Below are 144,179 nucleotides of genomic sequence, written 5' to 3' on the forward strand. Positions count from 1 at the left end.
ATAATAATTTGGTTGAAATTGTAAAAGTAAATTTTTGTTTCTGATAATTTTTCTTTGTTCTAGAAGTAGGCATTATTTATTATTTTTATAAACTTTTTATAGGGTAACTGTACCAATTGTCGAGGGTTTTAGGCAACATGTGACTTTGACATTTTTTTTCTCGGAAGTAAATGCACTTTAAAATTTGATTTTTGTATATTTGGACGAAGGATCTAATAATGTTTAATATTCATATTTATTTTTTTAATATAAACTAAATTGTTAAGCAAAAAATATATTTAAAAGTCAATCGAGCAAAAGCACCATTTTTCGATGGTCTTGTGCTAATTTCTCGAGGGTCTGTTCCAATTGTCGAGGGTATGACATTTTTAAACATATAACCCAATATAACCTAACAATTAACCTGTACAGATATTAGAAAATCGAGTAGATATTTATTTTTTTGATAAAAATATTATAGAACATTACCAGAAAACAAATATATTTATTTAACTATAATTGAATAATTTATAATATCGATATAAAACATTTTTATAGTAGATGATACAGGACAGAAAATTATTTAACTGTTTTTTAAACTTTTATAAATATAAGTTAATTAAATTTAATCAATTTTGTTAATCAGACATTAATTGAAAAAATAAATTAATTTAAGTCACATTAAATTTGTAAACGAATAAAATAAACTTTAATTACAAACTGTAAATATAATGGTTAATTATAATTAAACTATAGTACAAAATTTTTTAGTTTTGAATTTTGCATTTTTTTATTAATTTTTTTTCGGTCTTCCTCGTTTTTTTGGTTGATTATTTTCTGTTGGTTGTAAATTTTTGGAGCATTTTTTTTCTTTTTCTCTGTACCTATAAATGTTTGGCATTTATGTTTGACGTTTAGTAAATAAACACTTAACCATCGATAAATGGTGCATCAGCGAAAAAAGTGACTACACCAATTTTCGAGTCATTACCTCGAAAAATGGAACTCTCAAAAAAAAGGAACCAAATACCGATGATTTGCTTTTAAAAAATATTAAATATTTTTTTTTAACAAAAAAACATGCATACAAAATTAATTTAGTTCGTGTACAAAATTATAATAATAATTTTGTACACAAAAAGTCATTATAAATACGTTTAATTTGCATTTCTAAAAATCTGTTTTAATCAACCTGAAGTATTAAGAAAATGGAGATTCGTGTAAATTTCACAGCAGTGAATTATAATATTAATTAAATAATTATTTTAGTAGAATCGCTACGAAATTTGTATATATAAATATACAGTTGAAAATACAAAGATTATTTAGAAATTTTTTTTGTTCTTAAATATTATATATTATACTATTTATCTAAAAAAGAAAATTATTATCCTCGACAATTGGAGCACCCTCGGCAATTGGTGCAGTTACCCTATATTCCTTTTTCATAGAGAAAGGATTATGTTGATAAAAAGTTTCGATTGAGAGTTTTTGTAATATTTCTATGTATGTAATTTGAATTCAGAAGTTTAAAAAATTTCCGTATGTGTATGTGAGTGTACCAACATTACATTAGGTATTTCAGAGCCAGAAAGAGCCATGGGCTTCAATCAGTTTTAAAATTCTAGGTCTCCTAGGGGTAAATGAAATAAAAGTATTTTTAGTCCGATTTATAACGTTTGATTATATTCTTTCTGTATATTATTATGTAATAATAATACATATGACCAATAGTGAATAATAACGTCAAGAATAGAACTTTTTTATACTTGCACAGCACCGAAAATGTCTTAAAAGTTAAAATTAACTTGACTACAAAATAAGTATGTTTTTTTTTAATATTAATAATTTCTTTTTCAGATACCGTATTTTCTATCATTCATTAGATGGCGATGATTATTAGAAACTGAAATACAAAACAACCTTAAACGAATCGTTGGAAATTCAAGTCTCTAATTTTGAATCGGAAATTGGACGAAAAAAAATATTGGTAATGTTTTAATTAATAATTTACAAAATTGTGAATACTTTCAATCAATATTAATGCTATTTTTTCTTTATACATAAATATAAAATCAAGTTAAAGTTAAGTTAAAGTTAAAGTTTTTTTATTTGATTGGTTGGTTCAAATTAATTGAAAAAATATATTAATTTTAAAAATTAAAAGTGTTCTCGCTATTAAAGATATTTTGATTTATTTTAATGATGTAAAACATAATACAATAATTCAAAAGTAACACGATAATATATGTATAAATTATTATGCCAATACTTCAAATGGATAATTAGTTTTAATTTTGAGATCTTTCTTTTCGTTTTTTATTTATCACGTCCATTGTTTTAAACAAACACTTTTGTTTATTTTCTTCGGATCCTTTTTTCCATTCGTCTTTGAAAATTAATAAAAAGTCATTTTTTTAACATTATCAATTATTCGCGATGTTTCATTAATTGGAGAATTTTTTTGAGACAGAGAAGCCTGGCATTCATTTGAATCAGATGATGTTTCAGTTGAAGTGTCACTATCTTCAATAACTTCTAGGTCACTACTGTCTTCTTTATTCATTTCACGATCATCATTACTTGGACCATGTTTTGATACATAAGATGTAATTGTCCTAAGTAAATAGAGGAAAATAAAAGTTTAATTTAAAATTCTTGAAATTGATAACTTTTAAAAAGTCTATGTACTCTAAATCATTCAAGAACAAGGAAATTTTTAGAATTCATATTAATCTTTAAAGAGAACTGCAAACTTCTGATAATAGAATCACCTCCGATGCTTTATATATTTCTTAAGAAAATTCATTTTTGGGAAATACACCTAATCCTCATCATCAGACTCTGGAGCACCTGAACCGGATTGAACATAATTATTTTTTTTTCCTCTTTTGGATATATTTATTCTTCAAAGTTCTCCACCTCGCTTGTACGTGTTTTACTAAATCAAACAATTTTCCATTAGTTGTCAATGTGTTTTCATAAACAAGAATTATAAGAGTAATAACAATTATAACACTAGCATAAATTATACATATTTTATTATTTTTATTCTATACATTTTTCTAAATTTTCTATGAATAGTGTGTATAAGTGAAAAATCCACTATAAAATTTTAATTAAGGAAATGAAATCGATAAGGCTTTTCTAATATACTATTAAATTTAATATGCAGTACAAAACATAAAATACATTATTTGTAATCCAAAAATTAAATGTTAATAAGTTAAAATACTTTAATATTTACAAATTATTAATAAAAACATTAATTTTGATAAAACATTAATAGAAAATTATACAATCATTTAACAGTGTTATAAGATTATTTCAAGTTTTACCTTTTGTTGGATGTTTTGAAATAATTGCCATTTCAGAAGCAATATATTCCCAATACTTTAGACTTTTTGTGATAATTACGATACAGTTTAGCCTTTCTGTTATACAATATGGGGTACTGTTGAACGAAATGTATCAGTGATTCATTTAAATCTTCATTTAATTCCTCACCGTTTAACTCGTTTTTATTTATTTTAAAATAAAATCACTGATTTTAACAAGGTTAATAATTCTTGGAAACTTCAATTCAATATTAATATTAATTTATTACATTCGTTTGTTTTACTTAGTAACTATTTATTCGTATATTTTTATTGATTTAGAAAATTTGTTTCTTTTACTTATTAACTTGTTTAAAGTTGCTTAAAAAATTAACAAAATGGAAAATAATGAAATGGATAAAAATAAAATAATAATTGAATTAGTGAAAAATAGGCCTTCGATTTATAGCAGAGAATGTTAAGGAAAGTCTGTGAAAGATAAAGAGAAAGATTGGGAAGAAATTAAAAGTTATGTAGAAAATCTCGATTTAAAAGTTCGAGGTATTTTATTTCATTAATATTTGTTTTTTTAAACCATTCATTAAACAGATTTTTTGGCACCTTTTTTCTTCTGTGTTTCTTTTTTAACAGAAATTTGTTAAAAAAGTTTTTTCCTCTAAGTGATTATTTTCCCAATAAAAATTGTATTTTTTTGAATTAAAATATTTTTGATTTCTTCAACAGAAAAACAAATAAAATAAAAAATGTAATCTACATAATTAATTTTTTTAAATAATACTTTAATTTTTGTTATTAATAAACTGGTTTACATAATTTAATTTAATTGATTTTTTACAAAGTAGTCCTATCAATCTAATAGTTATTAGTTCGTTAACAATTGTATGCTTTTCTTTATTTTATAAGAAAAAGATTTACGCTTATAAACATGTACTTTATAAAATATCTATATAAGTTATTGAATTTCTTTACCTTCTGTTAAAATATATACAAAATACATGGCATTATTTTATAAAACTAAAATTTATTCTTTTTTCTTTGCAGACGTGAAAACTCGTTGGAAATCTTTGCGAGACAAATATGTTAGATATGATAAAATGGATGAAACACCGACTTGGGAATATTGGAACGATTTAAGTTTCTTACGAAGTCACATTAATCACAAAAAGAATGTAAAAAATTTGATGCATAAATCGTCACTTAATACTGGCTCTGAAATATCATTACCAAGAACTTCTACAGCAATTCCTTCTGCTACACATTCTACAAACATTATGCAATCGTCTAGTGAATATAATAATCATTTCGATCAAGGCTCTAGAAATTCGACAGATAAATCTTTAATTAATACAAACCTTTTACTCTCATCCAATCATAGCGATACAATTTTTACTGGTGTTATTGACCAACAACAAAGGTTTAGAGAATTTAATTCTTCAGGCCAAGTACAACAAGAAACTAATAAAACTCCACCTCATACCACCTCATTATTATCATCTAAAAGTTATATTGAAGAAGCTACAAACTTTCTCCAACCGCCTGCAGAAAAACTAACAGATCAAGAATTAGGCCTTCTCGAAAATCTTGATTTCCATGTTACATCGGATAATTTAAATACTATTGTTTTCGATCAGTTACTGGATTCAACATTTCAAAAATCATTTATTTACTGAAGAACTATCTGATCAACGATTGGTATTGACTAAAAATGTTGAAGTAATTAATCTTCACCAATTTCAAAGTGGTAACGAATTTAATAATGGTTCAGAAAATGAACTTCAAAATTTGTCGTGTGTATCGCAAGGTGGGGCGAAATCTCCAATCAGTAAATCTGATTTTTTTGTTTTTAATGATGCTTCTAATTCCAGACCCCGAGATTTACTCACAAAGGAATTATCAAATAAAGATTTAAGAACCACCCGTGAAGAACCGGAAATTCAAAATTTGTCGATTGTACGTCAATTATGTTTGAATCCTTCAACCAGTAATTATGATGCTTTTGCTTTTAATAATTCACTTAATTCAAGTCTCCAAAAATCATCCAGAAAAGAGTTCCAAAATAAAAAAAAAAATGACGTTATTACCACAACATAGCAGATGACGAAGAAAGAGGCACAAAAATAAAAAGTAACTGACAAAACTAAAGTTAATCAATCACCATTTAATAATTTTTCTATAACAGGAAAATCAACTGTTGATGGTAATTTTACATTATCCAAAAACTAGAGTTCTTTTATTGACCAAGTTGTGAAAGTGCGGACTGATCAGAAAAAAAATGTTCCATCTCCTGATAAATTTGCAAAAAGAAAGAAGACCTCAACTTCAGTTACTGAATTCGAAAAAGAAATAACAAACTGTTCAAAAAATCTGTCATCCATGACAACTAACTTTAACAAACTCATATCTTTAAAAAAACAGGAAATTATTTCGCGAAAAAGTCCAAAATCACCTGTAGAAACAGCATATAATCCAGTTATCGAATCAAATGATGGTTATTTTAATCTCATACAAATTGAATTTTTAAAATTGACTTCAAAAGAACAATCCGAAACCTTTAGAGAAATTTTTACTGTTTTTAAAAGAAACTTAACATAATTGTTGGCAAATAGTCATTTCTTCATCTCAATTTTGATTTTCAATTCTTCAATCGATTAATTTCAAAAATTATAAATATAAAATACCTATTGTTTAGTTATAAATTATTAGCATGACTATTAACAACACACAATGATTATATCAATAATATGTAATTTTTGTATTATACTCTTTCTAGTTTGATTTAAAATAAAATCTACCAAATTTAATTCTGTTTTTTCAAATTACTTGCAAAAATTTTTTTACTCAAATTATTTAACTTTTTCAGATATTAAATTATTAGAGGTGTGCAAAAAGCCCGAAACGTCGGGTCGGGTCGGGCTGAATTTTTTTCGGGTCGGGCCGAGCTCGAGCTTTCTCGATGTATCGGGTACCCGAAAATTTCGAGAACCCGAATGTATTCGGGTACTCGAAAATATCGGGTTCCCCGAAATTTTCGTGTAACCCGGAATTTTCGGGTACCCGAATCCATTCGGGTTCCCGAAATTTTCGGGTACCCGAATCCATTCGGGTTCTCGAAAAATTCTCGAGAACCCGAATGCAATCGGGTCACCCGAAAATTCTGAAAACTCGAACGGATTTAAGTATGCAAATCTTCAATAATTTCAGTTACTTAGCCGATTTAAAGAAACGAATATTTGTAATTATATATTTTTTCCAATTTTTTATTGTGAACTTGAATATCTCCAAGTCTTATTAATTCGAGAATTCGGATTTTTTTAAAGATTTTAAGTATAGCCTTCCTTGCAAAATAAAAAACAATTTTTAAATCATTTTTATTCGTTATCCTAATACAATAATTTTATTTATTTTAGAAATTTCCCTTTTTTTAAAACTGTATCTCCTGTTTGGAAAATAAAATACCCTTTTCACCTAATATTATATTAAAAACATTGTGATCCCTGTGATAAGGTTTTAATCAAACAACTTAATTTGAAATTCGAGCATTGTGATGCAAAAAACAAAGTTCCTCCACATGATCAGAACTTAGAATAGACCGTTTTGTTGTCACAATGTTTCCTGCTGTTGAAAATAACCTTTCGCTGCTTGCTTGAGTAGCAGGAATGCTTAAATAGTTTAACGCTAATACAGCTAAGTGTGGAAATAAGTGCTGATTATTTTTCCACCAATTTAAGGGATCTGTATTATATGGTTGTAAAGGGTTTTGCAGGTAACATTTGATTTCTTGTTTGATGTTGCACGGCTGTTGTTCTCTAAAGCACTTTCCCTCGAAAAACATTTTAATCTTCTTTTTTGATTGGCCTATTTAAAGATTAGTTAATTAATTTTTTTAAGTTTATTAAAAATATTGAACAGCTTTTAATTGAATATTGCATTCAAATAATGATCTGTAATTTAAATTGGTCATAAGAATGAGAATAATTTGTGCTCTCAGGCACAAAAATATTGATTTCTGATAGCAGATGATAAGTGAATGACTTATTTCCTATCGTTAGATATCTGAAATCGATACTTTTGTGCCTTCGGAATAATAAAATTGTAAGTAACATGCGGCGAAAGCAGCCTAACGATAAACTATTATTCAGACTAAATATTCAATTAAAATGTTTATTTTCATTAATTAAAAGTTGTTAAATTTTTTGTGTACCTAAAGGCATTCGATTTTGAGGAGACTTCAATAGTTCATCGTTTTCTTGCAATGATGCTGGATCAGAAGAAGTGATTTCAAACAATTTTTTTCTTATTTTCATTTTTTCTGATTCGGTTTTGAAGAAGCGATTTTTGTACCGAGGATCTAACACCATTGCCAATTGTAGAGTTATATCTTTCTTAACCCTTTCACACCCAGGCATAACTAGACAGTTAACCCTTAAACCGCACCCTGGGTGTGCGACACCCATATTCCTGCTTTTTACACCAATATATCGTTTATATTTGCAAAAATTAAACATGTGTCGCTATTGGACGGTACATTTTGTACTTAAGTTTATGTTCCGTGAGTAATATTTGTCTCCCATGTATCTTTGCGTATTTGAAAACTTTATGAAGTTGAAAGCGAAAAATTTATGAGTGGCTGACACCTAATTTTCGGTTTGAGGTAATTTCAGTATTTTAAAAAATTTTTTTTTAATTATTAAAATTAAATAAATTATTATGAAACCTATTTTCCTTCAAAATAGATGTACTGAGCTATATAAGATAATTTTTCCAAAAGAAAATATCCTATTCCAGCTTGGAAAACACACTTAAAAGTCCCTGGGTGTCGCACACCCAGTGTGCGGTTTAAGGATGGATTCGGCAGTGTGCGGTTTAAGGGTTAAAAAAACGTAAGTGTAACGTTATTCATAGTTTTCGGGGTCGCTGATTACGAATCTGATATCAGAATTATAAAAATTTTAAATTCAAAATGGCGTATCCAATATGGCGTGCAAATTTTTTACAGATTGATCGGATTGGCTTGAAAATTGTTACTCGAGGGTTTTTGAGGTCGCTGATTACGAATATGACATCATTTTTTAAAAATTTAAAATGGCGGATCCAAGATGGCGGACGATTTCTTTTAAATCGTTTAGTTTTACCAGAAACTTGTTACTCGGGGGTTTTTAGGGTCGCTCAATACGAATCCGGTGTTATATTTTTAAAATTCAAAATGGCGGATCCAATATAGCGGACGTTATTTTTAAAATCGTTTAGTTTCACCAGAATCTTGTTACTCGGGGGTTTTCGGGGTCGCTGATTACGAATCCAGTGAGAGTAGAAAGAAACAAGTCCATCTACTGACAGACATAAATAAATAAATACACAATCGCAATTTTATAATAAACTACAAACTCGTGATAAGAGACCATAAAAACCCTTGAGTGACAAGTTTCCCTCTAATCCAAACAATTTTTACATTTGTCGTCCGCCGTATAGAATCCGCCATTTTGAATTTTTAAAAATTAACTCTTAATTCGTAATCAGTGACTCAGAAAACCCCCGAGTAACAAGTTTCAGGTGAAATTAGACTGTTTAAAAAAAATCATCTTCCATCTTGGATCTACCATTTTGAATTTTAAAAACATAACACTGGATTCGTAATCAGCGACCCCGAAAACACCCGAGTAACAATTTTTAGGCGATTTTAAAATATTTTAAAAATTCATGATTTTTAACAATAATTTATGAATTTTTTTAAACAATAGTAATTTTTTAACATGATCTAGGTTACTTATTTTTAAAGCCCTATTCTTCCTGAAGAGAACGCACTAAATTAGACTCAAAAGTATTAAGTTTCTTCAAAGATATTAAGGTTTTTGTAGGTGGGACGTATATGTCCCATGGGCGTGAAAGGGTTAAGAACTTGGGAGTTATTTTTAATCCAACTCTTTCTTTGGAAAAACAGGTTGGTTACATTTGTAGAAAGGTTTATGCAACATTGCAACAATTCAAGTCAAATAAAAATGCTTTGTTTATTAAATTAAAAGGCAGGGACGCAATTCAACCTTTTCCGATTCTACAATGACCGATTGTGCATTTCCTATTCTACAAATATCCAATTCTACATTAACCGATTCTACATTAACCGATTGCACAAAATTCTAAAATTTGCACATAATAAAAAATTTTACTATTTATTAACATTTCGTCATCAGGAAAATTAACCTAGTTCTAAATGACAACTTCAGTTGTGCGTAAATAAACATCTTTATTAATAATTTTAAATAAACCTTGTGTTGTTATTTTATTATGACCACGGGGGTGACTCGAATAAGTTGCAGAGTGTCCAATGTGTTGAAAATGGCCACCAGTTGTCGCTGATAGTATCTTTGTCCTATGTAAGTATATACAATGCATTGCGAAATAATATAAAAAGCTGATAAAAAGTAGAAAATAATATTAATAAACTTTTAAATTATTTTCGGGTTTTAAATAACATAAATAATTAATAAATACGCACATTTTTCATTTAGTGCAATTACTACAAAGTATTTAATAATGAAAATAATTAATATTGTTAAAATGATAGAACTCAATTTTTTCAGATTTAACTTCAATAAACCATTTTTAAATACTATTTTTTTATTTTATATACAAAATTGATTGATATTGTTGAAAATATGTACATATTTATATTATATAATTAAATAATTGTATAATTTTATATATTTTATGTATAATTTATATATCACTTAAATATATACAAATTAACTTTTCAAGTTGTAATTTCATTTGCAAATTAAATTTGCAGAAAAAGATTATTAATTAATAAATAATTATTACTAATATTTGTATATATAAATCTATATAATTATAATAATTTTTGTTTATATAATATGTGATTACATTTATATTATATTCATATTACCTATATTTTATATTATTTTACATAGGCGTATAAATATATAATAATTAATTGATTAATCAATATTTTTTTAACAATTAATTATATATTATTATTCATATTGTGTATTATTATTTTATTATTTTATTATTTAATATTCTTTTGCAAATTTAATTTTTTCGTATTAGTCGAGATAATGTATTTTATAGGTATTGTCTTATTCTATTTCGTAAAAAGAAAAATTAAAATTAACTAAATTTTTAATTTTATACTTTGCACAGTTGAGCAAAAAAGAAATATTTAATTCATTGTAGAAGCAGGTGTAATTTACAATTTCAGAAACAGTATATTTTTATTATTTTCATCACATCATATTTAAGTAAAAAAAAAAGAATTGTTCACTTGATAAAAATTTTTCTCACAAAAGAATGTAAAATTTTAAAGAAAACAATTTGATCAGGTTATAAATAACATATTGATGGAAAATTAACTTTTATTAACTGTGTTAAACAAGAAAATGAAGTATTAGCTTAATTTATTTTTCTATATTATAAAATGGAATTATTAATTTAATATTACCTATTAATTTAAAATAATTACTTGCTTGATACAAAGAAATTATAAATTTGTAAGAAAGGAAGATAACAAAATTAATCAAATATTACTTTAATTTTATTAAACTATAAGTTTAAACTTTATTTTGTTAAAATTGTATATAATATAAATAAAAGTATTCGGAATCCCTTCAATTGTTTAAGGATCACAATATATTTAAACATATAATTGTGTAGGAGCAAATAAATAAATATTTAAAAGAATACTTTACGGAAACTATCTTAAAAGTGGAGTTTTACTTTATTATTATTTTCATTATTAAATACTTTGCAGTAATTGCACTAAATGAAAAATGTGCGTATTTATTAATTATTTATGTCATTTAAAAACCGAAAATAATTTAAAAGTTTATTAATATTGTTTTCTACTTTTTATCATCTTTTAATATTATTTCGCAATGCATTCTATATACTTACATAGGACAAAGATACTATCAGCGACAACTGGTGGCCATTTTCAACACATTTGACACATTCGTACATGATAAAGCATAGGCCGTGTCACCCATGTGATTATGACATTCGAAATAGTAAGATAATCACAGCGTCATAATTTTGAAAACTAGTCAAGCAAAATGAAGAAAATAAAACCATATTAATTTAATGAAAACTGAAATTATATATTTAGTAAATAAAAAGTAAAGTAATCACAGTGCCATAATTTTGAAAACTAGTCAAGCAAAAAGAAGAAAATAAAACCATATTTATTTAGTGAAAACTGAAACAAAAATAAGAATTTTCTCATTGAACCGTTTAATTAAAGATAACCTTTTGCAGAACATGAAATTTGTTTTATTTTTTTTTATAAATCACAAACTTCAACATAAATTTGAACATAAATATTTTAATTACTTTTTAATAAATTGAGTAATATTATTATAAAATAAACTCCAACATTATTTAATCTAAATATTTTGTTGGTTTTCCACAATTTCTTTTTTTCAGTTGGCATTGTTTGTTTTCACATCCAGACTTAGATGCACGTGAATCGACATCAACACTCTTGCGTGGTCTGCCACGCTTTCTTTGTTCTTGGCAAGATGATTCCAAAAGTTTCTCTGAAATTCAATTTGGTTTATTTTATTTTGGTTTTTTTATTTGGTTTTTTTTCAATTTGGTTTAAATCAATTGCACCATTATATTTTCTTTATTTTTATATTACTAATATGAGGCGTTATTTCTCAAACGTCCCAGCCCAAAAAAAAAAGTTTTGGGATTGGCTTTATATTTTGGGAAATTGTTATCCTATATGAAAGTAATAAATTTGCAAAATATTAGTTCTTAAAAAAAAAATTGTAGAAAGTAGTGGGGGTTGAAGTTTTCACATTTTCAGTAACACTGCCATTTTCAAAACCATATAACTTTTATAATACTTTACCGATTTTAATGTTTTTTTTATGCATTTAAAGCATTTTTCATGTACTTTCTGAAAATTTTACAAAAAAATTTTTAAAAAAACTTTTAACCCTCTTTTTTTAAAAAATAAAGTTTATTTTTTAATTTTGACACAATTGGGTATTTTTAAAAAAATTTTTTTTATTTTTATTGGAAAGCTGACATTTTTTCCAAAAAAAAACATTATTTATTACTTTTTTCTTTTTAATTATTAATTTATTTATGTATACCTGACTTGTGCATAACCTTCTTTTTGCTCTCCTCCTTACGTGGTCTTCCTCGTTTTTTCTTTGGAGGTTGACTTTCGACTACTGCAGCTCCTTCGTTAACATCAACTCCAACCTCAATTTGTGGATCAGAATTTTCTGTCGAAATCAGTTGTTCTTCATCATCATTGAAATCTAAATCATCCATGTTGTCGACCCTTAGATTGCTCAAATTCTCTCGATATTCACGTGTTACTGCAGTCTTTAGAAATTGCTCCAATGTCATCCTATTATTTTTTTATTTATTTTCCTTTTTTAATTCTAATTTAATAGTCTTAACTTGTTTATGTATTGATTTAATTTGTGATACAATTGAATGAAATGTACAATTTTTAAATCAATTGGTATAAAAATTCGATAAATTTTATTGTTAATGTGTTTGTCATATATTTATTTTGCTCTAAAACACTTTCTTACTTTCCATCAATCAACTGATTTTGACAATGAAGAATATTAATATCATTCGCAATAATAATTTTAGGAACACTTCTACGAATCGCAAATCCTTTTAACAATCGAAAATACTGCATGTCTTCTGATTGAATATATGTAGCCATTTTTCCTTAAATTTAAATCTTATTTAACACAAATAAATTCTATATCTTCATAGATTTAATATCAATATTAAACTACTTACTGAGAAAATGATACATATTTAGATGAATTCCTCCCAATTCATCCGAAGCATTTTTGTGAAAACTTTCTACTCCATTGTTAGTACGTGCATTATTAAAAACGCAAAGTACATTTGATAGAGGAAGCCATTGATTATGCATGTATTGAATGAAAGATGCAATATTCTTAAATTGTTTTATTTGCTCTTCATTAACTTTTTGTATTAGTTGTAGTCCTTCCCAGAAATAATTCGCAGGGGCTAGTGCTAGGTTCATGCACATCCACAAAACATCTTTAGGTGCTTTCAAACGACATAAACCAAGTTTTTTCCATCTCCTCAGAAGTGCCTATAAATTGTCTTTTAAATTCTTACACTTTTAAAAATTAATAGTATTTATAAAAAAACAAAATATAGAATTTCAAATTGTATTTATTTAAAAAAAAATTTTATACGCCAAGAAAAAATTATTTATACCTGACAGTAATGAAACCAACAACATAAAATTTTCAAAATCCCTGGAATTACTGTAGCTATTGATTTTCGAATTGCAGGTTCAAAGTCTGACATCACTTCTGTCAAATTTAATTTCAATTTAGGCGCTAACAGAATTATCTTTCGCCATATTGCAAGATACAATTGTAATGTCTTTCGCGTCATTAATGCCCATAATGCACAGAATTTCTAAAATTTTTAATATTAATAAGCCCCAACATTTATAAAAGACTTAAATATATTATATATTAAGACGGTTTCAAATACTTACTGTACCCCGAATTATAATGTGCACTGTAAACAATTGATAAAAAGACATTTCCTTTGGAGTAACCTGATATACAGTGGCTTTTTTGTTAAAATTTTCTTTAAATATTTTTAATAATGATTAAGTATCAAATTAAAATTATCGATCATCACGTAAAAAATTCTACAAAGTTTTCAGAAAATATTTTCGTAGAATCTTTTTTATGTATAGATTGTTTAAAAAATACAAAATGTAATTAATTGCCAGTACTACTTCAAAAACTATTTCATATTTTTTTCAACTATTGGAGAATTAAAAATTTTTTAAATTGAAAAAAAGGATTCAAATCCTTATGCAATTCTACGTTTCCTAAAATTATGATTTTTTTAATAATCTCACAGAAAACGTAGCATCAAGTTCTACTTTATGTACAGCGTCTGAATTTAATACTGATATCATCAAGTCAGAAGCAAACAATGCTGCTGCAGAACCATCTTTTGCTTCCACGAGTCCCCGAAATAGGTGTTTTGTGGGTTCAAACCGATACTCTAATACATCCTTAAAATCTCCAAGATACTTTGGAATAAAAGACAATCCCTCCTCTCGTCGTCGTCGATCAATTGAGCAACGAATAGAATTGTAATTTACTAAAGATCCAATTTCTAATGGTTGCCTTGGATACAATATGATAAGTTTTAAAAATAAAAAATATTTTTTTAAACAATAATTATACTTTACTGATTACAGTAATAAAATATGGTTGATATTTAACTGTAAATGTGCAAAATTTTAATATAGTTATTATTAACATTAAATGTGAGGTTAAAATATTACGTCCTTACTGTGATACAATTTTATTAAACAAATGCTTCGGTTTCAATTCAGATTCTTCACTTGCTTTTAAAATTGAACTTTTCAACAGCGAAACAGATTGAACTTTAAAGTCGGGAGGATGATTATGAATTTGAGTAATTTCAACTGTTCTCAATTTTTTATCTTCTCTTGCCGTCCCGTGACAACGTGTAGTGTGATATCGAATACATCGAAAAATTTCAAAATCAGAATCTTCTTTCTCATCAGATTTTTTTTTATGATAATAGTATCCTTTATGATGATATTTAAAGGAACCTTTTCGTTCTCCTTCTTCTTTCTCCATTTTATATATTTGTCAATGATATAACCTTTCAGTAACTAAGTGATAATTTCATAAATTATATTGATTTAAATCACAATTTTATAAAATTTAGTTATTTATTTTAACTAGTAAGCGGTGTATTCATTTATTATATATATATACTTCATATATATGAAGTGAATTGTGATCATGAACGTTATTTTGTTAATTTATTGTTGCCATGGCAAGCAATATTATGTTTTCTAAACAGTTGATAGAGAAAATCAGTAAACTATTTTTTGGTTATTGTTAAACGATTGAATAACAAAGTTAATATTATTTATCCAACATGGAAAAGCTTCCTGGTAAGCAGAAAAACACATTTAAGTATTTTTCGAAAGGATACTACTATCATAAAATGAAACCAAATGAAACTGATGAGGAGTCAGAAAAATTTGAAAATACATATAGATGCGCTTCGAGGTCCACTACTTCGTGTCCAGCATATGTTAAAGAAAATAAGCAGAGTTTAGAATTAACTTTTCACGGTTCACATGTAGACTCACCATTTATTCACGGTGCAACAATTTCCCGATTGAAGGAGAGAATGATGAATCTCTCTGAAACTACAACATTGAAGCTGGAAGATATTTTTAAAACCGTTTTAGAAGGGTAAAAATAAATTACACATTAGAATATTTTTCTAATTTACTATACTTCTTACTTAATTCAATTAAAATAATTTTCATTGTCACACAAAATTAAGTTTTTTTTCTACTTTTCCTATAGACAACCCGATGAAATAAAAAAATTGATAAAATTAGAATCTGTCAGAACAATGATGACAAGAAAACGAAATGCGAATAAATGTAGTGATATACCTGAATCATTAGCCTCTTTTGCTTCTAATATAGAAAGTTATCTAACGGATAATTTTTACCGAGGACTGGTAGAATCAGAAGATAATGCTGCGGTCATTTTCATAACTGATTCTATGATGCAATTTTTAATCAACTCCGATGCAGGCGTGAATGCTTACATTGATGACTCGATTTCTGCAAGTTTTTAAAAAAATTTACTAAATATATTTTCCAAAAAAGAACATTTTTTTAATCAATAAATTGGTTTTATATTTTGAAATGATAAAATATTAATCTCGCGATGAAATTCGAATGACTATTTATTGACCGCTTCTTTGTGTTTAATTATTTCAGCTTGTTTGTAATGAACCAAAAATATCGCATATTTATACCATTAGTGTCAGAAAAACTGGAAGTAAAAGAAAAGGTGAACTGGTAAGTATACGGAAAATTTAAAGTTTTGCTTTTTGATGTTGATATATGAATATTGTAATATTATCGTCTTTATTTTATTGTTAGATATTTACAGCAATATGGGTATTAATGACAAGTAGAAGTTTGGGCTTATACAATGAAGTTTGGTGTCAAATTTTGAAGTTGGTCCCAAATTTAAAAATAAACGAAATTAAATGTGGATTCAAAGCTGACGCTGTGAAAGCACTGCACTATAAATTCCCAGAAGCTGTGATTATCGGTTCTTATTATCAATACGTATTGGTAAATAAACTTGTTTAAAAGAGTCTGAAATTATTCCTTTTACATGTTATTATAATTAAAAATCACTTTTCTTAGGAAGTACTAACAAAATGGAAATCAGTTGATCTTCCCGAAAAAGGCTTGGACATCCTGTGGATGTGTATTGGTTTGCCCTTAGCACCACCTTCGAATTTCAGAGAAGGACTTCAAATAATTCAAATAGAGGCAGATAAAATATCATCGGAAATTCCAAATATCAATTTCTTCATGGTTTATATGAGATCTACTTGGATTCCCTTAGCCGATTGCGTAAATTCATTTTCTTGTCCGGAAAGAACTGATCCGCAAATTGAAACATTCTGCAGTTTAATGCTAGCAAATATGACCCAACAACAAAATAAAGAGAAGAACAATATACTGTTTTACTTAAGTACATTCTTATTTCACATAATACATTTTAGTGGCTATTAAAAATTACTATTTAAAATGGAAATTTCTATTTACAACTTTACTTAGTTTAATTCAGAATTTGATTACTTCAAGAATTCCGAATTTCTTTTAGAAAAATTGTCCAAGCTCATTAAAAAAGAAGACGAGAAGTACAATAAATTACAAGCAGGTGGAAAAGTAAAACAGACTAGAAATTTAAAGTTCACTTTAGATAATGATCACATTCAAGATAGCCAAAATCAATTTGTGGCCAAACGGTAGAGTTAAATGTAATATTATTATTACTATTATGAATATTGTATGCTATACATTAATACTGTCTTGTAAAAATTAATCTATATATTTTATTTATGTAGATCAACGCTCACAGATTTTTTATTAACAGTGATTAATTATAATCGACGAATGTCATACGAAACTGTATTATATCAAATTCGTAAGTCACGAAAAATTTTTCAGATAATATATCAAAACATTTAGCGATAGTTTTAATTTTTAATCAAACAAATTTATAATACTTAGCTGCAGTTGAAGAGGAATATAATTTGTTGAGCGAAGTCGATTCATATATAATGAGTAACAATACAATCTCCTCAGGTATTGTAATATTTAAATAATTTATTAGTATTTCGTTAAACTGTAATTGGAAAATTTTAATAAACCTTTCTCATGCTTAAATAAATGTCATGAAAATAACTATAAAAAACTTAAAACTTACCTACATTTTAAATTTAGCTGTAAAATCACTTTTCACTGAAATCAAAGGCAAACTTCTAGTTTTTATATATCACTTTTTATGCAACTAATTTTGCGTCCGCTTTTCTATTCAATTATTTACATTCCTACAAAATTATTGTAAAACATTGTAAATAAATATATTTTTTCTTATCGGATTTATAAAACAGAAGATGTGTTTATCAGCCTGTTACCAAAGTCTACAGAAGATGAGCAAACATTTTCTGCAGAAAATTCCGTAGAAGAAAGGATTAATTCTCCAGCGATTACGCCTTCAAGAGATGAAAGAATCGATGTAGAAGAAGAGATAATTCAAAACTTGGGTATATATTTTTGAATGAAAAATTCCAATTTAAAATATGTTTTGTCATATTTATGATTGTCTAAACGCAAATAATTATATGTCACTAAAGCTTGGTGTGTCATTTTAGTTTCGAATGATGATGATGAAGGACATGTGATTTCACTAGAAAACTCTCATCCGGAAATTGAATCTGAAGTTGATGATAACGAAGGAGCTGCAGTAGTCGAAACTCAACCTCAAAGGAAAAAACGCGGAAGATCACGTAAGGAGGAGAGCGAACAGAAGGTTGTGCAAAACTCAGGTATAAATAAATTAATAATTAAAAAGAAAAAAGTAATAATTATTAGTAATATAAAAATAAAGAAAATATAATGGTGCAATTGATTTAAACCAAATTAAAAAAACCAAAAAAACCAAATTGAAATAAACTAAATTAAACCAAATTGAAAAAAAAACCAAATAAAAAAATCCAAAATAAAATAAACCAAATTGAATTTCAGAGAAACATTTGGAATCATCTTGCCAAGAACAAAGAAAGCGTGGCAGACCACGCAAGAGTGTTGATGTCGATTCACGTGCATCTAAGTCTGGATGTGAAAACAAAAAAGGCCAACCATTATTGAAGAAAAGAAATTGTGGAAAACCATTAAAATATTTAAATTAATTAATGTTGGAGTTACATTTTATAATAATATTACTTGTTTTATTAAAAAGTAATTCAAATATTTATGTTCAAATTTATGTTGAAGTTTGTGATTTATAAAAAAAAAATAAAACAAATTTCATGTTCTGCAAAAGGTTATCTTTAATTAAACGGTTCAATGAGAAAATTCTTATTTTTGTTTCAGTTTTCACTAAATAAATATGGTTTTATTTTCTTCTTTTTGCTTGACTAGTTTTCAAAATTATGGCACTGTGATTACTTTACTTTTTATTTACTAAATATATAATTTCAGTTTTCATTAAATTAATATGGTTTTATTTTCTTCATTTTGCTTGACTAGTTTTCAAAATTATGACGCTGTGATTATCTTACTATTTCGAATGTCATAATAAAATGACAACACAAGGTTTATTTAAAATTATTAATAAAGATGTTTATTTACGCACAACTGAAGTTGTCATTTAGAACTAGGTTAATTTTCCTGATGACGAAATGTTAATAAATAGTAAAATTTTTTATTATGTTCAAATTTTAGAATTTTGTGCAATCGGTTAATGTAGAATCGGTTAATGTAGAATTGGATATTTGTAGAATAGGAAATGCACAATCGGTCATTGTAGAATCGGAAAAGGTTGAATTGCGTCCCTGCCAATTAAAAACACAGCTTGTCTCTTCTTTGATATTACCTCATTTCGACTATTGTTGTGCTGTTTATAATGATTTGACAGATGAACTCAATGATAAGCTTAAGAAACTTCTTAATTCATGTATAAGGTTTATTTTTAATTTGAAAAAAGATGAGCGTATTTCTCCTTATCGTGAAAGACTGGGGTGGTTAAATGTTAAAAACAGACGTTTATTTTTTATTGGAAGTTTGACATATGTAATTTTAAATTCTAAAAAGCCTAGTTATTTATATGAAAAGTTTATTTTTAAAAGTGAAATTACCTCGAGAGAGATGAAAAATCCTAATCTATTGAGGGTGCCTCTGTGTCAAACGGAACAATATAAAAGTTCTTTCATTGTTACTGCTACAACTTTTTGGAACTCTTCCTGGTTTGATAACTAAAGCAGAAAGTATTGCTATTTTGAAGTCTAAACTTTTTAGATATTTATTAGCTCAGTGATATTGTATAATTTTTTTTTAGTGACTAAAAATTATGTATACTTCAATTGTTTTTTAATTAAATTATTGTTTTAATTCAGAGTAGTAGAGTCTCTTATCACTTGTATGTTTAATGTATGATTTTTAAAATGAATGTACTTGTTTCTTATCATTATATTGTTGTATTTTAAGCATTATTTTTGTTATTCAACTTTAAATTCAAATTGCTTAGGGGAATGTAAGGTATCGTGGCGTGTAAGGTATGGTGGCGGACTTGTCAAATCTGGTATGTAACGTCACATCTGAAGCGCCTTATCACTATGGTCGATGTCTTTTATCGTGATGACATTTTATATGCAGTAGTATTAATGATCAAACGCGTGCTTTGTACTTTAAGTGATTTTGAATAAAAAAGTAGTGAAAAAAAGAAAAAAAGTTTTATTGGATATGTGTGTTAACAGCGCTAGAGTGAAGATTTTTTGAAAATTGAGTCTGGTAAATGTATGGAACGTATTGTTTAGACCTTAAACAACAGTTTTTTGTATTTTACATTTTTCTCAATTCGCGCTGTATAAAAGTAACACCATCATATTTTCATCAATAGCTTGTAAGGTATGATGGCGCAATTTTTGTAACGTACAGTGGCGGATCATCTTTTGCACAAGTTTCTATTTTCTTTGCATTTTTTGTGTACTAATGCCTCATGTGCTCTAACACAACAATTCTCGAATATGTGACACTTGCGGTCTTCTCTTATTTTAGTTGCGTTAAAACAGCCACCAGCACGCATTGGCGGTCGTTTAAGGACCAAGGGTATAAGTATCCTTGGTTCGCGCCCACTTGGCTTGGTATTTTTCCGGCACGTGAGATAATCTGAACGGGAGGTTTGACGTCGAGGTATAAGGATGTGCACCGTCGATTATTGTCCGGTACACACCATTAGAACTCGACTGTCGATAAACCGGTTGTACTCAGGAGAGGTTTTCTACAGTTTCCCTCTTCTCTGGCGAGAAAACCCATTGACGGGTGGTCCAGGCGGAATGCGAGTACTCCTAATAAAAGTCAGCTGTAGACGCAAATTAGGTTAATATATAGAAAAATTTCTAAGTAGAATGGTTATGCTTAATCCAAAAAAGTATTTCTCGGGGACTCTTGTCAAAGTGCGTAAGGCCAATAGGGCAGGAGTATAAACAATTAAAAAAAAACAGCCACCAGCTACTTCACATGTCCAAATTGAAACCATAACTGAAGTGAAACTTTTTTTTCTATAATGTAAAATCATCAGTTTTTTCTCTTTTTGTTATGTTTTATCATTTCTAGTAGTTTTAATAAATAATTTTAACATCTACATAATATTTTAGTTAAATACACCAAATGCGCCACCATACCTTACAACTTTCAAAAATAAAAAAAATCAGTTTTTTGCGCCAAGAGCTGTAAAATTTCACTGAATTTAAATTTTAACAGCCGCCTCTGACAGAAATATGCTTAATAGATGTCAGCAACTGCCTGCTTTTGAAATTTTGAAAAATATTGTTTTTTGAAAGAGAGAGATGCAAAAAGGAAAGTGTCCGCCACCATACCTTACACTCCCCTAATGAATTTGTATTATTCTTGATATGTATTGTGTATATTTTGAAATTGTATTTTGATTATTGTTCTCATGGTTTTCCTGGAATAAAATAAAGAAATTCTAATTCTAATTCTAAAAAATAAATTATTGATGTTTTTAAATAATTTTACAATTAATGAAATTTGTAAATAAATATAATAGAACATTTTTTAGGGTCAGGGAAAAAGTGAAAATTTTGTCTGGAAGTCAAGGAAAAGTCAGGAAAAAATAAAATTAAATATTTGTTGCAACCCTGATATTTTTAATTATTAATTTTTCTGAAGTTAGTAGTGATTTTTAAAAATGTCGATATATTATTTTAAATCCAATTATTTACAAAAAAATGTACTGCATTTTAATTTTTTTGATTAAGTTTGAATCAGAAAATTATTCTTAAATATTATTTAAAAAAGAAATAAAAAATTTTGTTTATTTTAATTTTTTTTAATACATAATTATTTTACAAAAACATAAAAATGTTTTTCAAAAATTTACTTTTTGTATTGCTTTTATTTATTTTTTTTAAAACTAATATTTTTCAAAAAAAATTAGTTTATATTTTAAAAAAATTTAATTTTTGAGGCTAATTATTAAAATTACATAGAAATCATGGATATTTCTTTGTTTAAATTTTTTAACCATTTTATTAAAAACATTAAAAACAATTTTTTTTTAATTTTAAAATTTGTATATACTATTAAAAAATTTTATTATTTTTTTAAATCCAAAAACTGTAAAAAACATATTTTAAAAAATCTTTATTTAAAATCCCTCCATTTTGTAATTTTTTGATAAAAATTAATAGTTCTAGTAACGGATGTTCAATTCATTATTGTTATGCAAATTACAAAATTTTTTATTTGTAAATACAAATTTTGAATAATTTTATAATCAAAATTCTAAAAATCGACTAATTAAGTACTGTGACGTATGATTTTAAACAATTAGTATTTAGTCCAAAACTTCTGCTTACGTCAGGCAAAATCTGACGCATTTAACAAATAATTAATATGAAATTTAATTGAATAAATTTCGCCGTCAGGCGCCAATTAATTTTATAGATAATTAATAAACTAATTTACTGACTCGACCAAACAAACAAAAATCTCGCACCTCTGAGTTTCTCTCTCGCTCAGAGGGAATTCTGCCCAAACAAGTTGACAGCAGAAAAGCCAACGGTGAGACACGACTATCAATAGACTGGCAATTTACTTACTCACGACGAATCGGCTCGGCAACTTCCCTTATTAGTTTCCCTGGCCTCGAATCTCTGATTTCACTGATGTTGGTATAATCCGCGAGTGAGGTTTTGGGGAAACACAATTTCAACACCTAGTTCTCTTTGTATACAAATCCACTCATTATTATTTAACAACGATGAGCTTCACGCTCCACTTCGACACTCGAAAATCACAACTCAAAATAAAACGAAAAATGATAAACTTAAAAAATTCGGCTGGAGCAAATACTAGCGTACCGGCGCGATAAGTGAAATTTTCCGTAATGGCGGCTAATGTACATTACACCTGTATCGTCTTAATTTTTTCCGCCTTCGGCTCGTCTTCTTCTTCTCGTTCTCTGAAATAGTACTGGCCCTGCCATCTGTCACTTTCTCTATTAAGCTAGCCGCGCGACCTACTTTCGCTGACACTAGTGGATCAACCGGCGGCACTAACTTTTTCTGATTACCATGAAAATTGATGTGTCGGTTCGGGGATTTCTCCGACAGGTGACATGACGATTTAGAATTTCGGCAATATAAAGAATTTGACAATTCACATCGTCACAGTACATAATTAATTATTATTGATTATATTTTTGAAAATTGTAATAAAATCCTTTGTTTTAATTTAATTTTTTAATCAATTTTAATAGTTAAATTATTAATCACAATTAATTAAAAAATCAATTACACTTAATAAATTTTAAAAATTTTTTAAAATTGTTTGCCTAAATATTAAAAAAAAATTTGTTTCTAGAAATTGTCAAATGCGGGATACGCTTCCGAGGTGAAAACAGGATCGGGAAATAAAGAAAGGAATATAACAATTCCAGCTCCTACTGTCGCTGGTCAAGCACCTCCAGTCGCTACTCCAGGTCATCCTGTCGCTGCTCCAGCACCACCTCCAGTCGCTGCTCCAACTCCTCCAGCACTATACTCCTCATTATTCACAGCACCAAGTGCTCCAGTTCCTTCTGACGCTGCACCAACTGCTCCTACAGCTACAAGAACTGCTCCACCTCCTCTTCTAGCACCTCCTGCTACTCCTGTAGCAGCACCATACAATACGCCACCAGCGCAATACTCGGCACAACCACCAGCACCTTATGCGGCATCGCCAGCTCCGCCAGCACCTTACGTGGCATCACCAGCACCTTACGACGCACCACCAGCACCTTATGCGACTCCACCAGCACCTTACGCAACACCACCAGCACCTTATGCAACACCACCAGCACCTTTCGCACCAGCACCTTACGCACTAGCACCTTACGCCGCACCACCAGCACCTTACAGCGGTTCCACATGGAGGCGAAATAGCAAAGTCGTTGCGACTGCCGTACCCCCACCAGCACTGTGAATCGTATTGACGCCAGTGGTTCTCTGCGCTGTAAAAAGTAAATAGAAAAGTAGGAGAAGGGCAGCATTATATAATAATATACAATATTATTATGCAATATAATAATAATATTTAATATACTGGATATATATTATATATTTATATATAATATAATAATTATATAATGTGTAAAAAATTAATTATGAAAGGAATACTTGAATTATAATTTTCAAGTTTTGCTATATTAACAGAATTTTTAAACTAATAAATATTTATTATTTCAATTACATGTTAATCATTTTTATTGGTTATTAAATGAATATTAATTTATTAATATTAATTAATCATTAAATTTCACTAAAAATTTATTTTTAGGTTATGCCAAAACAAAGTTAAATTTACTTTTTCAGGTATGAAATTCTACCTGTCATATGCCGGGAAAAACTTTTTATGATTGTGGTTTAATTTTTCGTACGAATTCCGGAGATTTTTCTAAAATGAATTATGCACGTGATTTTTGCAAAAAAACAATTTTAAAAAGGTAACCACTAAAATCCATAGAAATCGTAAAACATCTAGATGTGCTCAGCAAAGTTATAACTGGATATTGCGCATGAGTGAAGTATTGCCATGAATCATAGCAATTAATAATATAAATTTCCGTTGTATACAACAAAAAAATAGAAATTCTAATAAATTTTATTCAATTTCATACAATAATTATCATTGCGTTGTAATTGCATACTAATAATATCCAAAATCAAAAAAGCATATAAAAGAAAATTTCTTTATATGTATATTTAGATCAATATACATTTAGATCAATAAATATAGCATTTTTAGTTTTTGATTGTAATCATGTGCATCTCGTATGTTAAAATTATTGTTATTGATGTTGTCCTGTATGATTCTCCTTTTATCCTTATAATACGATACTGCTGCATTTTTAAACATTTTGAAATCAGTTAGAGCAGCGTCAAATGTTTTGTCTCTTGCCTTCCAATTCCGTTTTTTATTTCTAGCGAAATTATCAATCGGCGGATGTTTTACTTTAGATAAAAACATTATTATATAACTAGCATAAATAACGCGCGCTAAAGCGCGGGTGAAATTTCTTATTTCACTTTTAACATATATAACAATAATGTAATTTTTACATTACATGTCACATGAGAATAAGACTTAAATTTTTATTCCGTTAAGCATGTTATATTTCAAAGTTGACTATTGTTCATAGAAAAGCGTGATTGCCAATGAGACGATAATGGAAGATATGTTTATTACAGTATTTTTGACTTATTAATTATCAAAAATAAATTACATTTAATTACAATTAATTACTTATTTGTTATTTTGTTTCTAATAGTTTTCTAGTCAAATTTAAATAATATTATTTTCATGTCATTAACATTAAAAAATTCAATTATTCAGAAGAATTCTACACAAAACCACTATTTTTCTAAATTTATTCAGGAAAATCAGAAAAAAGTCAGAGAATTTTGTCAAAAGTGCTGAAATAATATTCAATTTCAAGAATTCATAAGAAAATTCTGAATGTTATTCTTCAGCGTTGAAAAGATTTTATTTATTTCAAACTTTTCCTGTTTTTAACAATAATTAGACTTTACAGATTTTAAATTGATTTTTTAAAATAATTTAATTATTGAAAAACTGTCGAGAAAAATTTTTTTTATGAATTATTTTGGAATAATTTTTTATTTAAAAATTAAACAAATAATTGAATTTTATAAAATTTGTATTTAAAATTTTTTTATTAAGTAATATAAATAAGTAGGAACTGTCACGACCGCCAAATGAAGTATTTAATTTATTATTATTATTACTCAAAAGAAATTTAATTATCTTTACAAAATTTCAATAAAAAATTCTTCGAAAAATTTATGAAAAATTACAAAAATTTTATCTTTTTAAATTATTGTATAGGTAACAGCTAAACAAACGCGCGCTAAAGCGCGCGTGTAGTTTCTCTCAGTATTAATAGATAATTAATTATAATGCCTATAAACAATAAAAACGGGATTAGACATGTGTAATCACAAAAATGAATTCAAATATTTAGAAAAAACAAAATTTTGTGCGAAAATTGTGATTATAAAATAGAAATTATCAAATTATGCCTACTTTTTCGTTTAGTAAGAAAAATGAATTTCGTTAAAAATTAAAATTTACAAAATTTATCACTGCTTTGCTAACTTTGCATAAAATTATATAAGTGCCTTACTTGTGCCTTTAAAAAATGAATTAATTATTAAATAATAGAGTTGAAATTATCGATTAACCCGAGTCAGGTTATTGTTGACTCGGGGTGAAAAAATGAATTAGTTAAAGTTTTTTGAAATGTTACTTCAGTAATTTACGATAAATTCCTGTTACAAATAACAGAAAAACTAAAAAAATTTGTGAGCAAAAATTTTGAATGCTTTACTAACTTTGCACAAAATTTCATTTTTAAGCCTCCCAATAATAAATTGAATTTTTGAAAATTTATAACTGATTGCATAAAAGTAATAAAATTTTTCGCAGAAATTCAATTATGTTCAAAAATTTTTTAATATTCTCGTCAAAATGTCAATTATTTTTTAAAAATTTAATAAGAAATCTATTATTTACAATATTTTTATAAATTTCTATGCAATAATTTAATTATTTTTATAAATAATAAAATTTCTTTTAGGAATTCAATTATTTTCATAAATAAAACTCATCGCAGAGTTTAAATTATTTTTAATACAATTTGAACCAAATTCATCAAAAAATGTAATTGTTCTTAAAAATTTTATGAAAAATCGTTAAAAGAAATCAATGATTTAAAAATGTTTTGATAAAATCCTTTATGAGACTTCAATTTTAAGAAATTTTAAATATTAATTAAATTATTTATTTTTGCATTTAAATTATTGAATTATCTAATAAAAATTTATTTCAAAATGAATTTCAGTTAAAGTTTTACATAATAATTGAATATTAAAAGCATTATATATGAAGAATTTCTGAATAATTTAAATATCGAAAAATTGATTTGTAAACAAATGGATTTTAAAATTCTCAAAGAACTTTTTTCAAAAATTATTAAAAATAATTTATTCCTGTGAGAAATTAATAATGATTAAAATTTATTTAGAAAAGAAGTTATTGATGTTTTCAAATAATTTCAGAAATTGGTAAATAAATGTAATAGAACATTTTTTGAGTGTCTAATCATTTTTAGAGTGTATCAGAATTTTTTTTAGGGTTAGGGAAGAAGTCAAAATTTTGTCAAGTAATTAAGTTTTTCATATAAAAAAAAAGAAAATATTTTGCAGGATTTATTTTTTAGAAACAAAAGAAATAATGAATAATATAATAACATTAATAATTTTTTTAAATTAATAAAAATATTTTTGAATCATTTGAGAAATAAAAAAAAATAAAAAGAATAAAAAGAAATAAAAAGCCGCTAGGTGGCTACACGTGAGCACATACTTGTGCATGTCTCGGCTTATTTTAAGTAATTTGACTGGTTGAATCTATTTTGTGGTCATTTGAAGTGTTATATCTTGTAGTGCTTTTTTGACACTATTAAATGATATACTTTTTTAAACTTTTTGGATCAGTTTTTATTTGAAGAGTTGTATAAAACAGTTTTATCCTCACTTTGTGCACTCCACATGTTGGCTGAATTAACTCTCTGAGTGGGAATAATTACAGACTCTTTATATATTTTAAGCATTTTTATTGTTGTTTGGATTATATTTTTTTGTGCAAAAATGGCAACGACTTCGAGTTCGGAAAAGTGTGCAAAATGCAGTAAGGATATTACACGTGTAGTTCCAATATTGTGTGAAGGATGCAAGTTACCTTACCATCCTAGTTGTGCAGAGAAGCTCTCTACATTATCAAGCGGAGCGTTTGCCAGGTGCTGTAAACAAGGGTCAATTTCACCAGCTGATTCGCATAAATCACAATCCTCTGTCAATTTCGATTGTATTATGGGTGCTATCAAGGATTTAACTAAGACAGTAGCTCAGAATGAAATTACGATGAGGCAGAATTTCTCGGAAGTTAACGGAAAGCTTGATGAAACTCTTTCTAGAGTTGCGAACATAGAAGGTAGGATGATAGGTTTGTCAGATCGTCTTAAAGTTGTGGAGGGGAGACTAGACAAATGTGAGAACCGTTTGGAAAAAGTAGACTCAAAGATGGATACAAATGTATGTATTAATGAAATTGCTAATCGCGATGAGAGAAAACGTAATCTTGTTTTGTTTGGTCTTCCTGAGGGTGACAGTGGTACATCAGACACAAATGCACTAAAAACTATTGTTATTAATAAATTGAAAGATTTCACTAAGTTGGCTGATCTTGATAGCATAAAAACATTCAGAATTGGTTCTAATGCGCAGGTCTCTCAAAGGCCTCGCCCAGTGAAGATTGTGTGTACGAGGGAGGAGAAATCTCAGGCAATACTGAGGTCGTTCGTTTTGGCAAAAAAAGATCCTGTCAGATCTTTAGACTTGAAGAACATTTGGTTGACGAACGACAAAACGGTTATGCAGAGAGAGGAGATCCGTTGTGTGAAGGGGCAGTTAGCTGTGCGTCGACAGGAGGGAGAAACGAATATTACGATGGTGTTTCGTCGTGGGGTCCCCACATTAGTCAATTTCCCCCCTATCCAAAAACGCACGGCAACACTCACTGTGCAAGTGGGCGGGCCGCCGTAAGAAATTTAGGAGTGTCTATAACACATAGTGATGTGTGTAATATCCCTTCTTCTTCTTCTGATTTCTATACATTCATTCAAGTGTACTATCAAAATGTCAGGGGTGTACGTACTAAAATTCACGAAATGAGGCAAAGGATTTCATTATATACTTATAGTGTCTTTGTCTTTACTGAAACCTGGTTAAGTGATAGTATAAATTCAGGAGAATTGGGTTTTTTTAATTTTGACGTTTACCGATTTGATAGAAACAGTGTAACAAGTGGGAAAACGAGAGGAGGAGGGGTATTGATTGCGGTGAAAACAGACTTATGTAGTTCTTTAATTACTACTTCATCACCTAATGTTGAGCACTTATTTGTTAAATTTAAGATAGGGGAGTGTAAGGTATGGTGGCGGACACTTTCTTTTTTGCATCTCTCTCTTTCAAAAAACAATATTTTTCAAAATTTCAAAAGCGGGCAGTTGCTGACATCTATTAAGCATATTTCTGTCAGAGGCGGCTGTTAAAATTTAAATTCAGTGAAATTTTACAGCTCTTGGCGCAAAAAACAGATTTTTTTTATTTTTGACAGTTGTAAGGTATGGTGACGCATTTGGTGTATTTAACTAAAATATTATGTAGATGTTAAAATTATTTATTAAAACTACTAGAAATGATAAAACATAACAAAAAGAGAAAAAACTGATGATTTTACATTATAGAAAAAAAAGTTTCACTTCAGTTATGGTTACAATTTGGACATGTGAAGTAGCTGGTGGCTGTTTTTTTTAATTGTTTATACTCCTGCCCTATTGGCCTTACGCACTTCGACAAGAGTCCCCGAGAAATACTTTTTTGGATTAAGCATAACCATTCTACTTAGAAATTTTTCTATATATTAACCTAATTTGCGTCTACAGCCGACTTTTATTAGGAGTACTCGCATTCCGCCTGGACCACCCGTCAATGGGTTTTCTCGCCAGAGAAGAGGGAAACTGTAGAAAACCTCTCCTGAGTACAACCGGTTTATCGACAGTCGAGTTCTAATGGTGCCGACAATAATCGACGGTGCACATCCTTATACCTCGACGTCAAACCTCCCGTTCAGATTATCTCACGTGCCGGAAAAATACCAAGCCAAGTGGGCGCGAACAAAGGATACTTATACCCTTGGTCCTTAAACGACCGCCAATGCGTGCTGGTGGCTGTTTTAACGCAACTGGAATAAGAGAAGACCGCAAGTGTCACATATTCGAGAATTGTTGTGTTGGAGCACATGAGGCATTAGTACACAAAAAATGCAAAGAAAATAGAAACTCGTGCAAAAAATGATCCGCCACTGTACGTTACAAAAATTGCGCCATCATACCTTACAAGCTATTGATGAAAATATGATGGTGTTACTTTCATACAGCGCGAATTGAGAAAAATGTAAAATACAAAAAACTGTTGTTTAAGGTCTAAACAATACGTTCCATACATTTACCAGACTCAATTTTTAAAAAATCTTCACTCTAGCGCTGTTAACACACATATCAAATAAAACTTTTTTTCTTTTTTTCACTACTTTTTTTATTCAAAATCACTTAAAGTACAAAGCACGCGTTTGATCATTAATACTACTGCATATAAAATGTCATCACGATAAAAGACATCGACCATAGTGATAAGGCGCTTCAGATGTGACGTTACATACCAGATTTGACAAGTCCGCCACCATACCTTACACGCCACGATACCTTACATTCCCCTACGTAATACTTTGTATATTCTTGGTACTTTTTATATACCCCCGAATTCATCTTACACTTTATTCTTGGAAGTGTGTAATATACTCGAAGAATTAAGTGTGCAATATAATAATGCTAATTTTTTAATTATGGGGGACTTTAATTTACCGTTTCTTACTCAGTTTTTCAGTGGAGTTATTTCGCAGATTGATCTTAATACTTTTTTGACATATCAACAGAACCAAGTAGCATCTTTATTGCTTGACACTATTAATTTTATTGGACTATCGCAAATTAATACAAAATTAAATATACATGGTTCTATCTTGGATTTAATTTTTTGTAACCCTGATAATTTTTCTATTGAGATATTAAATGATTCAATTTTACCTATTGATAAATATCATCCGCCTTTGTTAATTAATTTGTTAGTAAAAAGATTAAATGTTAATGATGGAAAATCTAATAATATTAGAAATAATTATGGTTATGATTTTAAGAAAGCAGATGTTGCCGTTATTGTTACGATGTTGAATGATACTAATTGGAATGTACTTCTAAATGATGAAGACGTTAATGTAGCAGTTGGGGTTTTTTATGATTATTTGTATACAATTTTTGATCTATGCATTCCTCTAAAATGTAGTAAAACATCTAATTTTCCTGTCTGGTTTACGGCAGAGTTAAAAGATCTTGTTTTTGCAAAAAAGGCAGCTCATATAAAATATGTCAGGCATAGAAGTGATAAAAATTATTTGCTTTTTTCTAAACTACGTCGTGATTGTAAATTTTTGTCTACAGTGTGTTATAATAATTATATTTTGAGTACTGAGAATACTATTTTAAATAATCCTAAATACTTTTGGAATTATGTAAATTCAACACGCAAGGAACAAAAAATTCCTACATTTATGTTTTTGGGGGATGAAACTGGTGACACGTCTTTAAAAATTTCTAATCTCTTTGCAAGACATTTTAAATCAGTTTATTCTTTTCCTTTGACTGCAGTCCCAGATTCATCCCCTGGACAGACTGCTGATGTTAATCTCAATTTTATATTTATCTCTAGAAATGACATCTTCAATAAAATTAAGGATTTAAATATTAATAAGGGTGCGGGATATGATAAGATTCCTCCATCCATTGTTAAATTATGTGGCTGTGCTATTATTGAACCTTTGTTTATATTGTTTAATAAATCTTTACAAAATTATGTGTTCCCGTATGAATGGAGGAGAGGAATAATAGTGCCTGTTTACAAGTCTGAAAATAAAAATAATGTACAGAATTACAGACCAATTACACTTTTAAATACCTTTTCCAAGGTATTTGAGAGTTTAATTTTTGATAATCTCTATTCTGCTGTTTCGGATGTAATTATTGAGGAACAACATGGATTTGTAAGGGGTCGCTCTACAATTACTAATTTGGGAATTTTTACTAATTTTATAGCAGAAAATATTAAATACGGCTCTCAAGTTGATGTGGTATATGCAGATATCTCTAAGGCATTCGACAGGGTAGATCATGGCATTTCGCTTAGAAAGTTGAAATTATTGGGTGTGTCTGATAATTTAATTGCTTTTTTTAAAAGTTATCTCTCTGACAGGTATCAAGTTGTTAAGGTTAATAATGAGTACAGTGAACCATTTTTGGCTACATCTGGAGTTTCCCAGGGATCTAGTCTTGGCCCACTCATGTTTGTATTATATATGAATGATACAAAACCTATTTACAAGCACTCTTTGTTTTTGCTATACGCAGATGACCTTAAATATTATAAAATTATTAAAAAATCTACTTTTGAAAAGGACTGCAAGCGTTTACAAAGAGACTTGGTAAGATTGGCTACATGGTGTCAAAAAAATCATTTAACAGTAAATATTAATAAAAGTTATGTAGTTTCATACTCAAAAGGTAGTGTCGATTTATTTAATTATATCATTGATGGTCAGGACTTAACAAGGGTAACAAGAGTACGTGATTTAGGAGTTTTATTTACAAGTAATTACTCATTTAATGATCACATCTCTGAGATTGTTACTAAAGCACTAAGATCATTGGGGTTTGTGATGAGGTGTGCATCTGTGTTTCGTAACCTGGGAACTCTTAGAACACTATACTTCACACTTGTTAGATCGATACTTGAGTATGCCTGCATTATTTGGTCACCTTATTATGTTTTTAATATTTTGAGAATTGAGCGTGTACAAAATCGATTTTTGAGATTTGCGGCTAGAATTCTTAATATTTCTTTTGATAGGCATACCCATGATTACAATGAACTGCGTAGTGTTATGGGAGTCCCGTTGATTACCTCTAGGTATCTTTATAATGACATGTTTTTTCTTTATAAGTTGATGAATGGAGCGATTTATTGTCCGTCACTTTTGTCGATGATTAATCTTTCGGTTCCTAGACGAATCACAAGGCACTATACATTGTTCTTCGTTTCTTTTCACAGAGCAAATTATGTTAATAATACTATGTTTAATAGAATTACTAGAGAAGCAAATTTAATATCAAGTGAATTAAACTTCTTTGACAATAACGCATTGAGATTTAACACAGCACTGCGTAGAATTGTTTTCGGTACTAGTCAAACATAAGCTTGCCTAGCGTTTGGTAAATATTATTGAGTTTGTATATTTTTCTTAGATTGTAAGAGTACTTAATGTACGAAAGGGCTTGACCCGTTTATTCTGAATAAATAAATAAATAAATAAATTATTAAATTAAAAAATTAGTGAAAAAATAATGACGCATAATATTATCTATCAGAATATATCAAAAAAACAAAAGCATGCACAATAGTTTAACTTCAAGTGTGGACAGAATGGACAGAATGGACAGAATACGACGATTATTATAGTTAATAACTAACATAAATGTTTATAATAAACACAATAATTACTTGATATATTATAAATTTTACCTGTTCGAAAATAAGCTGGCTGACGATGTTTTCCACAATTTTTTAAGGTTTTGTTAAGAAACATGTCACTGAATTAGTTATTTCTTTAGCCGTCGGAGATTTTAATAAATCACTTTTAGGTAATTCATATCTGTTTGTTTGTTTATTGAATACGTATGGTTTTTCGAGTCGAATGTTTTCAATAATTCTAGGTTTTTGTTTTATTTTATTTATCTCCTGATTTTCTGTACCGCCGAATGCAGAGACAACTTTTTTGTATCACTAAAATCGCTTCATATTATAATCAGAATATGTAAAATTCATGAATAAATTATTATATTAAGTTTTTACAACTCAATCATAAGTTAAGGAAATGTGGACATCTACATGAAAAGGGCCCATTTTTCAATTCTACACTGAAAAACTGTTGGTAGAGCAGTTCCGCTATTGACTGTTGTGCAGCGCTACTTAAGTTTAAACTCACAGCTCTATCAAAATTAGGCGAGTTGCTCTCCTAAACTTGAGTACCAAAGGCGTTGGCGAGCGGCTGCTTGACAAAAAGGTCAGCAGCTTTATCAAAAAGGAGACTTGCTCGACCAAAAACGAGAGTAACTCGCCCAAAAATATAGTGAGCTGTGCGTTTCTTTTTAACGCAGCAGTTCACCGCATTGGACGAACAGCTCTACCAACAGTTTTTCAGTTTTTTTCAAGAAAACCACAATTTAATAATTATAGAGTAGTCATAATTTTTTTATTTTTTATTATCAATGTACATGTTTTGCCAAGTCAAATCATGAGGTTTTCATTAATTTATCGTTAATTAAAGTATTTGATTTCATTGGTTCTTTAGAAAAAAGAAAAAGGCCCATTTTGTCGGTCCTTTGCAAAAGTATTTCGTATTTTAAAATGGAGCAGTAGAAAAATTTATAACCTATTGGTTTTTCATCTTTAAGGTGTCCTAGACTGGAAACAATTCTTATAATAATAACTTTCTAGCAGAACCTGAAATATCACAATATTTAATTCTGTTTTTCACGAAATAAGGTTTTGACGTTCCAAATTTTGAAATTTTGTAACTCATCAAATTTTTCACCAAAAAAAGTTCTATGACCACTAAAATTTTTTCAAATTTTGCAATGAATTCGCCCATGTAGTCCAATAGTGCCCTTTTCATTTGAACGTCCACAAATAATAAAAGATATTAAACTAACTCAATTCTCTTTATAGTTTTTAATCGCCAATTTCTTGAAACGGAGTAAACACTTGTATTTCCTTGTTGAAAATAGTAAGCTATAAAATCTGCATTATTTATAGCATCGGCTATAGCCGAAGTAGTCGGAAGATTGTTTACATCTGTTGTGCGGTCTTCTTTAATATCTTTCTGCTTAAATGACATAGGGCACTCTCTAAATCTGAATTAGTTAAAAATAAAAAATTATTAGTAAAATCGAGGATAACTTTTTGCTTTCGCAATTAGTAAAAATTAACTAATTATTCTATCACTATTATTAGAATTTATTCTATTATTCTATTATTAGAATCACTAATTAATAGTAAATAAATAATTTTAAAAATAGTCGATTTTCACTAATTGAATTAGTTAACATAAATTTCAGTCATTTTTACGTAACCTAACAGTGAATGTAACTAATAATTAGTAAATATTAATTATATCATTAGTAAAATATTACTATTTGAATCAGTGAATAAATTTTTGCTATAAAATTAGTTATTTTTAACTAAGTCAAAATTAAAGAGAAGATAATTTTTCCAAATTATATTTTATTTGAATTTTGCAACCTACAATAAATTAATACTTAAGGAGATGGATAAAATGTTGAAAGATGTATAACATTGAACTAACTAAAATATCAAAATATTCTGAAACAAAATTTGTATATAATTTTGGTAAGCAACGATGAGAATATTATATTAAAATACACATCTTGTGTGCAGTGTGTCAAACAATTAAAAATTTGTTACAACCTACTGTAAGATAGGCATAAAGCTTGCAATAAGCAAGGATTTAACTAAGACAGTAGCTCAGAATGAAATTACGATGAGGCAGAATTTCTCGGAAGTTAACGGAAAGCTTGATGAAACTCTTTCTAGAGTTGCGAACATAGAAGGTAGGATGATAGGTTTGTCAGATCGTCTTAAAGTTGTGGAGGGGAGACTAGACAAATGTGAGAACCGTTTGGAAAAAGTAGACTCAAAGATGGATACAAATGTATGTATTAATGAAATTGCTAATCGCGATGAGAGAAAACGTAATCTTGTTTTGTTTGGTCTTCCTGAGGGTGACAGTGGTACATCAGACACAAATGCACTAAAAACTATTGTTATTAATAAATTGAAAGATTTCACTAAGTTGGCTGATCTTGATAGCATAAAAACATTCAGAATTGGTTCTAATGCGCAGGTCTCTCAAAGGCCTCGCCCAGTGAAGATTGTGTGTACGAGGGAGGAGAAATCTCAGGCAATACTGAGGTCGTTCGTTTTGGCAAAAAAAGATCCTGTCAGATCTTTAGACTTGAAGAACATTTGGTTGACGAACGACAAAACGGTTATGCAGAGAGAGGAGATCCGTTGTGTGAAGGGGCAGTTAGCTGTGCGTCGACAGGAGGGAGAAACGAATATTACGATGGTGTTTCGTCGTGGGGTCCCCACATTAGTCAATTTCCCCCCTATCCAAAAACGCACGGCAACACTCACTGTGCAAGTGGGCGGGCCGCCGTAAGAAATTTAGGAGTGTCTATAACACATAGTGATGTGTGTAATATCCCTTCTTCTTCTTCTGATTTCTATACATTCATTCAAGTGTACTATCAAAATGTCAGGGGTGTACGTACTAAAATTCACGAAATGAGGCAAAGGATTTCATTATATACTTATAGTGTCTTTGTCTTTACTGAAACCTGGTTAAGTGATAGTATAAATTCAGGAGAATTGGGTTTTTTTAATTTTGACGTTTACCGATTTGATAGAAACAGTGTAACAAGTGGGAAAACGAGAGGAGGAGGGGTATTGATTGCGGTGAAAACAGACTTATGTAGTTCTTTAATTACTACTTCATCACCTAATGTTGAGCACTTATTTGTTAAATTTAAGATAGGGGAGTGTAAGGTATGGTGGCGGACACTTTCTTTTTTGCATCTCTCTCTTTCAAAAAACAATATTTTTCAAAATTTCAAAAGCGGGCAGTTGCTGACATCTATTAAGCATATTTCTGTCAGAGGCGGCTGTTAAAATTTAAATTCAGTGAAATTTTACAGCTCTTGGCGCAAAAAACAGATTTTTTTTATTTTTGACAGTTGTAAGGTATGGTGACGCATTTGGTGTATTTAACTAAAATATTATGTAGATGTTAAAATTATTTATTAAAACTACTAGAAATGATAAAACATAACAAAAAGAGAAAAAACTGATGATTTTACATTATAGAAAAAAAAGTTTCACTTCAGTTATGGTTACAATTTGGACATGTGAAGTAGCTGGTGGCTGTTTTTTTTAATTGTTTATACTCCTGCCCTATTGGCCTTACGCACTTCGACAAGAGTCCCCGAGAAATACTTTTTTGGATTAAGCATAACCATTCTACTTAGAAATTTTTCTATATATTAACCTAATTTGCGTCTACAGCCGACTTTTATTAGGAGTACTCGCATTCCGCCTGGACCACCCGTCAATGGGTTTTCTCGCCAGAGAAGAGGGAAACTGTAGAAAACCTCTCCTGAGTACAACCGGTTTATCGACAGTCGAGTTCTAATGGTGCCGACAATAATCGACGGTGCACATCCTTATACCTCGACGTCAAACCTCCCGTTCAGATTATCTCACGTGCCGGAAAAATACCAAGCCAAGTGGGCGCGAACAAAGGATACTTATACCCTTGGTCCTTAAACGACCGCCAATGCGTGCTGGTGGCTGTTTTAACGCAACTGGAATAAGAGAAGACCGCAAGTGTCACATATTCGAGAATTGTTGTGTTGGAGCACATGAGGCATTAGTACACAAAAAATGCAAAGAAAATAGAAACTCGTGCAAAAAATGATCCGCCACTGTACGTTACAAAAATTGCGCCATCATACCTTACAAGCTATTGATGAAAATATGATGGTGTTACTTTCATACAGCGCGAATTGAGAAAAATGTAAAATACAAAAAACTGTTGTTTAAGGTCTAAACAATACGTTCCATACATTTACCAGACTCAATTTTTAAAAAATCTTCACTCTAGCGCTGTTAACACACATATCAAATAAAACTTTTTTTCTTTTTTTCACTACTTTTTTTATTCAAAATCACTTAAAGTACAAAGCACGCGTTTGATCATTAATACTACTGCATATAAAATGTCATCACGATAAAAGACATCGACCATAGTGATAAGGCGCTTCAGATGTGACGTTACATACCAGATTTGACAAGTCCGCCACCATACCTTACACGCCACGATACCTTACATTCCCCTACGTAATACTTTGTATATTCTTGGTACTTTTTATATACCCCCGAATTCATCTTACACTTTATTCTTGGAAGTGTGTAATATACTCGAAGAATTAAGTGTGCAATATAATAATGCTAATTTTTTAATTATGGGGGACTTTAATTTACCGTTTCTTACTCAGTTTTTCAGTGGAGTTATTTCGCAGATTGATCTTAATACTTTTTTGACATATCAACAGAACCAAGTAGCATCTTTATTGCTTGACACTATTAATTTTATTGGACTATCGCAAATTAATACAAAATTAAATATACATGGTTCTATCTTGGATTTAATTTTTTGTAACCCTGATAATTTTTCTATTGAGATATTAAATGATTCAATTTTACCTATTGATAAATATCATCCGCCTTTGTTAATTAATTTGTTAGTAAAAAGATTAAATGTTAATGATGGAAAATCTAATAATATTAGAAATAATTATGGTTATGATTTTAAGAAAGCAGATGTTGCCGTTATTGTTACGATGTTGAATGATACTAATTGGAATGTACTTCTAAATGATGAAGACGTTAATGTAGCAGTTGGGGTTTTTTATGATTATTTGTATACAATTTTTGATCTATGCATTCCTCTAAAATGTAGTAAAACATCTAATTTTCCTGTCTGGTTTACGGCAGAGTTAAAAGATCTTGTTTTTGCAAAAAAGGCAGCTCATATAAAATATGTCAGGCATAGAAGTGATAAAAATTATTTGCTTTTTTCTAAACTACGTCGTGATTGTAAATTTTTGTCTACAGTGTGTTATAATAATTATATTTTGAGTACTGAGAATACTATTTTAAATAATCCTAAATACTTTTGGAATTATGTAAATTCAACACGCAAGGAACAAAAAATTCCTACATTTATGTTTTTGGGGGATGAAACTGGTGACACGTCTTTAAAAATTTCTAATCTCTTTGCAAGACATTTTAAATCAGTTTATTCTTTTCCTTTGACTGCAGTCCCAGATTCATCCCCTGGACAGACTGCTGATGTTAATCTCAATTTTATATTTATCTCTAGAAATGACATCTTCAATAAAATTAAGGATTTAAATATTAATAAGGGTGCGGGATATGATAAGATTCCTCCATCCATTGTTAAATTATGTGGCTGTGCTATTATTGAACCTTTGTTTATATTGTTTAATAAATCTTTACAAAATTATGTGTTCCCGTATGAATGGAGGAGAGGAATAATAGTGCCTGTTTACAAGTCTGAAAATAAAAATAATGTACAGAATTACAGACCAATTACACTTTTAAATACCTTTTCCAAGGTATTTGAGAGTTTAATTTTTGATAATCTCTATTCTGCTGTTTCGGATGTAATTATTGAGGAACAACATGGATTTGTAAGGGGTCGCTCTACAATTACTAATTTGGGAATTTTTACTAATTTTATAGCAGAAAATATTAAATACGGCTCTCAAGTTGATGTGGTATATGCAGATATCTCTAAGGCATTCGACAGGGTAGATCATGGCATTTCGCTTAGAAAGTTGAAATTATTGGGTGTGTCTGATAATTTAATTGCTTTTTTTAAAAGTTATCTCTCTGACAGGTATCAAGTTGTTAAGGTTAATAATGAGTACAGTGAACCATTTTTGGCTACATCTGGAGTTTCCCAGGGATCTAGTCTTGGCCCACTCATGTTTGTATTATATATGAATGATACAAAACCTATTTACAAGCACTCTTTGTTTTTGCTATACGCAGATGACCTTAAATATTATAAAATTATTAAAAAATCTACTTTTGAAAAGGACTGCAAGCGTTTACAAAGAGACTTGGTAAGATTGGCTACATGGTGTCAAAAAAATCATTTAACAGTAAATATTAATAAAAGTTATGTAGTTTCATACTCAAAAGGTAGTGTCGATTTATTTAATTATATCATTGATGGTCAGGACTTAACAAGGGTAACAAGAGTACGTGATTTAGGAGTTTTATTTACAAGTAATTACTCATTTAATGATCACATCTCTGAGATTGTTACTAAAGCACTAAGATCATTGGGGTTTGTGATGAGGTGTGCATCTGTGTTTCGTAACCTGGGAACTCTTAGAACACTATACTTCACACTTGTTAGATCGATACTTGAGTATGCCTGCATTATTTGGTCACCTTATTATGTTTTTAATATTTTGAGAATTGAGCGTGTACAAAATCGATTTTTGAGATTTGCGGCTAGAATTCTTAATATTTCTTTTGATAGGCATACCCATGATTACAATGAACTGCGTAGTGTTATGGGAGTCCCGTTGATTACCTCTAGGTATCTTTATAATGACATGTTTTTTCTTTATAAGTTGATGAATGGAGCGATTTATTGTCCGTCACTTTTGTCGATGATTAATCTTTCGGTTCCTAGACGAATCACAAGGCACTATACATTGTTCTTCGTTTCTTTTCACAGAGCAAATTATGTTAATAATACTATGTTTAATAGAATTACTAGAGAAGCAAATTTAATATCAAGTGAATTAAACTTCTTTGACAATAACGCATTGAGATTTAACACAGCACTGCGTAGAATTGTTTTCGGTACTAGTCAAACATAAGCTTGCCTAGCGTTTGGTAAATATTATTGAGTTTGTATATTTTTCTTAGATTGTAAGAGTACTTAATGTACGAAAGGGCTTGACCCGTTTATTCTGAATAAATAAATAAATAAATAAATTATTAAATTAAAAAATTAGTGAAAAAATAATGACGCATAATATTATCTATCAGAATATATCAAAAAAACAAAAGCATGCACAATAGTTTAACTTCAAGTGTGGACAGAATGGACAGAATGGACAGAATACGACGATTATTATAGTTAATAACTAACATAAATGTTTATAATAAACACAATAATTACTTGATATATTATAAATTTTACCTGTTCGAAAATAAGCTGGCTGACGATGTTTTCCACAATTTTTTAAGGTTTTGTTAAGAAACATGTCACTGAATTAGTTATTTCTTTAGCCGTCGGAGATTTTAATAAATCACTTTTAGGTAATTCATATCTGTTTGTTTGTTTATTGAATACGTATGGTTTTTCGAGTCGAATGTTTTCAATAATTCTAGGTTTTTGTTTTATTTTATTTATCTCCTGATTTTCTGTACCGCCGAATGCAGAGACAACTTTTTTGTATCACTAAAATCGCTTCATATTATAATCAGAATATGTAAAATTCATGAATAAATTATTATATTAAGTTTTTACAACTCAATCATAAGTTAAGGAAATGTGGACATCTACATGAAAAGGGCCCATTTTTCAATTCTACACTGAAAAACTGTTGGTAGAGCAGTTCCGCTATTGACTGTTGTGCAGCGCTACTTAAGTTTAAACTCACAGCTCTATCAAAATTAGGCGAGTTGCTCTCCTAAACTTGAGTACCAAAGGCGTTGGCGAGCGGCTGCTTGACAAAAAGGTCAGCAGCTTTATCAAAAAGGAGACTTGCTCGACCAAAAACGAGAGTAACTCGCCCAAAAATATAGTGAGCTGTGCGTTTCTTTTTAACGCAGCAGTTCACCGCATTGGACGAACAGCTCTACCAACAGTTTTTCAGTTTTTTTCAAGAAAACCACAATTTAATAATTATAGAGTAGTCATAATTTTTTTATTTTTTATTATCAATGTACATGTTTTGCCAAGTCAAATCATGAGGTTTTCATTAATTTATCGTTAATTAAAGTATTTGATTTCATTGGTTCTTTAGAAAAAAGAAAAAGGCCCATTTTGTCGGTCCTTTGCAAAAGTATTTCGTATTTTAAAATGGAGCAGTAGAAAAATTTATAACCTATTGGTTTTTCATCTTTAAGGTGTCCTAGACTGGAAACAATTCTTATAATAATAACTTTCTAGCAGAACCTGAAATATCACAATATTTAATTCTGTTTTTCACGAAATAAGGTTTTGACGTTCCAAATTTTGAAATTTTGTAACTCATCAAATTTTTCACCAAAAAAAGTTCTATGACCACTAAAATTTTTTCAAATTTTGCAATGAATTCGCCCATGTAGTCCAATAGTGCCCTTTTCATTTGAACGTCCACAAATAATAAAAGATATTAAACTAACTCAATTCTCTTTATAGTTTTTAATCGCCAATTTCTTGAAACGGAGTAAACACTTGTATTTCCTTGTTGAAAATAGTAAGCTATAAAATCTGCATTATTTATAGCATCGGCTATAGCCGAAGTAGTCGGAAGATTGTTTACATCTGTTGTGCGGTCTTCTTTAATATCTTTCTGCTTAAATGACATAGGGCACTCTCTAAATCTGAATTAGTTAAAAATAAAAAATTATTAGTAAAATCGAGGATAACTTTTTGCTTTCGCAATTAGTAAAAATTAACTAATTATTCTATCACTATTATTAGAATTTATTCTATTATTCTATTATTAGAATCACTAATTAATAGTAAATAAATAATTTTAAAAATAGTCGATTTTCACTAATTGAATTAGTTAACATAAATTTCAGTCATTTTTACGTAACCTAACAGTGAATGTAACTAATAATTAGTAAATATTAATTATATCATTAGTAAAATATTACTATTTGAATCAGTGAATAAATTTTTGCTATAAAATTAGTTATTTTTAACTAAGTCAAAATTAAAGAGAAGATAATTTTTCCAAATTATATTTTATTTGAATTTTGCAACCTACAATAAATTAATACTTAAGGAGATGGATAAAATGTTGAAAGATGTATAACATTGAACTAACTAAAATATCAAAATATTCTGAAACAAAATTTGTATATAATTTTGGTAAGCAACGATGAGAATATTATATTAAAATACACATCTTGTGTGCAGTGTGTCAAACAATTAAAAATTTGTTACAACCTACTGTAAGATAGGCATAAAGCTTGGATATTTTAAAGTGCAAATAAACAAAGAAGGAAGATTATTATGTAATCTGTAATTTAACAATTTTCACATTTTAAGCAAATTAAATTCAAAGTTTTTTAAATTTTATAACTAAATGAAAAATGTGATAAAGTAAGATAATAATATTGAGTCCCATTACCTTGAAAAAGAAATATATCTCTAACATATTTTATATTAAATAAAAGCTATTTAAATAATATTTATTGAATAAGTATTGTAAGGTAAAGTTTAGAATATAATATCAATATTCTGTGATATTAGAGATGTTTTATGAAATACTTCAAAAAATATAATTTCTTTTTAAACAAACCGAAACTGATTTTTTCATTATTTGACTGAGTAAAAAATGAAGAGGAAAAATGAATTACCCATTCATGAAAATGAAGAGGAAAATGAAGAGGAAAAATGAATTACCCATTCATATTTTCATTCAATTCCTCCTTAGCATTTTTACTGACCAAATCTGTGGCACTTCAATAATTTCAACTCAGTTATAAAAGATGCACCTTGAGTTGATTGTGAGATATCATACTCATTAATACTGGAGATCTCTAAACTGAAGTAAGATATTTAATTGTATTTGTGAAAGTAGAAATTTATTAAATTTAATATATGAGAGTTCAAACATTAACTTTGTACATTACTTTTATGTGTAATATGTGGTAACAGAAAATTCATAAACTGCTGGTACTTGTAAGGAACACCTTTATTGTGTGCTTTGACATAAGATGTCCTCATGCTTGTCCAGCGTGTATGTATTTTTCTTTTAACTGAAAAATCACAAACAATTTTTTTATTAGGATAGCATTTCTAAAAATTATTATTACTTTTTATCTAATGTGATGATTAAAAGCAATATTATTAATAAAACTAATAATTATTATTTGTTATGTTCTTGAGTATAACAGAAGTAATTCAAATTATATTTAAAATAATAAAAGTATGTAATATTAAGATAGTTGATTCTTATTAATTTATTTTTTATTAGTAAACAAATAAGCAATAGATTTGTGACGTATGATTTTAAACTATTTTTAATTTTAGTTCAAAGTTTCTGCTTTACGTCAGGCAAAATCCGACGCTTTCAACAACAATCATTTGAAATTTAAATAAATAAATCTCGCCGTCAGACGCCAATTAATTTTTTGAAGCTAAATTAATAAACTTTTACTTGGCTCGACTAACAACAAATATCAACTCCTCTGAACTTACTCTCTCACTCAGAGGAAATTCTGCTCGAACGATTGGCAAGCAGAAAATGCCAACGGCGAGACACGACTGGCACAATATCGGCAAAACGACTTACCCACGACGATCACCTTTCTGGCTTCCGTGTTTTCCCTGTGTTTCGGCTAGTCGGCGGTTATCTCCTCGGAGAATATCGGCTTAATCCAAATTATGAAGGAAAAGGGGGAACTAGAACTTTACACAATAATTCTCGTAACTCACAATTTATTATTTTGTAACGACATGTTTCTTAACAAAACCATCAAAAAATTGTGAAAAACATCGTCAGCCAGCTTATTTTCGAACAGGTAAAATTTATAATATATCAAGTAATTATTGTGTTTATTATAAACATTTATGTTAGTTATTATATAATAATGTTTTTATCTAAAGTAAAACATCCGCCGATTGATAATTTCGCTAGAAATCAAAAACGAAATTGGAAGGCAAGAGACAAAACATTTGACGCTGCTCTAACTGATTACAAAATGTTTAAAAATGCAGCAGTATCGTATTATGAGGATAAAAGGAGAATCATACAGGACAACATCAATAACAATAATTTTAACATACGAGATGCACATGATTACAATCAAAAACTAAAAATGCTATATTTATTGATCTAAATATACATATGAAGAAATTTTCTTTTATATGCTTTTTTGATTTTGGATATTATTACTATGCAATTACAATGCAATGATAATTATTGTATGAAATTGAATAAAATTTATTAGAATTTCTATTTTTTTGTTGTATACAACGGAAATTTATATTATTAATTGCTATGATTCATGGCAATACTTCACTCATGCGCAATATCCAGTTATAACTTTGCTGAGCACATCTAGATGTTTTACGATTTCTATGGATTTTAGTGTTTACCTTTTTAAAATTGTTTTGAATTTCCGTTAATATATATAAATTTCTTAATGATAAAATTTTTGTCGTCAAAAATTTGTTTATAACATTAAAAAGGATATTTATTTTCTTTCCGGGTATAATTAATTGTACTCCTTCAAATAAAAAAGTGGTTGAATTGAAGGGGGGAACCTCCTTTATTGCGTCAAAAAAATCTACTTTCTGGAAATAATTTAACTTGATTCTACAACTATTCAAGAATATACTTATCAAATTTTAAGTCGATTTCTGTATTATTAAAGAAGTTACAAAATTTTTAACTATTTTTTTTTCATGTGTCGTCTGGTGAAATGTTTACCAGAGTCCAGAATTTTTTCTGTTTTAGCATTTAATCTGCCTTCTTCTTTCATTCAGAGTACCACTGTCAGTATAATTTGTAATTTCTATGTGACAACCCTTCTTTCATTTGTTTGACATTCAAGTCACTTTTTAAAAAAAAAACTTCAAACGCATTTTTCTCGAAACACCATTTTTTAATTTTGTGAACACGATTGAGAACGCCCTTTTGAACCAATCGGGCTTTATGATACATCATTTTAAAGATAATTAAATAATCTTCAATATGACATTAAGTGTTTCTTGAAAAAAAAAATTTTTTATATTTTTTTGAAATTTTAAAGTTAATTTTTATGCACGAAAAATCACTTTTAACTTAAAAGTGGGTAAAAAAAATCAATTCTCGAAATTTTTTAAAAAAAATCGAAATGTCATATAGAAGGTATTATCCTAAAGTTTAAAAAAAACGTTAGTTTCTTTGTTTTAGAAAAAAATTCAGAGCGCTAGAATGTTCACAGATAAAATGAGGTGCCAAGGACGCTATGTATATTTCCATACTAAAAATGTTTTGTTTTTTCTCCAAAAATTTTTTTAGACTCTCAAGACATGTATTAAAGCACCATATAAATTACAAAACGTTTGGAGTTATTTTACCCGAGAAAAAAGATCCCAAAAATGATGCATTTTTCGATCGTCTAAAGGAGGTTCCCCCCTTAAAGAAAATTTTTTTTAGCAAAAATCACGTGCATAATTCATTTTAGAAAAATCTCCGGAATTCGTACGAAAAATTAAACCACAATCATAAAAAGTTTTTCCCTGCATATGACATGTAGAATTCCATACCTGGAAAAGTAAATTTAACTTTGTTTTGGCATAACCTAAAAATAAATTTTTAGTGAAATTTAATGATTAATTAATATTAAAAAATAAATATTCATTTAATAACCAATAAAAATAATTAACATGTAATTGAAATAATAAATATTTATTAGTTTAAAAATTCTGTTAATATAGCAAAACTTATAAATTATAATTCAAGTATTCCTTTAATAATTAATTTTTTACACTTTATATATATACCACTGGCGTCGGTACGATTCACAGTGCTGGTGGGGGTACGGCAGTCGCAACGACTTTGCGATTTTGCCTCCATGTGGAACCGCTGTTACGCAACACCACCAGCACCTTATGCCGCACCACCAGCACCTTACGCACCAGCAACTTACGCACCAGCACCTTACGCCGCACTACCAGCACCTTACGCAACATTACCAGAACCTTATGCGGCACCATCACCAGCACCATACGCAGCGTATTCCTGGGGTTAATGAGTCAGCAACATGGAGCCAAGATGCGGTAAGAATCTTATTTAACTAATTTCATAAATAATAAAAATTTTACAGGAGTTAAATTGTTTACAAATTTTTCAACAATTCAATTATTTGAAAATTCGTTAATGAAATTCTTTATGAGAACTCAATTTTAATAAATTTTCAATTATTCAATAAACTTTTTTTTATTTAAATAATTGAATTCTCTCAGAATTTTCTAATAAAAATTGATTTAAAAATTAGTTTTAGTTAAAATTTTAGATAAAAATTAAATATTAAAAGCAATACAACGTGAATTTTTAGAAAAAATTGAATTTTGAACAGGTTTTAAATTAAAATCTTTGAAAATTTGCATTTTTCATACTATCAAATAACAATTTTGTAAAATTAATTTTTTTTTAAATAGTTTAATTGAGGTTTTTTTTAAATTATTTGAATTTTTATTTTCTAAAAAATATTTAATTAAAGATTTTCTGAATAATTTAAATTTTGTAAAACTAAATTACAAACAAATGCATTAGAAAATACTCAAAAAAAATTTTGGAAAACTATTAAAAATATTGTATTTATAGAAGAATTTTAGTTAAAAATCTCTGGAAAAAAATAATTGAATTGAAATGATGAAAGTAATTTGAATAATTATTTAATTTTATAAAATGTAAATAGTTTTAGATTAATTAAATTTTGAACAGATTTCAAATTAAAGTCTTTATTCTGTAGAATAAATTTTTTTGAAAAAGTTTAATTGCGGTTTTTTTTAAATTATTTGAAGTTTTTATTTTCTAATAAATATTTAATTAAAGATTTTTTGAATAATTAAAATTTTGTAAAATTAAATTTCAAACAAATGCATTTGAAAATACTCAAAAAACTTTTTTGAAAATTATTAAAAATATTGCATTTATACAAGAATTTTAGTTAAAAATTTGGGAAAAAATAATTAAATTGAAATCATGACAGTAATTTTAAAAAAGTTCCAGTAACAATATTCTTATAATATAAAATAATGATTTTATCAGTCGGTTATATTTTTTAACAATTTTTTATAAGTTGTTTAATTGCATTAAGTTTTAAATTTAAAAATCTTAATTCTTTTGAAAAAACTCTAATGGCTAATTATTTAATTTTGTAAAATATAAATAGTTTTAGATTAATTGAATTTTGAACAGATTTAAAATTAAAGTCTTTGAAATTTTTTTTTCATACTTTCAACTAACAATTCTGTAGAATCAATTTTTTTAAATAAGTTTAAGTAAATTTTTTTAAAATTATTTGAAGTTTTTATTTCAAATAGATTTGAAAATTTTTAAAGAAGTTTTAAAAATTTTTTTAAATAATTGATTTACAGAGAAATATTAGGTAAAAATTGTAAAAAATAATTGAATTGATTAACTCGATCATATTTCTTATTATAAGTTGTTGAATTATTTCAAAAATGTTTGAATTTGAAATTTTTGAAAATCTTAATTTCTGTGAAAAATTATTGGTTGAATATTTATTTTAAAAAATTTATTGGTGTTTTCAAATAATTTTGCAATTAAAAAAATTCGTAAATAAATGCAATAGAACATTTTTTTATGATCTGAACATTTTTATAATTAAAAAAAATGTTTGTATACATTTCCTTTTATCTTTTTAGGACACTGGAGCAAGTCGTGGCCGCGGATATTGCGGTCGAGGATACCATGGATGCGGAAGGGGCCGAAGGGGTTGGAAAAACTACTCAAGTGGAGGAAATTCTCAGTACTAAATTTTTTTAAATTTTAGTACTAAGAATTCTATTTTAGTACATTCTCTAAAGAAATATATCATTTTTAGGTTATTAATATCTCTTTATTATATTTAAATTTTATATTGAATAAATTTTTATATAAAAAGAAAATATTGTTTAATTATTTTTATTAACAATTAATGCTTGTGCATGAGAAAATTCTCTATTTTGCTTTTTTTTGTATACTTTATAAACTACGAAATTACCACGAATTCTAATATAAAACCTTTAATTATTTAGTTAGTTTATAATCTTTAACGTCCGAGATCCTTTATAAATTAAGGCAAATTAAACGAAAACATTCGGACAATGAATAAAATATTTATTTACTCCAACGTTTCGAAATCTAAATGATTTCCTCTTCAGGGAGTCTATCCAAAAAAAATAAACAAAATTAAACAATAATAAAAATTACATACATAATTAAAAAAATAAATAAATAAATAAATAAATAAAAAAATAATTTAACAATACATAAAATAAAAATTATTGTATAATTATCTTACCAAAAAAATAATAGTTAAAACATACGAAGACTTAAATTTCATATGCCCTGACGATGGAGTAGAATCTAGAGTCAGAAAATTATAAAGGAACTTAATATTCATAAAATAAATTTAATTAAAAAAAAAAAAATATATATATATATATATAGTAATTGAAAAAAATTTAAAAAATGAAATTAGTAACAAGTTAATAACAATAAAAATTAATAAAAATTTAAAATTTATGAAGAATTAGTAATAATTAAAAAATAGTAAAAATAAATATAAAAATAAAAATAGTAAATAATAAAAAATAACAAATAATGAAAATAATAAAAATAAAAATAGTAAAAACATACCATAAATAAATAATCCGTCTTGGTATAAAACCATAAATAATAGTAAATAACACATAGATAATAAACAATTAAATAAATAAAGGTTCACAATACAATAATTCACAATAAAATAAAATAGAAAAATAATTTGTCAAAATGAGTAGAAACGTATTGCAAACTGCAAAGTCAAATTTAAAACTGAGCTCCAAACTCTAATCCAGTCATTACAATGAACATTTATTAAACAGAGAAAAACAAAAACAAATAAAAACAATAAATTAAATAAGAACAGAGAATGAAACTCAATGAGTATTTATTACGTTAAATTGCTGGAAATAAAATTCAAAATCATTTCGTACGATTTATCAAAATTATCCAAGTCGGTCATTTTATTTAAACTATTCTCTCCTTCTTTTTTTATGAAAAACATTTCTGATACTAATCGTTTGTTAAGATTTGGCTCAACATCTAAAATATTAAAATCATCCCATTTTATAAAATGTGGAGAGGAATCACAATTAGAATTAGTTAAATGATTAGTAATAGCATTATGATATTTATCATTTAAATTAGAATTACTCATATGTTCCTTTCTACGAATATGCAAGGGTCTTTTAGTCTGTCCTATGTATGATTTACCACAATTACATTGGAATCTATAGACACAATTACATTGATTGTGTCTCTCGAGTCTATCCTTACCAAGCTTAATAAATTTATTAAATTTAGAGTTAACACTAAAAACTGTTTGAATGTTAAAAGCTTTAAGTAATCTTTTGATATTTTCCGATATTGGTCCATAATAAGGAAAAACTATTTTCTTAACTAACGTATTATTATTACTATTGTTGTCAATAATGTTATTTGAAGCTTTTCTGTTATTAATTTCAATAATTCTTTTTCTCACATGATTGTTAACAAATTGTTCAGGATAATTATTAAGTTTTAAATCTAATTTAACTAAATTTATGTTTTTATTATAGAATTTTTTATCGGAAAGTATCAAAACAGTATCAACAAGATTTTTAATAATTGCAATTTTTTGTTGTATTGGATGATTTGAGTAATAGTTCAGTAGTCTTCCTAAATAAGTATCTTTTCTGTACCAATCAGTAATGATATTATTGTTTTCTGATCTTATAATCCTTAAATTGAGAAAATTTATTTCATTATTACATTCTGATTCATGAGTGAACTGTAATCTGTCATGAAAGGAATTGAAGGCATTAACAACTGTGGATACTTTATTTTTTGGAACACATAAAAAAGTGTCATCCACATATCTCTTATATGAAATAATTGGAAAATCTAAATTATTAATTATAGTTTCTTCCAAATCTTGCATAACTATGTCAGCAAGAATTGGAGAAATTGAGGCGCCCATGGGTATTAGGGTGGTTCTTATTTTAGAAAAGTTGGAATTTCTAAGGTCGCCGGCCGGAATTTGAATTAAAATGTGAAAAAAATGAGATACCCAAAAGAACAGCCCATTTGATAAATTTTAACCCGTGCCGCAAAAGGGTTAAAGTTTAAATGGGGTTTAACATGGGTTTGGTGCACTTCTGCAAACTTTGTATTATAACTTTTACATTTTTTAAAAATTTGACTTGGGTCTAAGTATTCCCATAGTTTTTCGTACGCTGAACACGAATATGATGTCAAAAATAACTTTTGACAGCTACCAGTTGTCAAAAAAGCTGTCAAATTTTGAAGATGAGAATTTTCACGACTTTTACATTAATTTCTACGAATAAAAAAGTTTCTTGTGAATATTTCAGTTTATATTTAGCAAATTTATACCCTTTGACAGTTGCCATCTGTCAAATGAGTCGTCAACTTTTATAAAAATCAGTTTTCAAAGAGTTTTAAATGAATTATCAAAAAAAACGGTTCTGTAGGTAAATTTAGTTCATATATAGGTATTTAATATATTTTGGCAGTTGACAGCTGTCAATTTAGTAGTCAACTTCTATTAAATAGGATTTTTAAGACGTTCCCAATTACTTCTTATAAATTTTAAAATTTATAATAAATTATTTCCTCCTCAAAATAATTTTTAAAAAAATTAAACTTAAAAACATATATGTATTAGACAAATTAATACAAAATATAATTTTTTAATTAATTAATTAAATTATGAAAATCAAATATGTAAATACATATAATAAGTTGTACCCAAGTGGCACGTAATAATTAATATTTTTATACTACATATATTTTAAAGTTTATTTGTCTTTAAAAAATTATTTTTAGAAAAAAATATTCATTTAGCAATTTTCGAAGTTTTTTGTGATAATTGATTTAAAACTCTTTGAAATCTGATTTCTATAAAAGTTGACAACTCATTTGACAGCTGGCAACTGTCAAAGGGTATAAAATTGCTAAATACATATAAACTGAAATATTCACAAGAAACCTTTTTATTCGTAGAAATTAATGTAAAAGTCGAGAAAATTCTCATCTTCAAAATTTGACAGCTTTTCTTTTGGGAATCTCATTTTTTTCACATTTTAATTCAAATTCCGGCCGGCGACCTAAGAAATTCCAACTTTTCCAAAATAAGAACCACCCTAATGGGTATCCACAGTTGTTAATGCCTTCAATTCCTTTCATGACAGATTACAGTTCACTCATGAATCAGAATGTAATAATGAAATAAATTTTCTCAATTTAAGGATTATAAGATCAGAAAACAATAATATCATTACTGATTGGTACAGAAAAGATACTTATTCAGGAAGACTACTGAACTATTACTCAAATCATCCAATACAACAAAAAATTGCAATTATTAAAAATCTTGTTGATACTGTTTTGATACTTTCCGATAAAAAATTCTATAATAAAAACATAAATTTAGTTAAATTAGATTTAAAACTTAATAATTATCCTGAACAATTTGTTAACAATCATGTGAGAAAAAGAATTATTGAAATTAATAACAGAAAAGCTTCAAATAACATTATTGACAACAATAGTAATAATAATACGTTAGTTAAGAAAATAGTTTTTCCTTATTATGGACCAATATCGGAAAATATCAAAAGATTACTTAAAGCTTTTAACATTCAAACAGTTTTTAGTGTTAACTCTAAATTTAATAAATTTATTAAGCTTGGTAAGGATAGACTCGAGAGACACAATCAATGTAATTGTGTCTATAGATTCCAATGTAATTGTGGTAAATCATACATAGGACAGACTAAAAGACCCTTGCATATTCGTAGAAAGGAACATATGAGTAATTCTAATTTAAATGATAAATATCATAATGCTATTACTAATCATTTAACTAATTCTAATTGTGATTCCTCTCCACATTTTATAAAATGGGATGATTTTAATATTTTAGATGTTGAGCCAAATCTTAACAAACGATTAGTATCAGAAATGTTTTTCATAAAAAAAGAAGGAGAGAATAGTTTAAATAAAATGACCGACTTGGATAATTTTGATAAATCGTACGAAATGATTTTGAATTTTATTTCCAGCAATTTAACGTAATAAATACTCATTGAGTTTCATTCTCTGTTCTTATTTAATTTATTGTTTTTATTTGTTTTTGTTTTTCTCTGTTTAATAAATGTTCATTGTAATGACTGGATTAGAGTTTGGAGCTCAGTTTTAAATTTGACTTTGCAGTTTGCAATACGTTTCTACTCATTTTGACAAATTATTTTTCTATTTTATTTTATTGTGAATTATTGTATTGTGAACCTTTATTTATTTAATTGTTTATTATCTATGTGTTATTTACTATTATTTATGGTTTTATACCAAGACGGATTATTTATTTATGGTATGTTTTTACTATTTTTATTTTTATTATTTTCATTATTTGTTATTTTTTATTATTTACTATTTTTATTTTTATATTTATTTTTACTATTTTTTAATTATTACTAATTCTTCATAAATTTTAAATTTTTATTAATTTTTATTGTTATTAACTTGTTACTAATTTCATTTTTTAAATTTTTTTCAATTACTATATATATATATATATATTTTTTTTTTTTTTAATTAAATTTATTTTATGAATATTAAGTTCCTTTATAATTTTCTGACTCTAGATTCTACTCCATCGTCAGGGCATATGAAATTTAAGTCTTCGTATGTTTTAACTATTATTTTTTTGGTAAGATAATTATACAATAATTTTTATTTTATGTATTGTTAAATTATTTTTTTATTTATTTATTTATTTTTTTAATTATGTATGTAATTTTTATTATTGTTTAATTTTGTATATTTTTTTTGGATAGACTCCCTGAAGAGGAAATCATTTAGATTTCGAAACGTTGGAGTAAATAAATATTTTATTCATTGTCCGAATGTTTTCGTTTAATTTGCCTTAATTTTTAATTATTTTTTTTTTAAATAATTTTTTTTTAATAAAAAATAAATCAAATAATAAATAATTAAAAAATAAAATAAATATTTTTATAAATGAAAAAAAAGAATGGGTATTAATTAAGTAATTAATTAATTTTCTAATAAAAATTTCCCAGGAATTCAGTTATTTACATAAATAATAAAATCCTTTTTATGAATTCAATTACTTATACAATTGAGGAGCTAGATTCTAGAACCGGCTCTTCGCTCGGTATGCACGCGCTAATATCAGTCGGGTAGCAGTGACAGGCCCAGAGGCGCTCACTGCCACCCGACTGGTATTAGCGCTTACGGTCCGAGCGAAGAGCCGGTTCTAGAATCCAGCTCCTCAATTGTAATCAAATTCCTCGATAAATGCTATTATTCTTAAAAATTTCATTACAATTCTTCGAAAGAATTCAATGTTAAGAAATATTTAATTCTTCAAAAAATTATTTATTTTTGTATTTAAATAATTGAATTTTTGTATAATTTTCTAATAAGAATTTATTTAAAAATGAATTTAAGTTAAAATTTTAAATAAGAATTAAATTTTAAAAGCATTATAGCATAGAATTTTTGAAACAACTGAAGTTTAAAAAGGTTTTAAATTAATATCTTTGAAAATTTAAATTTTTCATATTTTTAATTAACAATTTTGTAGAATTAAAGTTTTCTGAAAAGATTAGTTGAATTTTTTCTTTAAATTGTTTGAAATTTTTATTTATTAATATATATTTAATTAAAGAATTTTCGAATAAACGAAATTTAAAAAATTTAACTGTGAACTAATGATTAGAAATTTTTGAAAGAACTTTTTTAAAAATTATTAAAAGTAATTCATTTCAAGAAATTTTTTAGTTAAAATTTTTAGAAAATAAGTAATAACTGATTTGAAATGATGAAAATATTTTAGAAAAAGTTATAGAAACAAAATTTTTGTAATATGAAATAATGGTTTTCTTTTTCAGTAATCTATAACACAGGCACACAAAAAAAAGTGTCATGGCCAAGACACTACACTACTATATTCCCATGTATTTTTGTCCGCTGAATCCGAATCCGAAGTCAAAATTGACAGATTTGCTCAAAATTTTGAGATAAACTCAAAAAACCGAATTAAGATAAAAAAAATTTTTATGACACTACACTACTATATTACAATGTACTTTTTCCTGCTGAATCCGAATTCGTAGTCAGAATTGACAGATTTTCTCAAAATTTTGAGATAAGCTCAAAAAATTGATAAAAAAAGCGTTTAAAATAAAGAAATGGAAATTTTTTGCTATGACATTACACTACAGTATTTCCATATATTTTTATACTCGGATGTTTTTACACTATCGAATACCAAAAAAATGAACTCTTTTGCATTAAATTAGATTTTGAGCATTTTTGGATTTAACTCCAAATTTTGAGCCAATTTAATAATTCTAACTTTGTATTTAGAAGCAGATGTAAAAACATTAGAATATACTAATGTAGTGTACTAGCAAGAAAAGTAGAGTTTCTTGACTTTAATTTTTGTAACTTAACAGATTTTCTTGTGTTTCCCAAAATTTTGAGCCATTTTAATAATTATGACTGCAAATGCGAGATCCGAGTGTAAAAATATATGGAAATACTGTAGTGTTGTGTCACAGCAAAAACTTTCCATTTCTTTATTTTAAATCGCCTTTTTTATCAATTTTTTTTAGTTTAAATCTCAAAATTTTGAGAAAATCTGTCAATTCTGACTACGAATTCGGATTCAGCGGGAAAAAGTACATGGTAATATAGTAGTGTAGTGTCATAAAAAATTTTTTTCATCTTAATTCGGTTTTTTGAGTCGTTTTTTAAGTTTATCTCAAAATTTTGAGCAAATCTGTCAATTTTGACTTCAGAGTCGGATTCAGCGGCCAAAAATACATAGGAATATACTAGTGTAGTGTCTCGGTCACGACACTTTTTTGTGTGCCTGTGTAATTATTTGAAACATGAAAAAATTGATCTTTCACTTGGACTAATCTACATCTTCATGTTTTTTAATAATATTCATAAGTTCTTCAATTTCAAAACATTTGTACCTATTTAAAATTTTTGAAAATCTTAATTCGTATTGAAAAATAATGATTAGAAACTAAGTTGTTGACGTTTCCGAATAATTTTACAATTAAAGAGATTCATGAATAGATATATTAGAACATTTTTTCAGTAGCTAATCATTTTTAAAGTGAATCAGAATATTCTTTAGGGTCAGGAAAAATGTTAAAACTTTTTTTCTGGGAATAAAGAAAAACAAAATTAAATTTTTGTGGCAACTCTATAATGAAAAGTAAAATTTTACGCATTTTTAGAAGTATTCAAAAATGACTTTTCCTCTTTTCAATTAATAAAAAAATATTAACTATTAGTAAAAATTAAATGTATTTTTTATTAAGTAGATATAACTATTTCACTAAATGAATTAGTAAAACCGTTTTATCGATTTTTAAAAAAACAATTTAATCAATAGTATTTTTTATTTTTTTAGAATAAGTAAAATTCTACTAACAAATACTAAAATGTCACTAATTGCTAGTAAAATTACATATTAAATCATACACGAAAAAAATTCCGGGACATTAGATGCGCCGAGGACAGTGTCAACAGCAGTACATTTTATTTTGCACGTCTGAGGTGCCATTTCGAGATATCAGACGTACTTAATGCACGTCAGATACGCCAAACTGGCACAGATGGCGTGCAAAATAAATGTAGAAGAAAATTTGACACAACCTGTACATCTGACGTGCCGAAACTTTTTCCTTGTTCCTTTGTTCGACCTGATTAAAACTCACCCTGAAAGTTTTGCTGAAAAAAAATTGGTGGTGGGTATTTAAACGATGATTTAATATTTCTCGGGGTAATCAGGTCCAAGATGGCGGACTTCCGGAAGTCGAAATTTGTTGGAAATTGTTCTGTGAACCATTCTTAACAATCCCTAAAAGTTTCGCTGAAAAAAATTAGTGGCGGGTGTTTAATCGATTATTGTGCATATCATGGGGTAATTATGACCAAGATGGCGGACTTCCGGAAGTTGAAATTTGTTAAAAATTAGTCACCTGACTTCCCTGACACATTTCCTGAACGTCTGTATAAAAAAAAATTGGTGTGATGAAGTTAAAAATTTTCGTTTTTAAACGTTTAAAACTTCATGGACCGTGAAACTGTTTGTTGGGGTATAGAATGATCTAAAATGCCCCTTATCTTTCTTGTTGCATAGACCTATTGTCTGTTTATTTTATATATAAAATTAATTTTTATTAATCGCGTAATTATGCGCCCAAAATGAGCAGTAGAAAAAAAATTTACATACATTGGCGCCATTTTTCATACAGTTTGTCACATTTTTCTTGACCTCTTTTAATTCTTATTCACTCTCTAAATCTGAATAAGTGGAGATTTCACTTTTTTCGTAAGTGGACGAATTTTTCAATTATAAATAAGTTAAATTTTTACATAAAAAATGTTAAATTTATTTTTTACTCATCAATAAGTGAAATTTTCACATTTAACCCCTTCACAGTGTTTGACGTCTATAGAGGCCAAAATAATTCGTGCCCCGAGTGTGTATGGCCGCTATAGCGGCATCGAAAAAAAAGATATATAAAAGTTAACGAATCTTGCTAAAAATGCCTACTCGGGGGTTTTCGGGGTCGCTGAATCTAAATCCGTTATTGAAAATTTTAAATTCAAAAAAAGCGGCTTCAAAATGTCGAACAAAATTTTTTTTAAGTTTACGAATTTGTCTGAAAATGCTCATTTGGGGGTTTTTGAGGTCTCTTAATCCAAATATTTAGTCAAAAATTTAAAATTCAAAATGGCGGCTCCAAAATGGCGACCAAAAAAATTTAAAGTTCTCAAATTAGTTTTAAAAACTTAAAGCAGAGGAATTAATATGTCCGATGTTTTAAAACATTGTGAAATACTCGAAATCGATCTATATTAAAAAATTTAATAATAGTAATTAAATTAAATAGTTCGTGACTCCGGATTCGACTAAGAGCAGCGTTTTAAATAGTTTGTGTAAATATATATATATATAAATATATAATATAATATATGTAAAATATATTATACATATGAGGCATTTTACGTGAAATGTCCTAAGTTGAAATTTCAACTTCTTGAAAAAAATTGAAACTCGAGGAATTTGTTGTTCTATCAAGTAGAAATGTGACCCAATAAATATTTTTGATTTTTTTGAAAAATTGGAGGTGGCAGAGGGGGTAAATTTGACCAATTTTGACAACATCGGCTTTTTTGTGAATTTTTTCTGAACATACTTGTAATGGGAAAAACTTTTTAGAATATGTTTCTGAAAGGTTTTTTTGTCCTCTTTCCAATGGTGTATTTTATTTATTAATATTTTAAAAATTTACCCTAATTTTTGATAATTTATATTTAATTTTCAATTTCCCAAAAATCGGTCCGTTTTTTTTTGAAAATAAATTATTGCAAACGAAAGCTGAGGTTTTTTCCTATCGGCATGTAAATTTTCCGAATGCCCTTTTTTTTGTTTTTGAGTTATTAAATTTCAAAGAATAAATTGCAGCGCGCTGCGTCGCGGTTGCACTGAGCCGCGTGGCAAACGGCGTGAAACGGAAACTTTTAGGGGAGTGTAAGGTATGGTGGCGGACACTTTCTTTTTTGCGTCTCTCTCTCTCAAAAAACAATATTTTTCAAAATTTCAAAAGCAGGCAGTTGCTGACATCTATTAAGCATATTTCTGTCAGAAGCGGCTGTTAAAATTGAAATTCAGTGAAATTTTACAGCTCTTGGCGCAAAAAACTGATTTTTTTTATTTTTGAAAGTTGTAAGGTATGGTGGCGCATTTGGTGTATTTAACTAAAATATTATGTAGATGTTAAAATTAATTATTAACACTACTAGAAATGATGAAAAATAACAAAAAGAGAAAAACTGATGATTTTACATTATAGAAAAAAAAGTTTCACTTCAGTTATGGTTACAATTTGGACATGTAAAGTAGCTGGTGGCTGTTTTAACGCAATTCTAGAATAAGAGAAGACCGCAAGTGTCACATATTCGAGAATTGTTGCGTTGGAGCACATGAGGCATTAGTACATAAAAAATGCAAAGACAATTGAAACTCGTGCAAAAAACGATCCGCCACTGTACGTTACAAAAATTGTGCCATCATACCTTACAAGCTATTGATGAAAATATGATGGTGTTACTTTCATACAGCGCGAATTGAGAAAAATGTAAAATACAAAAAACTGTTGTCCAAGGTCTAAACAATACGTTCCATACATTTACCAGACTCAATTTTCAAAACATCTTTACTCTGGCACTGTTAACACACATATCCAATAAAACTATTTTTCTTTTTTTCACTACTTTTTTATTCAAAATCACTTAAAGTACAAAGCACGCGTTTGTTCATTAATACTACTGCATATAAAATGTCATCACGATAAAAGACATCGACCATAGTGATAAGGCGCTTCAGATGTGACGTTACATGCTAGATTTGACAAGTCCGCCACCATACCTTACAAGCCACGATACCTTACATTCCCCTAAATTTTTAAGCCGCCATTTTGGAGCCGCTATTTTGAATTTTTAAATTTTGATCATATATTCGGATTCAGCGACCCCAAAAACATAAAATATAATAATATCAAGTAATTTAAAAAATATTTTTTTTGCACATTTGTGCCACGAAAAGCTTATTTTGACTACACTGCTAAGGGGTAAATAAGTTAAATTGATCTTTCACTCATAAATAAGTAATTTTTTCACTTATTCGTTTGCCAGTGTCACTTGGCGTCATTGTGTCACATTGCGTCATTCTGAGTGCTGTGCGTCAAAAAGTTTACCGGTTTTCGAATGAATAAATATAGGTAATTATAAACATTTATATATTAGTAAGTATACTATTAAAAAATAAAATTTATTTTAACCTACATTTCAGTTTAATAATAAGAATATTTCATCTGTAAATGTCTACGTATCGTTTTTCATGTCCCTATAAGTTTAAGGTTATATTTTATGCTTTCTTTAAAAAAACTTATACTTTTTAAGTAGTAAATGTAACATTTTTAGTTCCACAGTTTCCACATTATATTATACGTTATATTGAAAAATTTATAAAGAGTTTACAGATATATACTTTATTGTTTTGAAACAATTGTCATTATTTGTGTTACAGGATTGCTACAGTATGCTTCAAGTCAAAAATTTAAATTGCCAGCAGTTAATTGCGGAATTAAAAAATTGCGGTGTTGATGAAGTATTATTTAATATTAATTTAATAATTTATAAAAAAAGTTATTTTTTTCGTTTCATCGTATATTTACATATGAATATATTTATATATTTTTATTTAACTGTTCTTACTATCACAAATTTAAAATAAATTAAAATGAATTACTGAAAAAATAATAAGCTGTAAGCTTTCCTTTACTTCAATTTATTCATGAACTAGAGTAAACAATAAATCTCTGCTAATAAATTGTTAGACAATTCAATTAAAAAATTGAAACAATGCATATACTCTCGAATTGATTAATCTGAAATGAATTGGCTAAGAGAAATTTAATCAAATTTTTTTATGTTGATATAACCTAAAAATGAATTTAACTAATAATGACTTGTTTTCCCTAAACGATTATCAAAAATGTTATTCTTTAAAGATGTGGCTGCCTTTTTACTAGTCAACTAAAATTTGAAAAATTTCAAATTTTAGTTAATACTGATTTTCAATATTTTCTACTAATTTTCCTACATAAAACAGTTCACTTATTTAAAAGTGCATATTTCACTTATTTAAAAGTGAATCTTGCACTTATTTCATAAGTGAACTGTTTTTCACTCATGTAATGTGTGAATATTCACTAATTAAGAGAGGACGACTTATAACGTTTGAAATAAGTGAATATTCACTTTCAATAAGTGAATTTTCACTGATTCAGTTTTAGAGAGCAAGTGACTTATTAGGGTATACGACAATTTTTGTCTATTACAAATGTATGTAAATCTCATGATTATAATAGAAAATTAAAATGTTTTAAAAACAATTTTGCGCTGTCAAGCAAAATTAAAGTAAAAAAAAATTATACAAAAACATATGCTCTTCCTTCCTTCTTCTTCCTTCCCTTATGTTTTAGAAGAATGAGAAAAACAAGGAAAATGAAAAGACCGGCGTTATATTATGGCGACATATTGAATGTTAAAAGCTTTTTAGTAATTTGTTGTAAAAGTTTTTAAAACATTTTTAATAAAAAGTATTGATAAATTCAGTTTAAAACATATAATTTAATAAAATATATGTAATATATGTCGAGATTACATTCTCTACATTGAGTGCCCACGTGCAGTGTAAATTTTTCATAAATTAGTGTTAATATTATAATAAATAGTGTTTTGATTTAAAAAAAACTGTACATAAATTTAAAATTTAGTTAATAGAATAAACATTTGTGTATGTGTATATATTATTATTATTTTTTTTTTGCTTAGGGACTTTTGGGAAATCTGCCTACAGATACCTTGGATTCCGAACTCCAAGGTTATGTGGGGTTGGTATGATAAAACAAAAGGAAATTAAAAAAAAAAATAAATAAATATATATTATAGTAAATTTAATAAACTGGCGACCTACTATCAGCCCGACCCACTAAAACCCGTAACCCTTCTTCTGGAGCCCTTTACCCTCCCTCGGAACTGTCGTAAGACTTTAGCCTTCGAGGGTGGCGCTCCAACTCTGTCGCTAATGCGACCTTCTTCTTCTCTCTGCGGTTTTCCTGCGTCCATAGTTAAAAATTTAAAACCATTTCAATATAAAAGCGGAATTAACAGCACAACAGTAATAAAAAAAACAAATGTTTAATTAAGTGTAAACAGTCAAAAGATAAAATTGCAAACGGATATATAAAAAAAAGAAAAAAAACGCGTATATAATATTGAAAACATAAAACAAATTAAAAAAATGTAGAAGGACAAGTAAATCACAAAATAAATTAATAAGAAAAAACAAACAAATTAAAAGCTGTTTAAATTACGCTTTCTGGCGGCCGTCAAAATCCTTCCTCGACATAACCGAGATTATGAAGTTCTCGACTTGCCGCCAATTCTTCTCTGACTGGGTCATCAGCGATACCATGTTCTCCGGTGTAACTTGACTGTTTACACCTTCGAACATGGCCTGCCTCTCCAAGTCCCATTTCTTGCATGAGAAGAGGGTGTGCTCCGCGTTGTCCTCAGAGAACTGGCAATATGCACACACCTCGTCCTCGCGTAATTTAAAGCGACACAGGTACGAGTTAAAACACCCATGACCTGTGAGCGCCTGAGTCATATAATAGGAAACCTGACCGTGTTTCCTATTTATCCAGGTGGCGAGTGCCGGGATAAGGCGATAAGTCCATCGACCTTTTTCCTCACCATCCCATCTTTCTTGCCATCTTTCTATGAGCCTGTGCCTCGCTTCTTTGCGGATCAGGCCCTTGCTTGGTCTTAATTCCTCATCCAAGGAACTTCTTTCTTTAGAAAAGAGAAACATTTCTTCCCTTTCCCTCGCCAAAAGATCTGCTGGCGGGACACTTGCAAGGACCTGCACAGCACTCGTAGATACCGTCTTATATGCAGAGATGATACGCGTTGTTATCGATTTCTGCGCAGACAGTATCTTTTCACAGATGGTCACACATCTTTTACTCCTCAGGGATGGGGCCCACGCTGGTGCTGCATAGAGCATTTTAGCGTGGGCGACACTCGCCACCAGTCTTCTTTTTTGTTCACGGGGTCCGCCAACATTTGGCATTAGCCGTGAAAGATTAGCCGCACACTCGATCGCCTTATTTGACGCCGTAGCCATGTGGTGATGGAAGTTTAACCTTCCATCCAACTCCACACCAAGGTATTTAATTTGTTTACTCCACTTGACCTCGAATCCGTCTATCACGATTCGTGGGAGCTCATAACCACGTCTGTCTGTGACCAGCAGTGCCTCGGTCTTTTCCAGGGCCATTTTAGACGATGCGATCGTTAGATCTATAATCGATCCGATCGCACCTCGTCTAAACGTCCATGTTTTTCCCCGGTTTACAACTAATAAATCGTTCTTGGAGATCATTTCTCCAATCAGAATTCCTCTCTTGTCGAGCCTCGTCTCACCCCACTCTGGCGACTTTGCATTAAAATCGCCAGTGATGATGACATCCAGCTTGGATTCTATGAGGCTCGATTCTAGGTCTTCTATATTGGCTTCGAAGGTGGTCAGCGGGTCGTTGGGTGAGAAGTAGCAGGTATACATACGTATATTAGCCACCTCTATCCACACAAACCCGCTGCTTGTCTCCAAGAACTTGTCAACCCGCAATTCTGGGTTGCACAGCTTGATGGCGGCTCTCTTCGCCTTATCCTGATACCAAGGTGCGAGGTCGCTTCCTTGATACTGCTCACTGCAGAACAGGATATCGACCTCATTTTCCCTAGCTGTTTGCACCAGGAGCACCTGTGCATCCTTACTTGTATGCAGGTTGACTTGAAGGAGCTTTAGGGATTTGCCCTTTTAAGTTTCTCCAGTTCCTCCTTGTAAACCGGGCAGGAAATTCTTCCAGGGATATGGTTGACTTCCGTTTTTCCCAAATCTGTACACGTAATGCACTTTGGCTTGTCGCCAGTACAACTCTTGGCGAAATGTCCCGCTTCGCCGCATCTCCGACAGTTTTTTGTTCTGTCGGGGCCCTTGCAAATTCGGGTCACGTGTCCATAGGCTAGGCACTTTTGACATCTTGTCACTTCTAAGTGCGTTCGGATGGATGCGTTTATCCAACCAATACGCACTTTGCCTAGCTTAAGCAGACTCTTGCTGTCCGTTTCACTCAAGCGTACTAGTGCCACTTTCGTACCACCAATACGTGACAGAAGTCGGCAAGTCACATCTAACTCGGGCTTTTGCAACTTCTGCTTTAAGACGGTTAAAACGTCCTCTTCTGAAGTTGTTTCGTCAAGTTCCCGAATTTCGAGGGTCTTTTTACTGATAAGAGCCGTAACCTCGGCCTTGTCCTGAAGAACGGAGGTAAGATTCTGAGCGAAATTTGAAGTTTCACCCCCCTTTTTTACCACAACGAGAACCTCCTTTTTAAGAGTTCTCCTAATTTTCACAATCTCTGTGCCAGTTTCCTCTGGATTTACCGAAGTTGTTGCCAGCTTTATAAGATCATAGTAGGTCTCTGGATTCCGGGCCGAAATTTTTATTGCCTCCGTTGTTCTAATTTTGGGGGGGCGCTTCTGAAGTCGCTCCCTCTCCTCCGCTTTCTTCAAGGCCTTTCTCTTACGGGCATCCCGTTTCTTATTGGAGACGGTTTCAAAGTCTTTTTCGTTTTCAGGCTTATTTTCCACAGTTGCCTCCGAATAAGAAGCAATCTTGGCCGAAGCAGCCTTACTCACCTCCGTCTCCATAACAGTAGGGTTTGGCTTGGTCTCCTTGCTCTTAACCCTCTTACCCTTGGGAGTGGTCACAGTAGAATCAGTCTCCGGACCTTCATACTCTCTAGGGCGCTTCTTTGGGTCGATGGGCTTGCTCTCGCCAGATGTGGCGTGAGACATCGATCTAGGAATTTATATATATATATATATATATATATATATTTTTATTCATCATAATTTAATCTATTAAAGTGTTTCATTTAAATTAAAAATTTTTTTTTCTTTTTTTTCTTTTTTAGAAAAATAGAGGACCAAATGGAGGACCAAATGGAGAACCAAATGGAGAACCAAATGGAGAACCAAATGGAATCAGAACAACCAATTGTATCTGATGTAGTAATAACTGATATGGATGTTTATGACAGTGAAGCATCAACCATCATTATCAGCAGCTCTGATTCCGAATCAGATGATGACTCTGATGTTTTAGTAATAAACATCAGCGATAAGGAGGTAATTTTTTTATATATTTCTATGCAAATCAGCATTTTCTGTTCCAACAAATTTATATATGGGTGACTTCATTTAAAAGGGAATATTGCTGTCCCCACTTCAAAAATTGACTTGTAGGCTTGTTTTTGCCAATATGAAGCTTTTTCGCGGTAGTTAGTGATGTAATAAATTTATTCTCCAAGTTTGATACCAATTGACAAAATAGAAAACGAGATAACCCATTAGAAACAGGCAAAAATAGGCAGAAATGTCATTACTGTCCCTGTCCCTGGGCTACTTCTGTAAGTTTCAAACGTTCATACTGTTCTCACATGTTCACTGAAACTTGAAAAAAAATTCTGATGGCTTTGTCTACCCTCTAGTCTGATAATTCGAAGCATTTTGACAAAAATTTTTTAATTTTTGTACGCAAATAAAAATCCCGAACAGATGTCCCTCGCTTTTTAAATTTCATCTTGGAAAAAATATGCTTACCTTTGAAGTCTCTTTACAATTTTTTAATCTCACGTATTGGTTTCAGAGTTAAATTTTCTAAAATATTGATTTATAATCTCGAAAATAAAAAAAAATTGGCTCCCTTCGGTTTACTGTTATAATTTGACAGACGGGCAGAAAAATCGGCAGAATATTTCGACTTTTTTTGTCATTGCTGTCCCGTCTGCCCAAAATTCAGGAAATGATGAAAAATAGTTAGGAATAACGAATTTTCAGGTGGATTTGCAAGCATTTTCGAATACCATTGACAGAAATATTTTAAAACACATATTTAATGAATAAAATTTAATTTTCGGCAGAATGTCATTGCTGTCCCTGTCATTACTGTCCCCCATTTTTAGTATAATTTATAGAGTTTGAGAGAAATTAATTGCGTAATGACTTCAGAATGTGATATCTATACGCATGTGTTCGAATTTATGTGTGTATGTGGATATCTATCAACAATTATACGTCAATATTTGAAGACGACATTATTTGTGCAGTATAAAAACCGACAAAGTTGAAAAAGAACAATTTGTTCTCTCTTAAAAATTACGATAAAGTTCTCAAAAACATGCGTCAAATTTAAATTTCTTTTCTGAAAGCAAAATATTTCTTAATTGTTTATGTCTGATTTGTTATTTTTTATTTTAAATTAATGTTAATTACAATAAAATAAATTCTATAATACTCGTTTGCTTTAATTTAACATAGTTCATATCCAAATGTCATTACTGTCCCTCGGTTCAGTTGATGATTTTTGCCCTCGTGATGAAAAATTTTACTGGAAAAAAGGAAAAGTTTGTTTTGTTACGTCTAGTGGGAGGTTATTGAAGAGTTATCATGTAGTTTTGATTAGAAAAGTGTGGATTTTAATACTCTAGCAGAATTTTGAAAGCAGAATCTGAAGTTTTAGAGTCAATTTCTGTCTGCTTCTGTACTTTTCTACTGTTCTACTTGCATACACATAAAAAATCTGTGAAATTATTGTCTGCTCATATCTTTAAAATATGATGAATAATTATTTTGTAATATTCAAGATTATAGATTCTCAATAAAGGTTAATTTGTCAAGGTAAAAATAGGCAGAAAATTGACGGTTTTCTGCCAGAAAATCATTTTTTTTACAAAGTTGTTGTCATGTTATGCTCAGTGAATATTATTTCCGTAATTTTAAATATATAAATAACCCGAAAATAATATTGACAACCCCTTAATTGAAAATTGTGATTCCAACATTCCACGGAGGCAGAATTCCCTTTTATTTGAAGTCACCCATATATATTTTTTTTTTAGGTTGAGGAACTAATGGAATTATATCCTGATATTTATGATGAAGCAAATTTATTGACACCAGAAACACCATCACCATCGTTCATGTCGGAAACATCAGAATCATCATCTGATTCGAAATCATCTTCTGATTCGGATTCTGATGCAGATTTCTATCCAAATATCTCGTTCAGCCGAAATAGACTTGATGAGTGCAAAAAAATGGAAAGAAAAAATAAGGAATCATAGCATTTTCTAGCTAAAGAATTGATCATTAAAAAAATAAGGAATCATAACATTTTCGAGCTAAAGAATTAATCATTAAAAAATAAGGAATCATAACATTTTCTAGCTAAAGAATTAATCATTAAAAAATATAAATTTAATTTTTTAAAATATTCTCTATTTATTGACATATTTATTCTATTTTAGGTTACAATTATTTTCAGGATTCAATTATTTTCAGTATTTTCAGTATTTTCATTATTATTTTTTATTCACATTTAGGTTGACATTATTTTCAGAATTTGATTATTTTCATTATTCTTTTATTCTATTTTAGGTTATAATTATTTTCAGGATTCAATTATTTTCAGTATTTTCAGTATTTTCATTATTATTTTTTATTCACTTTCAGGGGTTAAAAAAGAAGAGTGGGATATTGAAGTAATATACGGCGCTCTCGTGCGGCTAGAGTCATTTTTACATCTTTAACCAGCAGTATGTAAAACTTTATCTGTTACAGAACTTTGATTTTCAAATTTTCTGTAAGATTGTTTTGCATTTTGTAAAGGTTCTTTTAACAGATACTGTATTTTGCAGGTTCTCTTTGTTTTTAATTTATTTTCAAAATTTTTTTACAGGTTTCCTTTTAGCCTGTTTTCATCCACAGAAGTGGATAACGAGTTTATTACTTTTTTACCTGCAAGATTCGTGAAACTGTTTGATGAAGAGCCAAATACCCTGGAGATGATGCAAGAAGCTGCCAATTCAAACAAGTTATACATAAAGTACTTGGGTGGAACGTACAACGCTTTGGAATTTAAATTTCATTAAATTATGGTGGAGTTTTTTTTTTAAATATTGATTTTTATAAAATATAAAATTTTCACATTAATAATAAAAATATATTTATCTATAAATTGGTTTTAATATTATTTTCTTCCCTATTCATGTTAATTTTCAGGTATTAGTTTTAAGTTTTATTTTCAGAAATAGTAAAAATTTAAAAAAAAACTCAAGGAAAAGGTTTTTTAAAATAATGAAAAAGACAGTTGTATTATTATTTTAAATTGTTCATGTTTATTTTTAAACTATTCAATTCTTGTTTTACAAAAAAGTTTCACAATTTTCATAGAATGATTGTAAAGTAGTAAATGTAGAATCAACTTCATCAATTCCTTTTACAGCAGCACTTATATAGCGGTTTGAAGGCTCTAGGAACCATTCTTGAAGATTTTTTACATTTTTCGCAGCACAATTTTCAAAATGAATTGTATGATGTTTACAAATAGTTGACAATTTAGTGTCAAGTTTTTTCAAAGATGGACAGTTAAAATCTTCTAAATTTTTTACATTCAACAAATATTTCTCCAACAAAGTCTTTTTTTCTAAACCTTTAACATAGATAGCACTAGCACCACGTAGTATTCCTTGTAGAAGTGAAGGAAGTTCATCATATGGAACATCTCCAGCTGGCCAATCAATTCCATGGTAATTATGCGTTAACCAACGATTTTCACTTTTGTAGCGTCCAGGCAATGTATTCCAAGCACAAGGAGGTTCAAACAGGAAGACGAGTGATTGAGCATCTAACTGTAGAGGAAGTATCGCCAACTCTTTGAAAACAAATTCGTTATTGGGTTTTTTAAAACCTTGTACATCTACAATGAACTCCATTATGAAATAAAACTAGAATTCTGACTGAAAGCAGCTGTTTTTATACCCAATCACCCCCCTTACATTATCCCCACTACAGCAGTTTCTTGACAACGCCGCTGATTGGTTTATATTGTATGACGCGGTCATGTATGATTAAGCAGTAGGCAGTGGTTTCAGCCGGCATGTTGATTCCTGCTTCAAATTCTAAACGTACATCAACTGACGCTTGTTTTAGAAACTCATTTTGCTTAGAACAATCAATAACAATTAGAGGAAACAGACTTTTAAAAATATCTTTTGTTAAAATAGGTTTTGAATCTTTACCATAATAGGATGATTGAAAATTAGCGTACATTTCATAAAGTAGAGAGTACTGATTTTGATCAAAATTTAGATTTAAATTTCCATAAGGATAATATTGTGAATTTAAAAAGAGTTTAACGTTTGTAATATTACAATGATCAAAATGACAAGCATATTTTTTCCGTTTATCTTTTCTCGCTGTTTGAAATCCAACAATAACATAGCGTGGTTTCTCTAATTGCGTTGATGTTTTAATTTGCCATAAAACTTTTGAACTTGTAGGAATTAGAGGATATTCATACATTTCCCAAGATCTGAAACTTATTGAAATTAATGGATCCTTTTCAATAAATTTTAATAGTTTTATTTTATTATTATCTGCAGGTAAAACGTATGGAACCATCCATTCAAGTTTATTGATGAAAATTTTAAATTCTTCATCACCTCCTTGTCCTGTTTGAAATATAGCATTCATGTCAGAACGTGCTCTTGTTAAAATAAGTTCATGTTTAGCGTTCATAACGATTTTTTTATAATCTTCGGCAAAACCAAAAATCATACTGAGTGGTATAGTGACATCAAAATAGCCATTTTCCAATACAAGTCTTGCATCAGCTGCCATTCTTGAATACCCAGCATTTTCAATAAAATTTAACTGTGTAGGAGTTTGTGAGACATAATTTTTCATAATTGTAGTATGTCCAACGTTTTTGCATCGATCTTTTTTTATTCCATTAAGTTCATAGCGAATTTCATCAAACAAAAAACATACAGCATTATTACTTAAATGCACGTTTTCTGTAAGAGTAATTCCATCATTTTTAGCTAATCTGCCAAAAATGTGTAATGAACTTTTACTAGGTAAAATGCACAAGTCTTGATGTTGTACTGCGATTCGAATTTCATCGCTATTGTTAAAAGATGAAGATGCATACGGTTGATGAGCATGAATTTCATAATGAGCTATGGACTCATCGAAATTCACTGCTGCTGGAATATTGAGAAGTTCGTCCATTTTTGTTGCAACAGCACCCACAAAATATGTAGATTAATTGTCTTGTTTTCGTTTTTTCTTTCCTTGAACTTTCAGACCTAGTTCTTGAAGAAAGAGACGATTCTGTGGTGTTAACACCTTGTAAGATGACTTTAGACTGATTTGACTCTTGCATGTTGGCTGACTTTTATAGTTTCCACCAACAACAGCTCTTTGATTATAAACAATTCCCATTACAAAGACTTTATATGCAATCGAATAGTTATAGTTTCTTCTCTAAAATTTATTAAATCACCATCCTGGTCGACAATTCGCAGCTGTATATTATGTATTGTCTTGGTGGAAATCGGAAGATAAATGACGTGAGCAGGCACTTCCACAATCTTATATCCTGGTGGAACGCTAGGGAAGAATTCATGGATAGTGTGGACTTTTTGATTATTTATGTATGCTCCAGATGTTATATTGCACTCAATTCTAACTGAGTTGACCTTTAGAATAGCTACAGGTAAATCAGAAGTATGTGCTCTATGAGGTGCTAGATGCTGCGATGTAAATCCCAACAATTTACCAATCGAGTCAATAGGTTTAAAATCAATTGGCAAATTTGATTTAACTACACTGCGCAATGTATCATTATTCGGTTTTATACTAATGACAGTTAAGATTTCTACAGAATTTTGTATATAAGATTCAATGTCTTTAATTTCATAACTTCCAGTTGCAATATGAATTATTTGATTTCCAATGTAAAACTTATTATTTCCTCTATCGATATTAGGAATTGAATTAAAAGTCAACAATTCAACAAGACTAAGTACATAACTTTTATTTGAATTTAGTTCTATTGGAGGGAAATATTCAGCTTCAAGAACTGAAGAATTTCCCGTTAACGTTAAAGTAAATGAATCACTCATTTTGCTATCAGATTTTATACTGAAAGCTTACAATAGTTACACACTTTTATATAGGTTAAAGCTACTCTTAATATTTAGTTGATTACATAAAAATTTAAGACACAAGTGCCCACACACAAATGTATCATAATTTTGAAATCTTTCATGATTATATTTTATTAAGCTACCATCACCTAGATAAATGATAAGATCTGTTGGAGGAGCAAGGTTATCAAAACTATCAAAATACATTGTTTCATTTCTAAATTTTTTATATGCTACCCAATGTGTTCCAGCACCTTCTTTATTATCAAGATTAATTATTCCTGATTCATATTGACGAGGACCACTAATAGGTAGTTCATTTCGCATAAAAACACCGCGAAAATAAGGTATTTTTATAGTTTTGGCATACTTCAACAAATCAAAATCAGTTAATGGACGATGAGGTAGCTTCAGAACAAGTTTTTTTTCCTTCTTGTTATTCTCTTCTTCCTTGATGCTCGTTTTTTCTTTCTCGGTGCTCGTTTCTTTCGTTTAACAAATCCTTTTCCTTGAGTGTAAGGTTTAAGATGGAGACCAAGTCCTTGCCGATAAGGTTTAAGGTGTAATCCTTTTCCAAGCAATATAGCTTCCATTGCTTTATTATGACGCTGAGCTTCTGAAAGCTGTTCACTAGCTGTTTTAGCCTTATTAACAGCCCTTGCTATTCCTGAAGCTCCTCCAGCAAGAGCTCCTAAAGCACTAAGTCCAGCAAAAATTGGAACAAGCGGTAGAATTCCACCTACTTTAGTAGGTACAGGAAGAATTCGAGGTGATAAAATTTTAGATTTACCACCAACATTTTTTATTGCTTTTCGTGCACCAATCATAGCTGCTCGAATTGTTTCTTCAGCATTATTACTGGGAACCATACTTTTTCGCGCAGCATCGACAATTTTCCTTAGTGCTATTCTTTTCTTCTTACATATTGTTTTTCTTTTTTTCTTTCTTATGGATGATTTTCTCCTTCTTTTCATCCCCATACCTAATTTAGATTTAGTTTTCATGGTTCCGGAAATAGCTAAAGCAGCTGCTCGTTCACTCACACTAGAATTTTTAGCTGTAACACGTTCCCACGCTTTCTTAGCTAATATTTTATCTGCTTCGTTTCTAGCTTGAATATTTTCTCGATTTTGCGAATATGCAATGTCGTTTTGCTTACAAGCAGCGTCTAATGGATTAATTCCTTGATCACCTCGAGATAAACGCTTTGCTAACTTTGTACCAGGCCCACAGAATTGGTAACCTGGCAAATGTAACTCGAACGGTAAACTATTGATTATACGATTTATTAAACCTTTTCCTTGATAGCATTCTTTTTTCACCTCTTTATGCAGAATAATACTTCACTCTACAATGGTTGACGTGAAACTGACAAAATGACTATATAAGCTAGGTATTTATACATTTTATGATAGTTACTGTCAAGATGCAGTTCACGAAACAACCTGTCATGCTGCCAATAACTAGTATAGATATAGAAACAAACGAAAAAAAGATTAAACGTCATGGTAGTCTGTTTTCAGACAGCATTCGAGCTGTTTTCTGTGGTCCCTCAAATTGTGGTAAAACAAATGCTCTTCTTTCCCTAATAATACATACAAATGGTCTGAGTTTTGAAAATATTTATCTCTACTCCAAATCTCTACAGCAACCGAAATATAAATTTTTGGAAAATGTCATCGGTAACGTGAATGGTGTTGAGTACTTTCCATTTAGTGAACATGAAGAAGTAGTATCTCCAAAAGACGCTTAACCAAATTCAATATTCATTTTTGATGACATTGCTTGCGAAAAACAAGATAATGTTAGAGCTTTCTTTTGTATGGGTAGACATGTAAACGTTGAAAGTTTCTACTTGTGTCAAACGTACGCTCGTATTCCAAAACATCTAGTTCGAGATAATGTAAATTTATTGGTTCTATTCAGACAAGATGAAAAGAATCTGAAACATGTTTATGAAGATCATGTTAATACAGATATGAGTTATACTCAATTCCGCGATTTATGTTCAGAATGTTGGAAATCGGACAAATATGGATTTGTTGTTATTGATAAGGACCGTAATTTTAATCAGGGAAGATACAGAAGAGGTTTTGATTGCTTCATTACACTATAAATATAAGAACTTTATTGAATTTTTAATTAGTATAGTTTATATTGTCACTAAGAAAACATGTATAGAAAAGAGCAAGAAACACTTCGTCAAATAGCAAAAGCAAGTGATGCTATTAGGCGAAAACATCGTTTACTCAAAATTGGTAAAGAGGCTGCAGAAACAGTTTTAAAAGAAACTCTTCAACCTATAGTAACACCTCTTGAAAAGTTGGTTAAAGTAACTGACATACCTTTCAAAAATGTTAAGAAAGAAAAAGTAAAAAAAGAGGAAAATGATTTTTCTTTCTCTACTGCAGTTGATGAGGAGGAGGAATTTGATAAAACACTACTCAATGACACTCTATTTGATAAGAGTACTAATTTTGAAAAAGCATCAGATGAAGATCTTAATTATGAAAATTTGACAAATAAATTTATTACATTATTGAATAAAAACAGAAAAACTTTTTTAGACATGGTTTATGGAGTACGTAAGCTGCCTAATGGTACTTTTATGATTGGAGATACACGAGTTGATTTAGAAGGTCCTCATATTCGACTTGCTGGAAAGAAAAAATATTTAAAAACTACTGGGTTAATTGAACTCTTATTTAAACAAAGAGCTAAACAAGAATTAATAAGTCCAGATGATTTAGAAAATTATAAAGAAATTCTTGAAGCTACAAATGCACATCGAAAAAATTATAGTTCCAGTGAACCTGTCAACATAAACAGGAGTTCTTAATACATTGACATAATTGCAAAACTTTTTAAGAGTACACCAAAAAAGGGTAGAGGTATTTTTAAGGAAAAAAGAAGAAGCTTGGAAAGAAATTACCTCAATTTATGATTACAAAGAAACAATTTAACCCAGACTACATCTATTCGGATGATCCCAATGAACTAGTTGACCGATTACGTCTGCTAGTAGCATCGCAGCAAGCTGGAAATCCGAGCCACAATAATGAAATTATGTCAATTATTGAAGAGCTACGTGAAGCTCGCATTATATATTAGAAGAGTTCAGGCAAATAAAGCTTAGTATTAAAATGAGCATTGATGTGTTTGGACATCCTTTGTCACGACCTACTGCAAGTCGTGGACAACCTGGACCTTCTGGAATTGGATTTAAAATTACTCCAAATGGACAATACGATATTGATAACAAAAGACTGTTGTTAAAGAGTTGCATAGACAGGCTAGAAAAAATTATCCTCGTCGAAAAGTTCAAATGCGTGGTATTGATGAAACCTGGCAAGCAGATTTGGTTGAAATGATACCTTATTCTTATTCCAATAAAGGTTTCAAATACATGCTCACAGTTATAGACATATTTTCCAAATATGCCTGGGCTGTAGCTGTAAAGAGTAAGAATGGAAAGGACATTTCTCTAGCCATGAAAACTATTCTAAAACAAGGCAGAATTCCAAAAAATTTGCACACTGATAGAGGCAAAGAATTTTACAATTCTGAATTTAAGAGTTTAATGCAAGAATTTAACATTAATCTCTATTCTACCTATAGTAATTTAAAAGCCTCAATTGTTGAAAGATTTAACCGCACTCTGAAAAATATGATGTGGCCTGAATTCAGTTTACAAGGCAATTACAAATGGATAAATCTTTTACCTACGCTCATATCAAAGTACAATAATAAAAAGCATCGTACTATTGGTATGAAACCCAAAGATGTTACCGTAGAAGATACAAGAGAACTGCTGAGACGTATCCGTAAACTACGAAAAATTCCGCTGAAAAAATCAAAATTCAAAAGAGGAGATAGAGTTCGAGTCAGCAAATTTAAAAATATTTTCGAAAAAGGATATACTCCCAACTGGACAACGGAAATATTCACTGTGGACCAAGTCAAATCGACAAAACCAGTTACATACAAGCTGAAAGATTACCAAAATCAACCCATCGAAGGTGGTTTCTATGAGGAAGAACTGCTGAAAGTCCAGTATCCAGATGTTTACCTTGTTGAGAAAGTCCTGAAAACTCGTGGTAATGATGTCTATGTAAAATGGCTTGGATTTGATAGCTCACACAATAGTTGGATAAAAAAATCTGATATGTAATATAGTTAAAGTAACGTTAAAGTATTGTTAAAGTAACGTTAAAGTATAGTTAAAGTATAGTTAAAATAAGTTAAAGAATAGTTAAAATAAGTTAAAGTAATGTTAAGAAAAGTTAAAATAAGTTAAGATAAGTTTAAAAAGTTAAAATATATTCATGTGACTAGATTAAGGTTTATTTAAAATAAAGAAGACATCAAATAAAATGAACATCTTTTATTCAAACAATCAATTCCTTCCTCTCTCTTTTTTTTACAATGCTTCATCATCTTCCATAATTTCTGCAATTTTACAATGCCCCCATGCTAGGGTGTCGGTGCTGTTGGCTAACAAAAATCTTTTATCATCGAAAGGACTCAGAGCAATTTTTGTTTGTTTTAAAGTCTGAACATTGTGAAGGTTTGATCTTATACAATATTGCGTTCTAGATTGAATTTTTACATTTTGTAAACAATACACATAATCATCAAAGTCTATGTCCTTCTTAACAACTACAGCTTTCACACCTTTAGCCTTTTTTATAACATCTTTGTTTTCAACTCGCACACTGTACATCTTGCTCCGCAAGCCAACAAATTCGGTCACGATTTTTCCACTGCACTCATCTTTCATCAATCCTAAAACTTTTTTGTTGGCTTGCGGAATACCGTACACGTTATTAACCGGATAATCTGACGTATCGAATTTATCAATATCTGCTTTCATGTCTGCATAAATGTCGGAGCATCTGATTTCGTAGATGAGGCTATCAGTGTCGGTGTACAATAATTTTAAATTTTTCGCGTCATATTTTTTTAACATGTAATCATAATGAAAATCATAGATTAACGTTTTTGAAACATCCAAGACTGTTAAACCCACATAAAGTGGCTTGTTTAGTAGTACCTCCATTTTTCTAAGTTCCACGGCAACCAAATTCGGATTAAAAATGGTTCTGCTGTGGAAGTTAGGTTTCGCGATTAAAGCTTCAGCTCCATATCTACCCTCCCACTTTGTAACGAGTTTAATATCGACATGTTTTCGCACGTTCTCCATTGTCTTACTAAATACCGCGATGTTCATTAATTTAAATAAATTCGTTTCAAATTCATTGCTTGCACTTGTTCTTCGAGTCGTATTAAAATCAATATATGATTTTAACCACGTGGATTGTTTAAATTTCAATACACGATGAATTTTTACTAATACAAGACCATTCGCCAAAGCTTGTTTTAACGCGCGATAATGGAGAACGTGCTTTCTTTTTGGTAGGAGGGTAGTTAGGAGCTTTTCCACTTTAGATCCAGGTGGCTTCGAGCGTTCAGGGCAAAACGGAAAATCACTATGCTTATCATGCAAATCATCGGGGTAATCCAAATCAACTTCTAAAATATAGCCGATCGCCTCGTCATCAGAGACGTTGAAATCAAAGCTATTGTCAAAATTTTCTATCCACTCGAAGCCACCATAGGGAAGTGACTGGATCATTGCCCAACCGTAGAGGTTATTTGCATCAAAGTATACGATATAAGATGTCCCCTCACTTTCATTATATTCCTTCATATAATGATTATTAGCTTTAGCATACCGATTGGTGCATTGACTTACTCCACCTCTAATTCCGCGTTCGACAAACATTACCATATCGATGTCAGTGAGGAGCTCTAATCTTATATTCGTATGCTTTAACATGGCATCCCATGTCAATCCCGGTGTCGTGTAGTAATGGGCTGGATCGAGACCGTACGAGATTAAACATTGATTTCTAAAATTTTCAAAAATGTCCGCGAGTAACAAAATATCGGTTTGCATATACAGGTACACATAATCACCCAAATTTTGGCAATCAAACTCAGTCCACACACTTTGCGCATGTGCATAATCCTCATCAGAGACATTTGAGTCGTTTAATGTGCTATAAAATTTTTCTTTTGGTGGTAACTCAATTTCATCAAGTTTTTCCTTTGAGTCAATATACTCGTAAGGAAAAACTCCTTTTCGCGTTAACAATTTGATTTTATCAGCACTGTAATTGGAAAAAACTGTGTTTACAATTTTATATTCGTCGAGGTAGGATGCTAACTTGTCCAATGATGATGCCATGAATTTAAAAGAATCGATAAAGCGGAACTTGATGTAACTACCTTTCACACTTTTCGTGAAACCGATATACTTTTCTTTGTTAATAGGAAGCAAACAAACATTACCCTCAAATTCTGTAGCAATAGCTTCGATAATAAAATGCGCGTCATACCCGCTAAGGTTATGAAAAACAACAGGTATTATTTGCGATTCATGATAATTAATATTGCAATCTTGATGTGCGGGTCCCCGATACTTCCCTGTTAGATGACAGTGGTCTCGTACTTTTACATCCCCGGGCTTGATTTTATTCCTACAAATATGACATTTACTGGCATATCTAAAATCATCTAGTTGCTGTCGACTTAACACTTCCATTGGTACAGGATTCTTAAATAAATTGTCAAGATTGTCAACCACATTCTTTAATTCAGTTGAAAACCATTTAGCCGGATTTTCTTCATCTCTTGGAGATGCTTTATATATGGACAAGGAGTTGTCAAAACCACACTTTAAATAGTAGCCAATACTGAGAGTTTTGTGATTTTGAAAAATCTCAGTATTACTAGGTTGCTGTGGTGCTTCCGCAGGAATCAGGATACTTTCACAGTCTGCATAAATGATGAATGGCACACGTTCCTTGTTTTGATAATTTTTAAATTCAACGAAATTTTTCCCTGGTTCAGGAAGCTTAATACTCGTAACGTTCATCTTTTGACAGATTTCTGCATGTTCACTTAGCTTCAGTTCATCGTAAAAATAATGAAGGCAACGATCACAGATGTATTTTTTACCCCTATGACCTGACAATTGAGTGCTGACAAGTGTGGATAAATCTTTAATGTACACATAATGGTAGTTGAAAGAGATGATTTTTTGATCGTCCACCTCTTCCTCTTCCTCCTCACTCTTAAGATTTTCATCAATGTAGTGGTCTTCAACTCGAAGAAGATTTACATGAATAACCTTCTTTTGCGATGACAAATGTAATGGAGCAACCGTAAACTTTTCATCTTTTTTTATGAGTCTATACACATTCACTGAAATGTTGTTCTGTGCCTCAATTTTTGAAACATCTTTGAGAGCAACAGGAAACTGAATTCCAGTGAAATTAAGCTCATCTTCATAACACTTATATTTTGAAACTCGGTCTGCATGGTTTTCAACTGGATGTAAAGCTGACAAAATTGACCATTTAAAGCATTGCTGATCAGCATTCTGAACATTAATGCAAGAGTGTTTTCTTTTAATGGAAGGTGGTAAATCGATATATGAACCAGCATGCATGGGATTATAACTGTTAATGTTAACCTCTAACCTTTGAATAGAATGAAGTCTCCAATTCGATTCTTTCTGTTGGAATTCTTCCATTCTTCTCAAAGTTATTTGTTTAACATTAACATTGTACCACTCATCTAAGTGGGTTGTTACAAATATTTCACCCGTTTTCGCGATAAATGTCTTAAGATCAGACATTTCTTCCTTTCCGTTTATCGACTCTTTTATAAACTTCGCACCCAACACAGTATACAATTTTAGCGGCCCATATTTATCTAAAGCTTTTCGTATGTTAAATTCAAACAAAACAAAGGCATCATCAAGAAACTCGTTAACGTCAATGTAGTCAATATTTAAAATAGCACTAGTCTGTAAACGACCATCAAATGCCTTATCAAAATCAACCCACTTCAATCTTTCATTCTCCATTTGTACACCTGCACCACGTTTCATTAAAGCATTAAAATTGCATAACAAGTATTCCAACTTTTGAGTTAGGTTTAAACATCTTGATTTCTGATAAGGCAAAGAATCAGAATTTCTTAAAAATGATTGCAAAATATTTTTGTTATGTTGACACTTGTTTTGCCATTCGAATCCACTAATAAGTTTATCCTCACCTGTCATTCCCATTGTGGTGATGAGTTGACGTTCAGCGATGTTGATGAGGTTGTCTGACTCACGACACAATTCGTTGTACTCATCCACACTCATTCGATGTCGCGATTTTTTTTCACTGTTTTGATCTTCGACATGTTGAACCTAAGCCTAAAAACCTAAGTATAAAAAAAAGAAATAAAACTAAAACAAAAATAAAAAAACCTAAAGCTAAAAGAATAAAAGGAATAAAACTAAAATAAAAATAAAAAAAACCTAAAGCTGAAAGAATAAAAGAAATAAAATAAAAAAACCCTGTAAAAGAAAATCCACCACCAAAAAACAAAAAAGCACCTATAAACCTGAAATTGATAAAAAATAAAAAATAATTATGAAAAGCACTCTGGAAACACTGAAAACGACTCTAAACTGTATACTGCTGTTGCTCCTGAAAAGAAGCCACTGATGCTCCTGGCTCGCGCTCCGTAACTTATACACCAGTCCCCACTATACTTACCACCCCACTCTGGTAGACCCCCACTACTCCATAGTCGCGCGCAACTCTCCTACCACAATATTGCAAACGCCAACTACTGGGATAACTTGAAGTTACCATAATCAAATAAGACCAACTGTCGGTAATGCAGAACCCTGACGTGCCGACTGGACCAAAATTTGTGGAAGAAATCTGTATTACCGACTGATAGTAATGCTTACCCTCGGTCAATAACTTATCTACAGTCGATAATTTATCGACATTTTTATACCAGTATTATCATCAAGGTCGGTAATGTAGAACACCCCTTCTAAGCCACTTTAAAGTTTGAAAAAAAATCAAATACCCCACCAACGGCTTTTAAGTTCAGCAAAAATTTAGTTTCGCCATCTAGCGGTGGCAGCGGGTACTAAAACTCGGTCGGTAAGGTAGAACACCCCCTCTAAGCCACTTGAAAGTTCAAAATTAAGAAATCTACCTTACCGACTGTAGGTAAGTGGTCCAGAAGTCTCATAGCTCTACTACTTAAATGCCATTGGGTATTGCAAAATAATTCCGAAACAATCATTTATCCACAAATATAAAAAAAATAATTGCAATTTCTATTATTTGAACTTTTAATTATCTGAACCAGATCCTGCCTGAATTAGTTCGTATAATTCAGTTTCCGCTGTATTTAAAAAATTATGAAATTTTAATAGTATAGTCATTAATGTCTTAAAAATAAATCCGGGAATAATTTAGTTTTAGGTCCGGTAAATCCGGGATTTTGCCGGGAATTTGAAAATCATAATTCGTTAGACACCCTGCAGTGATGTAGTAACCAGGATTCCTAGTTAAAGTAACCAAAATTCTTAGTGGATGACTCTCGTAACTAGGAGCATAGTCAAATCGCCTAGGAATTTTTTTCAGTGCAGGAAAGGCATTGTTCATCAAAATATATGCAATTTGAAAAAAAAAATTTTTAGGTATTTTAGAAAGTTTGCTGCAAATTTTTTTCAAGTTTTTATTGCAAACTAGCAAAGAGGGTGAAATTTTTATTTGTATGCAAGTTTGCTGCAAACTTGGATGCAAACTTGCGAACTTTGCATGGAAAACTTGCAGAAAAATAATGTGCTTTGTGGGTTATGGATTTTTAAGGACTTATTTACTTTCTAAAATTATTCTATATAATAGTAGAATTCCAATTAACCGGATGAATTGGGACCAGACCCGATCCGGATAAGCGAAAATCCGGATAATCGAAATGAGCATAAGATTTATATGTTTTGAGTAATAAGATTTCAATCTGCTATTTAAAACGCTGCTGCAAAAACTATTTAAACATTGACGCCTCAAGTATTCTTTATTTTGAGAGGTTTTCATAACTTTTCTGGACGGGTTTCTATCCGTACATTCCAAATCAGAAGCAAATTTCAAAACCGCAGAACTGTTTTTCTTTAAATTGACAATCCGGTTAATCGGACGTTCGGATAATTGGAATTCTACTGTAATAAAATTAAAAACCTATACATATTGTTTTACAACATTCTACAATTTTTATTAATTTTAATTTTATTATCGAGAATTTAACCCTTTAACGCCCAGCGGTTTCAATCGAAACCACTTTTGATTTCTAAAATCTACAACTTCGACAAAAATTAACATATTTTTGATTTCTAAACGCTCACGACGCACAAATTTATAAACCTTTATCGCTATCTTTTTAATCATTTGACATCAATAAAAATATGACATAAAACCATTATGTCTATACTTTTACCTTCCACGGATCGAATTTCCTACTTACTTTTTCTTTATAAAAAAATTTACACTTTAAAAAATAATTAACAATTTTGTAATTACAACAATAATAAAAAAAAATTGTTGCAAAATTTGCAACAAACTTACAAATTCAAAAATAAAAGGAAACAAAGCTACTGAAAATTGTTACTCGGGGGTTTTCGGGGTCGCTGATTAGGAATTTAATATCAGATTTTAAAAATTAAAAATGGCGGATCCAATACGGCGGACATCATTTCTAAAAACTAATGCAATTTGCCTGAAAATTGTTACTTAGGGGTTTTCGGGGTCACTGATTACGAATTTGATGCCAGATTTTAAAAATTTGAAATGGCTGATCCAATATGGCGGACGTCATTTCTAAAAACTGATGCAATTTGCCTGAAAATTGTTACTCGGGGGTTTTCGGGGTCGCTAATTGCGAATTTGATATCAGATTTAAAAAATTCAAAATGGCGGATCCAATATGGCGTACATCTTTTATAAAAATTGATTTAATTTGCCTGAAAATTGTTACTCGGGGGTTTTCAGGGTCGCTGATTACGATTTTGATTTTAATTTTTTAAAATGTAAAATAACGGTTTCAATTAAGTGTATAAAATGTCCAAATAAAAACGAGATCAGAATAAAATTTTCGTCTACCTTCGTGACCATGTTAAAAACAAGTGCCTAACACGAAACCGGCATCATAATAATTAATGAAATATTCATTTCTTTATTCGTAATAATCAGATAAACAAATGCCTAACGCAAAGACGAAATCGATCTAAAATGCTTAACTATATTTGTGAAAATCGGAAATAAAAGCCTAACATGAGAACGCGATCCGAATAAAATATGAATCTACATTTGTGACAATTCGATAAACAAATGCCTAATGAGAAAACGATGTCAAAATTAAATGTTCATTTACATTCGTGACAATAGAAAAACAATTGCCTAACATAGACTCTAACATTGGAATAGTATACAGCCACCCCGAAAACCCCTACTAACAATTTTTAGGCAAATTGAATCAATTATTAGAAAAAATGTCCGCCATAGTGGATCCGCCATTTTGAATTTTTAAAATCTGACATCAAATTCGTAATCAGCGACCCCGAACACCCCCGAGTAACAATTTTCAAGCAAATTGAATCAGTTTTTAGAAAAGACGTCCACCATATTGGATCCGCCATGTTGAATTTTTAAAATCTGACATCAAATTCGTAATCAGCGACCCCAAAAACCTCCGAGTAACAATTTTCAGGCAAATTGAATTAATTTTTAGAAAAGATGGCCGCCATATTGGATCCGCCATTTTGAATTTTTAAAGTCTGACCTCAAATTCGTATTCAGCGACCCCGAAAACCTTTTTATACGAGCAATGACGTGAATTGCACTGCTATAAAAAAGTCGGGCGTTAAAGGGTTAATTGGGATTTCCAGGTACAAAACGTTCTTGGAACATTCAATAAGGCCGACTTTTCCATTTTTAAAGGGATCTTTAAAAAATGCAGACAATACAGATCGAAATTTATAAAAAATCTGCAACCGCCTTTTCTTGAAAAATGTAAAATATTATGCCACATCCATTTGAGAAACTCATTTTTTATCACAAATACACAGAATAAGTATTTTATTTGTTGTAATTAATAAGAAAAAATTACAGATACAAAATTAAATATGAGCAGTTTTCCTGTAACAGGGCTTTTAACAACAGCCAAAACTGCAACCACCTTTTCTCGAAAACAACGAAACAAAATAATTTTTTTGTGAAATTTAATTTTGTAAGAAAATACAGAACATGAGACTTATTTGACATTCAAAAATAAATAAAAACTTTATTTTTCGTAAAGTGAAATAATAGTAATAATGTATATAGTAATATATATATATATATATGTTTTTTAAATTATTTTTTAGACAAGAATGGTAACCATGAAGTTATTGAATTAATACCCAGTATTAAAACCACATGCCAAAAAGACGGAGCAGAAAGTGGAAAAGGAAACGAAAAAGGAGAAAAAGAAAACGAAAGAGAAAAGGAAGGAGAAGAAGAAGGAGAAAAATGGACTTCAGTAATAAAGACGAACATCTGGACAACTATGACGAAAGCATATTTATAGACACGAACATAAATGATCTCAAATTTTTATCCGATCCTACAGAAATCGAAAAATTACGTAAGTCATATAAATTATTATTTCTAGAATTGATTACAAGTCAAATATGTAACAAATATTTTCCTTCATTACAGCTGCTCTTTTTATTGTTTCTCTGATGAAAACATTTTCTTTTTAAATCTGTGACTCCTACTGTACTTGTTACCCCCAAACCTTAATTATTACCTGCTGAGCTTTTCCTCATAACTGCAAACGTTCTCTATTGTAACTCTCCAACTTCCGTTCTTTAAACCTTCCGACGTTTCTAAATATCATAATTTTAATCTTGCTAGTGTTTACTTCTGGTAGTTTATTATTTGACCACTTCTTTAAGAAAACTTAATTCTTAATAATTTTTTTCACAATCTCAAAATCTTCTTGTATAGCATTGCCTGCTGAGTTTTTAAAACTATTAGTATTCCGTCTTCTCCTGCTGCTTTCCCTGATCTCAATTTTCTCAAATTCGAGTCGAAATTTAACTCCTACTTAACCCCTTTACCGCCGGGAAGAACACATATTTAACACAACTTTTAGGCTGTTTTCGGCATTCACCCAGGGTTAACCCCGAGTTAACAATTATCCAATCATCAACAACATTCTGTTGGATCTAACCAATCACCGTTAACCGGGAGTTAACCCGGGGCGAGTGCCGAAAACGGCCTTAAAGTCATAGTTCTTAACGATATTGTAGGTTAAAAAAAAAAATTGGACAAGTGCGAGTTGTACTCGCACTGCAATGGCGGGTTCCGTACACAAATATTAAAACAATACTTGCAACATTTATCGGTAATTAGTAGAATTAAAATAAACAATTAAAAAATATATTAAAATCATTTGATAAGAAGAAATAACTAAAAAAATTAAAGTATTGTATATATCTAATATTGTAAACAATAATAAGCAGAGGAACTATAATTTTGAAAATTTTGTTCCTCTGCTTATTATTGTTTACAATATTAGATATACAATACTTTAATTTTTTTTAGTTATTTTTTTTATCAAATGATTTTAATATATTTTTTTAATTGTTTATTTTAATTCTATCAATTACCGATAAATGTTGCAAGTATTGTTTTAATATTTGTGTACGGAACCCGCCATTGCAGTGCGAGTACAACTCGCACTTGTCCAATTTTTTTTTTTTAGTTAAGAAATTAAAGTCAGAAAACAATCTCTCATTTATTCTCTTAAAATTTCACTCTCTTCCTTAAAATATTTAATGCCACGTGTTAAAACTAAAAAAAATTAAAAAAAATTTTTTTTTTTTGAAAAAAAAATTAAAAAAAAATTTTTTTGATTTTTTTTTCAAAAAGTTTCTTAAATAATTTTTTTGTCGTCAGACTGTAATAATACACTAGGATACCAATTTTCAGCTCATTAGGTCAAATAATGTAAAAGTTAGAGAAAAAAATTTTTTTTTTTAAATTTTTTTAGTTTTTCCTTGACAACGCTATGGCCATCATTACACATCAAGTTCTCTATATTTTTCCTGTAATATTCGAGTAAAAATACACCAGCATGCAAAATTTCAGCTCTCCATGTCGAATAGTTTAGAAGTTAAGGGGGGGGGGAATGGTCACTTTTTATGCATTTTTGGCCAAAAATCTTGTTATTTCCTTGACAACGCTATGACCATCACGTCCAATCACATTCGCTATATTTTTCCTGTAATCTACGAGTGAAAATACATATCTGGACCAAATTTAAGCTCTTTAGGTCAAATAGTTTAGCCGCTAGGGGGGGGGGACACGATTTGGCTACGGACAACAGAGTCTCACCAATAGGGTTCCGCCGTTACACCGTAGGTGTACGGAACCCTAAAAACTGGTAGTTAACTATTAACTAATATTAATTTTTGTAATTGTTAAATATTTTTTCAGCTATATGAATTTACATTATCCTTAGATGCTCTATAAGTACCAGCAGACTGCTAAAAATAAATCTATATCAAGATCCTAAAGTTCTAAACGTTCAAATGAACGAAATTTATTTATTTCTTCTACAAATTAAATTTTTATTGCAATTATTTTGCGTCACTGTCCAAAAAATTAATAACTGAGTTTCTAACTGTAAATATTTCAGTTTTTAAATTTTTTGGGATTAGTAATTTATAAAAATATCTTCAATAAAAAATATTTCGTTCATTTGAACGTTCAAAACTTGGGGATCATTCTATATCCATTAAATGTAGGAGTTGGAAGGAGCTACTGAGCATTTTATCAACATGTTAAAAAATTGGTAGGTACCCTTCCCTATGGAGTTTTTATCGCTCTTTCAGAATCTGAAGTTTAAATTTTAAAAAAATTTATTATGATATTTGTAGGTTTTATGCATGTATTCTTACTTGCTACATTTTATCATTGTTCTTATTAAGATGTACAAATTTCGAGTTTTTTGTCGGAAAAATGTTTTTCAACTTTCTCAATTTTAATTTTTTAAAATTTTAAACTTCAGATTCTCAAAGAGCGATAAAAAACTTTATAGGGAAGGGTAACTAGTAGGGATGTTCGATTCTCATAGAATATCAATTTTTGAATCGAATCGGAATCGATTCAAAAGAATCGATTCTTAAAAAGAATCGAAAGCAAAGAATCGATTTTTCTAAGAATCGATGTAAAAAATTTTTATATAATAAAAAAAAATTAATTAATTAATTAAAATCATTATTTACATTGTTATTTCATTATCATTCCATTTTATTTAAAAATATATTTACATTTTTATTTATTACTTTTTAGGTACATATTTAAATTCGAAAATTTAAATTATAAATTAAAATCCGTATATCAAGAAAAAAAGAATTTAAGATTGACTACATATTAGTAACTTTTTATTTTAGTTGCCAATCTTTGATAGATAATGAATTTAGAAATAAAAGTTGTTGTAAATGTTCTGGGGACAATCGACTCCTACAATCTGTCAATATATTTCCTGCCCTAGAGAATAAGCGTTCAGATGGAACCGAAGTAGCAAGAACAACCAAATATTTTTTAGCAATTGTACTAAGAATCGGATAAACTAATGAGTATTCTTTCATCCAGAATGATACTGGATTTGCTGCGCGTTCTAATAAAGGTTGGTCGAGGTAGTGTTTTAGTTCGGTTGCCATTTCCTCTCGATTCATGTCTCGGCTAATTGTGGATCTACTTTGTCGTAAATGGTCGTGGAAAGACCATAAATTATCGTTGTTTTCTCGATTATTATTGTTTTCAAGGTCTATTCATGTGTAATATTTTTACTTTTAAAAACTTAAAAAAGGCGCAAAGAATCGAATCACCGATTCTTACATCTAGAATCGATTCTCAAGAAAATCGAACAGTGCTGAATCGATTCAAAAAATCGAGAATCGACGTCAAAAGAATCGATCTTTTGGAGAATCGAATCGGAATCGAACATCCCTAGAATGTATACGTCCGCATGAAAAGGGACTACTTCATCGATACTAGATTTGAAGATAATCATTTATTTATTGATACTTTAAATATTTTATTTCGTTGTTTGACAAAAAACGAAAAGGGATCACTTTGTCGGTCTGTTGCAAAAATTGTTTCTGTTTCGAAATGGAGAGGCGGAAAAATTAAAAACCTTTCAATTTTTCATCTTAAGGGTGTACTAGACTTAGAATAACTCTCATTTGAATAAATTTCTAGAAGAACCAAAGAAATTCGCAATATCATTTTTAATTTAATTTTTTTTTAAATGAACATTTTGATATTTTTTTAAAATTATTCATAATAAATTTCCTGAAATTTTTTTTATATCTACTTTCTATTTTTCTGCATCAAATAACTCAATAAAATAACATCCAACCATAAACTTCGCAAAAAATCAGGTTTATTAACTAAAAAACGCAATATTAGAAAAGGGACCACTTTGTCGGATATCCGTTATTTTTTCATTTTTTCAAAATGGAAGTGAAGGAAATTCGAACCCTATTGATTTTTCATCTTAAAGGTGTACTAGACTTAAAACAATTCTTATCTGAATAACTTCATAGAAGAACAAAAGATATTTGCATTACAATCTTTAATTTAAATTTTCTCGAAATGAGATTTTTGACATTCTAAATTTTGAAATTCTGCAACTCATCAAATTTTTCACCAAAAATGTTCTAAGACCACTCACAATTTTTAAAATTTTACAAGAAATTTACCCATATAGATAAATTTAATAATGCCAAAGTAGTCTCTTTTTATGATGACTTCCACAAATAATAATAATAATAATAATAATAATTTTACCGTAAAAGTAAAAAAATCTGAAAATTAAAACAGATGAGTAAAATTTCAACTTAAAATAACTTATAAAGGTGGTAATTTATCGAAAAATCATAAGATACCTTTTTTGTAGAGCATAATGAACAGTTGCTTCAGTTATAATTTTGAACCTCATATATAATTGTTACCTGAACTACCGTCCACGAGTATCAGGACGATTACACACGACTATACGAAAAAACATGCCATAAATTTTTCAATCATATTTCGTAAATATAAGGAGATACAAAAAAACCTTAATACGGTTAGAAAGCTGATTAAATTTTGCGTTAAATAAGCCGTCTTTGAAATTATTTCGTTAACTGTTTTTTCAGTTGCAAAGTGAGAAAGAAATAAAAAAAATTTTCTCATTTTTATCTCTTTAATTCAACTTTTTCAAAAATCTAAAAAAATTTAGATAAAATTTATCTAAAAACACAGAAGGCTTCGTTAGAATTTGAGCATTAAAATAAGCCTTCGAAAATTAAAAAGGGCTAATCCGTCTTCAATATATCATTAAAAATGTGAAGCTGTGTTTCGAACGATTGGTGCATTGAAATTCAACTATCACGACTGGATTCTAGCTTCGCTCGGCAGCGAATGAGAGAGAAAACACGTGCGAATTCATGCGGGGGAACGATGAACTTTTGAGTTTCTTTATATTGCTCATGAAATATCATTATTTATTATTCCCCAGCATAAATCAGTCCCTGTTTTCTCTCCCATTCGCAGCCGCGCGAAGCAGAATCGAATTGTCACAGTTAAATCCAATACACCAATCGTCGAAACACGTCTTCAGATTTTTAATAATATATCAAAGCCGGATTAGCCCTTTTTAATTTTCTAAGGCTTATTTTAAAGCAGATATTATAACGAAGCCTTCTGTGTTTTTAGATAAATTTTATCTAAGTTTTTTTTAGATTTTTGAAAAAGTTGAATTTAAGAGATAAAAATGAGAAAATTTGATAATTTTATTTCTTTCTCACTCTACAACTCAAAAAATAGTTAACGAAATAACGTAAAAGACGGCTTATCTTACGCAAAATTTAATCAGCTTTCTAACCGTATTTAAGTTTTTTTGATCTCCTTTTATTTAGGAAATATGATTGAAAAATTGATGGCATGTTTTTTTATAGAGTCGTGTGTAATTGTCCTGATACTCGTGGACGGTAATGTATAAAAAACTTATATAATTTTTTTATATTAATTTATTATTCCATAAACGAATCTAGATACTTCTGAATATGAATTGGAGCTAAGAGATGTTGTTCAAATGGTTCATAAAGAAACAGCAACTGATTTTGGTAAGAAATCAAATTATTTTTTAATAATAACAAAGTAAAATTTAAAATTAACAAGCAAGAAAAACCGCTTTTTTACTTAATTTGACTTTTTATTGTCTGACTTAAAGTTTAAGCTTCGATAGTCAGTTTGTGTAAAAATTGAAAAATACGAAAAGTGAACTTTAGAGGAATGTCTTTATAGGTGGATAGTCTACATCAGTAGACCAAATGCATTTTTGTCCTTATAAGAGATACATGACAAAAATTGTACTATTACTGTGTACAATCTGTCCTATAAATTTTTATTTAAACTGAAACACAATCTGACTACTAATAAAAAGATAAAGTAAAGTAAAAATACTTATTAGTTTGAATAGGGTCATCATGTTTTTACTTGGGATAATATCACAGTTATTTCTTTTAACCTCTTAAGGTATTTGTCGCGCAACTGGTCAATCTCAAAAATTTGTATCCGATGACTGTACTTATGAAACGGTTATGAAGACGAGTTTCCAAAAACCTTTTTCGTACGTACAGTTTCACACGGAGAAAAATGGATAGTTAAATTTACTATCTAGATAATCAGGATGACGATCTTGGATACTCAACTATAGGACAACCATCTAGATAGTTAAATTTAGTATCTTGGGATAATTAAACTTACATACTAACTGCCATTATCCAAGACGTTTTCTTTGACTATCCTAGATAATAAACGCAAGTTGCTGTGTTTATATAGGGGAGGGTAGGCTACATTGAACCGGGTATTTTATAAAGTCCAAGAACTAATAAAATTTTACTAATTTCGATCAGGTTTTTGTATCAAAATTAAGCTGAAGTACTCCTTTAGTTAATACACACGTTACAAACACAAATTATTATGATTAAATAATTAAATTAAATTTTTTTCTAACAAGTCACACTTTTCTTATTTTGAAGGATGTGTGTCTACATTGAACCACCTCTAATAAAACACTACAATTTACTTCAAAAATAATATTTCCACTTACACATTGTAAAAAATCTTATTTTCCACTCAAAAAAATAGAAAATTGTTATTTAATTGTTATTACTTGTAAATATAGGAGATTAATGTATTTTAATGTCAGGTTAGGTAGGTAAAGTGACAGTTTGAGTTTATCTCGTTCACAATTGTGATGAAAGCATGTCTTCCAGTATTTTTCTTACTAATTAGTAGAGCAGACAATTTTACAACTCTTAAAATTGAAAATTCTTTGCTTTTTCGGGTGGTTCAATGATGCCGCACTCACTGTATTCACATGACATTCACAACAAAAATTGTTTATAATAAATTTGTGTAAGATTTAAAGTTCTTTATCACATCGGAATATTGAAGTTGACACCCTAAGCGAAATAAATCGCAAGTTTACTAATTTTTAAAACTTCTTATTTCAATAAAAAAACGTCATTATAATTCCACCAAATTTTTTGTTTTGTACGTGAAAAACAGTTTTTTTAGTTTTTCTTTGTAAATAATAAACCTACGTGCCCGAAATTTTTGGACATAGTTTGTTTCAGTAAAACTAACTTATATATTAAATATGAAAAAATTTCACTCAGTCATTTCTCAGAAAATTGAAGTGGTTCACTGTTGACGCTGGTTCAATGTAGCCTACTCTCCCCTACATCTAAATTGATCAATAAGAAATATTTAATGATAAAAGTTAATTTTTTAAGAAATTAGTGAACATTTTTCCTAGATAAATAATTTTTTATGGAAAATCTGAAAATTTTAAAGAACAAAATACATTAATTTAACGGTACCCTTGAAATGTTTAAATCCTTTTGACAGGTTTAAAGGTTATGTTGCTAATCGTAAGTTTTATATATTTTTTAAGCAATATTATATCTGAAATTCAGTATAAAAAAACTTGACAATGTTTTTAAATTTCGAATAATATAAAACTACTTAACGGTGTTCGATGGTCTCTCAAATTTCTCGATAATGTGGGACCAACAGTTATTACCCAACAAATACGGCACTGACCGGTTTAAATGACGTGAAATTGGTAAACATTAATTTTCTAACAAATTTCCCTCTGTTCACAGGCACTTTTTACAAAATATGACAACGTACATTTGTCACAAATGTTTTTAATTGTCTGAATTCAAAAGATTTTGACAATTCCTGTAGAAACGCGGTTGCAGGATTGGAATTACCATAGCAATGTAATGCGAATCATTTTGACAGCTGATCCTTTACGCTCCCTGCATGCTTCTGCCCTCTAATGGCAAAGTGGCTGCAACATATGTATAGCCACCTGTCATTAAATTCCTTTTGTATTTCCAATCCTGCAACCGCGTTTCTGCATGGATTAACAAAAACTTTTGAATTCAGACAATTAAAAACATTTGTGACAAATGTACGTTGTCAGATTCTGTAAAAAGTGCCTGTGAACAGAGAAAAATTTCTTAGAAAATGAATGTTTACCAATTTCACGTCATTTGAAACAGGCATTGCCGTTTTTTTGCGTGTGATCGGTAATCAAACTTCTGCGCAAGCGCTCGGCAAGTTGACTATCCAGGATAATAAATTTGATTATCTAGATATACTAAACGGGAATATATAATATTTCAGGAAGATAATATTTGTAACTATACAGATAATAAATTTGATTATATATTTTTTAACTATCTACTTTTAACTATCCATTTTTCTCCGTGCACACACAGAAGTTCTCAATGTATGTTTATAACCTCTCGCATGGAAAACAATAGTGACAACACAACGTCGCAAGTAGCCAAAAGTAGCAGACAAGCCGTAACCCAGGTGCGAATTTTGGTCGGCCGCCACAGTTGGAAGATCGGGCCAAAGTCAAAGTTTCGTGACACCCAAAGGTGATCCGACTTTGGTTGAAAGTTTCTCCCAAAGTCGGGCTAACCACGCATGCCAACCGTGATAACTGATTATCGGCCTAACCATCAGCCACAGTTGGGCCAACGACTGTAGTCCTCAACGCAGATGTCACTGTTGTGATTGATTTCATTCTGTTATTTAAACGTACTTTTTTTGGTTATATCATAATATGCGATTACAAAATGTCATCATATGAACGTACACAAAAATATTGTTTTTTGGAGAAGTGTAGACGAAAAACAAATGATTAAATTCGACAAGTATTCATACACGGAGAAAAATACCTTAGCAACAGCAGAAAAATTTGCATTAGCTGAAATTTATTAGCTGTTGATGCTAATAGCCATTATTGCAAACAAGTTAACAATACGTGCTAGTGAACCCCGTAGATTTTCACGCATGCACTAGACAGTATTAAAGAAAGCGTCAATGAGATCGCGTTTAGCAAATAAATTTAGAGTGCTGAATATATTAAATTATACTATTACTATTTATTTTCGGTCAAAAAAATGTCAAGTGCTGAACAATTGAATTCGTAAAAAGTGTGGGACATGGAGGATTGTGTATAAAAATCTGAAAGTAAGAGATAAACTTTGATATTTGTATCACTTTAACATTATAACTTTTCCTTTTGTATACATTTTCATTTTAGTTTTTCTTATGTGTTAATATTATATTTTTATAAATTTGTTTACTAATTTTATGTTCAAAATTATTTAAAATTTATCTCTTTCCAGAAGAGAGAATATTAAAAATTCGTACAATATAAAATCTAACTGTAAAATAAAAGCATTATTATAACTAATAATATTAGCCAGGTATATTAGTTATTTTAGCTATTTTGTTAGCTAGATTATTAGCTGCTATAGCTAACAACGTCTAGCTAATATTTAGTAGCTGGAGTACCTAATATAATTATTATCCGTATAATAGCAATGAAAATTATCTGCGATTGCTAAGAATTACTTGCATTAGCTAACTTTTTTTCTCCGTGTATGTGCCCTGTGGACACTGGGACATAAAGTGTCTTTAAGACATCCTTACGACGTTTATGTCCGTGCGAAAGACATCTTATTTCCTAAGGATAGCTCTAGGACATAAGATCTCAATAAATGAATGATATTGATTTCACAAACCTACAAAGAAATATAATAAAGTAATGTGATAAAACACTCAAAAATAAGTGGTGGCTCAACCCTGACTACTCTTCCCTACTTACATTAATTTATAAAATTATTTATTTTTTTATTTATTTCTGACATCCAAAACTCAAAAAATTCTTTTCTTTTATTATTAATCAGCAAAAGATAAAAATATTTTACATTGAAATTGAATACAAATTAGTTTGAGAGAATAAATTAAAAAAAATAAGTAGGATATATATAGCTCTCTAAATTGGATTCAGTGGAATTCACTGGTAAAAAAGTTATAAGTATAACACTTTTACTGATAATCAGTTAAAATTCACTGGGAAACCAATAAAAATGGTATACTTATAACAGTTTCCCAGTGAATTCCACTGATTCAAATTTAGAGAGTGGGTAGGCAAACTAAAAATTTCAACAGATCTGGAGGTCGATTGTATAACTTTTCCACTTAAACTTTTACCACTCCTAATAGAAAATGAGACTTTCACTTTCACTCCTACTAGAAAGTGTGAGTAAAGTATGACTATAGAAAATGTGATTGGATAATGAAATTAGGAAAGGGAAATGTTTTTTAGTAAGTGGAAGTTGATCCACATTCGCAAATGTGAGTGGAAAATGAAAGTGGGAGTGGAAAAGTTGCAGTATTGATCCCCTGTCAAAATAATAATACAAAAGTGTTTATTAAAAGGAAGATAGTGGAGATAAATATGCAGTTGTTTAGTTCTTAATAGTGAAAATCTATTAGTTCGTTATAATAAATGTTTGTTATATTAAACATGCTTCGTTATAGCTAGATTCAACTATTCTTTCTGTGGACAATGTTTAGAAATTAAAAATGATTTATTTCTTAAAATAATTCTTTTTAATTCATATAACTGTTTTACCATTGTAACATTTTCATTTATATTAATTGGTTATTCTATTATCCTATCCAGATACCTGTCCTGTTACTCCTGCAATTCCAAAAAATAATCAAATTATTAAAAAAGTAGATGTGGGGACCCAAGCAGCAGTTAGTAAGTACTTCAGAATATTTATATATTAGGGTATCCATAAAGAACGTTACCAATTTTTCAGACTTTTTCTATCCCCTCGTTACTATTTGATTATATACAATTTTGTAGATTTTGAACCGCCCAATTGGGTTCAAATATCCCACTAAAAAGGAAAAATTGTCAGTGAGAGAATAGAATTGACGGTGAATTTCTGCCAATACGTTTTCGAGTGAAAACCGTATTAGGGACATTTTGCCAATCCTGTCCTCTGGACATGAATGACTAAATCATATAGTAATGGACCAATAGCCTGTCAAATTTAATTTATTTACATTTTAACAAAATTTCACATTTCTTGTTTGTTATTGGTATTTTTCACTTTAAAACAATCAATCTTTTTGATTTAAATGCCATATCGAGTCAATAAACATGAAATCGAAACATTCAATGGTGTTCCGCAGTGATCACCTTTTAAAAATGGCTGCTCAAATGTATACTTGATTTGAAAATGATTTTTCTCCCAATTCGGGCAGTTATTGCAAAATGGGAGAAACACAAGATATCCTAAATATTTTATCTTTTATTTGCGCACAAAAAGTAAAAGATTTATTTAGATTTACAACGACAGAAAATAAAATAGGAAAAAATTAAACAAATGCACGATACATAAAATTACCACCAGAGGGCAGCATCTAATGGATATTTTCTCATTTTACTTCTTGACGTCGTATATTATATTGGATTTTCAATTCCTTGTGCACAAATGAAAGAAGAAAATTTTAGGATAACTGTTATTTTTCCCTATTTTGTAATAATTGTCCAAATTGGGAGAAATATACTTTAGAAATTACGTTTACGTTCAAGCAGCCATTTTTAAAAGGCGACCACTCTTTGAAATTGCGCAACACCGTTAAGAAAACAGAATTGACGGTGAGAAAGCAGGATTGGTATTGACAGAAGCTTACCGCCAATTCTAGTCGCTTACAGCCAATTCTGCCTTTTTTACTGAGATAATAAAAAAATTTAGATGCATTTTTTCCACTCCCACTTACTACTCTCACTTTTATTTCCCATTCACACTCCACTTCCACTTACTACACATACTTCCCACTCATAACAAAAATTTGAAGCCATTGATTAATATTTACGCGTACCAGTAATGGATTGTAATTTCCCATTGAAAATACATGAAAAAAATGTACTTATAAGAGTATTCCTTTTAATTCAACACAAAGAAGAATTGTTTTGTTTTCTTAAAAATTTTTCCCATTTGTTAAAGACCGAATTGTACAGCATTTTATATTGCTTAGTTTTTAAAGCTTTTTCAGAATCTTCTATAGACACACGATTCAATGTGTGGCTTGTACATCTATAATGAGGATCCATTTTCAAGTTAATGCAACAAACTTTAGTTGTAAACTCTCCTGATTTAACGAATAGGCAGTCAAACCAAAGTGTAGCTTCTACAAGGAGAGAAATGTGTTACGAATAACGCAAGAGACAGGTTGGTTCGCTTTTCGCATTGACGTCTGTTCCTTATTTTTGCAAAAGCCAGTGCTAACTTTGCCCAGCTTGTTCCCACTTGTCCTACAGTTGCTCAAATCCATGAGAAATCAGCATGGATTTCATGTAACATACGCATGCATGGTTGCCACACAACCTGGAAAACCTGGAAAACTTGGAAATAGCATGGAATTTGAAAAAGAGTATGGAAATCCTGGAAATAGCATGGAATTTGAACAAATTTCTAGAATTTTTTTTTCGGTTAATGAAAGATATTAAGCAAAATTCCATTCAACATGTTATTTTTCTTTACAAATGTTAACATACAATTTTCCTTTTCCATGTTATCTTCTCTTTAAATTAATTTAATTTTTCTTTTTAATTATTGACTAAAACTATGAAAAATGTTGTTAAGATTGTTCTAAAAAAAGGAATTTATATCTTTATTAGTATTACGATTGTCAACAGTTTTTGTTACTAGTTCTTTTTTGTTCAAGATTTTGAAAGATAAAAATTATTTAATTTAGACATGACTTGAATGTTCTAATTATGACTAGATTCTTCTGAAAGTGATATTTTTGATGTCTCGATTAATTTTATAAAATCTACTCTAATAATATTATTAACCATTTTCATAGTAAAAATTTAGCACTTACTTATCATTAAAAAAAATTAAACAATTTTATTCAACTGAATTTATGCAATATCTAAAATAATTTTATCTCCAAAGTCCTTTTAACACTTCTCCAAAAGGACTTCTATAAGAAAACTAAATTTTTATGGTTTTTTTTTCAAATTCTTAGAAATTTTTTAAAAATAGTGCCGGTGTATTCCACGTCAGTTCAACACAAAAAATTTTATTAGGTTTTGGGATTCGGTTGAAATTGGGTAGATTATATCCTCTGGTGGTAATAAATAAAATCCCCAAGCGATTTTAAAAAATTTCAAAAATTGGTGGACATATTGGATTTTTAAATTTTTTGTACTTTTTTTTTGAAAAGTATATATCTTTGCTTGTTCTTAACGGATTTTAGTTTATGACCTCTTAAATTGTTCGTATTGAAATATACTTTTATTTAAAAAATTAAAATTAAAAAAATTATTTAAAGTTTTTGTTTAAAAAATTAATTTAATTTTTTGAAAAGCCATAGAAAAAATATGCTACCTTCAATTTTGATCATTTTTTTACCATTTGTAGCCATAAATGTGTTGAACTTGTCCTGAAATTTTCATCGTGGGACAGCCAGTAGTTTTTGAGAAAAAAAATAAAACGTAAATCCTCGCATAGCGCTGTAGCGCTCAGTTTTAATGCCGCACGATTGTAAATGGAATTTTAATGAAAGTACGAGTTTTTATTAACCCTAGAACTGAAATATGATTTTTTTATAGACTAACGAGAAACTGGGGTGGTTTGGTACCCCAGATTTGTAAAAATAATTTAATAATATATAATTAATTTATATAATATATAATATATAATATATATAATATAATAATATATATAATATATATAATTATATAATATATATATATTTATATAATATATAATTTATATAATATATTTATATAATTTATTTATTTTTTTATATTTTATTTAATTTTTTTAAATTGTATAAGGTTACCTTTTTTGTAATTTTTTTAATTTGTCAACAATGTGGCTAATTTGAAAAAATTAAACGGATTTTAAAAGGTAAATAGAGACAATTTTATTTTGATTAAGGCAACTTGAAAATTTAAATATTATTTACAATATATACAAATGTTAAATGATTTTAAAATAGAATAAAAATCATTTATTACAAAGGAGGTTTCTTTTTTTTACGGGGGAGTTTCCGAGGTCTTACAGTTTTTCTTTATTTACCTTTTAAAATCCGTTTAATTTTTTCAAATTAGCCACATTGTTGACAAATTAAAAAAATTACAAAAAAGGTAACCTTTTACAATTGTTTCAAATCTGGGGTACCAAACCACCCCAGTTTTTCGTTAGTCTATAAAAAAAAATCATATTTTAGTTCTAGGGTTAATAAAAACTCGTACTTTCATTAAAATTCCATTTACAATCGTGCGGCATTAAAACTGAGCGCTACAGCGCTATGCGAGGATTTACGTTTTATTTATTTTCTCAAAAACTACTGGCTGTCCCACGATGAAAATTTCAGGACAAGTTCAACACATTTATGGCTACAAATGGTAAAAAAATGATCAAAATTGAAGGTAGCATATTTTTTCTATGGCTTTTCAAAAAATTAAATTAATTTTTTAAACAAAAAATTTAAATAATTTTTTTAATTTTAATTTTTTAAATAAAAGTATATTTCAATACGAACAATTTAAGAGGTCATAAACTAAAATCCGTTAAGAACAAGCAGAGATATATATTTTTCAAAAAAAGTACAAAAAAATTAAAAATCCAATATGTCCGCCAATTTTTGAAATTTTTTAAAATCGCTTGGGGATTTTATTTATTACCACCAGAGGATATAATCTACCCAATTTCAACCGAATCCCAAAACCTAATAAAATTTTTTGTGTTGAACTGACGTGGAATACACCTGCCAGAAAATACAATATTTTTTCTATCATTATGTGCATTTAAAAAATTTTTGGACCTCCGTTTTATATGTGATAAACATGTTTAAATTTTGACTTCAAATTAAGTTAAGATTACATTATGATGATTAATGGTGTTTTTATACATTAAAAATATTCTAAAAAAATTTTAATGCACATTAAAATAAAGTTAAAGATCTAATGGTTAATTTTTTCATATTATAGATTATTTATAAAAAGGAGGAATAATATTGCTTTTATAAATATTCAAATTTAACATATCGGCCCGAGTAAAATTCAAAGAAGAAAGACTTTAATATTTTCAAATTAATTTTGGGCAACTTAAATTCTTACTCTTGAGTATGAAATAAAGTAGTTTCAATAGAAAAACCCATATAATTTAAAAAAAATTAATTGAAAAATCGAATATTAAAAGTAGCACTTTCAGAAAAATTACCCTTATATATAGGTAAGTGTGTATTATTGTCTCACTTTGACATAAAAATGCCTGTGATTTTAACTGTTTAAGGGGACATTAATTTATAACTACATAATAATAAATATTGTTAAAACACTGTTTTGTAAAATATTTGTTTTTTCATCACAAATAATTCCTAAATTTTAACCTGGAATTTTGAAATCTAGATTTTGTGGCAACCATGGCATGGTGGTGTGTATGCGTTTTTAATACGTCCTACTCATGCGCTAAGTGCAACAAATTTCTCTCCGTATAGAAGAAAAAAATACAAATATTGATATTTTTCTGATAAAAATTGTATTATAGTGTCTCAAAATATAATTCTTATGATTGAAGTATTTTTCATACTGTTTTCAAACCTCTTTTCTTTGTCCAAAGATCAGCTGTTACTAATATTAATTCTTGTTTCGTTAACTCCTTAAGTACATTATGAGTCATTTTTGTGAAAGAGCTTGTCTATGCCATCATATTAATTTTATTATATTTGTTATTTGATTATCATTAGGGGAGGATGGGGCAAGGATAGTTAAGGGGCAAGGATAGTTAGTTGCTGTTATGCTTAGACGGCTTGCTCAAAAATCGCGTAATTCATAGTATATTCGCGTTTTAACACCAAAAGATGATTGTAAAAATTGCAAGTCAATCTGTCGCCATTTGCGAAGTTGGGAGATTATTTTTGAAAAAAGTCTGTTTTGCTAAAATGTCAACGTAATGTTTATCATATTGTTTTCTACATTAGAATTTCAGAATATTTTTTACGTAAAATGTTTTCCGGAGTGGAATTTCCTGCTGAACACGAATATCGTATTTATTTTCAAATTAATTCACGTCGTTCCTTAAAATTTAGAAAAAACTGAAATATGGACTCATGGGGCAAGGATAGTTAGAGATAATACGGCACGGTAAAAGCGTGTTAATACCATTGAAAATTTTAAAAAAGTGTTTAATTGTTCTTTTTAGATTGATATACATAATGGTGCGTAATTATATACGGAAAACGAAGCTTATGACCAAGAAATTGGTGGTCGTCTGAAAAAAATTGTTTAAACTTCTGATTCTAGTTCAGATGAATTTTAATATAATAATTGCAATTCAGAAAATGTTCCATACATATTTTTAATACTTGGGATATCAATATTGAATAGTCTAAAACCAGTAAAATAAAAAAAAACAAAAATTTACTGATTTTCTATAACATTTTTGGCATTCGAATTCTTTTAACTATCCTTGCCCCGGTACTGGGGCAAGGATAGTTAAAAATTTTTGTTTACTTTTTCATTCATATCTCGTAGGGATTTGAGTCTACAGTAAAATAATGTACAGCAAAATTATAGCCAAATAACCAGGCTTTCCAAAAATACTTTTCATTTGCAGATACATAATCAAGTTTAGCCGCTAGATCCGAAAAGGTCTTACCTAACTATCCTTGCCCCATCCTCCCCTACTTTGATTAATTTAATTAATAAGTATTATTAAGAAATGATTTATGTAAAAACAACATTCAAAAATGTAAAAAAAAACCTACAACATATTATATTGGTGGATATGGGACAGCCATGCAGTATTGCTGTTTCAGCTATACGCAGTGTAGAACAGCCATATGTATGTGAGAGACAGTAATATGTATGTGAAAAACACCAATACTGTATTTGAAAACAGAAATACAGTTTTGCTGTTTCAGTTATACGTCCTTACTATACTCTCATGACAAAATCGACAATATCATTTTTTCAGTGTACTTATGTGTTTTCCAAAATTTACACTAGACGATTTAACACGGTATCGCGTTCTCCTCAAGTTCCGAATTTACAGGTTGAACACTTTTATAGATAAATTCCTTACCAGAGTCGTCAAAAGACGACGGATCACAATTAGACATTTTTAAACAGACTCATCACATAAAATGCGCTGGACATTGTATTTTACATTTTAACATAAGCAAACAAAAATTTCAAAATGTAACCAGGTTCTCAAAAATTAATGCGCAAGCGCTTCGTTTTGACCTAAGATAATAGTCAAAGCTGCCACAAGATCTTTCCAAAGAGTAACTAAGTTGCAAGTCCACATGAAAATAACAAAACCGCTATATATTTTACTAAAGTAACTAATTCCTCGCCGTATTTAGGTGTATTATCTTAACTCATAGAACCAATACCAATTTATAAATGTTGAAATATATAGCAAAGTTGGGAAAAGAATATACCTCAGTTAAATTATATTGTTTATACAACTCAGGCGTATTATGGTCACTTTATCTACCTGTACAGACGCGTACTAAGTTCCCCCTTATAACCCAGCTGGTCAATAAAGAAACCATTATGGCCCTAGGGAGATAAAGGGTATATTATTGACCGCTCACAGGTCGAATAGAATACCCTTTATCTCCCTAGGGCAATAATGGTTACTTTATTGACCAGCTGGGTTATATGGGAGAACTTAGCATGCACCGGTACAGGTAGCATAGAGTAACCAAAATACGCAAAGTATGCATTTTAAAACCCTGATATATGAAGGGTGGCATGACAAAAGGGGTCAAGCCACAATTTATCGAAATTGATATTTTTTTTATGAAAAAATCAAGAAAATTCATTTACATAGTTACATAGTTACATTTAAAAAAAATTTTTTTTAATTAACAAGAACAATTTTTAAATGTTTTATTTTTGTTTCCTGTAAAATCATGAAATTGTTGCTTAACCACTTTTTTCATGCCACCCTTCATATGTATATTATTAATGATACATAAATAAAAGGTAAGGAAAATAAAAGGAACTTGAAGTTACTTAATTATTTTTAATGAATTACTACCAAACCCTACTTTCCATCTAATCTTTCTTAAGACATACCATAAAAAAATAAGATATGTAATTAAAAATAGTTAAAAATTTAATTTACACTTTCAGATGCAGAGGATAAATGCATACAAACAGAGAGTCGACAAGCACAAACATGGCAGCCACACAGGCAACGAACTCCGACAAATAGATCGCAGTTCTATAGACACAACAACTATTACTGGCAAAACCAGTAATAAAAACAGTTAAAAAACAAAAATTTTATATTACTAAAATTAATTATTAGTATAATTATTGAAACAATCTGCAAAATTTCGATGAAAATTGTTTATATAGTTAAAATAAATTATTTAAAATACAGTTTTACAAGCTATTTAAAATTTTTTTTTCGTTATTTTAAAAAAGATTTTTTTTAGATTGCCTCCTTTAATATAGGAGATGAAAATATAGTTTACGAAACCATGTACAAAGTTTTATTAATAATTAATTACGTAGTTACAAACACATTATTAGAAAACCTGTTTTACCGGTTTTTTAAATTTTTCTTTTCGTAATCTTTAAAAAAGTGTTGTTTTCAAATTGCCTCATATCATAAAGAACATGAAAATATAGTTTTCAAAACAATGTACAAAGTTATATTAATAAATATTTACGTAGGTAAAACCACATAATTTGAAAACTGGTTTTACCAATTTTTTTAATATTTCTTTTCGTAATTATAAAAAAGGGTATTTTTCAATTTGCCTCCTTTAATGAAGGAGACGATAATTTCTTTTTCTAAACATTTTACAAAGTTCTATTGACAATTAATTATGTAATTAAAAACTGAATACTTTAAGAAACAGTTTTACCGATTTCTTTAATTTTTCTGTTCGTAATTATAAAAAATGTTTTCTTCAAAACTGCCTCCTTTAATAAAGAAGATGAAAATATAGTTTTCAAAACAATTTATAAGATTTTATTAATAATTAATTATGTAGTTTAAAATACATTATTTAAAATCCTGTTTTACCGGTTTTTTTAATTTTTCTTTTCGTAATTATAAAAAATGTTTTTTTTCAAATTGCTTCCTTAAAAATAGGAGATAAAAATATAGTTTTTCAAACAATGCACAAAGTTTTATTGATAATTAATTATATAATTAAAAACTGAATACTTAAAATAACAGTTATACCGGATTTTTTAATTTTTATTTTCGTAATTTTACGAAAAAATATTTTTTTTAAAATTGCCTCCTTTTATATAGGAGATGAAAATATTGTTTTCTTAACAATGTACAAAGTTTTATTGATAATTAATTATGTAATTAAGAACTCAATACTTAAAATAACAGTTTTACCGGATTTTTCAATATTTATTTTCGTGATTTTAAAATATTTTTTTTAAAATTGCCTCCTTTCATATAGGAGATGAAAAGATAGTTTTCTTAACAATGTACAAAGTTTTATTGATAATTAATTATGTAATTAAGAACTCAATACTTAAAATAACAGTTTTACCGGATTTTTCAATATTTATTTTCGTAATTTTAAAATATTTTTTTTAAAATTGCCTCCTTTTATATAGGAGATGAAAAGATAGTTTTCTTAACAATGTACAAAGTTTTATTGATAATTAATTATGTAATTAAGAACTCAATACTTAAAATAACAGTTTTACCGGATTTTTCAATTTTTATTTTCGTAATTTTACGAAAAAATATATTTTTTAAAATTGCTTCCTTTTATATAGGAGATGAAAATATTGTTTTCTTAACAATGTACAAAGTTTTATTGATAATTAATTATGTAATTAAAAACTGAATACTTAAAATAACAGTATTACCGGATTTTTCAATTTTTATTTTCGTAAATTTAGAATATTTTTTTAAAAATTGCTTCTTTTATATAGGAGATGAAACTATTGTTTTCTTAACAATGCACAAAGTTTTAATAATAATTAATTATTTAATTAAAAACTGAATACTTAAAATAACAGTTTAACCGGGTTTTTCAATTTTTATTTTCCTAATTTTAAAATATTTTTTTTAAAATTGCCTCCTTTTATATAGGAGATGAAAAGATAGTTTCCTTAACAGTGTACAAAGTTTTATTAATAATTAATTATGTAATTAAAAACTGAATACTTAAAATAACAGTTTAACCGGGTTTTTCAATTTTTAATTTCGTAATTTTAAAATATTTTTTTTAAAATTGCCTCCTTTCATATAGGAGATGAAAAGATAGTTTCCTTAACAGTGTACAAAGTTTTATTAATAATTAATTATGTAATTAAAAACTGAATACTTAAAATAACAGTTTTACCGGATTTTTCAATTTTTATTTTCGTCATTTTACGAAAAAATATTTTTTTTAAAATTGCCTCCTTTCATATAGGAGATGAAAATATTGTTTTCTTAACAATGTACAAAGCTTTATTGATAATTAATTATGTAATTAAAAACTGAATACTTAAAATAACAGTATTACCGGATTTTTCAATTTTTATTTTCGTAATTTTAAAATATTTTTTTAAAAATTGCCGCCTTTTATATAGGAGATGAAACTATTGTTTTCTTAACAATGCACAAAGTTTTAATAATAATTAATTATTTAATTAAAAACTGAATATTAAAATAACAGTTTTACCGAATTTTTCAATTTTTATTTTCGTAATTTTAAAATATTTTTTTTTAAATTGGATCCTTTTAACACAGGTGTCTGGAAGGAAAAAAAAGTTTGCCTACGATGCCAAAACAATTCATTGTTACCCACTGGTTCCTTAGCACCCTCTGAAAAGAGAAAACTTAACCCGAAAATCGTAGCTGTTCATTTATGGAAAAAACACCCCTTTATAGGGGTGATTTGGAATTTTTTTCAGAAAAAATTGTTTTTAAGGAGCAAAAATTATTTTTAAATTATTTTGATAATTGTTATTTATGTGTGTGTTTACAGGGTTTAATTTTCTAGATACAATCGATTAAAAAGTTTTTTAAAAACAAAAAATTCAAATTTTTAACTTTTCTTTTATTTAGTTAACGATTGTTGATAACATCTATTTACATATATGTGGGCAATTTCAAGTCAGATTTCAGTTCACATTTTAAATTTGGCCAAAACAATTACAAAAACAATTAAACAATTATTAGTTGGGTTAAAATAAATTTTTAAACTCGGCGTGCAAATTTTACGCACGCTGCACTGTGCAAAATTTTCAAAAAATAAAAATTTGAACTACTCTTGTAATTTTTAATAACTTTCATTGCTAATTTTTATATATACTTATTCATAATTCTGAACAATCAATCATATGGATTTTCAAAAATTTTGTATTTTTCAAAAAAATTTTATTTTTCAAAAAATTTTTATTTTTTTTTTAAATCAAATTTTTTGAAAAATAAATAAAAATTGTAAATCAGTTAAAAATTACTTTTATTAATCTTCTATAGTGTAATATGATTTCAGGTAGTGAAAAAATGTAAACAAAATTTTGATACCCCTAGAAATGGTTATTTTTGAATGGCACAAATTTTACTAGTAGTTTTTCAAAAATTTAACTAATTCTACATTTTTTATTATTTCTCGTTGCCAAATTTTATGTATGCTTTTCTTACAATAATAAATAATCAATCGTATGGATTTTGAAAAATTTTAATTTTTTCAAAAAACGTGCACAGTGCAGAGCGCATAAAACTTGCACGATAAAATTAAAAATTTATTTTAACACATCAAATTCAAGAAGAACACTCTGAAACATTTTGCAAACTATTTTTATCATTGCCAGCTATGTTTTTTTTAAAATTTTTTTAAAACGTCCAAATTTAAAAAAAATTAATTTGGTTATATAATTTTTTATTTTTTTAAAAAAATTTGTTTTGTAACAACATTTAAAAGTTGAAGGATAACTAAACTTTTTTTGTCTCAACGAAATTTTTGTAAGTCCAATAATTTTCGAGTTGTAGACCATTGAAAAAAAGTCTACTTTTCAAAAATCAAATTTTTTCAAAATTGAAAATGTAAACTGAAATCTGACGTGAAATTGCCCACATATATGTAAATAGATGTTATCAAAAATCGTTAACCAAATAAAAGAAAAGTTGAAAATTTGAATTTTTTGTTTTTAAAAAACTTTTTAATCATTTGTATCTAGAAAATTAAACCCTGTAAACACACACATAAATAAAAATTATCAAAATAATTTAAAAATAATTTTTGCTCCTTAAAAACAATTTTTTCTGAAAAAAATTCCAAATCACCCCTATAAATGGGTGATTTTTCCATAAATGAACAGCTACGATTTTCGGGTTAAGTTTTCTCTTTTCAGAGGGTGCTAAGGAACCAGAGGGTAACAATGAATTGTTTTGGCATCGTAGGCAAACTTTTTCTTCCTTCCAGACACCTGTGTTAAATATGAGATAAAAATATTGTTTTCTTAACAATGTACAAAGTTTTAATGATAATTAATTATGTAATTAAAAACGTAAATACTTAAAATAACAGTATTACCGGATTTTTCAATTTTTATTTTCGTAATTTTAAAATATTTTTTTAAAAATTGCCTCCTTTCATATAGGAGATGAAAATATTGTTTTCTTAACAATGTACAAAGTTTTATTAATAATTAATTATGTAATTAAAAACTGAATACTTAAAATAACAGTTTTACCGGATTTTTCAATTTTTATTTTCGTAATTTTACGAAAAAATATTTTTTTTAAAATTGCCTCCTTTCATATAGGAGATGAAAATATTGTTTTCTTAACAATGTACAAAGCTTTATTGATAATTAATTATGTCATAAAAAACTGAATACTTAAAATAACATTTTTACCGGATTTTACAATTTTTATTTTCGTAATTTTAAAATATTTTTTTAAAAGTGACTCCTTTCTTATAGGAGATGAAAAGATAGTTTTCTTAACAGTGTAAAAAGTTTTATTGATAATTAATTATGTAATTAAAAACGTAAATACTTAAAATAACAGTTTTACCGGATTTTTCAATTTTTATTTTCGTAATTTTAAAATATTTTTTTAAAAATTGCCTCCTTTTATATAGGAGATGAAAATATTGTTTTCTTAACAATGTACAAAGTTTTATTGATAATTAATTATGTAATTAAAAACTGAATACTTAAAATAACAGTTTTACCGGATTTTTCAATATTTATTTTCGTAATTTTAAAATATTTTTTTTAAAATTGCCTATTTTTATATAGGAGATGAAGAGATAGTTTCCTTAACAATATACAAAGTTTTATTGATAATTAATTAAGTAATAAAAAACTGAATACTTAAAATAACAGTTTTACCGGATTTTTTAATTTTTATTTTCGTAATTTTACGAAAAAATATTTTTTTTAAAATTGCCTATTTTCATATAGGAGATGAAAATATTGTTTTCTTAACAATGTACAAAGTTTTATTGATAATTAATTTTGTAATTAAAAACTAAATACTTAAAATAACAGTTTTACCGGATTTTTCAATTTTTATTTTCGTAATTTTAAAATATTTTTTTTTAAATTGCCTCCTTTTAAATAGCAGATGAGAATATTGTTTTCTAAACAGTGTACAAAGTTTTAGTGATAATTAATTATGTAATTAAAAACTGAATACTTAAAATAACAGTTTTACCGGATTTTTCAATTTTTATTTTCGTAATTTTAAAATATTTTTTTTAAAATTGCCTCCTTTTATATAGGAGATGAAAAGATAGTTTCCTTAACAATGTACAAAGTTTTATTGATAATTAATTATGTAATTAAAAACTGAATACTTAAAATAACAGTTTTACCGGATTTTTCAATTTTTATTTTCGTAATTTTAAAATATTTTTTTTTAAATTGCCTCCTTTTAAATAGGAGATGAAAATATTGTTTTCTTAACAATGTACAAAGTTTTAATGATAATTAATTATGTAATTAAAAACTGAATACTTAAAATAACATTTTTACCGGATTTTTTAATTTTTATTTTCGTAATTTTACGAAAAAATATATTTTTTAAAATTGCTTCCTTTTATATAGGAGATGAAAATATTGTTTTTTTAACAATGTACAAAGTTTTATTGATAATTAATTATGTAATTAAAAACTAAATACTTAAAATAACAGTTTTACCGGATTTTTCAATTTTTATTTTCGTAATTTTAAAATATTTTTTTTAAAATTGCCTCCTTTTATATAGGAGATAAAACTATTGTTTTCTTAACAATGCACAAGGTTTTAGTGATAATTAATTATGTAATTAAAAACTGAATACTTAAAATAACAGTTTTACCGGATTTTTCAATTTTTATTTTCGTAATTTTAAAATATTTTTTTTAAATTGCCTCCTTTTAAATAGGAGATGAAAATATTGTTTTCTTAACAGTGTACAAAGTTTTAGTGATAATTAATTATGTAATTAAAAACTGAATACTTAAAATAACTGTTTTACTGGTTTTCTAAATTTTTATTTTCGTAAATTAAAATATTTTTTTTCAAATTGCCTCCTTTAGTATAGGAGATGAAAATATAGTTTACGAAACAATGTACAAAGTTTAATTGATAATTACATACGTAATTAAACCTAAATGATTTAAAAAACAGTTTTACTTTTTTTTTAATTTTTCTTTTCTTTATTTTAAAAAAAAGTATTTTTAAAATTGCCTCCTTTTATATAGGAGATAAAAATATAGTTTTCTTAACAATGTATAAAGTTTTGTTGATAATTAATTAAGTAGTTAAAACTACATTATTTAAGAAACTGTTTTACCGGTTTTTTTACTTTTTCTCTTCGTAATTATAAAAAATGTTTTTTTTAAATTGCCTCCTTTAGTATAGGAGATGAAAATATAGTTTCCTTAACAATGTACAAAGTTATATTTATAATTAATTACATAGTTAGGGGCCGTACATATAATACGTCATGCAGCTAGGGGGAGGGAGGGGATCTGAGAATTGTGACTATTTGTGACATGGGGAGGGGGGGTGAACTTATGTGTTACATAACGATCTTTTAAATTCAAAGAATATAAGAAATTATATGTGATAATGTCACTTTTTCTAAATAAAACAAGTTAAAAATGCTTTAAACTCTTTAATATCTATTATGTATGTTTCAATTATCAATTATAATATATATATATATATATATATATATTATTGTGGATCTAATATGGTATTATATGTTAGTAAATTCGAAGAACGTAAAATTCGAACATTTAGGGCATAATTTATACTCTTTTAGTAAAGAAAATTAAAAGTTTTATATTTCTTTATGAACCTTTACACATTTTTCTACAAAGGATCTTCGTATAGTTCTCGTCAAAATTTCAATTATTTTTAATATAATTTTATTCGAATTCCACGAAAAATGTAATTATTCATAAAAATTGTATTAACATTTATCAAAAAAATTCTATTATTTGAAAATTTGTTGATAAAATTCTTTTTAAGAATTTATTTTGAAGAAGTTAACAATTATTCAATAATTTTTTTTTGTATTTTAATAATTGAATTCTCGTTCTTATATTATATTAAAATGCTTCCTTCGTCCACCAAAAATTTTTCGTTCAACGTTTTCAGCAATATATGAATACTAAAAAAAAAAAAAATATATATATATATATATATATATATATATATATATATTAGAGTGGTCGTTAATTTGCGAAATTTTGAATTTATTTCATTCCACCCCCTAATTCGCTTCCAAATGTAATAAAAATGAGCTACGCGAAAGAAGAGCTCATTTAATTAATATTAACCCGTGCCTGTAGAGGGTTAAAGTTTAAATGGGGTTTAACATAGGTTTAGTGCATTTATTCAGACTTTATATTCTAACTTTTGTTTTTATTGATTTTTTTGTTTACAACTCTGCATATTTACAGTGTAGGATGTGCTAAAACCGAATATGTAGTCAAAAATAAGTTTTGACAGGTGACAGCTGTCAAAAATGCTATCAAACTTTTGACAAGGAGTATTTAAGTATTTTATTTAATTATTTTACATTCATTTAAATAAGTTTAAGTATTTTCTAGACAATTGAGATCAACCTAAGTGGCAACATGTCTTTTTGACAGTTGACAGCTGTCAGAAAATGTCAAACTTACAAAATTTTAGTTTTTTTAGAAATTTTACCTTTCTTTTTTCAAATAAAATTATTCTTTAGACTACTGAGATCAAACCGAATAATGGAATATCATTTCAACAGATGACAGCTGTCAAATATGCTGCCAAACTTTTGAAAATGAGATTTTTTAAAGTATTATGCAATATTTTACTCAATTTTAATTTTTTTTAAACACTAAGATTTATTTAAATGGCAACATGTTATTTTGACAGATGACAGCTGTCAAAAATGCTAACAAAGTTTTAAAAACGAGATTTTTAAAAGATCCTTAGGTCAAATAGACAGTAATTATATTTTGCTATTTATTTACTTGGGAATATGTTGACATTGGAAAATAAATAAAACGTAAGTTAAATATGATTTATAGTTTATTAGAAAACTTTACTAAAATAATAGAATTACATGGTATTGGGCTGCGCTATTTATGGTTAGTATAAATAGACCTAATTAGCTATCAACAGTTAAGCCTTTTTTTTCTTTTAAAAATCTTGTTTTTAAAACTTTGTTAGCATTTTTGACAGCTGTCATCTGTCAAAATAACATGTTGCCATTTAAATAAATCTTAGTGTTTAAAAAAAATTAAAATTGAGTAAAATATTGCATAATACTTCAAAAAATCTCATTTTCAAAAGTTTGGCAGCATATTTGACAGCTGTCATCTGTTGAAATGATATTCCGTTATTCGGTTTGATCTCAGTAGTCTAAAGAATAATTTTATTTGAAAAAAGAAAGCTAAAATTTCTAAAAAAAACTAAAATTTTGTAAGTTTGACATTTTTTGACAGCTGTCAACTGTCAAAAAGACATGTTGCCACTTAGTTTGATCTCAATTGTCTAGAAAATACTTAAACTTATTTAAATGAATGTAAAATAATTAAATAAAATACTTAAATACTCCTTGTCAAAAGTTTGACAGCATTTTTGACAGCTGTCACCTGTCAAAACTTATTTTTGACTACATATTCGGTTTTAGCACATCCTAAACTGTAAATATGCAGAGTTGTAAACAAAAAAATCAATAAAAACAAAAGTTAGAATATAAAGTCTGAATAAATGCACTAAACCTATGTTAAACCCCATTTAAACTTTAACCCTCTACAGGCACGGGTTAATATTAATTAAATGAGCTCTTCTTTCGCGTAGCTCATTTTTATTACATTTGGAAGCGAATTAGGGGGTGGAATGAAATAAATTCAAAATTTCGCAAATTAACGACCAGTCTAATATATATATATATATATATATAAAACATAAATTTTCTTAATTTCAATGTTTTCAAGTTCTTTTATTTATCCTTGATTGATTTCGGTTGAAATAACTTTCTGGGTTTTCATGGGGTGCATTTATGTGTACGTGACACCCATCCACTGCACCAATCACTCCTGGGTGCCCAGCTAGTTGACGAAATTTTCGCTCACTTCTAATAATTTCTTCACGCGTTGGCCACCGTATAAACTCACTGACCCGTCTACAAAGACAGAAAGCGACGTCCAGGGTACATTCCCAAGCAGTTGATTTTGCCATACCAAATCTATCCGCTACTGATCTAAAAAATACATATGTAACAAAAGCATCATGTTGAATATGAGTAATAATATGCAGTTCGCTAAATTCATACAGTATAATCGTTTCTAAATGCATAATAAAAATTTTAATTAAGTGTACACTGAAAAAAATATATTTATGGCACTGCCATAAATATGGCCAATTCTAACATATTATATTGGTGGATATGGAGCAGCCATACAGTATTACTGTTTCAGCTATACGCAGTGTAGAACAGCCATATGTATGTGAGAGACAGTAATATGTATGTGAAAAACACCAATACTGTATTTTAAGAACAGAAATACAGTATTGCTGTTTCAGCTATACGTCCTAACCATACGAGTATGACAAAATCGGAAAATATCGTTTTTTTCAGTGTATAAGTGTGAATGAATACGGGAAAAATGCTCATTTCGTTTAAATGTAAATGTCACAAAAATTTTACATTTAAGACGTTGATGAAAAAGAATTCTGAAAAAAATTAATATTCTTAAAATACAAAATTATTACTTCCTTCTTATTAGTAATTAATGGAAAGAATCAACTTTTTAAAAAGTCATTAAAAATTTGGTTAGTGGCTAGTCCGTCCATTTTACACTTGTAAGCAAAAAAAATCAACCGTAATCAAATTCGAGAAGTTTTTAATTATAAAGAAAAGAAAATAGCAGTTTTCACATAATTATAGAAATTTGAATCACAAGAGAAACATTTTCGCCAAATAAAATTCGTAACTAGGTTTAATTATATTAATTTATTTTTATAAAAACACAAATTAAATTCGAAAATGATTACATTATACTTCGAAATATGCATGTATTAACAAAAAATTTGTATTTGATTATGAGGCATTATTCTAATTCAATCCTTTTTGACAACAAAGACAATCGCGAGAAGAGTATTATTTAGTATTTTTTAAATGTATTTTTTCTACAAAAACTAAATTAAATTATTAATAATAATTTGTAGAATCATTTAAAAAAGAATTAAATGAAATTTGCTTTAATTTTAAAATTAAAAAAAAAAATTTTATTGATTCGAAATGATCGTTAAATTCAATATTTTATTAAATTATTAAAACAACCGAGTGATAAAAATCAAATACTTTCTCTTCATTTCGTTTGAAAATCCTTGTTTCAAATATAAAATTCTTAATATTTCTAAATACCTCCTTTCACTTTTATTAAAAATTATGTGGAATTAAAGCTCGCCTTTTCCAGTTTCCTATCCTTTTTTATGGACATATCAGAAGAAGTACATATAAAAATGAAATTAAAATGTGTTTTTAAAAAGAATGACACAAAATATAAAGTTATATTCTACAATACATTTAATGTTTACTTTTTTCAAAATAAATGTAATTTTAATTAATTGTGTAATTTCACTAAAATCCCCAAAATAAAAGAAACCGAACTGAAATTTAGAAAGGATAAGGTTTCTTTTTACATATTATTCAATAAAATTCGAACGGTGCGTTTTGACATATCAATTCAACCAGGAATTGTGCAACAAAATTAAGAGACATTTTTAAAAATAAAGAAATAAATATGAAATTTATTTAATTCTCTTTTGGATTACTTTTTAATTTATTATTAGTAATTCCTTTTTATAAAACAAAGTTCACTCAAAAATAAAGAAAAAAAAATCAATCCTAGGACTAGATAATAATTTGTATTATACGCAGCTGTAAATACATAACGGTTATATTTTTTTAGTGGCTTTGAAAAAAAACATAGAAGGCAAATTTTTACAACTATTTATGGTACATATTTTTTACTTATTAGGAATAAGATTAGTTTTGATTTAGTTCGTTATTTTTTGATTATATCATATTCATATATTCCGCGAATGTTTAAAAATATAATGTATTAAATCAATCTGTTTGTAAATTTAATTAGTTATTTAAAAAAATTAATATTAAGCGTACTTTTAAATTTTATTTGGCATTATTGTAAATAAAATTTAATTGTTTTTAGAATTTTTAAATTATGCAAAATATTGTTCTTTAGGCAATAATTGCTAACTAGTTTATGTAATAATTTTTTAATAATTGAGGCTCCGCATCTTAAAAGGGCACTTTTACCATTTAAATTTAATGCTGAAAGTGCCCTTTTAAGATCCGGAGCCTAAATTATCTCCAATTCACCGATTTTGAAACTATAAGAAATTAATTTTTTTAATAATTTTGCCACGAAAATGCATAAAAATGAATTAAACATTAGCAAAATCAAATCAAAATTTTATGAATCATGTGATTAAATTTTTTCTCTATTTGTTTATCAAAAGACAAAAATCACTAATACTTTATATGAAAAAAGATATATATTTACATATATACTACCTATAGACTTCTTGGTTAGCAAAAATCCACAGTGCTACAGCTAGCTTCTTCATTACTGGAATATTTGAACGTTGGGTGTTCAAATCTGCTCCTAACATTAAACTCAGTTGCTCGAAAGTTGTTCTCATCATTCTAAAATGAGCCTGAAAATCTGTTAAAAATATATTTATAACTTTTTAAATGAAATTAATATTTTAAAATAAATAGATAATTACATAAACAATAAATATTGGAACTTAAAAAAATTATTTTTATTACAAATGATTTATTTAATATGTAATTATTTATAATATTTGATTAATTTAGTTTATTAATTTTCATGTAATATTTTTTATTACCTGAAAATGAGTATCTCGGCATGATAATTTCAAAAAAATCTTCATTTTTTGCATGCTCCTTTCTTTCCCTACTTGCAATTTCCATTCCAATGTCATCATCCACCTCCTCTTCTTCATCATCAAAAATGATTTCCATGGCTGAGGCAACCACAAGCCTTAGTTCATTACAATTCATAACTATATTTTTTGAAAAAATCTTGGTATAGTTTTTTATAAAAAATTGTCATCCTTTAAAAATACCACCTTAACAATAATAAAATAATTAAAAGGAAATTATGTATGTAACCAAATGAAAAATCGCTTTCTAATATAAACAAATAAACGCGAAAAAAATACTTGTAAAAAAAACTTTAATTAAATTTCTACATTTTATCTTAATTTTACGATTACTTCTATTTTATAAATAAATTTTTTGACGTAGATTTCTTAAAAGAGAAAAAATACACAATAATAAGAGGAAAATTTCTAAAATAATTTCACGTCTTTAAAAATTAATTAGAAGTTTAGTTACTCATACTTGTGAAAAATATTGTTTCACACAATAAAAATGTGAGGTTATGAAAACGTAAACAAAAGCAAAGGCTACAAAAATTTGAATGGTTTATTTGTTCTCAAAGCAAAAATTCGTTCCTTTAATTAATTAATATTAAATAAAACACCTTTTAATTAAAAAATTTAATATTTTAATTACATACCTTTTATTTGAAATAGAGCAGAAACAAACATAACACATGAGTGATCCAAATCTATGATCCGCTAAAGAAGTGGATTATTATTTCATATCGTTTGAGCACCACTGAGTGATCCGGATTATGATTCCTGACCACGCCGAAAACACCCAATGAGTCCATATAACCTTCTTTTGAAAAATTGAAAATCGTCACGAATGCAAAGCTTCCTCATGAGGAAGCAAAAATAAATAAATATCTAGCTAAGCATGATAGAAAAAGTTCTATAATTTTCAAAACATTAATTAGTAGATTAATTGATTTTTAATTGCTTGCTTTATGTTAAATTGATATATATTTTTGTAAACTACGTAGGCCATTTAGTTTACAAAAATATATTAACCTTGTTTAATCTAAGGTTGTTATTTATGGTCCGTTATCACCTTGAAGTTTCAGGAGTTTTTAAATTTTAGGTAACTTTCAAATTTAAGTAGAAATGAACTTTTGCTTGCCTTTCTATTTCTATTTTCCAAATTAATAACAATAATCGGAACACCTACTGGGATTTACATTACTATCAATTCCAGGATTTTCTTTAATGCTTTTAATAAATAAAAATTCTTTTTTGTTTAATCAGTTTCTATAATTGCCATATTCTTTCTAAGAATATTGTCCCTGATCATATTTCATGTGTCTTGCTGACTATAGTATCACTCTTCATTGTCTTACAATTTTTTTATTAACTTAATTTTAATTGCATTGAAAGACACATAAAAAAAAATAAATAAATAAAAAAACAAATAAATAAATTTAAAAAAAAAATATAGCAAAATTCGAAAAGAAACAAAAAAAATGGAAACAAAAAATTAAGAAATAAAAAAAAAAATAAATAAATAAAAAAAATAGAAAAACTATATTTTAAAAAATAAAAGTAAAAAAAAATTTTGAGAGGATATTCTTGGGATATCTTTGGGATGTTATGCGGATATTTTTTTAAAAATATAATTGTAATTTCCTAATAACTTATTTCAAAATATAAACCATTTTGTTAAAATAACTTTTAGATAATATCTTTGGTAGATTGAAGGACAACCGTCGGATATTTCTAGGATATTCAATAGTTGTAACTGAGATTCTCCGTTGATATTTAAAATAAAATTTTTTTTTGCTGACTAATTTTAGATGCACAAATTACATCCTCGAGATATCCAAGTGATGACCTGACAATATGTCAATGAGTTATTTTCCTTAAAGTAAGGAATATCCATGGGATATCCTAGATTATCCTGTGTGGGATGTCATGGAGTCTAGTTTGGATGTTTGGGCAAAATCTTATCTTATGACTATTAGGAAATGGTTTTGGTATGAACATGGATATTCTTTGCAGCGAAAGTTTCATTGATTGGTCAATTAATCAATGAATCAATAAGATGATTTCTAAACTCTAACTTTCTTTTCTTATTGTTTGTCCCAATTTTCAGTAATAAAATTCTAATATGCGAATCCTATGTGAATTGCTCATATCTCAATCTTGCGTATCAGAATTCTATAAGTTTATGACACCTGGTCTACGCGTCTAATGAGACGAACGACGAACTATGATTCGCATACTACAAAACTTGTATCTTATGAAATTCTTTCTACCCTACAATTTATTATAAAAAAAATTTTTTTTTTAAATATGTTTTCTTATCTTTACTAAAATTTCCTTTACAAGTATCAGAAAATTTCCGTGGTGGTGAAATTTCGATACTCTATTCACAAATACACTGCGTCTATTTTATAAAAAAAAATGTGCAATGTGTACACATACACGTATTTGTATCAAGAAAACTATTAAATGCCTTTTCAAAGTAGTTTTGTAAGGTCACTCTTCTTAAGTGAAGAGTAAAAAGAATCTTACTCGTCTACTACTATTAGAGTTGCTTTTGAGTAAAAAAAAAAAATATGACAAATATTAAAAACGATTGACGTTATAATCCAATTTTTATATGATTATTGATTCTCTTATCTCATTTAAACATTAAAAAAAATATATATATTAATTATAAGAAATAATTAATATCTTCTATTTCATTTTTGCAATATTTAACCAAAATTTCTGCTAAAAAAAATTGTTTCGAAATTGTGAAATTTTAATTGAATGGTTTAATGTTGTTTTGTAATAATGACTAGATTATTTCAACACTAGAGAATAACATAAACAAGATTCTAAAAATCACCTTAAATCTTATTCTCAAAAGTTCTTAAGATTTAAACTTAATTGTTATTTTAGTTCTCAGGATTTAAAAAAAATGTATAAATTAACCCTTAGCAAACTATCACAAGTATTATATTGAAACTAGTATTAAACAAAATAAACTTTCGAAACAAATAAATATTTAGAATTTTATATTTAATTTAATAAACATAAATTACATATCTATATCAGTAACATTTATTTATTAAAATAATAATATTCAAATACGATTTCGTGTAAAAAAATAAAAGAATTAAAAAAAATCTGTACAAAAAAAACCAAAATAGAATATCATTGAAGAATGTATCTGCAACTAAAAAAAATTAACTTAAAAAAAAAATTTCAAACTTGTCTACTCCCACCTGACATCAAGTTGTAGAAAATTTTCCGTGGTGGAGAGAAAATTATCTGCTCACTGCGGTAATGTGAATCTTGTTTAAAATGTTTAAATATTTGACTATTTAAATGTTTAACCTTTTGCCAAAAAGCAAATATATTAATTTCACAAAAAAAATTATAATTTTTCTACTCTTCTTTATCTTAAAAAAAAATTTCTTATTTTCAAAATTAATTTATACCTTGCCCTTTTACTTTTCTGGAACTATTTATGTTTCTAAATTTACTAGTTCCATATACTATAAAATATTACTTCCAAAATTCTGAAACTCTCAATTTTATTAATTCATCGTATTTATTATACTGTGTCATTATTAACTATAAACATTTTCTTTTTCTTAAAAAAAAATTTTTATGGCTCAATTTTTATTATATTGAATTTAATGTTTTATAAGAACTTGTTCTGCTTATTTGTGAACAGCTTAGGAGAACTCTAATCAATTGTTTGGTGTAATGTTAAAATTAGGCTAACGTCAAACAATTACCTCTTTTAATTTCAAGCTTGTAAATTCGAAAAAATAAATAACATAAATTTTTAGTAAAAGAAAAAAAATTTCCATATAAAATTTACAGAAATAATTATTAATAAAATTAATTATAAAAACAGTCAGAAAAACATGTTTTAAAAAAAATCTCCTTTCTTCGGAAATCACTTTTGGTAAAAAGAATGTAATATTATTTCAAAAAGAAGTAACCACCTACCAATAAATGTCACAAAGTTGAACGACGATTTCGAATTTCAATAATAAAACGATTTTCTTTATACAAAAAAAAAACAATAATATACTAGGCGAAAACAAATAATTATTTTTCAAATTTTACTTATAATTCTTTTAAAAAAAAATAATATTAGAACAAAATATAATTTTTAAAATGAGGAAATAGAATTTTTCTGAAACTAATTTTGTTTAAATTCAATACATATCAAGAGTTATATAAAAATTTAATGATTTGAATAGAAAAATAATCGATAAAATAATTAATTGTTAACAAGAAATTGCAACTGGACCTTTACTTATGGATTCTTTTGAGAAGGAAAATTCAGACTACGATTTTAATAATTTGATTTTTATATAACTTGTGATGTGTGTTGTAATATAATTATTAAATAAATAAAAATGAGTAAAAATAAATTTAAAAGAAAAAAGATATGGCTTAGAAAAACAAAATTTTACTATTAATACCACTAAGGTCAATTTTCGGAGTGCTCCACTTTAAAGCCAATTTTGAGGCATTTGCAACAATTTTTGTGAAAATTGACCATACAGAAAAAGTTGTAGCTGTGGCTCTAGGGAACAATTTTCTATGCCCTAAACAAAAATTGCCTTTATTTTGGGGGACTTATTAACAATTTCTCAGTAGCACCATTCGCCGAGCGCACGAATGCTCAACGAAAGTCGCCGACCATAGCAGCCGCCTGACGGACAGCCTTCGCGCGGTGGTTGAAAAAGTAAACCTATAGACTTTACCAATCTTACGCAGGACGTAAATTTTATCACTAACAATAATTGCTTTAGTTATTATTATTCTACTTTATAGTTAAAATATGTATCCACACGTTCACTGTCAAAAATGTCGTTTCCGGAGCGCCCCAACTTTAGAGTCATTTTTGAGGCATTTCCGTTGAAAATTCGCGACAGTCGAGAATCAGGGAAAAATGTTGAAACTATGATTCCGAGGAATAATATAGTACTTGCTAAATAAAAATCGGTTTATTTTTGTGGTATTTACGATCAATTTTCCCGATCGTGTCATTACCGAGGGCGCGAAGTACTTGCCAGCGGCCACCGTCGAGCATGGAAGTCACCGACGACCACGCAGGAACACCACCGAATAAACATTGTAGACTGTATGGACATTGAGTGATTTTAATATTAATAATACCCAATTAATAGTTTTGATTATTTATATTAGTAATTATTAACCTAATAATTAATATTGTAATAGTAATTTAAACCATTATCAATTAATGGGTATTAAATGGGAAATAAACAAATATTAAAATTTAAAAAAAAACAAGTATCGAGGTGATTATAGAGAGCAATTAAAATAATATCTAAAACATGGGTATTCATCGCAGAAGACGCTTATCACCTCTCGCGTGTCAGGTTACCGCGAGTGACCATAACTCCTTAGACGTGAGTCTGTTGGAGATAACTGACAACGTCCTTGAAATAAGAGCCCTTCTGCATACCTTTAAAGACAAGCCTTAAGTATTTAAAACGTAAATAAGTAATAACATGAATTTTGATCATGATCATTTTGATAATATGAGTTCTAAATGTTAAATTTAATCGGGTTATTGCGCAAAACAACAAATACGACAACTAAATTTATAAAAAGAATTTTTTTTATTCTTCTTAAGAAAAGGTGTTTTTCTGTGTTCATTCTATTTTCCAATTTTTTTCTTTCAAACAAATGTTCTTATATTAAAATAATTTTAATAAAGAACTATTATTCGTATATTATGGATTGTTAAAAGGGGTTGCGTTGAATAAAAGTATTCTATTTGACCATGTTTCGAGTATTAAAAAAAAAAAAATTTTTTTTTATTAATATTACTTAAAACTTTTATCTTTAAAAGAAACGTACAAACCAATAATTTTATATCTAGTTTTGCAATGATTAAAATTTTTTATTTTGATTCACAAATTTTATTCTTAATTTATAAATAATGTCAGTAGTTAATATATGATATAGTTAGTATATGAGAAATTAGAACTTCTACACAGAAACAAAAGCAGAATTAAAATATTATAGATTAGAGAAATTGAAACGAAGAGTCATTATTATTTATAGAAGAAAGTAATTCCATGAATACCTAAACACTCCTTAAAACGTCTTAATTTTGTATAATCATTTATTAAAAGAAATTAATTTTGTTATTTATAACAAAATCGAATAAACAAAAATCATGAGCATTTTATTTGTTAACCTATTGGTAATTAAGAGGGTTTTCCTTTGCTGTTCGCATTTTGCATGCACTACATTGGGAGACTTTTCGTTTTCAGGCTAAGTGTACTATCGTTTCAAAGTGGAGAAATCTCTGTTAATATGCTGTTTAGTAATATTGTAATTTAAAAGTTTAATTTTAATGTACCAATCTCTGACAATACAAAAAAATATATATATATAATACAATGCAAAATTAGTTTAAAAACCAAACCTTTGTTTTGATGATTTTAGTTATAATAAATATTTTTTATGATCTGTAAATGTGTATCTGTGAATTGATTTAATTTTATCATTCTTGAATTTAGATGAATATATACATTTCATGTGAATATTTATAAAAAAAAATATCAATCATTTAATTTTAAGAAGAGCTTTTTGAAATATTTTAAACTATAATATCAAAGTCAAATACATTCATTCCGTTCATTAGAATAATTATATTGTAATCTTGATTCTTGTAATATTAGAATAGCACCATATCAATTAAAAAAAAAATCTAGGATTTCCCAACTTTCGAACGCTGCTATATTGAATTTGATATGGTTCTACATATTTAAGAGAAGGATGTCTCTCGGTGTATGCATTTTTCAATTGGATAAAAAAAACAATCTTAATATTAAATATTCAATTACAACACGGTTATAGGTTTTAAATTGCATTTTTCTTTAAGTAATTTTAATATTGCAGTTAGAATTTGTAGTAATTCGAAGATCGATTAAAAAGCTTAAATTTATCGAATTTAAATGAATTAATTAAAATATTTTGGTTTTGTACATTTTTATCCTAAATCTACAAATAATGGAAATAGCAAATAATGCATAATAGTAATTTATTAAAAGAAAACATGTAAATGCAGAAAGCAGAATCAAAATAATCTTTGTAAAATATAACACCGATTAGTAAAGTATCAAACCACCGAAAACAATATTAGTTTGATTATTATTAGTTGAATCAAGTAAACCATATCAGTTTCAAAATCAAGCTATTTTCTACCGTTTTAATTTTTCAAGTTAAATTTTAAAATTACCTCTTGGTATAATTATATGGTTCAAGATTTGACGAATAGAAGCGAAAACAAAATAATTCTGTGTTAATTTATATTTAAAGTGATTCTCAGACACGCAATAAATTATTATCAAATACATTTTGCGATAAATATTCTTGTTTTGGTGTATGATATATTATAACATGACGTACTTTTAATTAAATTTTCATGGTCTTATTACTTTTAAATAAACAAAATTTTAAATAAATAAAAAAAAGAACATTTAATAATTCTTCCAAATTTTGTTTTAAAGTTTTAAAAACTTGAATACTATAGGCCAGTAATTTGTATTTCTCAAATATTTATGATTGTCATTTATTCATTAAACAAGAAGAAGAAGAAGATAGAGGTTAACAGTCGTAACTACAAACGTAACGATTTGGTACTTAAAAAACAAAAGATTAATCCAACTAAACAAGTATAGACTGTATTAAAAATCAAATAAGGTTGAACAATTTAAAAAAAAAAGAATTTTTTTTATCAAATACAACTCTAGATACTATTTTTAAAGTAATTTAAATCGGTATTTATTCTCCATTATTTTGTTGTCTTGTAATATTTAAAGACTGATATGAAATACTGAATGAGAGAAAAGCACTCATATACGTGTATGTGTATATGTGCATATCGCTGTCACATTGCTAAAACTGTTTTCTTATTAATTCTCCTACTGTTTTTGTCTTTATCAGCAACAGAAAATTTTCGTTACAAGTAACAGAAAATTTCCGTGGTGGCGAGGAATATTACAGTCAACTTTTGATATTACAAAACAATTGTTAAATACAGTAACCTACGTTTGACTTGAATATATCCAAGCCTTGTTGCATAATGTACTATTTTTAATAATTTAAGATAGACTTGCACATGTTTACCTCCTATATTTTAACATAATCTCTTTATTTTATTTAGGCCAACATAACAATTATTGATGCATGCCATTAAACAGTGACAAGAATATATAAATTTTCTATTTTAACTCGATGAAAATTATAATAAATATTATTGATAACAAACAGGGACCGACACAAAATTTTCGTTTCGATTATTTATGTTCTTTTTATTAAACAAAATAAAAAATTGATTATGTTTTGTTTTCGATTTTTAACAAATTTTGGTTTATGTAAAATAACATAAAAAGAAGATTCCGTTTCATGAAAACATTTGTCAAAAAAAAAGAAGTGCAATAAAAATTATTACATTATTGTTGTTACTAGTATTTAATTTTAAAAAATCATTATTTTAAAAATAGCTTATAATTTTATTATTAAAAAAAAAATAATAATCTATTCAATTTGAAAAGCAAATGTGTTAAATATATTATAACATTCAAATTTTTTTTTTGAAGTAAGATTTATTTCGGGTTATTTAGTTGATAAAGTTAGTAAGCTTGAAAAAGGAAGTTGTTTAAATGATACATGTTTAATTTAAAGGAAGAAATTTTATTCTAAAAAAAAAGTTAAATTTATCAAGATTTTTATACTTAATGTTTTTTTTAATTTTGATAGTAATGACAATTTTGTAAGTGAAATAGAAATGTAAAATGTTTAGTCCCTGACCTTTTGAGATGCTAGCACCGAAAATCCATTCAGATTTTCGAGTTTTTAAAAAAAAAATTTTTAATTAAATGTGATAATTTGCTACCATCTGAAAGATGAGATTTGAGTGTTTTAAATTCGCACTTTTATATTATTAAACAAAAGAAAAATCTAATTTAAATTTTGTTTGGTTTCGGTTATAGTCCCTGATAATCAATAATTATTTGTTAACAATATTGTTAATTAAAAATTAACAATATTGAAGATGATTGGTTTAAATAATTTAATTAACCACTAAAATTATCTTAATTTTATTGTTATTCCTTCTTCTATTATTCTATTTAAAAAAAGGAAAAATTTAATTAAAAAAAAAGTTGTTTTCTTTTGTCTAATTCTATAATTGACAAAACACAACTTATAATAAATTAAAATAACAAGTTATCATTAATTAGAAATCCATTAAATTATTTAATATTCGAGAAATAAAAAGAAACGATTCTTGTGCTGGTATGTATCAGTAGTTGAGATAAGCGTTACTATGCTGTATCATATGATACACCATGCTTAATCAGCAAGGTTGATTTCAAGGATATAGCTGGTATGGAGAAAGTATTCGGTAAATCTAATATTCACCTTAGACAAAAGGTGACGCCGATTGCGAAAACTCCATCTTAAAAGAAAAGGTGATTTATTAAGAAAAAGGAAAAGACTAAGGCAATGTTGTTTCCTGTAAGTTCTCTTTTGATGGACAAAATTATTTACAGAGATATTATTACCTACTTGACATACTTATTAATTGCAATAACTAAATGTTAGGTTATTTTAAACATCTTCTGAAATTCGATGATCTCCGATAGCAAAATAAACTTTTTTGAATCTGTCCTTATTTCAAACAATATGTACACCTTTATTTCAAAAGATTGCAAGCTGTTCTTAATTTAATATAAATAACATGTGTCAGAATATCGATTTTATTCTAATGTAGTCAATTTTAGATTTCAACTTATTTTAAACATATAAATCTATTTTGTCACTATATGTATTCGAGCTGTATTATAACTTTAAATGCCTCATATGTATATATCGTATATTACTAGACCTGTTATGTTAGAATGTACTTTAGGTAAATTCAGTTAGTGTAATTAAATTACAATATTATGTTATATTTAAATAATAAAAAAAAATTATAATCTTACTACATAATTATCTAAGCTTTGGAGCATAATTTTCTTTCATAATAATAAGTAACTAGTATCTAAATGTTATTAAATAAAAAATTGAATAAGTACAATATATATTATGGTTAAATGTATTTAGTTTTTCTTAGATGGCAGATATTTATATAGATATTTATATAGATTTATATAGAGTTCTGTTGTATTTACGTTAGCAAATGTTAAAAAATTGTTTTTCTTAAATATTTAATTATAATATTTAATTAATACTGAGACATTGTAGGTTAGCTATCATTTTGAAACTAAAGGATAATCTTTAATCGTAAATAGAGACTAAACTAGCCTATGTGCTAAGGTATATTTATTAGAGGTAATTATATTCATGTATACAATTATGCATATATATTTATGTATACATATCTACTTGTAAGTAAATTCTTACTCTACTACTAATAAACTTTTATTTTATGTTTTTATAAATTTATATAATAGTTTCAATAATTAAAATTAAATTAATTAATTAATTTAAATAATTTAATTAATTCAATAATTAATATTAGGTTAAAAAAAAATTTGTTTACTTTAATTTAATTTATAACTACTATGATTGATATAACTAATTTAAAGTTGTGGATGTTAAAATTCACTGAGGCTATAATATTCAGATTACTGTTTCGTCATATGGTATAAAATAGCTCGAATATTTTAAAAAAAAGGTCTTTAAACATAATTATGAGGAATAATTGTAATGTGACTGACACATATTTGAATACGACATATAAGATTAATTCAGATGGGTTTATTTTAATAATAAAAAAACAAAGAATTCTTGAGAATAATAAACATTAAAACAAGTGGATTGAAATGTTGAATTGAAAATTTGATATACACATATAATTGTAATCAAAAAACTATAGTCCACAAGAGAGGAATTTTCGCAATCGACAAAATCCCGAAAGTATAATATAATCATATAATTTTCTTATGTTATTTAGATATTAAAATCCAGTTTTTGGCATAATTATCGATGAATCATTCGTTCTTCAAAAAAAAAAAAAGGAAAACGGTCCGAATCAACCTATCATTAATCATCACTACAACCATTAATTAATCTACCAACAACTGATAAGCAGAATAAGAAAACCCCTCCATTCAGATTATGGAAACATCATATTCTTATGAAATAATTTTCAACGTTGATATCATTGTTCATGCACCTGTTTAACATTGACAAAAAGATTTGCGTCTGTAACATTGTACAATATCACTTAAGCTAAAAGTTGTTTTGTTTGGAGATCAGCTTATTTCGGCTTTAATTTATGTCAAATTTAAATTCACTTTTAACTTGAATCAGATGAATATTTAAAATAACTGTAGGTATTAGTTTAGAAATCTAATATAAAACAAGACAACTTTTGGTTAAACGTCCACAATCAAAATTGATGTAAATTGTATTCAGTTAATGTATCAACTGTAGTCTTTTTTTTACCTATCAATAGACACATAGTACAAAATTTGTATGTAACCCTGTCACATTTATAAACAGCACAAATACTTAAAAAACAATTAAACTTAAATCATGAGGGATCATTTTGTTTACAAAATGTGCGATGCAATATGATCCGCCATGATAAGGTTGTTCCCGATATCAGAAACTTAGATTTAAAAAATTAAGAAATTATTTTATTACTTGTTTTAAAAAAAAATCTGTTACAGCGAGAAAGAAAAGAAACATTATGTATATAAACTTTCAATTTTATTTTGTATAATTAAAATATGAGTAGAATGATTAATTAAAGTTTAACGTTAAGATTGAAGGTTTAATTACATATATATATTTTGCAACAGGTAAATATATTATTGGGAATTCAATGTGTAAAGAAAATGGAATTTTCCATAATTAAAAAAAAAGGTAAAACTTTCTAAATAAAATCTTTTAAATCTATAAAGTAAAGTTAAAATAGTTTTCCTATACATACAGCCATTTGAAGACAGATTTGAATTTTCAATTATATCAAATATTAAATCAACAAAATCATAATTTCAAGAACAGTTTAATTTGTTCTTGTCTAAACTATTAAAGAGTAAACTGCTATTTTGAATACTTGAAGTTGTGATTTTGATAAATTAAAACAGCGATTCCTTCTCTAATTGTTGTTCCAAGTTAAATTAGAAATTAATAAACAATAGGTAGCGCTATCAAATAATTTATAATTAGAGAAAGGTAGATTATGCATTTTGAGTCCCTCTAATTATGCGCTTAAATTTTGCACAATTATGCGGAATTATGCGCTTAAATTGTGTACAATTATGCGGAATTATGCGGAATTATGCGACTAAAAAGATGAATTCTGCGTTAATTATGCGATAAAATATGAGCATGATTATGCAGAATTATGCAATTAAAAAGAATTCTGCTTCAATTATGCGCTAAAAAATGTTCATTTTACAAAATTATGTTGCATTTAAAAAAAATTTTTGATTTGGAACAGTTACTGGTTATTTTTCGAAACCAATTTCCCTAAAGGCCCTATCCCTAATGTCTAAAATCCCAAATACCTTTTTCCCGAATCTAATTTCCCAAAGATTTATGTAGGGGAGACTGGGGTTAACCCGCTCACTTTTTTTCAGATCGGCTAAAATCTAGGAAATTATTCTCTAAATCCAAGTTAATTTATATCATTTGAAAGCTTATGATTTCTACTAAAAAAATAAAAAAGAGTTTTTGATTTATCTTTTTTAGTTTTACTTAGAGAAACTTTTTAATAAATATATACCAAATTTCGAAATCACAATTTTCCAGGGTAAACCCGCTCACTTTATCTTTTCAAGACGGAACAGTTTTATTCTTTAAATATTAAAGTTCGTCTTATTCCCGTCTTAAGTATGATTTATTATTGATAATTTATGAGTTATATAAACAATTCTATAAACAACAAATTGGTTTCATAAATAATGTACATAGATTTCATGAATTACAACTATGGATTTAAATAGTGTTATATTTTATTAAGAGAAAGTGAAATGTAGTTACAATTTTGGTTTTAATAAGTCATAAATTGTGTTATTGTTGAAATATAATACGTGAAATTATTTTATTCTAAATTTTAAATTTAAAACTAAGTGAGCGGCTTTACCCCGACTTCAGGTGAGCGACTTTACCCCGAGTGTATTCCTCACATTTTAGAATAAATTTAATTAAATCTTTTTAAAATAAGACAAAACTATATATGTACTTCGAAGAAGGACATCCAATGGCAACAAAAAAAATTTGCCAGATAAATTAATACTCAAAAATAATGATCAAAAAACTTAAAAATCCAAAATACGTTTTTTTTCTGACACCTCTAAAAACATTTGATCGTCTCTGATTCTGTGTTGAATTCATGAAACTAAACGAAAGTTCGTTAATATAAGTTGAATGTTAAGTACTATTCACAGTACCAATATTTCCATCTTAAGTTGAGTTCATAGCGTCAAATCGCTAGTGAGCGGGTTTACCCTGTGCGCGGGTTTACCCCAGTCTCCCCTACCCAATTTTTTTTGTTTTTTATTAAAAATAGATGTATTTGCGACTCCAAGTAAGAATTTAGTTTTTTTGGAGTAAGTAAACCAATTGCAATAAAATTCCGGAATTTTAATGTACACATAAAAAGATATCTTTCCACCACACTTAATTCAGAAAAAAAATGAAAAATTGTTTATATTTTGTTTATACAAATTTTTATAAACAAAACAGGTATTAAATAATAATTAAATAATTCTTGAACGACCAAACGAAATTGAATGAGGCAAACACTAAACAAATCTTTGCTGTTGTTTCTTTAAGATTCCGAAAAAAATTTTAACAACGGAAACATCTTTATACAAAATTTCGTATAAAAGTATTCGGGATTTTAGATATTTAATAAATTAGACATTCAGACACGGCCTTTCGGGAAAATGACCGGAAACGATGTTACTCATCATATATAGTACTTACTGCTTTTTAAAATTTAAGATTTATTTAATTTTTCAATAACATTTAACAAGTTAGTTAATAGTTTAAAAACTTATTTATTTTATTATTTAATTTAAAAAAATATTTTAAAAATAAAGAAACTAAAAAAAATTCTTCATGGTTTTTAGTTAAAAAAGCACTATTTTGAAAATTTTGAGTCTATTCTGTGATCATTATGCAAGAAGAGTACAATTATGCAGTGAGTAAAAAATTATGCAATATTATGCGCTCTAGAAACATGTTGTAAAAGGTTTAAAACATGAATTAACATAATATTATAATGTTTCTACTTGATTTTAAAAAATTATGCAATTATGCAATCGCATAATCTACCTTTCTCTAATTATGAGGAATATCATCCTCAATATTCTCTCCTCTTTCTAATTTTCTCGTGATGATATAATTGTGTAAACACACACAGGCCTTTACAATTGAAATTGATGTGTCTAACTTAAAACGCAACCGTTCATTCATTATTTGCCATACTGAACATAAGATACCGAAAGCATCTTGGATGCAGTTACGAGCTCTCGAAAGCCTATAAAAATAATAAATTGTTAAAAAATTCCATTAATTGATAAATAGGAAATACTATCGTAATATAATTACGTAATATATAAGGTTGAGTACTCAAGACTTTGAATTATTAGTGTACAACAAATAACATAATATTAAAATACAGTTGATTAAATTCATATAAAGAAACGCAGTGTTTTTTTATTTAAAAGTTAGGTAAAAAAAGGGAATTCTTTTTTTAAAAAAATGCATTATCTAAAAAAATTTCCTTAAGTGAGAAAATTATTTGTCTAAATTTTATAAAAAGACTATGAAATAAAATTTAAATATATTAAACAAATATGAATTAAAATTACAACAGAAAAATTTATTTACTCAGGAGGAAGCAAAAATAATATTAACAGTATCCAAAGATTCTACTCTTATGTAGTTGCAAAACATAACCCAGGTGAAACAATTTTATGAAAGCTGGAACAAGTTTTCTAAATTTAAAAAAGTTCATAAAAAAATCAGCACATTGTACGAAAGGGCAATAATATAAGTCCGTCTATGAGGCATTTTAAGTGAAATGTCCTAAGTTGAAATTTCAACTTCTTGAAAAAAATTGAAACTCGAGGAATTTGTTGTTCTATCAAGTAGAAATGTGACCCAATAAATATTTTTGATTTTTTCGAAAAATTGGAGGGGGTAGAGGGGGGTCAATTTGACCAATTTTGCCAACGTCGGCTACTTTGTGAATTTTTTCTGAACATACTTGTAATGGGAAAAATTTTTTAGAATATGTTTCTGAAAGGTTTTTTCGTCCTCTTTCCAATGGTGTATTTTATTTTTTAATATTTTAAAAATTTACCCTAATTTTTGATAATTTATATTTAATTTTCAATTTCCCAAAAATCGGTCGGTTTTTTTTGAAAATAAATTATTGCAAACGAAAGCTGAGGTTTTTTCCTATCGGCATGTAAATTTTCAGAATGCCCTTTTTTTGTTTTTGAGTTATTAAATTTCAAAGAATAAATTGCGTCCCGGGCGCCTCGCCTCACGCCGGTTGCCACGCGGCTCAGTGCAACCACGACGCAGCGCGCTGCAATTTATTCTTTGAAATTTAATAACTCAAAAACAAAAAAAAGGGCATTCTGAAAATTTACATGCCGATAGGAAAAAACCTCAGCTTTCGTTTGCAATAATTTATTTAAAAAAAAAAACGGACTGATTTTTGGGAAATTGAAAATTAAATATAAATTACCAAAAATTAGGGTAAATTTTTAAAATATTAAAAAATAAAATACACCATTGGAAAGAGGACGAAAAAACCTTTCAGAAACATATTCTAAAAAATTTTTCCCATTACAAGTATGTTCAGAAAAAATTCACAAAGTAGCCAATGTTGGCAAAATTGGTCAAATTTACCCCCCTCTACCCCCTTCAATTTTTCGAAAAAATCAAAAATATTTATTGGGTCACATTTCTACTTGATAGAACAACAAATTCCTCGAGTTTCAATTTTTTTCAAGAAGTTGAAATTTCAACTTAGGACATTTCACGTAAAATGCCTCCTATATACTAAATAAAGAATACAAAAAATTTTTAAGTTTTCAAAAAGCTTAAAAGTATCTCAAAATTTATTTAAGGATTGTCGACCTCAAATTAAAAATGAGTGGATTTTTACCAAATTTTGAAAATCAACAGAAAATTTGCATATTAATAATTTCCCGAAATTTCAATAGGCTTAATAGGATTATAATTTAAAAAAAGGTTAAAAGTTAAAGACTATTTCGCTCTTATGGGAATAGGCATTTTTAGTGAAAATTTTTCGTGTACTTGTTGAACATTTATCTATTTCTTGACGTAAATAATGTACAAAAATTATAAAAAATGCAAAAATAAAGGAATTAGATAAAAAAGGGGACAAACTGTAATAACTGTTATATTTTTGCCAACTTTAGATATTATTTAAAATTCAATTAAATTAATACGAAATTAAAACATTGCATATTTAAAAAAAATCTAAACGATAAAAAAAATTATGGGTGTTAACGCGCGAAGCCCTCTTTATATATAAACTCATAATGCATTTACCGTTTGTTGTAATTTTGCTCAATTTCATTAAGAGCACGACGTCTTGGATAGGGTACCATCATATACGTTTGTTGCATAAATATTTCATCACCTACATACTAAAATGGAAATGAGATATTTGACCTCGGAAGATTACAATTTGGTGGCATATTAGCCTCATTTCTTTCCAAACTTTCATACAGGCCAGTATTTCTAAAAGTTGACAAATCGCTATTAGATTCTGCAATGTATAAAAAGAATTCACATACAATAATATATCTTAAAACAAATGTATCCATTTATATATTTACACATAAAAAGATATATTTTTCCCTTGTCTTACTTAATTTTATGAATTTTTTTGTAAATCTTTTTAGTTACAGTTTTATAAATTTTTTTTGTAAAGTAATTTATTAATTGGTTAATTCTTAGAATTGATTAATCGATAGTTGAACAGTAATCTCAAGATATAAGAGGTATGTAAAAAGCTCGAAACTCGAACAATTATTTCGAGCTTTTTCCCTGACCCTAAAGAATATTTTGATTCACTCTAAAAATTATTACATACTAAAAAAAAGGTTTATTAAATTTATTTAAAAATTTTTTCAAAAGTAAAATTATTCGAAAACATCAATAGTTTTATTAAAAATAAATATTTAATCATTTTTTTCATTTGAAATAAGATGTTAAAAAATTTCAAATTCAAACCTTTTCAAATTGAACAACTCATAAGAATATTATTATAAAACATAAATAAATGGATCACTCCAAGTCTTCGACTCGGAGTGATCCATTTCTTTATGTTTTATAATAATTAAAGATGACCGACTGACAAAGTCATTATTTTATTATTATAAAAATATTTTACTGTAATTTTTTTCAAAATTATTTCTATCATTTCAATTCAATTAACATTTTCTAAAATTTTTAACTAAAATTCAACTTTAAATCAATAACATCAATTATTATTCAATTAAACTTTAAAAAAAATTAATTCTACAGAATTGTTAGTTAAAAGTACGAAAAATAAAAATTTAATTTTACGAAAAATCAATTATTTAAATACAGAAATAAATAATATTTAATGTTTCTTAAAATTTAATTTTTACGAAGAATTGTATTAACAACTTTTGAAAATATTTAATTTCTATTAAGGAATTTAATTAAAATTTTAATGAAATTTATTATATTAAAGAATTTTATAACAATTTTTGAAAATAATTGAAAACTTTTTGAAGAATTTTATTAAATTTTTAAAAAAATAATTTAATTGCTGAAAAGAATTTAAATAATAATTTTTCAAAACAATTGAATTCATGAGAAGAATTTTATTAAAATGTTTGAAAATAATTGACTTCTTGAGAAGAATTTTTGAAAAATTTTTGACAATAATTTATTTCTTGAGCAGAATTTCCCTATCTATTTATAAAGATAATTTAATTCTTCACGAGCATTTTAATAAAATTTTGAAAATAATTTAAATTCTGCAAAGTATTTAATTACTTTTCAAAGGAATTGAATTTTTATGATGAATTTTGATATTTATCAAAATAATTGAATTTATAAATGAAAATTTATTATTTATGAAAATAATTGAATCTTTTCGTAGAATTGTATCAAAAAGATTTTTCTATAATTAAATATTTTGAAAACTTTTATGAAAAAAAATTATGAATTATGAAAATTGTAAAGATTGAAAATTTTGCTATTTGTAAAGATAATTAAATTCTTGACGACATAATCGTTAAAATTTTTAAAAATAATTGAATTTCTTCGAAGAATTTTATTACTTTTGAAAATAATTAAATTCTTGGGATGAATATTGTCTTTTAAACATAATGCAGGTCTTAACAAGTTTGTGCAGATTATAAGAATTTAAAATACAACCAACTTCTAAACATAATTGAGACAAAATACTAATCTTACAAATTTTAAAAATCTCATCGATCATAAATTTCAAGATTTGAAAGTTTCAACGGCGCTTTGCTAAATTTGGTGTGAATTCATCATTAAAAGATAAAAGAAAAAATAGGGAAAATTTTCAAAATAAGGTACGTTTAGGGGCCAAAATTAAAAAAGGGGACTTTTAGGGAAATAGGGGACAGACTGTGAAGCCTGTTAATATAAATGAAATATCAATTTTCTCACCATAATCTCCAATATTGATCCATGTGAATCTATAAAAGGAATCACATGCAGCCAACATTTTAAAACTGAAAAACCTTTTGTAATTGAAGAAAAGGCTTCCGGAATCTGGAGGTGCATGGATTCTAATCTCTTTTCCATCCATGGTACCAACACAGTTTGGAAGATTCCATCGAGCCCTAAATCCTCCTGCAATCACTTTGTTATCAGCTGCACTTCGTCTTCTTAATAATGTAGGCGAGAGTATATTCCAAATGACAGAACATACTTCTTCAATAATGTAAAATGTGGTTGATCGTCCAACTCGAAAAAATTTTTTTGTACTACTGACGGTATCAGCATGTGCAAGATAACTGTTATAAAAAATGTAAAAAGACAATTAATGCAGTCAAGTTAAGTAATAATATATACAATAAAGAACGTAAATTAAGAAACAAGAAAATTATTGAAAATAAAGAAAAGTTTATTGATTAAAAAAAAAGTACACATAAATACAAAAAAACTTATTTCAGTCCGGTAATATTTTATTCATTTTTCGAAACATATATTTTATGTTTAGTTACCTGTTAATAAAAATTATTTAAATTTACGATTATTAGAATTGTTTAGCAATAAATAAAAATTTATTTAAAAGTATGACATTATTTTTGTTATAAAATTGTAGCTAGAACATACAAAATTTTAATAATTGACACACATTCTATAATTTATGAAATTGTTTTAATTAAACTTATATCATGCAAATAAGATAAAATTTTATATTTTTAACATACATAAATTGGATTTAATTTTGGCTCTTATACTAGCGTTCAAGTCGATATATCGGACCACAAACTGTAGACTTTTTCAGTCATTAATCTTTTATATTAATAATGGTTGTGTTTCGGTAATCTGTTCGTAATTTAAAGTTAGTTGCAGTTTGATTTTTTGTTTTCTAAGTTTTTAAATAATTTTTATTTGTAACTGTTTAAAATTTTTAAATTAATGTACTGGAAATCATTGAATTCTTGTGAAGTATGTAGAAAAAAATTTGAAAATATTAATTAATTGAACTCATTTCAAGAATTTTATCAACACTTTTTTTAATAATTAAATTCTTTCTCGAAGATGTAACTAAAATTGTATTGAAAATAATTAAATTCTTGGCAAGATTTTCATTAAAATTCTTTAAAATGAACGAAACACTTTTTATTAAAAATGTTCTTATAATTTTTGTTTGCAATAAAAATTAAAAACTTAAATTTTACACTTAGAAACTTTATAATTCATTTATTTTATATCGACAAAAAATTATTGTAATAAATATTTAAATTAAAGAAGAAAATAAATAAATTTCGTTCATTTGAACGTTCAGAACTTTGGGATCATATAACTTCTTCAAAATTATTTTTATCATTTCAACTCAATTATTATTTTCTAAAATTTTTAACTAAAATTCTTCTTTAAATCAATTATTTATAACAATTTTTTATATACTCTTTAAATCATTAATTTAATCGTAAAATAACAATTTTTAAAAAATTCTGAGAATTTTCAAAAATGTATTTGTTTACAATTCAATTTTACAAAATATCGACAATTCAGAAATTCTTTAATTAAATATATATTAGAAAATAAAAGCTTTGAATAATTTCAATTAAACCTTTTGAAAAAAATTAATTCTTCAGAATTGTTAGTTAAAAATATGAAAAATTCAGATTTTCAAAGATTTCGATTAGAAACTTTTTCAAAATTCAATTATTTCTGAAAATTATTTTTTATTTTGGCAAATTTTTGCAAAAAATTAAAATTTTGCCAAGAATTTTATTATATTTTTTGAAAATAATTGAGCTCCCGCGGGCAATAACTCGATCTGCGCTTGAACTGAAAAATTCAAGCCAGTCAAGCCGTCAACAAATGAAAAAAAATAAAAGTCGGAATTTTTAATTTTAAAACATACTACCGTATAGAGCATAAAAATGCCCAACTTTTTTGTCTTTGAAATTTTTTTGTAGGACTTTTATTTTTAATAATAATGGTCAAAAACTGAATTTTTTTTATTCTTCAATTTCATTGAATTTCAAAACATAAATCGACTTTTCTCAAACAAATCTTAATGAAATTAATTAAAAATTGATATACTTACTTATCAGGGTCTACCGAAGACGATGAAATGATTGAAACATTAAAAAATGTTTATTGCAAAATTATTTGTTAATATAAATACAGACCTGTCGGTAAATACGTTTTCTCAACTTTGACGAGAAAAAGTGTGCGGTGAACTTTCGAGTTGACACAACTTCCAGTGAGACATTTGTTTATTAACATGTGAAGAAGTTTTTTGGAAATTTTTATTTAAATCGGATGAAAAATAAACAAGATACATAATGTTTAAAAAAATATGCGTCGCGCGGCGTTTTGACATTTTGACGCGAAAGCTTTACGATAGGAGGAAATTATTGGAAACTATTGCTATTTTCTGTTGATTTATTTAAAAAATAATTTTATGCATGTATTGTATTTAAAATAAAACCAGTTCTATACATTTATATATGATAGGCAGCTTTTTACGTTTTTTGAATCTTATTTCCAACTTTTAACTCAATCCAAGGTTAAGATTGTTTTGATGCACTATATACTGTGCATTAATTTAAACATAGCAGGTCCTTGTATTTTTTTGAAGAAAATACAGTTTACTTTATTCCTGTCGTTAAGTTTTTTTAATAATCCATGTGTTTTAAAATTGAAAATTAATTGTAAATTAATAAAAAAAATTTAAATAATGTCAGAAGTAGAGTGTGTGCAAGGTGCTTCAAGAAAACGACCAAAAAAGTAAAACAATCAGATTAAGAATACACTGAGAAAACAATTTATTTAATTCAATCAAATTTCTTTTAAATCAAACTTAAAATATTTTTGCTTTACAGTCAAATAAATGTAAGTTTAAATCAAACATATTTTTTGGTTCATTTATAAAAATAATATATTTAATTAATGGTTGATTTTAAATTATTTATAATCAACTTTTAAGTTTAAATCAAACATAAAATTTTTAAACGTAGGTATTTTTTGTTTAAACCAAAACAAAAAATATATTTGAATTAAACATAATTATTCAAACAAATATTATTTTTGAATCAAAGCAGTAGATATTTTCTATATATTAGGATTAAGCTTACAAACTAATTTAAATTAAACAAAATCAATTAAAATTATTTTTTTACTTGAATCGAGTATGTTTTCTCTGTGTAACACTTTTATTTATTATTTAATGTTTTAATCTGGTTTGAAAAACCAAACAGTATTAACAAATTTTTAAGAACAAAAGAATTTAAGTTATGTATATATTTTAAAAAGTCAGATATATTAATAATAAAATTATTTTTTAAATAAATCAACAGAAAATAGCAATAGTTACCAATAATTTCCTCCTATCGTAAAGCTTTCGCGTCAAAATGTCAAAACGCCGCGCGACGCATATTTTTTTAAACATTATGTATCTTGTTTATTTTTCATTCGATTTAAATAAAAATTTCCAAAAAACTTCTTGACATGTTAATAAACAAATGTCTCACTGGAAGTTTTGTCAACTCGAAAGTTCACCGCATACTTTTTCTCTTCAAAGTTGAGAAAACGTATTTACCGACAGGTCTTTATTTACATTAACAAATAATTTTACAATTAATTTTTTTTAAAATGTTTTAATCATTTTATCGTCTTCAGTAGACCCTGATACGTAAGTATATCAATTTTTAATTAATTTCATGCAGATTTGTTTGAGAAAAGTCGATTTATGTTTTGAAATTCATTGAAATTGAAGAATAAAAAAAAAATCAGTTTTTTCCATTATTATTAAAAATAAAAGTCCTACAAAAAAATTTCAAAGACAAAAAAGTTGCGCATTTTTATGCTCTATACGGTAGTATGTTTTAAAATTAAAAATTCCGACTTTTATTTTTTTTCATTTTTTGACGGCTTGACTGGCTTGGATTTTTCAGTTCAAGCGCAGATCGAGTTATTGCCCGCGGGAGCTCATTGATATTGCGGAGAAGAATTTAATTATTTTTAAAGAGAATTTAAATTTTGACGAGAATTTCTTTCAAGTTTTGAATGTAATTGAATTTCTGCGAAGAACTTTATTATTTTTGAAAAAAATTAAATTTTTGCAATTATTTAAAACTTCTCCAAAATTCAAATTTTTTATGATTTTTATCAAAAATTCCTCGATAAATTCATTATTTTTAATAATTAATCAAATATACATATATATTAAAAAATTTAATTAAATTAAAAATAATTTAAATTTTGATAATTTTTACAAAAATATAAGTCATTTAAAATTAATTTTGAAATATTTAAGTACAATTATATATTAAATAACTACTAAGTAATAGTTTTATGATATCTATAGTTCTTCAAGAGTTAAGTTATTTAAAAAGAAATTATTGTCAGAAATGGAAGAAATTGAAAGTTTTCTATTAGAATCTTTGTTTTTCTAGAAAAAAACTATTAATAATAATAATAATAATATTTTAATTATATGAATGTCTATGAATTGTTTTTCTTTTTAAAAAAAATTTTGTTGAATGAATCACCTTGTAATTTATAAAATTCTTTACGTTATTTATATTATTTAAATTATTAACATAAAAAAACATATTTATTAAATTTATATTATGTTGTGGTGTTAATAATCTTAATAAAAAATAATACTCACAGAATTCTACAACATTCAGTCAAAATTTTATGATTACACTTTGACAAACATTTTAAAAAAAGAAAAATTTGTTTATTTTTTATTAGAAAAAAGTAAAAAGTGGACAAATCACCAAAAAGGGAAAAAAGGTGACAAATCGAGAAATATAAATTAAACTTATTTTCAATACAATTTTAATTAATTGTTTTTAAATTTCTATTACTTCTAAAAATCTTGTAAAAGTTCTCCGAGAAAATTCAATTATTTTAACAAATAATTGACTTTTTTAACAGGAGTTCAATTATTTAAGAAACTTTTAACAAAATGTAATTCAAGAATTTAATAATTTTCATTAATAATGAAATTGTTTCTGAAATTCAATTATTTTGAAAACAAATTTCATTGAATTGCAGGGAAAATTAAACTGTTTTTAAACATTTTTTTAAATTTCTTTGAAAGAATTGAATAATATCAATAAACAGTAAAGTTTTTCACAAAATCCAATTATTTTAAATACAATTTTAATAAAATTCTTATCAAAAATTCATTTACTTCTTAAAATTTTGCAAAAATTCAATTATTTCTAAAAATGATTAATTTTTTCACAGGAATTCAACTATTTTAAAAAATTTTTATAACATTCTGTTTAAGAATTTAATTATTTTCAGAAAAAATTAAATTTTCCATTTACTGAAAATCATTGATTTCTTGTAAAGTTTTTATAAAGAAATTTCAAAATAATTGAATTCTTTTTAAGAATTTTATTAACATTTTTTTTAATAATTAAATTCTTTCGAGAAAATGTAATTAAAATTGTATTAAAAATAATTTAATTCTTAGCAAAATTTTTATTATAATTCTTTTAAATAATTTATTTCAATATTCTTAAAAGTAATTAAGTTTTTAAAATAATTTTTACTGATAATTTTGAAATTAATTGAGATCTACGCAGGATTATATTATAAACCATTGAAAACAATTGAATTGTTTAAAAAAATTTTATTAAAATTTTTAAAAATAAATTATTTTTTTCTAAGAATTTTACAAATCATAAAAATAATTGAATTTTTTAAAAAAATTTTATTAAAAATTTTAAAAATAATTATTTTCCAGAAGAATTTCATAAAAATCTCATCAACATTAATTTATTTACGTGCAAACTAATAAATATATTTCGGATAATTTAATTATTTAAAATAAATAAAACTCTAAGAATTTTTTTACTTACTTTTATGTCAAAGCTAACCGCAATCTCGTTGACAAAGGACGTCTTCTACTAAACTTCCGCAAATGAGGTCCTATTACATTATGTAATTCTTCGAAATCATCCGGAGTCATTCTCACCATATCATAAAACTCTTCATGGTCATTTTCAAAAAAATAAAGAAATGCTCTCTCATATGCACCAAACATATTACGATTCATTTCTTTAATAAACGGTTTTACCCACCACCGTCGAATTTTAGATTTAAATTGACGTGTGAATTTTAAATACAATCTCATAATTGTCAGCCAATGCCATCTTGCCATGATTAATAAAAAAAGTCTATGCATTTCTCTATAATAAATATATTATAAATAGAGCAAAAATTCAAATACACACTGTCTATACTCAATATATACTGCATATATAATATGTAAACACTTTAAAGAATATAACCTTCCTTACTTCCTTAAAATTCCAAAAACTAACTTTAAGGAACAGCGAACAGCGAAACATTGAAACTTTCTCGGAGGTTGAGAACCTCCGTATGACGTCAGAGAAGCGCGTTTCTATCAACGTCGACGTTCAGAATATTCTATTCTGGACTCTCCTTAAAAATTGTTCAGATTTGCATCGGAGCTTTTGCTATCGCTGAATCTGAATTTCCGTATTTGAAGGAATTACTTTTTTAAAAAAGGAAATAGACAAATAAGATTATATAGATAATGACATCATTTACAATTAAAATTAACACTTATTTACACATTATAGAACTCTAATAATTAATCAATTAAAACTGCTTTGATTAATCCTTGGACGGGAAAGCGGGGTCCATTAGACCCTGCAAGTATCTATTTTTTAAATTTCTCCGAATCCGTATGAAAAAATGAGTTCATCCTAGAAATTCTGTTAAATAGACTAAAAGTACAACCGAATAATCTGAATATTTTTACAGTTTTCATATTCCAACTGTAAATAATGTCACATGGGTGTTAAAACATTTGACCGGCATGAACTGGCAAGCGGGGTCCAATAAGGATAAAAATTGTACTAAATGTGCTATGTACAAATAACAAAATAGTGTTTTTCTTTTAAGAAATTTGTGCCTACACAAATTAATCTTGCCTTGCACTCAGAACGGTGTGTGTATTTCCCAGGATACTTCGCAAATCTAACAGTTCGTTAAATTTAAAATATTAATTATCATTTTTATATTTTAAATTTAATGCATTAAAATTCATAATATAATAAAAAGGAAACAAAATATGCAAAGATCTACGTTTTTTAAGCGTTTTTAAAGAGGGGTCCAATGGACCCCGCTTACCCGCTTACGTAATTTTTTTAGCTTGCCCACCCAAGGGTTAAAAAATATTTCAACAATGGAGACCATGAAATCCACATACCATTTTTAAAATTTTGTTTACCATATTGGATCCACCATTTCTAATTTTTAATAACTGACATAGGATTCAGATTTAGCGACCCCAAAAACCCCCAAGTATTGAGTTTCAAGTAAATCTAAACAATTTTTAAACTTTTTGGTCGCCATATTGAATCCGCCATTTCTAATTTTCAAAACCTACCATTAAATTCAGATTTAGTGACCACGAAAACCCTCAAGTATTGAGGCCCAAGTAGATCTAAACAATTTTTAAACTTTTTGGTCGCCATATTGGATCCGCCGTTTTGAAATTCTTAAATCCAACATCAAATTCAGATTATGCGATCCAAAATACTATTGTTCACTCATGAAATTGAAATTAAATTTGATTTTGTACCTTTTTTTAAAGTGCTTGTATACAGAGTTCACGATGGAAATACTAAAAATCACTTTTTTCAAAAACGGCCCGATGGATTATTTTGATTTTTGTTGCAAAATACTCAGGGAGGTCTCCAGTGTTGGAATCCACAAAAAAATCCCATTTCGCAAGACTTTTTATTTAAAGTTGGTTCAAGTCCACCGTGATATTTGGTAAATTTAGTAATAATTCTCCTGAACATCGACATAACATTTTATTGTTAATTCTTTACACCATAGGAATTTTCCGACTTATAAGCGAATGATATTCACAGCTAAATGAAACCTTAAACATCATCCCCTAAACATTATTTTAACAACTTTGCCATTGCATTGTGTTTCAAATAGTGATGCTCAAATATGTTGTATCACATAGTTGTTTTTATTAATATTAGATTTTGTTTAAACATAATATATATTGTGAGAAAATTCCATGACTTATAGAATGTATAAAAAAAGTTATGTCTATGTTTATGAGAATAATTACAAAATTGACCAAATAACGTACAGGAGATGATTTTTGTTCATTGGTGATTATTTTTATAGGGGTGATTTTGATTAAAATATATTTTGATTAAATCACGAGCCTCATAAATGTTATTTTTTTTACTCAATTTTTTAAAGAAAAATTGGAGCTTTTTAAACCTATGTTTAGGGGGTGATTTTTTGGGGAAGTTTTCATTATTTTGAGGGTAGTGTTAAAACTACATAAATAAAATGTTTTTCTCTTTTACAAGAAAGATTACAACGAATTTGTAAAAGATTACTTTATTTTTCTTTGTTATTCTCTCAATTGACCATATTTTAAAGGTAGTTTGGGCGGTTTTTTGGACATACTGCCCAACACCTGAATTGAAATAAAATTTGAAATAAAAAATTTGACTCTCTTACGAAAATTTTGAGTATACATACAAAATTTTATCTTCAAAAATATTCTAATTTTTATACAAAAGATGCACACAGTTGTGACGTTGTCAAATTTGCTATTTTATAATTCAGAAAGTTTTTAAATAATAACTATTTAGAGCTTTTATTATTCAAAATTTTATTTATTTGATTAAGAAGAAATACTTAATGATTTCACAACAATTCGAGATATTGGACAAATTAAATTAAACCCTAATTTAAGAACTAATTTTTGTAATCCTTTTCTATTTTATTCATCATTTATATCTAATATAAATTTTGGAATCTTGATTTACATTTCTGACGTACCCATTTGTTTGGATTTTTCTTGGAATGACACTTATTCTCAAGCTCTACTTCAAGTATCTAGAAAATAACACTGACAGGAAGATCGTCATAGTCCAGCTTTTTGTGCATAAGTGGATAAGTGAAGACTAATGTCTTTTTGAATTTTAACAATAATCTCTTGTTCAACAAATGATTCTATTGGAGGAGAAAAATGATGATTCAACATCTAGCGTCGAATTACTGAAGTAAACTTATTAATTCATCTTTTTGAAACATACTCAAGATCCCACCTAAATTATTTGAAGTTTTATTTTGTGAAACGAATGGATTTCTTTATTACTGATGATTTATTGTCTTCTTTTTGGATATTTGAATTTCTTCTTCATTGGAATTAGCCAATTGCCGTTACGAAGAACTGAAGAAACTTCCCTGCGTTTTGTTAACCAATCAGAATTTGTTTTAATGTCGCGTTAATTTAGTTTGTAATGCGATTTTCATTTTTTTATGTTGGTAACGAATTTCCATGGTGAATAACAAACAACGTCATTTTTAGTTATTCTTTTTGTGCAATCACTGTTAAAAAACAGTTCATAATTATTTTTTTTATTATTATTTTTTATTTATTCTTAATCTAAATTTCATTCTCTTGTCTAAATTATTAAGATCAATATTGTAATATTTTATTTTTATAGTTTTTTTTATTTGTGAATTTCGGGAAGAGAAGTGAAAACCATCTTCTTTGAGAATCTTAAGGACTATTTTACTCCAGAAATTCGTTTGCCGTGTGTCAAGTGAAATTTAATTTTGGTAAAAATTTAATTTTTATTTTATGTATGATTTCTCAAAATTTAATTCTAATTAGATATTATTCATTCATTTAAGTACATAATTTGATTAAAAATCAAAATTATAATACTCTTGTTCATCCTTTATATCTCGAATTGGTAAAGAATCGTTATTCTTTTTTTTGAATATGTTTAATATTTACCAGAACCAAAAGGGCGCGTTTTGCGCGCCCACTTCTAGTCATTTGGAACAAAAAAAAACCTTAATTTCAACCTTAATTTAATAAAAACATATGTTTATATTTGAAAAATTATTTTTCTGTTAAAAAGATTGTTTAAAAGTTTTTGAATTTTTTAAATCCAAGTTTGACGACTTGCATTTTCTGAGAAAAAAATTACACGTTAATGCCTATAAATAATTCTAATTCTGGAGAAAATCACCTTTAAAATATGCCTAAACTTATTAAAAAGCGTTTATTATTTTAAAAGTTATTAAAATTTTTGCAAAACATTGAAAATTACGATTTTTTAAAAATATCTAAATAAAATATTGTCCAAATGACTTCTGAAAGATCTTGTTCTATCCAAAATTTTATTATCTTTTAAAACATAAAAAGAAAAAAAATTAAGTTTACATACATAATACGTATTAAAATGTCTTTTATTCACCTGAAAATGGGTATGGTCTCTAAATTTTGACCGGTAGTGTATATTATATTTTTATTAGAGTTTTTCTTATATTTAATATTGAAATAATATTAATTACAAATCTAATTGTATTCATAATATGTAAATTACAAAGTAAAAACGCTACAGATATTTTCCATCAGTGTATTATAAATTTTATTATATTTTTACTTATATTATATTATAACATCAAAGATGTATTGGTTGGGATTAAATTATTCTGGGATAAATTATTTATTACTATTATATTTATTAGTAAAATTAGTATAATTTCGGAAATACTTTACATGTTTTAATGTTCTTTAGATAAAGCTAAAATAAGCATCCAGTTTACTTAAAAAAAATTAATGTTTTTGTTTTAAAAAAAGAATATCTACTATTAAAATTTAATTCTAGAAGTTACAGATGCTGAAACTAATCTAATTATTTAAGCACCTGTTGATTTCAGAGTTTAATTTATACCTAAATATTCTTTTTGTTTAAAAAAAAAAAATTTTTTTAATAAAAACTACGTGGAATAAATTAGAACCTCAAAACTGCGCGCGCACAAATTTTTTTAATTATTGTAGCCTATAGCAACCGTCATCATGTCATTTTTACAACCAATCACGATCGTCACTCTCAAACTTCATCCAAAAAATAGCTGTTTTTCTATTAAGGATTACAATTTTTCTTATATTTGATATTAAAATAATATTAATGTATATTACAAAACTAATTGTGTTCATAATATGCAACTTTAAAAGTAAGAACACTACACAGAGTTTTTCTATCAGTTTTATTATAAATTTTATTATATTTTACTTATATTACTTTTTTTTGCTTAGGGATTTTTGGGAAATCTGCATACAGATAACTAGGAATCCACACTCCAAGGTTATGTGGGGTTAGTAAAATAAAAAATAAAACAATATAAAATAATAAGCTTAACAAGCTGGCGACCCACAGTGGGGCAAAAAACACGGCCTTGGACAACTTATTTCAATTTATTAAGCAAAGGAAAATAGGAATTACTAAGAAACTGTATATCTTCCTTCTTTTTAATAGTAAAATTATTGCATTTAATATAAATCATCTCAGAAATTAATCGTTTTTTATAAGAAGTTTCATAATCTAAAATTTCTGCATCGTCAAAATTAAAAGAATGATTATAATTAGTTTGATGTTTATTCAGAACAGATTCGAGGTTTTTCGAGTTTTTCAAGAATATACATTTTAAATTTTGAATCGATATCTGTATTATTGTAGAAGTTACGAAACCTTTAGTAGGACGCGCCAGGTGGTCTGATCGCACGGTTCTAGCCACCGTTGGTCGGTCGCTTTCATTCACGCGTTGTCGGGGGAAATGTTTACCTATGAGTTCAGAAATTTTTTTGTTTGGCATTCCGTCTGCCTTCTTCTTTCATTCGGGGTGCCACTTTCAGTACAATTTGTAATTTCTATGTGTCTATGTTCTATGTTCGTGAACAATACTTTTCGGGAAATTCACCTTCGGGAAAATATGTCATTTGGGAACTAGGTTATTCGGGAATTTTGCTATTCGGGAAATTGTTTTCGGGAAAATGGTCGGATACCCGTCAGTTCGTTTGCTGCGTTGGTATTCAATGAAGGCTAGAAGGTAGTTTTACTGATAATGAATGAAATGCATATGGATATTGGAATCCAGGCACACAAGTTTGCTGAATCGCAGGACAAGAAGAGAATTTAGCGACAGAACCGCCGAAGTTATATCAGATGAAAAGAAGGACGGACGGCTAATAGAATGAAGATGTTGTCTCAAAACGAATATTACGAGGAAGAGGAAGGGCTACTTTATGGAGCTGAAATTGCTGATTAGCAAGAAACTGTCGTAAGTTATATTTATACACAATTTTTATGTATCTAAAACTTTAAACGCGTTTTTCTCGAAACACCGTTTTTCGATTTTGTGTACACGATTAAGAACGCTGCTATAAACCAATCAAGCTTTATAATAGCTTATTTTAAAGATAATTAAATTGTTTTCAATGTGACATTAATTGTTTTTTGAAAAAAAAATTTCATATTTTTTTGGAATTTTAAACTCAATTTTTATGTATGAAAAACTTACTTTTAACATAAAAGTGGGTAAAAAATCAATTTTCACTTTTTTTTTAAAAATTCGAAATGTCACATCGAAGGTTTTATCCTAAAGTTTAAAAAGAA

At 27.7% G+C, this 144,179-nt stretch overlaps 2 protein-coding genes across 2 annotated transcripts; one reads left to right on the top strand and one right to left on the bottom strand.

The window, feature by feature from the left end:
* Positions 1 to 46,244: 46,244 nt before the first annotated feature.
* Positions 46,245 to 66,324, top strand: LOC122508761 (clumping factor B-like). Its single transcript, XM_043622283.1, has 3 exons — positions 46,245 to 46,405; positions 64,114 to 64,327; positions 66,100 to 66,324. The coding sequence occupies exons 1-3, from the start codon at positions 46,245 to 46,247 to the stop codon at positions 66,322 to 66,324; spliced, it is 600 nt and encodes a 199-aa protein (XP_043478218.1).
* An 8,290-nt stretch (positions 66,325 to 74,614) lies between these two features.
* LOC122508763 lies at positions 74,615 to 78,415 on the bottom strand. The gene has a single exon (XM_043622284.1). It carries the CDS (start codon positions 78,413 to 78,415, stop codon positions 74,615 to 74,617), a length of 3,801 nt encoding a protein of 1,266 aa, XP_043478219.1.
* Positions 78,416 to 144,179: the final 65,764 nt, after the last annotated feature.

The sequence above is a fragment of the Leptopilina heterotoma genome, unplaced genomic scaffold (assembly GCF_015476425.1).
Source record: "Leptopilina heterotoma isolate Lh14 unplaced genomic scaffold, ASM1547642v1 Lhet_569, whole genome shotgun sequence".
Taxonomy (NCBI): domain Eukaryota; kingdom Metazoa; phylum Arthropoda; class Insecta; order Hymenoptera; family Figitidae; genus Leptopilina; species Leptopilina heterotoma.

Bases quoted from the DNA above. Each gene is read 5' to 3' on its own strand.
- LOC122508761 (XM_043622283.1), top strand. From the start codon at position 46,245: ATGTGGAACCGCTGTTACGCAACACCACCAGCACCTTATGCCGCACCA. The intron at 46,406-64,113 runs GTATTCCTGGGG...TTTCTTTTTTAG, and splicing joins TCACCAGCACCATACGCAGC to AAAAATAGAGGACCAAATGG. The intron at 64,328-66,099 runs GTAATTTTTTTA...TTTTTTTTTTAG, and splicing joins TAAACATCAGCGATAAGGAG to GTTGAGGAACTAATGGAATT.
- LOC122508763 (XM_043622284.1), bottom strand. From the start codon at position 78,415: ATGAGTGTGGATGAGTACAACGAATTGTGTCGTGAGTCAGACAACCTC.